Source organism: Hemitrygon akajei, unplaced genomic scaffold, assembly GCF_048418815.1.
Source record: "Hemitrygon akajei unplaced genomic scaffold, sHemAka1.3 Scf000190, whole genome shotgun sequence".
Lineage (NCBI taxonomy): Eukaryota > Metazoa > Chordata > Chondrichthyes > Myliobatiformes > Dasyatidae > Hemitrygon > Hemitrygon akajei.
Genome location: NW_027332076.1, coordinates 24,843 through 169,021, shown reverse-complemented (window position 1 = coordinate 169,021; position 144,179 = coordinate 24,843). Strand labels below are relative to the sequence as shown.

General features: G+C 48.4%; 4 protein-coding genes across 4 annotated transcripts; 3 read left to right on the top strand and 1 right to left on the bottom strand.

Moving 5' to 3' along the window:
• Positions 1 to 46,621: 46,621 nt before the first annotated feature.
• Positions 46,622 to 77,669, top strand: LOC140724342 (scavenger receptor cysteine-rich type 1 protein M130-like). The gene is made up of 17 exons (XM_073038796.1): positions 46,622 to 46,829; positions 48,665 to 48,979; positions 50,379 to 50,693; positions 52,093 to 52,407; positions 54,242 to 54,556; positions 55,957 to 56,271; positions 58,110 to 58,424; positions 59,824 to 60,138; positions 61,962 to 62,276; positions 63,676 to 63,990; positions 65,809 to 66,123; positions 67,509 to 67,823; positions 69,486 to 69,800; positions 71,181 to 71,495; positions 73,873 to 74,187; positions 75,687 to 76,001; positions 77,512 to 77,669. The coding sequence occupies exons 1-17, from the start codon at positions 46,622 to 46,624 to the stop codon at positions 77,667 to 77,669; spliced, it is 5,091 nt and encodes a 1,696-aa protein (XP_072894897.1).
• A 1,634-nt stretch (positions 77,670 to 79,303) lies between these two features.
• Positions 79,304 to 88,307, top strand: LOC140724341 (CD5 antigen-like). Its single transcript, XM_073038795.1, has 5 exons — positions 79,304 to 79,511; positions 81,014 to 81,328; positions 84,526 to 84,840; positions 86,340 to 86,654; positions 88,165 to 88,307. The coding sequence occupies exons 1-5, from the start codon at positions 79,304 to 79,306 to the stop codon at positions 88,305 to 88,307; spliced, it is 1,296 nt and encodes a 431-aa protein (XP_072894896.1).
• Positions 88,308 to 88,574: 267 nt separating this feature from the next.
• On the top strand, positions 88,575 to 116,135 carry LOC140724340 (scavenger receptor class A member 5-like). The gene is made up of 5 exons (XM_073038794.1): positions 88,575 to 88,617; positions 90,156 to 90,470; positions 91,740 to 91,784; positions 113,895 to 113,995; positions 114,188 to 116,135. Exons 1-5 carry the CDS (start codon positions 88,575 to 88,577, stop codon positions 114,266 to 114,268), a joined length of 585 nt encoding a protein of 194 aa, XP_072894895.1. The 3' UTR covers positions 114,269 to 116,135.
• Positions 116,136 to 122,417: 6,282 nt separating this feature from the next.
• On the bottom strand, positions 122,418 to 125,250 carry LOC140724339 (uncharacterized). Its single transcript, XM_073038793.1, has 2 exons — positions 125,148 to 125,250; positions 122,418 to 124,205 (listed from the first exon to the last, which is right to left on the bottom strand). Exon 2 carries the CDS (start codon positions 124,201 to 124,203, stop codon positions 123,298 to 123,300), a length of 906 nt encoding a protein of 301 aa, XP_072894894.1. The 5' UTR covers positions 124,204 to 124,205; positions 125,148 to 125,250; the 3' UTR covers positions 122,418 to 123,297.
• Between the last annotated feature and the right edge of the window lie 18,929 nt (positions 125,251 to 144,179).

Genomic DNA, 144,179 nt, shown 5'->3' with positions numbered 1-144,179 from the left:
GACCTAACTTTCCCTGTAACTTAGGTGCTGAAACCCAGGTAACATTCTAGTAAATCTTCTCTGTACTTTCTCTATTTTGTTGATATCGTTCCTATAATTCGGTGACAAGAACTGTACACAGTACTCCAAATTCGGCCTTACCAATGCCTTGTACAATTACTACATTTATTAACAGTACAATTATTACTTGCTACACCTAATCAAAAACCCAAGTTGGTTTCAAAGTGCCTATGGGAGCATTGCACCTTGCATTATGATTATCCCGAGCACCTACACAGCAATTAGAGGCCTGATTTAGAATCCCACTTGATTAGAGAATTGTGAGATAGCTGGAATTCAAAAAGTCAGAACTACACCATATCATCCCAGAGGAAACCCTGTCAAGAGGTTTAACAGGACCCTCTTAAATACATTGGGAACCCTGGGGACAAAAGACAAAAATCGCTGGCGAGAATTTGTGAAACCCTAGTCCATGCTTATAATTGTACTAAGAATGAGATGAATGGCTGTAGTCCGTGTGAATTGATGTTCGGATGACAACCCAGACTCCCAGTTGACTTAGCTTTCAGACTACTCTTGAAAGACAAACATGGTACATCTTGAGGAAAGCTTCAAGATAGCTACAAGTCAAGTCAAGTCAAATCACTTTTTATTGTCATTTTGACCATAAATGCTGGTACAGTACACAGTAAAAACAAGACAACACATTTCAGGACCATGGTGCTACATGAAACAGTACAAAAACTACACTGGACTACCTGAAAACAACACAGAAAAAAAGAAACTACACTAGACTACAGACCTACCCAGGACTGCATAAAGTGCACAAAACAGTGCAGGCATTACAATAAATAATAAACAAGACAATAGGCACAGTAGAGGGCAGTAAGTTGGTGTCAGTCCAGGCTCTGAGTATTGAGGAGTCTGATAGCTTGGGGGAAGAAACTGTTACGTAGTCTGGTCGTGAGAGCCCGAATGCTCCGGTGCCTTTTCCCAGATGGCAGGAGGGAGAAGAGTTTGTATGAGGAGTGCATGGGATCCTTCATAATGCTGTTTGCTTTGTGGATGCAGCGTGTAGTGTAAATGTTCGTAATGATGGGAAGAGAGACCCCGATGACCTTCTCAGCTGACCTCACTATCCGCTGCAGGGTCTTGCGATCCGAGATGGTGCAATTTCCGAACCAGGCAGTGATGCAGCTGCTCAGGAGTACTCACGGGAAATGGCAGATCGAAACAAGACCAGATATGATCAGAATCAGAATCAGGTTTATTATCACTGACATGCGTTGTGAAATTTGTTAACTTAGCAGCAGCAGTTCAATGCAATACATAATATAGAAGAAAAATAAATAAATAACAGTATATGTAAATTGAATAGATTAAAATTGTGCAAAAAACAGAAATATATATAAAAAATATGAGGTAGTGTTCACAGGTTCAATGTCCATTTAGGAATCGGATGGCAGAGGGGAAGAAACTGTTCCTGAATCGCTGAGTGTGTGCCTTCAGGCTTCTGTACCTCCTCCCTGATGGTAACAGTGAGAAAAGGGCATGCCCCAGGTCCTTAATAATGAATGCTGCTTTTCTGAGACACCACTCCTTGAAGATGTCCTGGGTACTTTGAAGGCTAGATTTACAACCTCTGCAGCTTCATTTGGTCTTGTGCAGTAGACACCCCATACCTGACAGTGATGCAGCCTGTCAGAATGCTCTCCACAGTACATCAGTAGAAGTTTTTGAGTGTATTTGTTGAAGTACCAAATCTCTTCAAACTCCTAATGAAGTATAGCCACTGTCTTGCCTTCTTTATAACTACATCGATATTTTGGGACCAGGTTAGATCCTCAGAGATCTTGACACCGGGAACTTGAGGATTGGTATGTGTTCCTTCGTCTTACCCTTCCTGAAGTCCACAATCAGCTCTTTCGTCTTACTGACATTGAGTGCCAGGTTGTAACTCTGCTAGTTGTCATATCTGGCTTCTGACTAAGAATGAACAGTTAGCTGAAGAGGAGGAAAATCCAGTTGACTCTGAAGAGGATGAGGATGAGGTTTATTACCTCAGACCAAGACTTGACAAGATGAACCTACTGAGAGTCAAGAAACCTGTGAACAGTTACAGCAAAGGATTGCGGGCTCCAACCCAAGCCCATACCCGCCATTAACAACTACTCCAGTTGCAGACCCAGTGCAGGAATCCCAAAGAAATGCTTACCTGATACCGAGGAATCCACTGCAGAAAGTAACATGCCTGTCAGTCCTGAAGAAAACCCTGTGAAAGAAACATCAAATGAGGAAGTGTGTAATCACTGTATCCTACCTGATGGCAGAAGTCTGGAAACTTGGTCAGTCCCAAGTGAGTCTGCGATTCAACAAGAAAAAGAGGCACGTGATGAAGTGTTGATGAGAAAAGATATGACAAATGAAAATTCTCACAAAGAAGAGCCTGAATTCAGAAGGTCTTCTGGACACAGAAAACCTGGAACTCTAACATATCCTGAGCTGGGAAATCTTACTGTGACAGTAGTTCAGTCTCTTTTCCTTGTTCAGCTTTGTAGAGTCTCTTCCAGATTTCACGTGTTGAACACCCCAAAACCATTCCAGCACAACCTATGCAATGGATTTTGTTAGAGTTTCTATCTCATTTCCTCTCTCTCTCTCTCTCCTGCCTCCCTCTCTCCCCGTTTTCTCTCTCCCCCTCTCTCCCTCCCTCTCTCTATCTCCCCTCTCCCTCTCTCACTCTCTCCCTCTCTCCCACTGTATTACCCTCTCTCTATTTTCTCTCTACACTGCACTCTATCTTGCTTTTTCTCTCTATCTCCCTCCTTCTCAATCTCCTTCTCTGTTTGTCTCACTCTCCCTCTCTCTACCCTCCTCACCCCTCCTCCCTCTCTACCCCTCTCTCCCTGTCCCCCTCTCTTTCCCTCTATACGCCCCTTTCTCCATCTACTCTCTCTCACCCACTGCTCTCTAACTTGCTTTCTCTCTATCACCCTCCCTCTCTCCCTCTTTCTCTATCACCCACTGCTCTCTAACTTGCTTTCTCTCTATCACCCTCCCTCTCTCCCTCTTTCTCTATCACCCACTGCACTCTAACTTGCTTTCTCTATCACCCTCCCTCTCTCCCTCTTTCTCTATCACCCTCCCTCTCTCCCTCTTTCTCTATCACCCACTGCTCTCTAACTTGCTTTCTCTCTATCACCCTCCCTCTCTCCCTCTTTCTCTATCACCCACTGCACTCTAACTTGCTTTCTCTATCACCCTCCCTCTCTCCCTCTTTCTCTATCACCCTCCCTCTCTCCCTCTTTCTCTATCACCCACTGCTCTCTAACTTGCTTTCTCTATCACCCTCCCTCTCTCCCTCTTTCTCTATCACCCTCCCTCTCTCCCTCTTTCTCTATCACCCTCCCTCTCTCCCTCTTTCTCTATCACCCACTGCTCTCTAACTTGCTTTCTCTATCACCCTCCCTCTCTCCCTCTTTCTCTATCACCCTCCCTCTCTCCCTCTTTCTCTATCACCCACTGCTCTCTAACTTGCTTTCTCTATCACCCTCCCTCTCTCCCTTTCTCTATCACACACTGCACTCTAACTTGCTTTCTCTCTATCACCCTCCCTCTCTCCCTCTTTCTCTATCACCCTCCCTCTCTCCCACTTTCTCTATCACCCACTGCTCTCTAACTTGCTTACTCTATCACCCTCCCTCTCTCCCTCTTTCTCTATCACCCTCCCTCTCTCCCTCTTTCTCTATCACCCTCCCTCTCTCCCTCTTTCTCTATCACCCTCCCTCTCTCCCTCTTTCTCTATCACCCTCCCTCTCTCCCTCTTTCTCTATCACCCACTGCTCTCTAACTTGCTTTCTCTCTATCACCCTCCCTCTCTCCCTCTTTCTCTATCACCCTCCCTCTCTCCCTCTTTCTCTATCACCCACTGCTCTCTAACTTGCTTTCTCTCTATCACCCTCCCTCTCTCCCTCTTTCTCTATCACCCTCCCTCTCTCCCACTTTCTCTATCACCCTCCCTCTCTCCCTCTTTCTCTATCACCCTCCCTCTCTCCCTCTTTCTCTATCACCCTCCCTCTCTCCCTCTTTCTCTATCACCCTCCCTCTCTCCCTCTTTCTTTATCACCCTCCCTCTCTCCCTCTTTCTCTATCACCCACTGCTCTCTAACTTGCTTTCTCTATCACCCTCCCTCTCTCCCTCTTTCTCTATCACCCTCCCTCTCTCCCTCTTTCTCTATCACCCTCCCTCTCTCCCTCTTTCTCTATCACCCACTGCTCTCTAACTTGCTTTCTCTCTATCACCCTCCCTCTCTCCCTCTTTCTCTATCACCCTCCCTCTCTCCCTCTTTCTCTATCACCCACTGCTCTCTAACTTGCTTTCTCTATCACCCTCCCTCTCTACCTCTTTCTCTATCACCCTCCCTCTCTCCCTCTTTCTCTATCACCCACTGCTCTCTAACTTGCTTTCTCTATCACCCTCCCTCTCTCCCTCTTTCTCTATCACCCTCCCTCTCTCCCTCTTTCTCTATCACCCTCCCTCTCTACCTCTTTCTCTATCACCCTCCCTCTCTCCCTCTTTCTCTATCACCCACTGCTCTCTAACTTGCTTTCTCTATCACCCTCCCTCTCTCCCTCTTTCTCTATCACCCTCCCTCTCTCCCTCTTTCTCTATCACCCTCCCTCTCTCCCTCTTTCTCTATCACCCACTGCTCTCTAACTTGCTTTCTCTATCACCCTCCCTCTCTCCCTCTTTCTCTATCACCCTCCCTCTCTCCCTCTTTCTCTATCACCCTCCCTCTCTCCCTCTTTCTCTATCACCCACTGCTCTCTAACTTGCTTTCTCTCTATCACCCTCCCTCTCTCCCTCTTTCTCTATCACCCTCCCTCTCTCCCTCTTTCTCTATCACCCACTGCTCTCTAACTTGCTTTCTCTCTATCACCCTCCCTCTCTCCCTCTTTCTCTATCACCCTCCCTCTCTCCCTCTTTCTCTATCACCCACTGCTCTCTAACTTGCTTTCTCTCTATCACCCTCCCTCTCTCCCTCTTTCTCTATCACCCTCCCTCTCTCCCTCTTTCTCTATCACCCTCCCTCTCTCCCTCTTTCTCTATCACCCTCCCTCTCTCCCTCTTTCTCTATCACCCACTGCTCTCTAACTTGCTTTCTCTATCACCCTCCCTCTCTCCCTCTTTCTCTATCACCCTCCCTCTCTCCCTCTTTCTCTATCACCCACTGCTCTCTAACTTGCTTTCTCTATCACCCTCCCTCTCTCCCTCTTTCTCTATCACCCTCCCTCTCTCCCTCTTTCTCTATCACCCTCCCTCTCTCCCTCTTTCTCTATCACCCACTGCTCTCTAACTTGCTTTCTCTCTATCACCCTCCCTCTCTCCCTCTTTCTCTATCACCCTCCCTCTCTCCCTCTTTCTCTATCACCCACTGCTCTCTAACTTGCTTTCTCTATCACCCTCCCTCTCTCCCTCTTTCTCTATCACCCTCCCTCTCTCCCTCTTTCTCTATCACCCTCCCTCTCTCCCTCTTTCTCTATCACCCACTGCTCTCTAACTTGCTTTCTCTATCACCCTCCCTCTCTCCCTCTTTCTCTATCACCCACTGCTCTCTAACTTGCTTTCTCTATCACCCTCCCTCTCTCCCTCTTTCTCTATCACCCTCCCTCTCTCCCTCTTTCTCTATCACCCACTGCTCTCTAACTTGCTTTCTCTCTATCACCCTCCCTCTCTCCCTCTTTCTCTATCACCCTCCCTCTCTCCCTCTTTCTCTATCACCCTCCCTCTCTCCCTCTTTCTCTATCACCCACTGCTCTCTAACTTGCTTTCTCTATCACCCTCCCTCTCTCCCTCTTTCTCTATCACCCTCCCTCTCTCCCTCTTTCTCTATCACCCTCCCTCTCTACCTCTTTCTCTATCACCCTCCCTCTCTCCCTCTTTCTCTATCACCCACTGCTCTCTAACTTGCTTTCTCTATCACCCTCCCTCTCTCCCTCTTTCTCTATCACCCTCCCTCTCTCCCTCTTTCTCTATCACCCTCCCTCTCTCCCTCTTTCTCTATCACCCTCCCTCTCTCCCTCTTTCTCTATCACCCTCCCTCTCTCCCTCTTTCTCTATCACCCACTGCTCTCTAACTTGCTTTCTCTATCACCCTCCCTCTCTCCCTCTTTCTCTATCACCCACTGCTCTCTAACTTGCTTTCTCTCTATCACCCTCCCTCTCTCCCTCTTTCTCTATCACCCTCCCTCTCTCCCTCTTTCTCTATCACCCACTGCTCTCTAACTTGCTTTCTCTATCACCCTCCCTCTCTCCCTCTTTCTCTATCACCCTCCCTCTCTCCCTCTTTCTCTATCACCCTCCCTCTCTCCCTCTTTCTCTATCACCCACTGCTCTCTAACTTGCTTTCTCTATCACCCTCCCTCTCTCCCTCTTTCTCTATCACCCACTGCTCTCTAACTTGCTTTCTCTATCACCCTCCCTCTCTCCCTCTTTCTCTATCACCCTCCCTCTCTCCCTCTTTCTCTATCACCCACTGCTCTCTAACTTGCTTTCTCTATCACCCTCCCTCTCTCCCTCTTTCTCTATCACCCTCCCTCTCTCCCTCTTTCTCTATCACCCACTGCTCTCTAACTTGCTTTCTCTCTATCACCCTCCCTCTCTCCCTCTTTCTCTATCACCCTCCCTCTCTCCCTCTTTCTCTATCACCCTCCCTCTCTCCCTCTTTCTCTATCACCCTCCCTCTCTCCCTCTTTCTCTATCACCCACTGCTCTCTAACTTGCTTTCTCTCTATCACCCTCCCTCTCTCCCTCTTTCTCTATCACCCTCCCTCTCTCCCTCTTTCTCTATCACCCTCCCTCTCTCCCTCTTTCTCTATCACCCTCCCTCTCTCCCTCTTTCTCTATCACCCTCCCTCTCTCCCTCTTTCTCTATCACCCTCCCTCTCTCCCTCTTTCTCTATCACCCTCCCTCTCTCCCTCTTTCTCTATCACCCACTGCTCTCTAACTTGCTTTCTCTATCACCCTCCCTCTCTCCCTCTTTCTCTATCACCCACTGCTCTCTAACTTGCTTTCTCTATCACCCTCCCTCTCTCCCTCTTTCTCTATCACCCTCCCTCTCTCCCTCTTTCTCTATCACCCACTGCTCTCTAACTTGCTTTCTCTCTATCACCCTCCCTCTCTCCCTCTTTCTCTATCACCCTCCCTCTCTCCCTCTTTCTCTATCACCCTCCCTCTCTCCCTCTTTCTCTATCACCCTCCCTCTCTCCCTCTTTCTCTATCACCCTCCCTCTCTCCCTCTTTCTCTATCACCCACTGCTCTCTAACTTGCTTTCTCTATCACCCTCCCTCTCTCCCTCTTTCTCTATCACCCTCCCTCTCTCCCTCTTTCTCTATCACCCACTGCTCTCTAACTTGCTTTCTCTATCACCCTCCCTCTCTCCCTCTTTCTCTATCACCCTCCCTCTCTCCCTCTTTCTCTATCACCCTCCCTCTCTCCCTCTTTCTCTATCACCCACTGCTCTCTAACTTGCTTTCTCTATCACCCTCCCTCTCTCCCTCTTTCTCTATCACCCTCCCTCTCTCCCTCTTTCTCTATCACCCTCCCTCTCTCCCTCTTTCTCTATCACCCACTGCTCTCTAACTTGCTTTCTCTATCACCCTCCCTCTCTCCCTCTTTCTCTATCACCCTCCCTCTCTCCCTCTTTCTCTATCACCCACTGCTCTCTAACTTGCTTTCTCTATCACCCTCCCTCTCTCCCTTTCTCTATCACCCACTGCTCTCTAACTTGCTTTCTCTCTATCACCCTCCCTCTCTCCCTCTTTCTCTATCACCCTCCCTCTCTCCCTCTTTCTCTATCACCCTCCCTCTCTCCCTCTTTCTCTATCACCCACTGCTCTCTAACTTGCTTTCTCTCTATCACCCTCCCTCTCTCCCTCTTTCTCTATCACCCTCCCTCTCTCCCTCTTTCTCTATCACCCTCCCTCTCTCCCTCTTTCTCTATCACCCACTGCTCTCTAACTTGCTTTCTCTATCACCCTCCCTCTCTCCCTCTTTCTCTATCACCCTCCCTCTCTCCCTCTTTCTCTATCACCCACTGCTCTCTAACTTGCTTTCTCTATCACCCTCCCTCTCTCCCTTTCTCTATCACACACTGCACTCTAACTTGCTTTCTCTCTATCACCCTCCCTCTCTCCCTCTTTCTCTATCACCCTCCCTCTCTCCCACTTTCTCTATCACCCACTGCTCTCTAACTTGCTTACTCTATCACCCTCCCTCTCTCCCTCTTTCTCTATCACCCTCCCTCTCTCCCTCTTTCTCTATCACCCTCCCTCTCTCCCTCTTTCTCTATCACCCACTGCTCTCTAACTTGCTTTCTCTATCACCCTCCCTCTCTCCCTCTTTCTCTATCACCCTCCCTCTCTCCCTCTTTCTCTATCACCCACTGCTCTCTAACTTGCTTTCTCTATCACCCTCCCTCTCTCCCTCTTTCTCTATCACCCTCCCTCTCTCCCTCTTTCTCTATCACCCTCCCTCTCTCCCTCTTTCTCTATCACCCTCCCTCTCTCCCTCTTTCTCTATCACCCTCCCTCTCTCCCTCTTTCTCTATCACCCACTGCTCTCTAACTTGCTTTCTCTATCACCCTCCCTCTCTCCCTCTTTCTCTATCACCCTCCCTCTCTCCCTCTTTCTCTATCACCCACTGCTCTCTAACTTGCTTTCTCTATCACCCTCCCTCTCTCCCTCTTTCTCTATCACCCTCCCTCTCTCCCTCTTTCTCTATCACCCTCCCTCTCTCCCTCTTTCTCTATCACCCACTGCTCTCTAACTTGCTTTCTCTATCACCCTCCCTCTCTCCCTCTTTCTCTATCACCCTCCCTCTCTCCCTCTTTCTCTATCACCCACTGCTCTCTAACTTGCTTTCTCTATCACCCTCCCTCTCTCCCTCTTTCTCTATCACCCTCCCTCTCTCCCTCTTTCTCTATCACCCACTGCTCTCTAACTTGCTTTCTCTATCACCCTCCCTCTCTACCTCTTTCTCTATCACCCTCCCTCTCTCCCTCTTTCTCTATCACCCACTGCTCTCTAACTTGCTTTCTCTATCACCCTCCCTCTCTCCCTCTTTCTCTATCACCCACTGCTCTCTAACTTGCTTTCTCTCTATCACCCTCCCTCTCTCCCTCTTTCTCTATCACCCTCCCTCTCTCCCTCTTTCTCTATCACCCACTGCTCTCTAACTTGCTTTCTCTATCACCCTCCCTCTCTCCCTCTTTCTCTATCACCCTCCCTCTCTCCCTCTTTCTCTATCACCCACTGCTCTCTAACTTGCTTTCTCTATCACCCTCCCTCTCTCCCTCTTTCTCTATCACCCTCCCTCTCTCCCTCTTTCTCTATCACCCTCCCTCTCTCCCTCTTTCTCTATCACCCACTGCACTCTAACTTGCTTTCTCTCTATCACCCTCCCTCTCTCCCTCTTTCTCTATCACCCTCCCTCTCTCCCTCTTTCTCTATCACCCACTGCTCTCTAACTTGCTTTCTCTATCACCCTCCCTCTCTCCCTCTTTCTCTATCACCCTCCCTCTCTCCCTCTTTCTCTATCACCCTCCCTCTCTCCCTCTTTCTCTATCACCCACTGCTCTCTAACTTGCTTTCTCTATCACCCTCCCTCTCTCCCTCTTTCTCTATCACCCTCCCTCTCTCCCTCTTTCTCTATCACCCACTGCATTTTAACTTGCTTTCTCTCTATCACCCTCCCTCTCTCCCTCTTTCTCTATCACCCTCCCTCTCTCCCTCTTTCTCTATCACCCTCCCTCTCTCCCTCTTTCTCTATCACCCTCCCTCTCTCCCTCTTTCTCTATCACCCACTGCTCTCTAACTTGCTTTCTCTCTATCACCCTCCCTCTCTCCCTCTTTCTCTATCACCCTCCCTCTCTCCCTCTTTCTCTATCACCCACTGCTCTCTAACTTGCTTTCTCTATCACCCTCCCTCTCTCCCTCTTTCTCTATCACCCACTGCTCTCTAACTTGCTTTCTCTCTATCACCCTCCCTCTCTCCCTCTTTCTCTATCACCCTCCCTCTCTCCCTCTTTCTCTATCACCCTCCCTCTCTCCCTCTTTCTCTATCACCCACTGCTCTCTAACTTGCTTTCTCTATCACCCTCCCTCTCTCCCTCTTTCTCTATCACCCTCCCTCTCTCCCTCTTTCTCTATCACCCACTGCTCTCTAACTTGCTTTCTCTATCACCCTCCCTCTCTCCCTCTTTCTCTATCACCCACTGCTCTCTAACTTGCTTTCTCTATCACCCTCCCTCTCTCCCTCTTTCTCTATCACCCTCCCTCTCTCCCTCTTTCTCTATCACCCACTGCTCTCTAACTTGCTTTCTCTATCACCCTCCCTCTCTCCCTCTTTCTCTATCACCCTCCCTCTCTCCCTCTTTCTCTATCACCCACTGCTCTCTAACTTGCTTTCTCTCTATCACCCTCCCTCTCTCCCTCTTTCTCTATCACCCTCCCTCTCTCCCTCTTTCTCTATCACCCACTGCTCTCTAACTTGCTTTCTCTATCACCCTCCCTCTCTCCCTCTTTCTCTATCACCCTCCCTCTCTCCCTCTTTCTCTATCACCCTCCCTCTCTCCCTCTTTCTCTATCACCCACTGCTCTCTAACTTGCTTTCTCTCTATCACCCTCCCTCTCTCCCTCTTTCTCTATTACCCTCCCTCTCTCCCTCTTTCTCTATCACCCACTGCTCTCTAACTTGCTTTCTCTCTATCACCCTCCCTCTCTCCCTCTTTCTCTATCACCCTCCCTCTCTCCCTCTTTCTCTATCACCCACTGCTCTCTAACTTGCTTTCTCTATCACCCTCCCTCTCTCCCTCTTTCTCTATCACCCTCCCTCTCTCCCTCTTTCTCTATCACCCACTGCTCTCTAACTTGCTTTCTCTATCACCCTCCCTCTCTCCCTCTTTCTCTATCACCCTCCCTCTCTCCCTCTTTCTCTATCACCCACTGCTCTCTAACTTGCTTTCTCTATCACCCTCCCTCTCTCCCTCTTTCTCTATCACCCTCCCTTTCTCCCTCTTTCTCTATCACCCTCCCTCTCTCCCTCTTTCTCTATCACCCTCCCTCTCTCCCTCTTTCTCTCTCTCTCGCTCCCTTTCTCTATCATCCTCCCTCTCTCCCTCTTTCTCTATCACCCTCCCTCTCTCCCTCTTTCTCTCTCTTGCTCTCTGTCTCCTCGCCCCTCTCTCCCTCTATATCTTTACCACTATCTCATTTCTCTATCTCTCTCCCTCTCTCTCTCTCCCTCTATCCCCCTCAATCTTCTCTCTATCTCCACTGCCCTCTATTATGATTTCTGTCTCTATCACTCTCCCTCTCAATCTCCTTCTCTCTTGCCCTCTTTCTCTCCCTCTATCTCTCACCCTTTCTCTTCCCTCTCTCTGTCTATCTCCCTCCATTTCCCTCCCACACTATCTCCTTCTCTCTCCCCTTTCTCTCACTCTCCCTCTCCCTCTCTCTACCCCCCTCTCTCCCACCCTCTCTCTTCACCCCTATCTCTCCCTCTGTACCCTCTCTCCATCTTCTATCTCCACTGCTCTCTAACTCGCTTTCTCTCTCTATCTCCCTCCCTTCCTCCCCCTCTCTCTATCTCTACTGCTTTACCTCGTTTCTCTATCTTCCTCCCTCTCAATCTCCTTCTCTCTCTCCTCTCTCTTCACCACCCTCTCTCTCTTTCTCTGTATCTCCCTCCCTCTATCTTGTCTCTGTCCTCGCTCTCTCAATTTCTCTACCTCCTTCTCTTTTGCCCTCTTTCTCTCTCTGTCTCACTCTAACTCTCTCCCCCCTCTCTCTCTGTCCCCTCTCTCCCTCTGTATCCCCCTCCCTCTATCTTCTCTCCACCGCTCTCTAACTTACTTTCTCTCTCTATCTCTCTCTCCCCCCACTCCCCTCACTCCCCCCCGCCCCACTTCTCTGTCTCACGCCTCGCACTCTCTGCCCATCCACGTCAATCGGTTTATTGATTATACAGGATGTCTCACTGGTGCTCTCCACTCCCTCCCCTCTCCTTTCCCCTTTTCCAGCCATGACTCCCCCTTGCCTGCCTCCTTCCCACTCTGGAGACCCATATCGGTGTCAGGTTTATCATCACTCACACGTGCCCAAGACTTCAGCACGTGCCTGTATTTGTCAACCTGCAGCAGAGAGCGTTTGAAAACCTGGCAGGAGCAAAGGCTGTTGGGAATGGGGAGGGTGGAGTGCTGTGGGACGGCCCTGGCACAGGAGGCAGAGAAGGAGTTCCATGGGCAGTGGGTGGGTCTCTCTGGTGCTTCCCTCCCGCTCACTCCCTTCTTCCCACCATGATTCCCCTCTCCCGAACCCCTGAACTCCCTCCCGTTCAGTATTGTGTTCAGTTCCAGTTGCCTTATCAGAAGAAGGAGTGGAAGTACAGTGTAATCCTTCTCCCCGTCACTCTCGACACCTTTCAGAGACTGAACCCTCATTTTAACCTCATTCCCTTCTCTGTTCCAGGCCCAGTCCCCGTCCGGCTGGTGAACGGGAACAACATGTGCTCTGGGAGAGTCGAGGTCTATCATAACTCTACCTGGGGCACCGTCTGTGGCAGGAGCTGGAATAGGAGTGAAGCGGACGTGGTCTGCAGGATTTTGAACTGTGGGTCATCTGATTCGGTAACAACAGATGCCTCCTACGGAGAGGGCACTGGGAAGATCTGGCTGGATGGGGTGAAGTGTGACGGGACAGAGCCGGCTCTCGACCAGTGCGCTGCCAGCCCATGGGGGGTGAATAACTGCTCCCACGCAGAGGACGCTGGAGTCTCCTGCACAGGTGAGGGCTGGTGCAGCCTTGGGTGAATGAGTTTCTGCTTAGATGCAGGTTTATTTACTTAAAATTTTGTCATTTAATGTACTTATGGAGAAAATGTTTGAAGACAATGTGTAAATTGTTGAAGTTGTGAAAAGATGGAAGGTGGTGAAAGGACACAGCAGACTTTACATCGTTCAGATTCTTGGAGAGAGAGGGCAGATGTGTTCCTCTTTCTCTCTCTCTACCTCTCTGTCATCTCTCTGTCTTGCTCCTCCCCTGTCTGCCGCTCTCTGCCCCACCCCTTTCTCTTTCCATGGCTTCCCTCACCCTCTCTCTCCCCCCCTCTCTTTCTCCCCTGCTCTCTCTCTCTACCCCATCACTCTCTCCCCTGCTCTCTCTCTCTCCCCTTTCTCTCTCTCTCTCTCTCTCTCTCCCCATTTCTCTTCCCACCCCCTCTCAGTCCCCCCTTTCTCTTTCCGTCCCCTCTCTATTGCCTTCTCCTCTCCCAGGGTGGGAGACAAGAAAAAGAGGGCATGGGTTGAAGATCAGAATGAGTGATTTTAAAAGGATCTCTGGGGCAGCTTTTTCATGCATAGTGAGATGTGTATTTGTGATGAGCTCCCGGACACAGTGACGTATGAAAAAACCTTGTTTGATAGCAGGTGTTTAGAAGGTTGTACACCAAATGCGGGCAGGTTGGACTCACTCGCTGGCAACATAATTGGCAAAAGACAAGTTGTTTCTGTTCTTAACGACTCTAAGCAGCAAGTTTCTTCACACACTTGAAGTGTAAAGGAGAGGCAGGTGTAGATATTGGACACCTGGGAACCGATGGTCGAGAGGTAGTAATGGGGGACAACAAAATAGCAGATGAAATAAATAGGTATTTTGCATCAGCCTTCACAGTGTAAGATATTAGCAGAATGGTGGAAATGCCAGGTATCAGGGGGCATAAAGTGTGTGAAGTTATCATGTTTAGATAGAAGGTTCCTGGGAAACTGAAAGGTCTGAAGGTAGATAATTCAACTGGACCAGATGGTGTACACCCAGAGTTCTGACTGATGTGGTTCAAGAGATCATGGAGGCATTAGTAATGATCTTTCAAGAATCAGTGAATTCTGGAATGGTTCAGGCAGACTCGAACATTGCAAGAAGGGAGCGAGGCAGAAGAAACTGTAGGCCAGATGGTCTGACCTCAGTGGTCCGGAAGATGTTAGAGTCGATTATTAAGGATGAGGTCTCAGGATATTTGGAGTGACATGATAAAATAGACCATTTTCGGTATGGTTTCCTCAAGGGAGAATCTTGCCTGACATATCTGTTGGAATTCTTTGAAGTAGTAACAAGTAGAATAGACAAAGGAGAATCGGTTGATGTTGTGCACTTGGATTTTGAGAAGGCCTTTGATGAAGTATTACGCATGAGGCTGCTTAACAAGCTATGGGCCCATGGTATTACAGGAAAGATTGCAAAGTGGAAAAAGCATTACCAAGAGAAAATCTGCAGATGCTGGAAATCCAAGCAACACACACAAAATGCTGGCGAAACCCAGCAGGCCAGGCATCATCTCTGGAAAAAAGTACAGTCAATGTCTTGGGCCGAAACCCTTCGGCCGTATAAAGCATTGGCTGATTGACAGGAGACAAAGAATGGGAATAAAGGCTGCCGGTGACTAGTGGTGTTCCACAGGGTTCTGTGTTGGGACCACTTCTTTTCACATTATATGTCAATGATTTGTGTGTTGGAGTTGATGGCTTTGTTACAAAGTGTTCAGGCAGTATGATGATGGTGGAGGGCTAGGCTGCTTTGAGGGACTGCAGACGCTACATAAGGACTTAGATTAGGAGAATGGGCAAAGAAATAGCAGATGGAATACAGCGCTGGGAATTGTATGCTGATGCACTTTGGTGGAATTAATGAAATGCTTGACTATTTTCTAAATGGAGAGAAAATATATTTTAAAAAACTAAAATGTGTGAAAAGTCAGGAGACATCCTTTTGTGGGTTTTGGAGCTTTTTTAACCCAAAATCAAAAGGTGTGAAATTATCAAAAGTGCAGACATCATCTCACTCCAAAGAGCAGCTGCTCAAACACGCTGTAGCCATTCTCAAACCAGAATACACAGACTCAACCTTAACCATTATTTACAGGAATCTGAGAATCCCCTTAAGACTTTATCATTCCCTCCTTTTATCATTTGTTGATAAACTAAAGTAATCCATCATGTTTACAACAAGCTGTAAGAAGGGGACTAACATACCTTATAAGAATTACTATTGTTATAATTAAAACTATTATCATAGCTACATGCAGAAGCATTCTCCAGAAGTCTCCAAAAATGTTAAAAGGCTATGGCCAGGTTCCCTTACATGGTAAACCCATGTATCTTTACTCTGGATTTCCTGAGTGATATGCTGAGTTAGATCTGTAATATTAGAAGCCTCATCTGGAATACAAGTACAGCATTCCTTTCCTATGACAGCACATAGCCTTTTTCTGCTAGCAATGAATCCAATGCCATCCTATTCTGTAAGACGACCATCCTCAGAGCCACTACTTCAGTAGTTAAATCCTTAATCTGGGTCTGGACATCGGGTAAAACCTTGGCAGTGCTACTCGCCAACTCCTCCAGTGCAGCGACCAACTTAATTACTTCTCGCGAATTTCAGGCTGTCCCATAGAAAGGAAAAGCTATCATCCAAAATCTCTTGCTTTCTGTAATTCCTCTCCTGTTTTGTTCTAGCTGAGTATGATGAAAAATGTTGGCTAATGAATATATAGAAGGTACTACATAAGGGTACTACAGGTCAAGTCTTCAGCAGTTTGAACAGGGCATGACTATGCAAACGCATGAAGGTCGGCCTGAGAGAACAACGGGAGAGTTTAAAAAGCGAGCAGATTGAGAGGGGGAAGGTCATTTCTTCAGCAGTTTGAACGGAGCACAACTAAGCAAGCACGTGAAGGTCAGCCTGTGAGATCAGCGTGAGTTTAAAAAACGAGCAGATTAACGGAGGAGTGGGAGACAGAGTAGGAAAGCTTTGGCTCGAGAGGCTGAGGACGAGTTTGCTCCCAGTGAGGTAAGGCCGGGTAAGCTCCTTTAATTAATCTAATTAACTTAGAAGTAGATAATGGAGGCCGCAGTTAGTGCTCCATTTGCAGTATGTGTGAAGTCAGGGCGAGCACAATTATCCCTGATGACTACACCTGTAAAAGGTGCATCCAGATGCAGCTCCTGACAAACTGAGTTAGGGAACTGGAGCTGGATGAACTTCGGATCATTTGTGAGGCAGAGGCAGAAATAGACAGGAGTTTCAGGGATTCAGATTCAGTTTATTGTCATTTAGAAACCACAAATGTAATGCAGTTAAAAAATAAGACAACGTTCCTCCAGAATGATACCAACAAAGCACATGACAAAATAGACAACGCCAGAAAATCCACATAACGTTTGGCAATCCCCAATCCAGAGTCCGGAGAGGCTGCTGCGTATTAATATCGCGCTACCGTCTTAGCGCATTTCCCGGAAAGGAGCTCCAAATCCACCAGACAAAACATGACCAAAAACTAAAGCTACAAGACCTGCACAAAACCACATAGTTACAACATATAGTTACAACAGTGCAAACAATACCATAGTTCCATAAAAAACAGACCATGGGCAAGGTAAAAATAGTCCAAGGATGTTAAAAGACTATAAGTTCGAAAGAAACCACCACACAGTTTCCACAAGTCCTCAGGGTCCCGATAGACTCGTCATCCCATGCAGGCGGCAGAAGGGAATACCCCCGCTATGGACTTCCACGGCACCGCCCGACTCAGCCTCGCAGACGCAGCACACGATGAAAGCTCCGTCAAAAACAGCCTCGCAGACACAGCACACACTGAAAGCGACCTGACTGCAGCGGATTCCGAGTCCGTCAAACCTCCGAGCCTCCGACCATCCCCTCCGGTACAGCTTCTCCGAGAACCATCCTCTGTCGAGCGTATTAAGACGCCCCCAACGGACACCGGCAACGCGACCCCGAGGACCGGGGCCTGTTCTTCCCAGCAGAGTCCCGGACCTCACAGCAGCAGCAGCAACGAAGAGGGCCTTCCTGGAGATTTCCAGATGTTTATCCGTGCTCCGTGCTCTCACGTCCGTTTTTCATTAGATTAGGATTGCGCACGGCACCCCGCTAAACAAATAACATATCAGCTCCGGAGTGGCCACTGCAAGCTGCATCGCACCGCCATCTTAGGAAATAGTCACCCTTAAAAGACAGGAGACTGTCAGGAGAGGGAAGGGGAATAGACAGAATGAGCAGAGCACCCCTGTGGCCATTCCCGTCAATACTAAGTATACCATTTTGGATACTGTTGGTGGGGACGAACTACCAGGGACAAGTTGCAGTGGTTGCGCCTCTGGCACCGAGACTGGACCCTCAGCTCAGAAGAGAAGGAGGTAAAAGAGGAGAGCAGTAGTGATAGGGGATTCAATAGTTAGGGGGACAGATAGGAGGTTCCGTGGGAGAGATCGAAAATCCCGAATGGTCCGTTGCCTCCCTGGTGCCAGGGTCCGCGATATCACGGATCGAGTTCTCAGTATTCTCGAGGGAGGGTGAGCAGCCGGATGTCGGGGTCCATGTAGAGACCAATAACATGGATAGGAAGAAGGAGGAGGTCCTGCAAAGAGAGTTTTGTCATATGGGGGGCGTGGAGACTGGACCCAAATGCAGGATGCAGACACTGAAGTAATGAGAACAGGATGGGACAAAGCTAAAGGACAGGACAAGTTGTGGAGACCGTGACGTTCGTGGAGACCTTGTAGTTCAAGGAGGTCTTGAGGCTTGGCTTGAGGCTGGGGACTAGGAGTTCAAGGAGGCTAGCCTCCTGGGCGGGCCGCGGAACTCCCAGGCAGGACGCGGAACTCCCAGGCAGGACGCGGGGCACAACCCCACGGAGGTAAGGAACAGGAAGAGACAGAACCAAACACAGGGCAATGGCAATCTGGCCTGGATTACCCGACGGAGGTGGGGGACAGGAAGGGAGCTCGGTCTGGAGTGGCTCCAAGACTCGAGGCGGCCGGAAGACTTGGGCGGGCTACAGAACAGCCAAATCCATACCTCATTCAAAGAGCTCATCTTTCAACGGTGGGTACTCCAAGCAGAGACTGGCAGGACAACCCCACAACTACACTCAATCCCCGAGCCGCTTATATGCACGGTGATGGGCATCAGGTGTAAATGCTTGAGTCCAACTGACCCAAGATGAGCATCAGGTGTAAATGCTTGAGTCCAACTAACCCAAGATGAGCATCAGGTGCAGATGCTTGAGTCCAACTGACCCAAGATGAGCATCAGGTGCAGATGCTTGAGTCCAACTAACCCAAGATGAGCATCAGGTGTAAATGCTTGAGTCCAGCCGACCCAAGATGAGCATCAGGTGTAAATGCTTGAGTCCAACTGACCCAAGATGAGCATCAGGTGTAAATGCTTGAGTCCAGCCGACCCAAGATGAGCATCAGGTGTAAATGCTTGAGTCCAACCGACCCAAGATGAGCATCAGGTGTAAATGCTTGAGTCCAACTGACCCAAGATGAGCATCAGGTGTAAATGCTTGAGTCCAACCGACCCAAGATGAGCATCAGGTGTAAATGCTTGAGTCCAGCCGACCCAAGATGAGCATCAGGTGTAAATGCTTGAGTCCAGCCGACCCAAGATGAGCATCAGGTGTAAATGCTTGAGTCCAACTGACCCAAGATGAGCATCAGGTGTAAATGCTTGAGTCCAACTGACCCAAGATGAGCATCAGGTGTAAATGCTTGAGTCCAGCCGACCCAAGATGAGCATCAGGTGTAAATGCTTGAGTCCAGCCGACCCAAGATGAGCATCAGGTGTAAATGCTTGAGTCCAACCGACCCAAGATGAGCATCAGGTGTAAATGCTTGAGTCCAACCGACCCAAGATGAGCATCAGGTGTAAATGCTTGAGTCCAACTGACCCAAGATGAGCATCAGGTGTAAATGCTTGAGTCCAGCCGACCCAAGATGAGCATCAGGTGTAAATGCTTGAGTCCAACCGACCCAAGATGAGCATCAGGTGTAAATGCTTGAGTCCAACCGACCCAAGATGAGCATCAGGTGTAAATGCTTGAGTCCAACCGACCCAAGATGAGCATCAGGTGTAAATGCTTGAGTCCAGCCGACCCAAGATGAGCATCAGGTGTAAATGCTTGAGTCCAACCGACCCAAGATGAGCATCAGGTGCAGATGCTTGAGTCTAACTGACCCAAGATGAGCATCAGGTGTAAATGCTTGAGTCCAGCCGACCCAAGATGAGCATCAGGTGTAAATGCTTGAGTCCAACCGACCCAAGATGAGCATCAGGTGTAAATGCTTGAGTCCAACCGACCCAAGATGAGCATCAGGTGTAAATGCTTGAGTCCAACTGACCCAAGATGAGCATCAGGTGTAAATGCTTGAGTCCAACTGACCCAAGATGAGCATCAGGTGTAAATGCTTGAGTCCAACTGACCCAAGATGAGCATCAGGTGTAAATGCTTGAGTCCAACTGACCCAAGATGAGCATCAGGTGTAAATACTTGAGTCCAACTGACCCAAGATGAGCATCAGGTGTAGATGCTTGAGTCCAACTGACCCAAGATGAGCATCAGGTGCAGATGCTTGAGTCCAGCCGACCCAAGATGAGCATCAGGTGTAAATGCTTGAGTCCAACTGACCCAAGATGAGCATCAGGTGTAAATGCTTGAGTCCAGCCGACCCAAGATGAGCATCAGGTGTAAATGCTTGAGTCCAGCCGACCCAAGATGAGCATCAGGTGTAAATGCTTGAGTCCAGCCGACCCAAGATGAGCATCAGGTGTAAATGCTTGAGTCCAGCCGACCCAAGATGAGCATCAGGTGTAAATGCTTGAGTCCAGCCGACCCAAGATGAGCATCAGGTGTAAATGCTTGAGTCCAACCGACCCAAGATGAGCATCAGGTGTAAATGCTTGAGTCCAACTGACCCAAGATGAGCATCAGGTGTAAATGCTTGAGTCCAGCCGACCCAAGATGAGCATCAGGTGTAAATGCTTGAGTCCAACCGACCCAAGATGAGCATCAGGTGTAAATGCTTGAGTCCAGCCGACCCAAGATGAGCATCAGGTGTAAATGCTTGAGTCCAACTGACCCAAGATGAGCATCAGGTGTACATGCTTGAGTCCAACTGACCCAAGATGAGCATCAGGCGTAAATGCTTGAGTCCAACTGACCCAAGATGAGCATCAGGTGCAGATGCTTGAGTCCAACTGACCCAAGATGAGCATCAGGTGTAAATGTTTGAGTCCAACTGACCCAAGATGAGCATCAGGTGCAGATGCTTGAGTCCAACTGACCCAAGATGAGCATCAGGTGCAGATGCTTGAGTCCAACTGACCCAAGATGAGCATCAGGTGCAGATGCTTGAGTCCAACTGACCCAAGATGAGCATCAGGTGTAAATACTTGAGTCCAACTGACCCAAGATGAGCATCAGGTGTAAATGCTTGAGTCCAACCGACCCAAGATGAGCATCAGGTGTAAATGCTTGAGTCCAGCCGACCCAAGATGAGCATCAGGTGTAAATGCTTGAGTCCAACTGACCCAAGATGAGCATCAGGTGTAAATGCTTGAGTCCAGCCGACCCAAGATGAGCATCAGGTGTAAATGCTTGAGTCCAACTGACCCAAGATGAGCATCAGGTGCAGATGCTTGAGTCCAACTGACCCAAGATGAGCATCAGGTGTAAATGTTTGAGTCCAACTGACCCAAGATGAGCATCAGGTGCAGATGCTTGAGTCCAACTGACCCAAGATGAGCATCAGGTGTAAATGCTTGAGTCCAACTGACCCAAGATGAGCATCAGGTGTAAATGCTTGAGTCCAACTGACCCAAGATGAGCATCAGGTGTAAATACTTGAGTCCAACTGACCCAAGATGAGCATCAGGTGCAGATGCTTGAGTCCAACTGACCCAAGATGAGCATCAGGTGCAGATGCTTGAGTCCAACTGACCCAAGATGAGCATCAGGTGTAAATACTTGAGTCCAACTGACCCAAGATGAGCATCAGGTGTAAATGCTTGAGTCCAACTGACCCAAGATGAGCATCAGGTGCAGATGCTTGAGTCCAACTGACCCAAGATGAGCATCAGGTGTAAATGCTTGAGTCCAACTGACCCAAGATGAGCATCAGGTGTAAATGCTTGAGTCCAACTGACCCAAGATGAGCATCAGGTGTAAATACTTGAGTCCAACTGACCCAAGATGAGCATCAGGTGCAGATGCTTGAGTCCAACTGACCCAAGATGAGCATCAGGTGCAGATGCTTGAGTCCAACTGACCCAAGATGAGCATCAGGTGTAAATACTTGAGTCCAACTGACCCAAGATGAGCATCAGGTGTAAATGCTTGAGTCCAACTGACCCAAGATGAGCATCAGGTGCAGATGCTTGAGTCCAACTGACCCAAGATGAGCATCAGGTGCAGATGCTTGAGTCCAACTGACCCAAGATGAGCATCAGGTGTAAATACTTGAGTCCAACTGACCCAAGATGAGCATCAGGTGTAAATGCTTGAGTCCAACTGACCCAAGATGAGCATCAGGTGTAAATGTTTGAGTCCAACTGACCCAAGATGAGCATCAGGTGCAGATGCTTGAGTCCAACTGACCCAAGATGAGCATCAGGTGTAAATGCTTGAGTCCAACTGACCCAAGATGAGCATCAGGTGTAAATGCTTGAGTCCAACTGACCCAAGATGAGCATCAGGTGTAAATACTTGAGTCCAACTGACCCAAGATGAGCATCAGGTGCAGATGCTTGAGTCCAACTGACCCAAGATGAGCATCAGGTGTAAATGTTTGAGTCCAACTGACCCAAGATGAGCATCAGGTGCAGATGCTTGAGTCCAAGCCAAAGCGAGGGACAGTCGGAGGACCCGGAGTCCGGAGTCTGTGAACTGGAATGCGGACTTCGGACTGGACCATGACAATTTTAGGGAGTTAGGTGCAAAGTTGAAGGACAGGACCTCCAGGGTTGCAATCTCAGGATTGCTATCCGTGCCTCATGCTAATAGGAAGATAATGCAGCTAAATGCGTGGCTAAGCAGTTGGTGCAGGTGGGAGGGCTTCATGTTTCTGGACAATTGGGCCTTGTCCAGGGAGGTGGGACCTGTTCCGACAGGATGGGTTGCACCTGAACTGGAAGGTTTGCTAGTGCTGCTCCGGGGTGGGGGGGTTTAAACAAGATTGGCAGGGGGAGGGGAACCAGAGTGTTAGAGCAGATAGTGAGGTGGAGGAGGATAAAGGTCATGCGAGAGCTGCAAGTATAGTGCATGGAGTAAAGCCAGATCTAACATACAGAGAGGCTTTGAGGAAAGAGAAGCAGAATAAAGGGTGTAAATGTAGTAAGTTAGAAAGGCTGAAGTGCGTGTACTTCAATACAATAAGCATCAGGAACAAAGGTGATGAACTGAGAGCTCGGATACATACTTGGAATTATGATGTAGAAGCCATTACACAGACTTGGCTGGCACCAGGGCAGGAATGGATTCTCAGTATTCCTGGATTTCAGTGCTTTAAAAGGGATAGAGAGGGGGGAAAGGGAGCAGGGGTGGCATTACTGGTCAGGGATACTATTACAGCTACTGAAAGGGTGGGTAATGTAGCAGGATCCTATTTTGAGTCAGTATGGGTGGAAGTCAGGAACAGGAAGGGAGCAGTTACTCTACTGGGGGTATTCTATAGGCCCCCCTGGTAGCAGCAGAGGTACCGAGGAGCAGATTGGGGAGGCAGATTTTGGAAAGCTGCAAAAATAACAGGGTTGTTATCATGGGTGACATTTAACTTCCGTAATATTGATTGGGACCTGATTAGTTCCAATGGTTTAGACGGGGCAGAGTTTGTTAAGGACGGATTCCTGTCACGGTATGTTGACAGGCCGACTAAGGGGGATGCCATTCTACATCTAGTATTAGGCAACGAACCGGGTCAGGTCACAGATCTCTCAGTGATAGATAGATAGATACTTTATTCATCCCCATGGGGAAATTCAACTTTTTTTTTCCAATGTCCCATGCACTTGTTGTAGCAAAACTAATTACATATAATACTTAACTCAGTAAAAAATATGATATGCATCTAAATCACTATCTCAAAAAGCATTAATAATAGCTTTTAAAAAGTTCTTAAGTCCTGGCGGTTGAATTGTAAAGCCGAATGGCATTGGGGAGTATTGACCTCTTCATCCTGTCTGAGGAGCATTGCATCGATAGCAACCTGTCACTGAAACTGCTTCTCTGTCTCTGGATGGTGCTATGTAGAGGATGTTCAGTAGAGTGGGTGAGCGTCTGAGGGACAGTGATCACCACTCCCGGTCCTTTAGCATAATCCGAGAGGACAGGAAAATTTTTAATTGGGGAAGGGCAAATTACGAGGCTATAAGGCTAGAACTTGTGGGTGTGAATTTGGATGATGTTTTTGCAGGGAAACGTACTATGGACATGTGGTCGATGTTTAGGGATCTCTTGCAGATGTTAAAGATAAATTTGTCCTGGTGAGGAAGATAAAGAATGGGAGGGTGAAGGAACCATGGGTGACAAGTGAGGTGGAAAATCTAGTCAAGTGGAAGAAGGCAGCATACATGAGGTTTAGGAAGCAAGGATCAGATGGGGCCATTGAGAAATATAGGGTGGCAAGAAAGGAGCTTAAGAAGGGGCTGAGGAAAGCAAGAAGTGGGCATGAGAAGGCCTTGGCGAGTAGGGTAAAGGAAAACCCCAAGGCATTCTTCAATTATGTGAAGAACAAAAGGATGACAGGAATGAAGGTAGGACCACTTAGAGATAAAAGTGGGAAGATGTGTCTGGGGGCTGTGGAAGTGAGCGAGGTCCTCAATGGATACTTCTCTTCGGTATTCACCACTGAGAGGAAACTTGATGACGGTGAGGACAATATGAGTGAGGTTGATGTTCTGGAGCATGTTGATATTAAGGGAGAGGAAGTGTTGGAGTTGTTAAAATACATTAGGATGGATAAGTCCCCGGGGCCTGACGGAATATTCCCCAGGCTGCTCCACAAGGCAAGGGAAGAGATTGCTGAACCTCTGGCTAGGATCTTTATGTCCTCGTTGTCCTCATTATCCACGGGAATGGTACCGGAGGATTGGAGGGAGGCAAATGGTATCCCCTTGTTCAAAACAGGTAGTAAGAATAGTCTGGGTAATTATAGACCAGTGAGCCTTACGTCTGTGGTGGGAAAGCTGTTGGAAAAGATTCTTAGAGATAGGATCTATGGGTATTTAGAGAATCATTGTCTGATCAGGGACAGTCAGCATGGCTTTGTGAAGGGCAAATCATGTCTAACAAGCCTGATAGAGTTCTTTGAGGAGGTGACCAGGCATATAGATGAGGGTAGTGCAGTGGATGTGATCTACATGGATTTTAGTAAAGCATTTATTAAGGTTCCACATGGTAGGCTTATTCAGAAAGTCAGAAGGCATGGGATCCAGGGAAGTTTGGCCAGGTGGATTCAGAATTTGCTTGCCTGCAGAAAGCAGAGGGTCGTGGTGGAGGGAGTACATTCGGATTGGAGGGTTGTGACTAGTGGTGTCCCACAAGGATCGGTTCTGGGACCTCTACTTTTTGTGATTTTTATTAACCACCTCCAGGGAAGTTTGGCCAGGTGGATTCAGAATTGGCTTGCCTGCAGAAAGCAGAGGGTCGTGGTGGAGGGAGTACATTCGGATTGGAGGGTTGTGACTAGTGGTGTCCCACAAGGATCGGTTCTGGGACCTCTACTTTTTGTGATTTTTATTAACCACCTGGATGTGGGGGTAGAAGGGTGGGTTGACAAGTTTGCAGATGACACAAAGGTTGGTGGTGTTGTGGATAGTGTAGAGGATTGTCGAAGATTGCAGAGAGATGTTGATAGGATGCAGGAGTGGGCTGAGAAGTGGCAATGGAGTTCAAACCGGAGAAGTGTGAGGTAGTACACTTTGGAAGGACAAACTCCAAAGCAGAGTGCAAAGTAAATGGCAGGATACTTGGTAATGTGGAGGAGCAGAGGGATCTGGGGGTACATGTCCACAGATCCCTGAAAGTTGCCTCACAGGTAGATACGGTAGTTAAGAAAGCTTATGGGATGTTAGCTTTCATTAGTCGAGGGATAGAGTTTAAGAGACACGATGTAATGATGCAGCTCTATAAAACTGTGGTTAGGCCACACTTGGAGTACTGTGTCCAGTTCTGGTCGCTTCACTATCGGAAGGATGTGGAAGCATTGGAGAGGAGATGAGAGGAGACATGATAGAGGTGTACAAGATATTAAGAGGAATAGATAGAGTGGATAGCCAGCACCTCTTCCCCAGGGCACCGCTGCTCAGTACAAGAGGACATGGCTTTAAGGTAAGGGGAGGGAAGTTCAAGGGGGATATTAGAGGAAGGTTTTTTACTCAGAGAGTGGTTGGTGGTGGAATGCACTGCCTGAGTCAGTGGTGGAGGCAGATACACTAGTGAAATTTAAGAGGCCGCTAGACAGATCTATGGAGGAATTTAAGATGGTGGGTTAAATGGGAGGCAGGGTTTAAGGGTCAAATCAACACGTACAAACAAGCTGGATGAACTCAGCAGGTCGGGCAGCATCCATTGAAATGAGTAGTCAATGTTTGACCACAGCATCTGCAGTGTACTTAAGGGTTGGCACATCATTGTTGGCCGAAGGGCTTGTACTGTACTGTGCTGTACTGTTCTATGTTCTCAGTAGCAACATTCCATCCAATTTCTCTCCATGATAGTTCCCTTGTCATCATAAGGCCCTGAGAGCCATGGGTATGCCTTCTTACCACAGACACGATAAACAGCATACAGAGAGAGATCAGTCCTAATTTCTGTACAAGAGCTATTTCCCAAAAACATTTCCTCTATTCCTCTAGTACGGCAATAACAGGTCCCATTTACCTTACTCAGAGTATGGGCAAGTTCTATAGAAGGTCTCTCAGCCACTTCAGTAGGTATCCGTAAATGCCATCCCTTAGTACAGAGACACCCACAACTCTGGGTTGTTCTACACACTGATATCCACCATCGATCCAAAAGTGGGTCTGAGGATTTACTCAAAGAATTCATGAATCTCACAGATAACATCTCACTACTCTTTCCAAGGGCATTCCTGATTCCTCATGCTGGGGTAACCTGGCACATACCCAACAAGCCGACTGCCTTATTTGTTCTGCATATATGTGGCATAGAGGAATCACAGAGTTACCAAGTTATCACTTTCCACCAAGTGTCCAATTTCTTTCTGTCCCAGTTCCTTATCAAGACAGAGTCTCCAGGATTACCAGCGGGATAATCCCCTTTTGCTTGATCCTCGGGCCTGGCCAACCTACCAATGCAAACTTTGGAAAATTTTCCCATCTCCTCCCCTACAGTATGCATATCTAGTTTATCAGGGAGGGGACAAGGTAATCCCCATGTCCATGGGGTACGCATAGGCTTTCCATAAATGATTTCTGCGGGGGATGGTTGAGTTTTGGTCGAGGGGGTAACTCTCATGTGACACAATGCCAAAGGTAAAACCTTAAGCCAGTTTAGTCCAGTTTCTTGCATGAGCTTACTTAGCTTGTTTCATTTGCTCGTTCCACTTTCCCAGCTGCCTTGGGATGGTGAGCACAGTGAAACTGCTGCTTTATTGCCAGCTCTTTACAAATTTTCTCATTTATTTTAGCAATAAAATGAGGTCCATTATCGGAGTTTATGGACTCTGGTAGTCCATAACATGGAATCACTTCTCAACAATATTTTTACAGTCGTCATGGCAATGTTATCAGTCGTGGGTATAGCTTCTATCCATCTACTATTACCAGGCAATATTTATAACAATGTACCCTGGGCAGTTCAATAAAAAGAAAAATGATCCATCTGGCAAGGGGGTCTTCCCGACGGCACGAGGTACTCATTCACCTTTTTACATGCTGTGGCTCGCTTTTCAGCTACTTGCTGGAAATCAGGCGCACCAAGATATTAACCATTCCCTCCTTGCCCAAGTGTGTACAATTATTTACATAATCTATCAAGATACATAAGAACACAGAGGAAACACGAACCTGTCCCGCACGGGTCACCCATAAATTGGTCTGAAGTTCAAGGTGGCAACCCATTTGTGGCCATAATCTGTGCTGTCCTTCAGGGGCGTCCCCCTGTTGGTTCCATATTTCCCGTATACGTATACCCGTCCTTAGGTTTTGTCTAATAAGAGCTTGCTGGGCTCCCGAGGGGACTAAAAGTGTGGGATCCAAGACTGTCTGTTTAGCTGCTGCATCAGCCCGAGCTTTGAAACCTCATCGGATCCCCCCGTATGGGCTGCATATTTAATAATAGCCAAAACTCGAGGTAGCTGTAGAGCGGTGAGTAAGTTGTTTACAAAGGTAGCTAAAAGAAGTCAGGAAATCCCCAAAGTTCCGTAGTCAGTGCATGACTTTGGCCTGTTGGAGTCGGAGCAAGCGGTGCTGCTTTCTGGCCGGAGACAGCTGCTTCAAAAGAAGCCTGCTCACTGTCCCACAGTTTCCCATCCTCATAAAATGGCGCCTTGGGCTTGGGAGAGTCTGTCCTTCGTTCACAGTGATCCAGACAGGGGGCAGTTGGTGCCGTCGACTTCATGGCCTGAAATTTCCCAGAGATGTGGTACAACGTCATGGGTTCAGTCAATATTAAAAGAGTGAGTGCCTCACCAGATGTCCCGACTTCACCTTTGACTCCTTCCAGTATCGGACTTGGCCCACGGCCAACTCTTGCCAGTCTCTCTTGGTGCTGGAGGCTTGTTTCGTCAGGGTGTAGGCAAGGAACCCAGGGTAAACCCTAATGGTGGTATGGGAAGCCACCAGTCCTGTCTGTCGCTGAAGGAAATCCGGAACTTCGGTCAGTAATGCACATCTAACCTCTCCAATCACCGTGACTGGGAACTTCTGTCCCTCGAGGGGTGCATAATACTGGCTTTCCTCAGTTGAGCACCCTGTAGGATCATAGCACAGTCACACGAGGGTCTGCCTCTGGCAGAGGGGGTTCAAACGAAGCAGAGTCCAAATTAAGTGCTCACAACTGGGGAGGGGGGTGTCGGTAACTGGGGAAGCTGTTCACTAGTCCCAGAGTGATACCCTTGTCTGTGCATAGAATCCAACGGACAGAGCAAGTCTCATTCTGCTAGATTACACCCCAGTGGCTGGGGACGTGAATATGTACGTTCCTTGCTTTGGTTCCCGTTTCTGATCCCCCAGATATAGCCCACACGCGTCCTTCTTCCCGCTGAACATTTTCTTTTCTTTATTGATTTTTTTTAAGCATTTCTACAATTACTACAGCAAAATCACAACAGCAAAATGAAGATTAATACAGTGCAAGATAAAATACAATAATATAATTCAAAACAATGATGAAAGAGCACCCAATATAAAATCATGTAGTTAGTATCCTCCACCCCCGCGCCCGCAGAAAAAACTCCAGGCCAACCATTGCAAGATGTAAAAAATATTAATCGGAGCATTCAAACCCCCAAAACTGTAAATGAAAATAAATGAAAGAATAATAATACCTGCTACCAAAGAAAGAAAAAAAAGCTGAAAGTGGGGGATTGAAAAAAATAGACTTAATCTAAAGAGGAGTTATGAAAATATTCAAGAAAAGGTCCCCACGCCTTATGAAACTTTATGTCCAAGTTGAGAAGTGAGTAGTGAATTTTTTCAAGGTCTAAACAGGACATAATATCATTAAGCCATTGAGCATGGGTGGGTGGGGCAACATCTCTCCACCTAAGAAGAATTATGTGTCTAGCCAAAAGAGAAGCAAAAGATAATGTTCAACGTTTAGTTGGACTCAAATGTATATCTGCCTTATCCAAGGTACCAAAAAGAGCAATCAGAGGATTAGGTTCTAAGTGGCAATTAAGAATATGGGATAAGGTTAAGAAAACTTCTCTCCAGAATTTCTCTAGACTAGGACAGGCCCAGTACATATGGATAAGAGAAGCCTCGCCCCTTTACACTAGTGGTCGCCAACCCATCGATTGCGATCAAGAAGTCGATCTTTGAGACTTTCCCAGTAGATCCCGAAAAAAAATGAAAAAGAAATACACAAATACTGTTGAGAGATTGTTTCCGGGTTGCGGGGTTTTAGTTCCGTTCTTTCTGCCAGGTGCGCATGCGTGTAGCTCCCCCGCCACGCTCTGTGTGCTTCAGTGGTCCCCAACCACCGGGCTGCGAGGAAACAAAATGAGTCAGCTGCACCTTTCCTCATTCCCTGTCAGCCCACTGTTGAACTTGAACCCACGCGATGTCATCAGTCGCCTAACCGCAGTGACACCCTGGCGCCAGGGATCACTGGTTGGCCTCGGGCAGCCGGCGGGAGGTGCCATCGCTACTGGCCTGGAGCGCCACTTCTAAACCTGATTAGCACACCGAATGTTCGTGGGGAATCCGGTGCTAAAATATTCGCAGATGACCTAATTCGGGCTCAGCGTTTCGTAAGTATCAGAGCAGCTACCGAAACAAACTTTTGTCGGTCGATAGATCCTACGAGGGGGCGGGCGTGCACCCTGTTGCACTCCTCGCTCAGTCGCTCGCTCTTTCCGGACTGCGGAAAGTGCAGACTGCAGCCAGCACTTAAAGACAAACCCGTTGAATTTTTTCAGTGGAAAAAATGTGAGCAGCGCGGGACAGCACCGAAGTGCCGAGAGCCGCGAAAACTAAATTGTGGAATAGACTGGACATAAGGAACCTGCTTCGAGTATCGCTGTATTCCGGTCTTGTTTAACCCCCCCCCCCCCCCCAACAGCCGGTCCGCAAGAATATTGTCAATATTAAACCGGTCCGTGGTGACCCCTGGTGTTCATACATTATTTGTACTTCCGGGTTGAGGGCTTTTACTTCCGGTCTTTTCTGCCCCGGTGCGCATGCGTGTAACTAATTGATTTGCAGTCCATCTTGCCTTTTACTAAGGCCGAGGTAGGGGACCTTGGGCTTAAAAAGGTTGGTGACCACTACTTTACACTTATGTAAAGTAGTAAACTGGATTAATGTTCGGGTAAAATTGAGACAATTTAGATTTGGACATGTGAACCCTATGTACAACATTAAACTGTAAAAGGCAGTGGCGAGCACAAAGAGAGGTTGAATTAACTGACTTGAGAATTGAGTCCCAAACTGCATCAGATAAAGAAACATGTAAGTCATGCTCCCAAGCCATTCTAATTTTATCAAAGGGGGCACGCTGTAGGGTCACTAATTTAGCACAAATAAAAGATGTTAAGCCTTTGCCCAGTGGATTAATAGAAAGAAACAGGTCCACAACGTTTTTCTCAGGCATCGCAGGAAAATTGGATAATAAAGGATCAATGAAATGTCTAATTTGAAGGTATCTAAAGTGGGCATTAGGTAGATTGAACTTTGTAGAAAGTTGTTGGAAAGTTGCGAAACGATTATCAATGAAAAGATCTTCAAAATGCCTAATGCCCCTTATGTACCAATCATGAAATGTTGAATCTTGCATAGAAGGTAGGAAAAGATGATCATGCAAGATAGGACTAGAAAGGAATAAACCATGAAGACCATTAAATGTTCTAAACTGGGCCCAAATTCTCGGAGTATGTCTAATAAGAGGATTAACAATTAGTCTAGGCAAGCGACTAGGGAGTGCAGATCCAAGAAGTGCAGAAATAGAGAGATCCTTAGTGGAGTTCAACTCCATTGCCACCCATTTAGGACAATCAGACTTGTTTTGAAAAAAGGACTAGAAAGTAAGACAGCAAATATTAGCTGCCCAATAGTATAAACGGAAGTTAGGTAAAGCCATACCACCTTCATTTTAGATTTTTGGAGGTAAGCTTTATTAAGTCTAGAACGTTTACCCTTCCTTAGATAGGACAAAATAATAGAGTCTAAGGAATCAAAAAAAGCTTTAGAAATGAAAATTGGTAAAGATTGAAATAAGTATAAAAATTTAGGAAGGATATACATTTTAATAACATTAACACGACCTACCAGAGACATAGATAAGGGTGACCATTGTGTCAAACTCTGTTTTGTAGAGTTCAAAAGATAGGCAAAGTTTTCACGAAAAAGATCCTTGAAATTCCTTGTAACTGTAATACCAAGGTAAGTAAATTGATTATTAACTACTTTAAAAGGGAGGTCATGAAATACTAATGCTTGTGCTTCTTTATTAATTGGAAAGAGTTCACTCTTGAGCAGGTTGAGTTTATAGCCAGAAAGCTGGCTGAATTGATCAAGAAGTAAAAACATTGGGAGTAGTGGACATAAGGAAGTGGACGGATTTGATAGAAAAAGTAATAAATCGTCAGCTTAAAGAGAAACTTTATGCTCAACACCCCCCGCCCCCCCACCCAAAATCCCTGTCAGGTCAGGACAACTTTGAAATGCAGTCGCCAGTGACTCTATAGCCAAATCAAAAAGGAAGGGATTTAAAGGGCACCCTTGATGGGCGCCACGTTTAAGGCTAAAAGACTGGGATTGCTGAGAGTTAGTCAGAACAGAAGCGGTAGGACATAGGCATAACAATTTAATCTGAGAAATAAAACTTTGACCAAGATCAGATTTTTCTAAAACCGCAAAAAGGTAATTCCACTCTACACGATCAAAGGCCTTCTCCGCATCGAGAGAAATAACACATTCAGGAGTCCCAATTGAATATATATATATAGCATCCCAGACAATCTGGGATGAAATTTCAGATGACGTATTGGTGTTTAGGAAAAATGTTATCTGATCCTTCGTAAATTTTACAAAATCATCATCCGATAACAAAGTTGGATTAAAATGCCAATGATTGTTCATTTGAGGGAGACCGGGAAAATTTAAAGACAAAGTAACTGGAGCATGATCCAAGATCAATATACTCTGATAATCGCAGGAGTGAACAAATGAAATCAGCTGATTATCGATTAAAAAATAATCAATTCTAGTAAAAGTATGGTTGACACGTGAAAAAAGGAATAATCTCTCTCAGTAGGATGAAAAAAACATCACGCGTCAGAGATACCATAGTTAGAAAGGAAAGAATGAATAGCTAAAGCAGATTTAGTAGGTAATCTAGGAACAGAGGACGATCAATCCAAAGCTGGATCTGACCAACAATTAAAGTCACCGCCCAGTATAATAGAATATAAATTCAAATCAGGTAATAAGGAAAAAAATCATTCAAAGAAGTTCACATCAACCGAATTGGGAGCATACAAATTAGCTAATACTACCTTATTATTAAATAATTTGCCAGAAACAATAATAAAATGACCATTTGTATCAGATATCTTACTGTGGAGCTCAAAAGGAACATATTGATTAATAAGGATAGAAACCCCCCTGGCTTTGGCCGGGAAGGAAGAATGGAAATGCTGACCCACCCATCGTGACATAAGACGAGCATTATCAAAACTTCGAATATGAGTTTCTTGCAGGAAGGCAATGTCAGCTTTAAGTTGCTTAAGATGGGAAAGCACCTTCTGTCTTTTAACAGGATGGTTCAATCCCTTTACATTCCAGCGGACTAATCATTATCAATTATTAAAACATAAAAGGTAGTAGGCATAGACAGGATCAAACATTCAAATAACAGTTCTGGAGCAAAGGTATAAATCAATAAAATCAAGATAAAAAAGTGTCCTGAATAACAAACAATAGCAAAAAAAACACTAAATAGTGTTGGCACTAGAGAACCCCCCCCCCCCCCTCCAATTCCAAAACTAGATGGCTACCCAAGAAAGCAGCTAGCTCTACAAAAAAAAAGACACCCCAAAAACTGACTTCCAGTTTTGTAACATTGACATAAGCTCCGTTTAAATAATATAACAGAAACTAGATCATTTATTCACTGCAGATCAAGATTATAGATGAAAAGAAACAATACCATCAAAAAAAATACAAAACTTAATTCGGAATAATAATCGAGAAATAATCTACCCACGAGAAACTATGAAAGAAGGAAAAAAAATAGTAATTTAAAAAGAAAACAGAGGGGAAAAAAACTGAAGAAAAATTTTATATGTAAAAAAAAGTACTTATAAGCCATTTAAAAAAAAACAAAGCAAATCTGATATATTAAACTGCTGGGGAGACCTTCAATAAAATTCTGAGCCTCCCAAACCAACTAAACCATTTGTGGTCCTCAGTATTGAAAGTTATTCGTAAGTGGACTAGATTACGCAAGAAGAATCTGAGTCCACAAGAAGGCTTTTTTTTAAAAAGTACTTATCGGCCATTTTAGAAAGTCAAACCGAGTCCGAAGAAGTTGAAATGGCTGGGAGACCTTCAATAAACTTCTGAGCCTCGTTGACCGACTTGAACCATTTGTAGTCCCCAGTAGAAAGAGTAATTCAAAGATTGGCAGGATACAGAGGGAAGGTCTGAGTCCACAATTAAAAACCTCTTTCATAAAATCTTTGAACTCAGCGCGCATCTTCAAAACCTGAGGGCCATAGTCTTCAACGATGCAAATCCTGTTACCCTGATAATCCAGATTTCCTCTCTGACGTGCCTGCATGATCTGAAGGTTTTTCACCTAATATCGATGAAAACAGAGAGTTACTGGACGTGGCCTAGAACCCAGGGCAAACCCGTGAATGAATGTCCGGTGCGCTCTGTCTAACTCAGGTGGAATCGAAAGAAATTCTTTCCCGAAAATCTCACAAAGTAAAGAAGAGAAAAATTCAACGGGAGATCCCCTTTCGATGGCCTCTGGCAAGCCGAGAATTCGTAGGTTATAACGCCTGTTCCGATTTTCAAGATCGGTCATCTTGAAAGTAAGTTTGCTGTTTTGCTTTGTCAAATTGGAACAGACAGCTTCCAGCTGCTGAATGCGATGTTTGAAATCTTCGGAAGTCGATGCGAGATAAACGTTTGGCATGATCATCCACTCTAGCATTAATCTGATCCAATTTTGACTCCTACGAACTGAAAGAAGACTTAAATTCAGACTTGATATCAGATAGAATGTCTTGTCGATTTGTTCCAGGACAGAGAGAATCTCGGCAGACAGAGACGTGGAGGCTTCTTTTTTCCCAGATTTAGGAATCTTTGTAGCCATTGTGAGATAAGTGTATTCGCAAGCAGATAAGAAAGTCAAAAAAATTAACAAACTGGGATAAAAAAAGGGAGATACAGAGTGCGAAGGTAAGAAATGTAACGGAGCAAAAGTTTTAAGCGATTAAACAATCGCCATCTTACCGGAAGTCCCCTGAACATTTTCACCTTTATCATTATTTCCCTCCAGGGTTGAACAGGAATCAAAAACCGGGTCCCAACAATATGTCAAAGCTTGTCGTATTCGATTTTGATCATCATCAGGCCAATCTATAGCATTTGTTTTAATGATGTTGGCTAACTTAAAGGCTGATTTATACTTGTACGTCACATCTACGCTGTAGGTGTCACATACCCTACGCCATATCTACGCTGTACCCTACGTGCTAGGGTTATGTGCACCTATCCAGAAAAGTTACTCACGCATCGTGGCGATGCAGACCACAACAACTGTGAATGGTCCACTTGGTAGCATCGCATTTCCTTACTTTGAGGAGATGTGAAAGGATTTAGGAGTGGATTGGGACAATTTTTTATGGGAAGGATATAACAGAGAAATGGAGGTAATTTAGAGGTGAAATTTTGAGGGTACAGAATCTTTATGTTGAAAAGAAAGTTTGAAGGTTTTCCTTTTAACTTTTGAGAGCCATGGTTTTCAAGGGATATTGGAAACTTGGTTAGGAAAAAGCGAGATATCTATAATAAATATAGGCAGCATGGAGTAAATGAGGTGCTCGAGGAATATAAAGAATGTAAGTAGAATCTTAAGAAAGAAATTAGAAAAGCTAAAAGAAGATACGAGGTTGCTTTGGCAAGTAAGGTGAAAATAAATCCAAAGGGTTTCTACAGTTATATTAATAGCAAAAGGATAGTGAGGGATAAAATTGGTCCCTTAGAGAATCAGAGTGGACAGCTATGTGTGGAGCCGAAAGAGATGGGGGAGATTTTGAACAATTTCTCTTCTTCAGTATTCACTAAGGAGAAGGATACTGAATTGTGTAAGGTAAGGTAAACAAGTGGGGAAGTTATGGAAACTATGACGATTAAAGAGGAGGAAGTACTGGTGCTTTTAAGGAATATGAAAGTGGATAAATCTCCGGGTCCTGATTCCCTAGGACCTTGAGGGAAGTTAGTGTAGAAATAGCAGGGGCTCTGACAGAAATATTTCAAATGTCATTAGAAACGGGGATGGTGCCGGAGGATTGGCGTATTGCTCATGTGGTTCCATTGTTTAAAAAGGGTTCTAAGAGTAAACCTAGCAATTGTAGGCCTGCCAGTTTGACATCAGTGGTGGGTAAACTAATGGAAAGTATTCTTAGAGATGGTATATATAATTATCTGGATAGACAGGGTCTGATTAGGAACAGTCAACATGGATTTGTGCGTGGAAGGTCATGTTTGACAAATCTTATTGAATTTTTTTAAGCGGTTACGAGGAAAGTTGACGAGGGTAAAGCAGTGGATGTTGTCTATATGGAATTCAGTAAGGCCTTTGACAAGGTTCCGCATGGAAGGTTAGTTAGGATGGTTCAATCGTTAGGTATTAATATTGAAGTAGTAAAATGGATTCAACAGTGGCTGGATGGGAGATTCCAGAGAGTAGTGGTGGATAACTGTTTGTCAGGTTGGAGGCCAGTGACTAGTGGTGTGCCTCAGGGATCTGTACTGGGTCCAACGTTGTTTGTCATATACATTAATGATCCGGATGATGGAGTGGTAAATTGGATTAGTAAGTATGCAGATGATACTAAGGTAGGTGGTGTTGTGGATAATGAAGTAGATTTTCAAAGCTTGCAGAGAGATTTAGGCCAGTTAGAAGAGTGGGCTGAACGATGGCAGATGGAGTTTAATGCTGATACGTGTGTGGTGCTACATTTTGGTAGGAATAATCCAAATAGGACATACATGGTAAATGGTAGGGCATTGAAGAATGCAGTAGAACAGAGTGATCTAGGAATAATGGTGCATAGTTCCCTGAAGGTGGAATCTCATGTGGATAGGGTGGTGAAGAAAGCTTTTGGTATGCTGGCCTTTATAAATCAGAGCATTGAGTATAAGAGTTGGGATGTAATGTTAAAATTGTACAAGGCATTGGTGAGGTCGAATTTGGAGTATTGTGTCCAGTTCTGGTCACCAAATTACAGGAAAGATATCAACAAAATAGAGAGAGTACAGAGGAGATTTACTAGAATGTTACCTGGGTTTCAGCACCAAAGTTACAGGGAAAGTTTGAACAAGTTAGGTCTTTATTCTTTGGAGCGTAGAAGGTTGAGGGGGGACTTGATAGAGGTATTTAAAATAAAGAGGGGGATAGATAGAGTTGACGTGGATAGGGTTTTTCCATTGAGAGAAGGGGAGATTCAAACAAGAGGACATGATTTGAGAGTTAGGGGGCAAAAGTTTAAGGGTAACACAAGAGGGAATTTCTTTACTCAGAGTGGTAGCTGTGTGGAACGAGCTTCCAGTAGAAGTGGTAGAGGCAGGTTCAGTATTGTCATTTAAAGTAAAATTGGATAGGTATATGGACAGGAAAGGAATGGAGGGTTATGGGCTGAGTGCGGGTCGGTGGGACTAGGTGAGTGTAAGTGTCGGCACGGACTAAAAGGGCTGGGATGGCCCTTTCCATTCTGTAATTGTTATCGGGTCATAAAATGGAGAGTGTGTGGGCAGCTGCCATCGGTCAGTCTGCCATCCTGGTCAGCAGTTTCACGCTGGTCTGAAGGGCCTGTTCCTGTGCTGTTCTGTTCTGTGCTCGATGTTCCTTCCCTCGAGCACTGATCTCCCACCCAGTCGAACCCCATTCTCCCCTCAGTCCAAGCCCCATTTCCCATTGCACAGTCTCTCACAGCACTCTCGACAGCTTACAATATGGGAATCCTCATTTTAAACTGATTCGCTTCTCTGTTCCAGGCCCAGTCCCCGTCCGGCTGGTGAACGGGAACAACATGTGCTCTGGGAGAGTCGAGGTCTATCATAACTCTACCTGGGGCACCGTCTGTGGCAGGAGCTGGAATAAGATTGCGGCGGACGTGGTCTGCAGGATTTTGAACTGTGGGACGTCCCAGTTAATAACAACAGATGCCTCCTACGGAGAGGGCACTGGGAAGATCTGGCTGGATGGAGTGAAGTGTGACGGGACAGAGCCTGCTCTCGACCAGTGCCCTGCCAGCCCATGGGGGGTGAATAACTGCTCCCACGCAGAGGACGCTGGAGTCTCCTGCACAGGTGAGTGTGGGTGGGCAGCGAGTGTGTGCTTTACACTGAAACCTCTGCTGTGCTATTAAGTGAACTCCAGTGTTGAGCAGATTGTTCCCCTGACTGCATCACTGTCCGTCTCAAGGTCCTGATCCTCCGTGGTTCCTGGTTGTCAGGTCCAGCTGCAGGTGCTGGGAGATGGTCGGATTGTAGTGCAGGCTGTCCAAATCACTGCAGAGTCCGAAAGGTTAAAGGGTGGAGGAGCATTTCCCTCGCTCCCAGCAATTAGAGGCCCTGTCCCGTTGCCGGGTTGGGATTTTTGGATTGAGCTTCACCAGGATAGAGGTAGACTGTGAAAACGTGAGGGGATAGTGGGGTGAGACTGGGAGGTTAAGGGAATTACCACTGAGGGCACAACCTCAGAACAGAAGGGCATCTCTTTACAGATGAGGAAGAATATTTATCAGCAAGTACGTGGTGAATCTGTGGAATTCATTTACACGGGTGGATGCGGAGGCCAAGTGATCGGGGATATTTGAAGTAGAGTTTGATAGATCAATCAGGGAGTCGAGGAGATAATTTTTACAACGATTGCAATGGGTTTGTTAAATAAATCAGAACATCATCAGCAAATAAATTAACCTTATATTCTTCTCGGTTAACTCTGAAGCCCACAATATCTGAGTCCATTCTAATTATTTCCGCTAATGGTTCTATCGCCAATACAAATAGGACAGGTGATAATGGGCAGCCTTGTCTAGTTGACCTTGTTAAGTAGAATGATGTTGAAGTTTGACCATTTGTCACTACTTTAGCTTGAGGACTAATATTTAAGGTTTTAATCCATTTTATAAAAGATTTTCCTAACTCATATTTGTAAGTAATCTTATTTGCACTTGTTCTAATTGCATTTATTGTTTTGGAAGCCTGTTCTGTTTTCAACTGCCAAGCAAGAATCTTGTGTGATCTTTCACCTAATTCGTAATATCTCTGTTTAGTTCTCATAATTACTTTTTCTGTTCAATATGTCTGGAGTGTATTATATTGTAATTTTTTTATTGACAAGTTGTTTTCATTTTTCTTCTGTCGTCTATCTTTGGGATTCTTTTTCTAATTTTGTAATCTCTTTTTCTAATTGATCTATTTCTACCATATATTCCTTCTTAATTTTAGAAGTATAACTTATTATCTGACCCCTCAAATATGCTTTCATCACTTCCCATAATATAAATTTATCCTCAACTGAATGTGAATTTGTATCCAAAAAAAATTGGATATGTTTTTTCATAAAATCACAAAAATCTTGATGTTTTAATAAAATTGGATTAAATCTCCATCTATAAATCAATTCCTCCTTATCCATCATTATCATTGTCATTATCAAGGGGGAATGATCTGACAGTATTCTTGCTTTATATTCCACACTTTTCACTCTATCCTGAATATTCTTTGAAAATAGGAAAAAATCAATCCTTGAATAAGTTTTATGTCTATTTGAATAGAATGAATAATCTCTTTCTCTTGCATTAATTTTTCTCCATATATCAATCAGATTTAAGTCTTTCATTAATGATAAAGTTAACTTTATTACTTTTGATTTTGTAACAGCTTTAGTTGACCTATCTAGAACTGGGTCTAAACAAAAGTTAAAATATTTTATCATGTGCGTTGGCCAGATTCAAAAAAACTTCTTGTATGAATTTTGCATCATTTTCATTTGGTGCATAAATGTTCATAAGAGTCCGTAATTCCAAAAAGATTTAACAATATATAATCACATATCTCCCCACAGAATCAATTAATACATTTTGTATTTTAATTGGTAAGGTTTTATTAACCAAAGTTGCAACTTCCCTCGATTTTGAATTAAATGAAGCAGCAATAACACTTCCAACCCAATCTCTCTTTAATTTCTGATGTTCTGTCTCTATGTTTTATTGAATCTTCTCCCTCCATACCTTCTTTAAGACCAGCAATTTTAATGTTGTTTCGTCTGCTAAAATTTTCAAGTACATCTACTTTTTCCAACAACCGTTTTGTTGCTGATGTCCAGGGAAGAATATTATCTTCCATCTTATCCATTCTTTCAGTGTTGTCTCCCATTTTTTCTTCCAACTTTTTAACTTTCTTGTTCATCTTCTTCTGTTTTTATTACTTTTAATTCATGCATTATTTGTATCAGGACTTCTCTTAAGTCTCCAGAAAAATTTCCACCTTTAATTTCCTCCTGTACTTCTTCTTCTTCGTCTGTTTCTTCACCTGTGTCTTCCAGAGAATCTGATTCTACTTCCGATTCACTTTCATTTTCACTTCCAGCCGCACTTGGAACTTATAGTTCTGTTTGCACCTGTTTGTGCAAACTCGTTTCTTCACACATGCACCGTTCTCGCTGTTTCTACTGAGAGACCGTCGATATTGCCGCAGCTTCCTGCCCTGAACTATCGGAGGGGGCATGTACTTCGCCAGGAGGAGATCGAACTTGAGTACGTGGCTCCGCCAAGACGGCTGGGTCTCTTTCCCCGCCGACTCGTGCTGTCTTCTGTTTCTGTTTAGGAGACAAATCCAAAGATAATCCTGAGTTGTTTATAAGTAGTTTCTAGAAGGTATTAATTAACTCTTCTTCACTTAAACTTTGTTTTATTACTTTTTACGGGAGAGCCAGAATCCCACATCTCGATCCTACGTCATCACGTGATGTCCCATGACATCACGTGGCTGATAATTAATCAGGCATGCGAATGTCAGATCCAACTCGATGTGCCAAATGGCCTAAATCTGCTCGTTTGTCTGATGGTGTAAGTCTCCCCTCAGAATCTGATGCTGTCTGGGAACAACTCAAGCATGTTTAACCTTCTCGGCCGATTACAGTCAGCAGATCTGTTAGCGATTTGCTAACAGATTGTGCGGCAATTTTGAAAAAGCCAGTGGGGCCAGTCATTCGACAGGCTGCAGGTGATTAGCAACGTGGTCAAGGCAAAAATAAAGCAAAGTGGCCATTGCAGGAGAGGAATGTTGCTTGAGGGAGACCTGAAGTAAATTGATCCACTGATTCGAGGCACGGACAGGGCAGATGGTTCAGAGTGTTTTTCCCAGGATGGAAATGTCCAATACCACAGGGTACTGGAGGGGGAATGTGTAAAGGAGATTTATGGGGAAAGTTCTTTCACACAGACAGTGGTGTCTGGAAACCACTTTCAGGGGAGGTTGTGTCAGTAATCACAGCATCAGTATTTAAAAACTAGGTATCAAACACTTTAACATTTTACAAGCAGGTATGGAGGTAAATGGACAGTGTGTGGGCAGCTGGCATTAGTCCCTCTGGCATCCTGGTCAGCAGAATCCGGCTGGTCCGAAGGGCCTGTTCCTGTGTTGTTCTCTGAGCTCGATGTTCCTTCCCTCAATCATTCATACCCCACCCAGTCGAACCCCATTGCCCCTCAGTCCAAGCCCCATTTCACATTGCAGAGTCTCTGCCTTCTCTCACGTCACTCTCATCAACTTTCAATATGGGAATCCTCATTTTAACCTCATTCCCTTCTCGGTTCCAGGCCCGGTCCCTGTCCGGCTGGTGAACGGGAACAACATGTGCTCTGGGAGAGTCGAGGTCTATCATAACTCTACCTGGGGCACCGTCTGTGGCAGGAGCTGGAATAAGATGGCGGCGGACGTGGTCTGCAGGATTTTGAACTGTGGGACATCTGATTCGGTAACAACAGATTCCTCCTACGGAGAGGGCACTGGGAAGGTCTGGCTGGATGGAGTGAAGTGTGACGGGACAGAGCCTGCTCTCGACCAGTGCGCTGCCAGCCCATGGGGGGTGAATAACTGCTCCCACGCAGAGGACGCTGGAGTCTCCTGCACAGGTGAGTGTGGGTGGGCAGTGAGGATGTGCTTTACACTGAAACCTTCGGTGTGCAATTAAGTGAACTCCAATGTTGAACAGATTGTTCACCTGACTGCATCGCTGTCCTTCTCGAGTTCCTCAACTACAACACAGAGTCTTGCCATCTTCGGAAGTTTTCTGATGACTCTGCCATAGTTGGATGCATCAGCAAGGGAGATGAGGCTGAGTACAGGGCTACGGTGGGAAACTTTGTCACAGGGTGCGAGCAGAATCATCTGCAGCTTAAAGTGAAAAAGACTGAAGAGCTGGTGGTGGACCTGAGGAGGGCTGAAGCACCGGTGACCCCTGTTTCCATCCAAGGGGTCAGTGTGGATATGGTGGACGACTACAAATACCTGAGCATACGAATCGACTATAAACTGGACTGTGTCAAAGAACACTGAGGCTGTCTACAAGAAGGGTCAGAGCCGTCTCTATTTCCTGAGCCGACTGAGGTCCTTTAACATCTGCCGGACGATGCTGAGGATGTTCTACGAGTCTGGTGGCCAGTGCTATCATGTTTGCTGTTGTGTGCTGGGGCAGCAGGCTGAGGGTAGCAGACACCAACAGAATCAACAAACTCATTCGTAAGGCCAGTGACGTTGTGGGGCTGGAACTGGACCCTCTGACGGTGGTGTCTGAAAAGAGGATGCTGTCCAAGTTGCACGCCATCTTGGACAATGACTCCCATCCACTCCATAATGTACTGGGTAGGCACAGGAGTACATTCAGCCAGAGACTCATTCCACCGAGATGCAACACTGAGCGTCATAGGATGTCATTCCTACCTGTGGCCATCAAACTTTACAACTCCTCCCTCGGAGTGTCAGACACCCTGAGCCAATAGGCTAGCCCTGGACTTACTTCCACTTGGCATGATTAACTTAGTATTATTATTTAATCATTTATGGTTTTATATTGCTATATTTCTTCACTGTTCTTGGTGCGGCTGTAACAAAACCCAATTTCCCTCAGGATAAATAAAGTATGTCTGTCTGTCGGTCTGCCATGAGAATCAGTAAGTAGAGGTGGAGGCTGAGGTAAATTTCCTTTTCTCTTCATCTATTTCTGTCGAGTATTACAGTGAAAATGGGGCCAGGGTCAGTGGTGTGTTCTTCATGGGAGATGTGGGAACTTTGGGACACCTGCAGTCTCTCTGATAACTATACGGGCTCTGAGCGTCAGCTCCTTAGAGTCGTGCATTGAAGAACTGGTGTTGAATCTGGATGACCTTTGGTGCGTACGGGAGAATGAGGAGATGGAGGATAGAAGCTCCTAACTTGCAGGAGGCAGGTAACTGCGTGACACTGAGGAGAGGGTAAGGGAATAGGTAGACAGTGAGTGTACCACTGTTGTTGTCCCGTTAAATAATAAGCATTCCACCTTGGATACTGGTGCGGGCTGGAATGGGAGGAACGACCCTCAGGGAGAGGCAACAGTCCCAGAAGAGAAATGACTCACATGAGGGAATAATTTTAAGGTGATGGAGGAAGGTATAGGGTGGGTATTGGGGTGGGCTGGGGTGTATTCAGAGGTCAGGTTTTACACAGAGAGTGGAGGATGTATAGAATGTGCTGTCAGAGGTGGTGGTAGAGATAGACACATTAGGGACATCACAGGAATGACCGAAAAATGGAGGGTTATGTGAGATTGATCTCGGAAGAGGTTAACATCATGGGCCAAGTGTGTGTAGTGTGCTGTAATATTGTTTGTTCTAGGGAACCGAGTTACCACTCTGAGGCAAAATAGATACATTACCAGGAGTGAACTAACTGGAACCCCACCACACCACCCTCCCCTGTCCCTGATCTGTTTCAGGCCCGGTCCCTGTCCGGCTGGTGAACGGGAACAACATGTGCTCTGGGAGAGTCGAGGTCTATCATAACTCTACCTGGGGCACCGTCTGTGGCAGGACCTGGAATAGGAGTGAAGCGGACTTGGTCTGCAGGGTTTTGAACTGTGGGACACCTGGGTCGGTAACAACAGATGCCTCCTACGGAGAGGGCACTGGGAAGATCTGGCTGGATGGGGTGAAGTGTGACGGGACAGAGCCTGCTCTCGACCAGTGCCCTGCCAGCCCATGGGGGGTGAATAACTGCTCCCACGCAGAGGACGCTGGAGTCTCCTGCACAGGTGAGTGTGGGTGGGCAGCGAGTGTGTGCTTTACACTGAAACCTCTGCTGTGCTATTAAGTGAACTCCAGTGTTGAGCAGATTGTTCCCCTGACTGCATCACTGTCCGTCTCAAGGTCCTGATCCTCCGTGGTTCCTGGTTGTCAGGTCCAGCTGCAGGTGCTGGGAGATGGTCGGATTGTAGTGCAGGCTGTCCAAATCACTGCAGAGTCCGAAAGGTTAAAGGGTGGAGGAGCATTTCCCTCGCTCCCAGCAATTAGAGGCCCTGTCCCGTTGCCGGGTTGGGATTTTTGGATTGAGCTTCACCAGGATAGAGGTAGACTGTGAAAACGTGAGGGGATAGTGGGATGAGACTGGGAGGTTAAGGGAATTACCACTGAGGGAACAACCTCAGAATAGAAGGACATCTCTTTACAGATGAGGATGAATATTTATCAGCAAGTACGTGGTGAATCTGTGGAATTCATTTACACGGGTGGATGCGGAGGCCAAGTGATCGGGGGTATTTGAAGCAGAGTTTGATAGGTTCTTGATCAATCAGGGTGTCGAGGAGAAGGCAGAATGGAGTTGATTAAGATAATTAATCAGGCATGCGGATGTCAGATCCGACTCGATGTGCGAAATGGCCTAAATCTGCTCGTTTGTCTGATGGTGTAAGTCTCCCCTCAGAATCTGATGCTGTCTGGGAACAACTCAAGCATGTTTAACCTTCTCGGCCGATTGCAGTCAGCAGATCTGTTGGCCTGTGGATCTGTGCGGCAATTTTGAAAAAGCCAGTGGGGCCAGTCATTCGACAGGCTGCAGGTGATTAGGAACGTGGTCAAGGCAAAAATAAAGCAAAGTGGCCATTGCAGGAGAGGAATGTTGCTTGGGGGAGACCTGAAGTAAATTGATCCACTGATTCGAGGCACGGACAGGGCCGATGGTTCAGAGTGTTTTTCCCAGGATGGAAATGTCCAATACCACAGGGCACTGGAGGGGGAATGTGTAAAGGAGATTTATGGGGAAAGTTCTTTCATACAGACAGTGGTGTCTGGAAACCACTTTCAGGGGAGGTTGTGTCAGTAATCACAGCATCAGTGTTTAAAAACTAGGTATCAAACACTTTAACATTTTACAAGCAGGTATGGAGGTAAATGGACAGTGTGTGGGCAGCTGGCATTAGTCCCTCTGGCATCCTGGTCAGCAGAATCCGGCTGGTCCGAACGGCCTGTTCCTGTGATGTTCTCTGAGCTCGAAGTTCCTTCCCTCAATCATTCATACCCCACCCAGTCGAACCCCATTGCCCCTCAGTCCAATCCCCGTTTCACATTGCAGAGTCTCTGCCTTCTCTCACGTCACTCTCATCAACTTTCAATATGGGAATCCTCATTTTAACATCATTCCCTTCTCGGTTCCAGGCCCTGTCCCCGTCCGGCTGGTGAACGGGAACAACATGTGCTCTGGGAGAGTCGAGGTCTATCATAAATCTACCTGGGGCACCGTCTGTGGCAGGAGCTGGAATAAGATGGCGGCGGACGTGGTCTGCAGGATTTTGAACTGTGGGACATCTGATTCGGTAACAACAGATGCCTCCTACGGAGAGGGCACTGGGAAGGTCTGGCTGGATGGGGTGAAGTGTGACGGGACAGAGCCTGCTCTCGACCAGTGCGCTGCCAGCCCATGGGGGGTGAATAACTGCTCCCACGCAGAGGACGCTGGAGTCTCCTGCACAGGTGAGTGTGGGTGGGCAGCGAGTGTGTGCTTTACACTGAAACCTCTGCTGTGCTATTAAGTGAACTCCAGTGTTGAGCAGATTGTTCCCCTGACTGCATCACTGTCCTTCTCAAGGTCCTGATCCTCCGTGGTTCCTGGTTGTCAGGTCCAGCTGCAGGTGTTGGGAGATGGTCGGATTGTAGTGCAGGCTGTCCAAATCACTGCAGAGTCCGAAAGGTTAAAGGGTGGAGGAGCATTTCCCTCGCTCCCAGCAATTAGAGGTTGCTGTCCCGTTGCCGGGTTGACCAGGATAGAGGTAGACTGTGAAAAAGTGACGGGATAGTGGGGTCAGTCTGGGCGGTCAAGGTAATTGCCACCTGGGGCACAACCTATGAATACAAGAGCTTCTCTTTACAGATGAGCAAGAATATTTTACTACCAAGTCTTACAAGTGGTGGTTCTGTGGAATTCATTGTCATGGGCTGTTGTGGTGGCCAGGTCATTGTTTATATTTCATTAACCAGGGCTTTGAAGATTACAGGGAGAAGGCAGAATGGGGTTGATTAAGATCAGTAATCAGCCAAGGGAATGGCAGATCCGACTCGATGTGCCGAATGGCGTAAATCTGCTCGTTTGACTGATGGTGTAAGTCTCCCCTCAGAATCTGATGCTGTCTGGGAACAACTCAAGCATGTTTAACCTTCTTGGCCCTATTGCAGTCGGCAGATCCGTTGGCCTGTGGATCTGTGCGGCAATTTTGAAAAAGCCAATGGGGCCAGTCATTCACCAGGCTGCAGGTTTTAGGAACGTGGTGAGGGCCAATAAAGAGAAGTTCAGTTTCAGCAAAGTGGCCATTATAGGAGAGGGACATTGCTAGAGTGGTTCATGAGGCTCAGTAAGTAGAGGTGGAGGCTGAGGTAAATTTCCTTTTCTCTTGGTCTATTTCTGTCGAGGATTACAGTGAGAATGGGGCCAGGGTCAGTGGTGTGTTCTTCATGGGAGATGTGGGAACTTTGGGAGACCTGCAGTCTCTCTGATAACTATACGGGCTCTGAGCGTCAGCTCCTTAGAGTCGTGCGTTGAAGAACTGGAGTTGAATCAGGATGACCTTTGGTGCACACGGGAGCATGAGAAGATGATGGATAGAAGCCCCTAAGTTGCAGGAGGCAGGTACCTGCGCGACGCTGAGGAGAGGGTAAGGGAATAGGTAGACAGTAAGTGTACCACTGTTGTTGTCCCGTTAAATAATAAGCATTCCACCTTGGATACTGGTGCGGACTGGAATAGGAGGAACGACCCTCCGGGGGAGGCAACAGTCCCTGAAGAGAAATGACTCACATGGGGGAATAATTTTAAGGTGATGGAGGAAGGTATAGGGTGGGTATTGGGGTGGGCTGGGGTGAAGTCAGAGGTCAGGTTTTACACAGAGAGTGGAGGATGTATAGAATGTGCTGTCAGAGGTGGTGGTAGAGATAGACACATTAGGGACAGTAAAGAGTCAGAGGATGGGGGGTTACATGGGATTGATCTTGGAATAGATTAACATCATGGGCCAAGTGTGTGTAGTGTGCTGTAATATTGTTTGTTCTGGGGAACTGAGTAGGCACTCTGAGGCAAAATAGGTACATTACCAGGAGTGAACTAACTGGAACCGCACCACACCACCCTCCCCTGTCCCTGATCTGTTTCAGGCCCGGTCCCTGTCCGGCTGGTGAACGGGAACAACATGTGCTCTGGGAGAGTCGAGGTCTATCATAACTCTACCTGGGGCACCGTCTGTGGCAGGAGCTGGAATAAGATGGCGGCGGACGTTGTCTGCAGGATTTTGAACTGTGGGACATCTGATTCGGTAACAACAGATGCCTCCTACGGAGAGGGCACTGGGAAGGTCTGGCTGGATGGGGTGAAGTGTGACGGGACAGAGCCGGCTCTCGACCAGTGCGCTGCCAGCCCATGGGGGGTGAATAACTGCTCCCACGCAGAGGACGCTGGAGTCTCCTGCACAGGTGAGTGTGGGTGGGCAGTGAGGATGTGCTTTACACTGAAACCTTCGGTGTGCAATTAAGTGAACTCCAATGTTGAACGGATTGTTCACCTGACTGCATCACTGTCCTTCTCGAGTTCCTCAACTACAACACAGAGTCTTGCCATCTTCGGAACTTTTCCGATGACTCTGCCATAGTTGGATGCATCAGCAAGGGAGATGAGGCTGAGTACAGGGCTACGGTGGGAAACTTTGTCACAGGGTGCGAGCAGAATCATCTGCAGCTTAAAGTGAAAAAGACTGAAGTGCTGGTGGTGGACCTGAGGAGGGCTGAGGCACCGGTGACCCCTGTTTCCATCCAAGGGGTCAGTGTGGATATGGTGGACGACTACAAATACCTGAGCATACGAATCGACTATAAACTGGACTGTGTCAAAGAACACTGAGGATGTCTACAAGAAGGGTCAGAGCCGTCTCTATTTCCTGAGCCGACTGAGGTCCTTTAACATCTGCCGCACGATGCTGAGGATGTTCTACGAGTCTGGTGGCCAGTGCTATCATGTTTGCTGTTGTGTGCTGGGGCAGCAGGCTGAGGGTAGGAGACACCAACAGAATCAACAAACTCATTCGTAAGGCCAGTGACGTTGTGGGGCTGGAACTGGACCCTCTGACGGTGGTGTCTGAAAAGAGGATGCTGTCCAAGTTGCACGCCATCTTGGACAATGACTCCCATCCACTCCATAATGTACTGGGTAGGCACAGGAGTATATTCAGCCAGAGACTCATTCCACCGAGATGCAACACTGAGCGTCATAGGATGTCATTCCTACCTGTGGCCATCAAACTTTACAACTCCTCCCTCAGAGTGTCAGACACCCTGAGCCAATAGGCTGGCCCTGGACTTACTTCCACTTGGCATGATTAACTTAGTATTATTTAATCATTTATGGTTTTATATTGCTATGTTTCTTCACTGTTCTTGGTGCGGCTGTAACAAAACCCAATTTCCCTCGGGATAAATAAAGTATGTCTGTCTGTCGGTCTGCCATGAGAATCAGTAAGTAGAGGTGGAGGCTGAGGTAAATTTCCTTTTCTCTTCATCTATTTCTGTCGAGTATTACAGTAAAAATGGGGCCAGGGTCAGTGGTGTGTTCTTCATGGGAGATGTGGGAACTTTGGGAGATCTGCAGTCTCTCTGATAACTATACGGGCTCCGAGCGTCAGCTCCTTAGAGTCGTGCGTTGATGAACTGGAGATGAATCTGGATGACCTTTGGCGCACACGGGAGAATGAGGAGATGATGGATAGAAGCCCTTAACTTGCAGGAGGCAGGTAACTGCGTGACTCTGAGGAGAGGGTAGGGGAATAAGTAGACAGTGAGTGTACCACTGTGGTTGTCCCGTTAAATAATAAGCATTCCACCTTGGATACTGGTTCAGGCTGGAATGGGAGGAATGACCCTCCAGGGGAGGCAACAGTCCCAGAAGAGAAATGACTCACATGAGGGAATAATTTTAAAGTGATGGAGGAAGTTATAGGGTGGGTATTGGGGTGGGCTGGGGTGTATTCAGAGGTCAGGTTTTACACAGAGAGTGGAGGATGTATAGAATGTGCTGTCAGAGGTGGTGGTAGAGACAGACACATTAGGGACATCACAGGAATGACCGAAAAATGGAGGGTTATGTGAGATGGATCTTAGAAGAGGTTAACATCATGGGCCAAGTGTGTGTAGTCTGCTGTAATATTGTTTATTCTCGGGAACCGAGTTACCACTCTGAGGCAAGATAGGTACATTACCAGGATTGAACTAACTGGAGCCCCACCACACCACCCTCCCCTGTCCCTGATCTGTTTCAGGCCCGGTCCCTGCCCGGCTGGTGAACGGGAACAACATGTGCTCTGGGAGAGTCGAGGTCTATCATAACTCTACCTGGGGCACCGTCTGTGGCAGGAGCTGGAATAAGAGTGAAGCGGACTTGGTCTGCAGGATTTTGAACTGTGGGACATCTGATTCGGTAACAACAGATGCCTCCTACGGAGAGGGCACTGGGAAGATCTGGCTGGATGGGGTGAAGTGTGACGGGACAGAGCCTGCTCTCGACCAGTGCCCTGCCAGCCCATGGGGGGTGAATAACTGCTCCCACGCAGAGGACGCTGGAGTCTCCTGCACAGGTGAGTGTTGGTGGGCAGCGAGTGTGTGCTTTACACTGAAACCTCTGCTGTGCTATTAAGTGAACTCCGGTGTTGAGCAGATTGTTCCCCTGACTGCATCACTGTCCTTCTCAAGGTCCTGATCCTCCGTGGTTCCTGGTTGTCAGGTCCAGCTGCAGGTGCTGGGAGATGGTCGGATTGTAGTGCAGGCTGTCCAAATCACTGCAGAGTCCGAAAGGTTAAAGGGTGGAGGAGCATTTCCCTCGCTCCCAGCAGTTAGAGGCCCTGTCCCGTTGCCGGGTTGGGATTTTTGGATTGAGCTTCACCAGGATAGAGGTAGACTGTGAAAACGTGAGGGGATAGTGTGGTGAGACTGGGAGGTTAAGGGAATTACCACTGAGGGCACAACCTCAGAACAGAAGGACATCTCTTTACAGATGAGGATGAATATTTATCAGCAAGTACGTGGTGAATCTGTGGAATTCATTTACACGGGTGGATGCGGAGGCCAAGTGATCGGGGGTATTTGAAGCAGAGTTTGATAGGTTCTTGATCAATCAGGGTGTCGAGGAGAAGGCAGAATGGAGTTGATTAAGATAATTAATCAGCCATGCGAATGTCAGATCCGACTCGATGTGCGAAATGGCCTAAATCTGCTCGTTTGTCTGATGCTGTAAGTCTCCCCTCAGAATCTGATGCTGTCTGGGAACAACTCAAGCATGTTTAACCTTCTCGGCCGATTACAGTCAGCAGATCTGTTAGCCTATGGATCTGTGCGGCAATTTTGAAAAAGCCAGTGGGGCCAGTCATTCGACAGGCTGCAGGTGATTAGGAACGTGGTCAAGGCAAAAATAAAGCAAAGTGGCCATTGCAGGAGAGGAATGTTGCTTGGGGGAGACCTGAAGTAAATTGATCCACTGATTCGAGGCACGGACAGGGCCGATGGTTCAGAGTGTTTTTCCCAGGATGGAAATGTCCAATACCACAGGGCACTGGAGGGGGAATGTGTAAAGGAGATTTATGGGGAAAGTTCTTTCACACAGACAGTGGTGTCTGGAAACCACTTTCAGGGGAGGTTGTGTCAGTAATCACAGCATCAGTATTTAAAAACTAGGTATCAAACACTTTAACATTTTACAAGCAGGTATGGAGGTAAATGGACAGTGTGTGGGCAGCTGGCATTAGTCCCTCTGGCATCCTGGTCAGCAGAATCCGGCTGGTCCGAAGGGCCTGTTCCTGTGTTGTTCTCTGAGCTCGATGTTCCTTCCCTCAATCATTCATACCCCACCCAGTCGAACCCCATTGCCCATCAGTCCAAGCCCAATTTCAGATTGCAGATTCTCAGCCTTCTCACATGTCACTCTCATCAACTTTCAATATGGGAATCCTCATTTTAACATCATTCCCTTCTCGGTTCCAGGCCCGGTCCCCGTCCGGCTGGTGAACGGGAACAACATGTGCTCTGGGAGAGTCGAGGTCTATCATAACTCTACCTGGGGCACCGTCTGTGGCAGGAGCTGGAATAAGAGTGAAGCGGACTTGGTCTGCAGAATTTTGAACTGTGGGACATCTGATTCGGTAACAACAGATGCCTCCTACGGAGAGGGCACTGGGAAGATCTGGCTGGATTGGGTGAAGTGTGACGGGACAGAGCCTGCTCTCGACCAGTGCCCTGCCAGCCCATGGGGGGTGAATAACTGCTCCCACGCAGAGGACGCTGGAGTCTCCTGCACAGGTGAGTGTGGGTGGGCAGCGAGTGTGTGCTTTACACTGAAACCTCTGCTGTGCTATTAAGTGAACTCCAGTGTTGAGCAGATTGTTCCCCTGACTGCATCACTGTCCGTCTCAAGGTCCTGATCCTCCGTGGTTCCTGGTTGTCAGGTCCAGCTGCAGGTGCTGGGAGATGGTCGGATTGTAGTGCAGGCTGCCCAAATCACTGCAGAGTCCGAAAGGTTAAAGGGTGGAGGAGCATTTCCCTCGCTCCCAGCAATTAGAGGCCCTGTCCCGTTGCCGGGTTGGGATTTTTGGATTGAGCTTCACCAGGATAGATGTAGACTGTGAAAACGTGAGGGGATAGTGGGGTGAGACTGGGAGGTTAAGGGAATTACCACCGAGGACACAACCTCAGAATAGAAGGACATCTCTTTACAGATGAGGAAGAATATTTATCAGCAAGTACGTGGTGAATCTGTGGAATTCATTTCCACAGGCGGATGTGGAAGCCTGGTCATTTGGGATATTTGAAGCAGAGTTTGATAGGTTCTTGATCAATCAGGGCGTCGAAGAGAAGGCAGAATGGAGTTGATTATGATAATTAATCAGCCATGCGAATGTCAGATCCGACTCGATGTGCCAAATGGCCTAAATCTGCTCGTTTGTCTGATGGTGTAAGTCTCCCCTCAGAACCTGATGCTGTCTGGGAACAACTCAAGCATGTTTAACCTTCTCGGCCGATTACAGTCAGCAGATCTGTTAGCCGATGGATCTGTGCGGCAATTTTGAAAAAGCCACTGGGGACAGTCATTCGACAGGCTGCAGGTAATTAGGAACGTGGTCAAGGCAAAAATAAAGCAAAGTGGCCATTGCAGGAGAGGAATGTTGCTTGGGGGAGACCTGAAGTAAATTGATCCACTGATTCGAGGCACGGACAGGACAGATGGTTCAGAGTGTTTTTCCCAGGATGGAAATGTCCAATACCACAGGGCACTGGAGGGGGAATGTGTAAAGGAGATTTATGGGGAAAGTTCTTTCATACAGACAGTGGTGTCTGGAAACCACTTTCAGGGGAGGTTGTGTCAGTAATCACAGCATCAGTGTTTAAAAACTAGGTATCAAACACTTTAACATTTTACAAGCAGGTATGGAGGTAAATGGACAGTGTGTGGGCAGCTGGCATTAGTCCCTCTGGCATCCTGGTCAGCAGAATCCGGCTGGTCCGAAGGGTCTGTTCCTGTGTTGTTCTCTGAGCTCGATGTTCCTTCCCTCAATCATTCATACCCCACCCAGTCGAACCCCATTGCCCCTCAGTCCAAGCCCCATTTCACATTGCAGATTCTCAGCCTTCTCTCACGTCACTCTCATCAACTTTCAATATGGGAATCCTCAGTTTAACCTCATTCCCTTCTCTGTTCCAGGCCCGGTCCCCGTCCGGCTGGTGAACGGGAACAACATGTGCTCTGGGAGAGTCGAGGTCTATCATAACTCTACCTGGGGCACCGTCTGTGGCAGGAGCTGGAATAAGAGTGAAGCGGACGTGGTCTGCAGGATTTTGAACTGTGGGACATCTGATTCGGTAACAACAGATGCCTCCTACGGAGAGGGCACTGGGAAGATCTGGCTGGATGGAGTGAAGTGTAAGGGGACAGAGCCGGCTCTCGACCAGTGCGCTGCCAGCCCATGGGGGGTGAATAACTGCTCCCACGCAGAGGACGCTGGAGTCTCCTGCACAGGTGAGTGTGGGTGGGCAGTGAGGATGTGCTTTACACTGAAACCTTCGGTGTGCAATTAAGTGAACTCCAATGTTGAACGGATTGTTCACCTGACTGCATCACTGTCCTTCTCGAGTTCCTCAACTACAACACAGAGTCTTGCCATCTTCGGAAGTTTTCCGATGACTCTGCCATAGTTGGATGCATCAGCAAGGGAGATGAGGCTGAGTACAGGGCTACGGTGGGAAACTTTGTCACAGGGTGCGAGCAGAATCATCTGCAGCTTAAAGTGAAAAAGACTGAAGAGCTGTTGGTGGACCTGAGGAGGGCTGAAGCACCGGTGACCCCTGTTTCCATCCAAGGGGTCAGTGTGGATATGGTGGACGACTACAAATACCCGGGGATACGAATCGACAATAAACTGGACTGGTCAAAGAACACTGAGGCTGTCTACAAGAAGGGTCAGAGCCGTCTCTATTCCTGAGGAGACTGAGGTCCTTTAACATCTGCCGGACGATGCTGAGGATGTTCTACGAGTCTGGTGGCCAGTGCTATCATGTTTGCTGTTGTGTGCTGGGGCAGCAGGCTGAGCGTAACAGACACCAACAGAATAAACAAACTCATTCGTAAGGCCAGTGACGTTGTGGGGGTGGAACTGGACTCTGACGGTGGTGTCTGAAAAGAGGATGCTGTCCAAGTTGCATGCCATCTTGGACAATGACTCCCATCCACTCCATAATGTACTGGGTAGGCACAGGAGTACATTCAGCCAGAGACTCATTCCACCGAGATGCAACACTGAGCATCATAGGATGTCATTCCTACCTGTGGCCATCAAACTTTACAACTCCTCCCTCCGAGTGTCAGACACCCTGAGCCAATAGGCTGGTCCTGGACTTACTTCCACTTGGCATGATTAACTTAGTATTATTATTTAATCATTTATGGTTTTATGTTGCTATATTTCTTCACTGTTCTTGGTGCAGCTGTAACAAAACCCAATTTCCCTCGGGATCAATAAAGTATGTCTGTCTGTCTGTCTGCCATGAAAATCAGTAAGTAGAGGTGGAGGCTGAGGTAAATTTCCTTTTCTCTTCATCTATTTCTGTCGAGTATTACAGTGAGAATGGGGCCAGGGTCAGTGGTGTGTTCTTCATGGGAGATGTGGGAACTTTGGGAGATCTGCAGTCTCTCTGATAACTATACCGGCTCTGAGCGTCAGCTCCTTAGAGTCGTGCGTTGATGAACTGGAGATGAATCTGGATTACCTTTGGTGCATACGGGAGAATGAGGAGATGATGGATAGAAGCCCCTAAGTTGCAGGAGGCAGGTAACTGCGTGACTCTGAGGAGTGGGTAAGGGATTAGGTAGACAGTGAGTGTACCACTGTGGTTGTCCCGTTAAATAACAAGCATTCCACCTTGGATACTGGTGCGGGCTGGAATGGGAGGAATGACCCTCAGGGAGAGGCAACAGTCCCTGAACAGAAATGACTCACATGAGGGAATAATTTTAAGGTGATGGAGGCAGGTATAGGGTGGGTATTGGGGTGGGCTGGGGTGTAGTCAGAGGTCAGGTTTTACACAGAGAGTGGAGGATGTATAGAATGTGCTGTCAGAGGTGGTGGTAGAGACAGACACATTAGGGACATCACAGGAATGACTGAAAAATGGAGGGTTATGTGAGATTGATCTCGGAAGAGGTTAACATCATGGGCCAAGTATGTGTAGTGTGCTGTAATACTGTTTGTTCTAGGTAACGAGCTGGCCACTCTGAAGAAAAACAGGTACATTACCAGGTGTGAACTAACTGGAACCCCACAACACCACCCTCCCCTGTCCCTGATCTGTTTCAGGCCCGGTCCCTGTCCGGCTGGTGAATGGGAACAACATGTGCTCTGGGAGAGTCGAGGTCTATCATAACTCTACCTGGGGCACCGTCTGTGGCAGGAGCTGGAATAGGAGTGAAGCGGACGTGGTCTGCAGGATTTTGAACTGTGGGTCACCTGAGTCGGTAACAACAGATGCCTCCTACGGAGAGGGCACTGGGAAGATCTGGCTGGATGGAGTGAAGTGTGATGGGACAGAGCCTGCTCTCGACCAGTGCCCTGCCAGCCCATGGGGGGTGAATAACTGCTCCCACGCAGAGGACGCTGGAGTCTCCTGCACAGGTGAGTGTGGGTGGGCAGCGAGTGTGTGCTTTACACTGAAACCTCTGCTGTGCTATTAAGTGAACTCCAGTGTTGAGCAGATTGTTCCCCTGACTGCATCACTGTCCGTCTCAAGGTCCTGATCCTCCGTGGTTTCTGGTTGTCAGGTCCAGCTGCAGGGAGATGGGAGATGGTCGGATTGTAGTGCAGGCTGTCCAAATCACTGCAGAGTCCGAAAGGTTAAAGGGTGGAGGAGCATTTCCCTCGCTCCCAGCAATTAGAGGCCCTGTCCCGTTGCCGGGTTGGGATTTTTGGATTGAGCTTCACCAGGATAGATGTAGACTGTGAAAACGTGAGGGGATAGTGGGGTGAGACTGGGAGGTTAACGGAATTACCACTGAGGGCACAACCTCAGAACAGAAGGACATCTCTTTACAGATGAGGAAGAATATTTATCAGCAAGTACGTGGTGAATCTGTGGAATTCATTTACACGGGTGGATGCGGAGGCCAAGTGATCGGGGGTATTTGAAGCAGAGTTTGATAGGTTCTCGATCAATCAGGGTGTCGAGGAGAAGGCAGAATGGAGTTGATTAAGATAATTAATCAGCCATGCGAATGTCAGATCCGACTCGATGTACCAAATGGCCTAAATCTGCTCGTTTGTCTGATGGTGTAAGTCTCCCCTCAGAATCTGATGCTGTCTGGGAACAACTCAAGCATGTTTAACCTTCTCGGCCGATTACAGTCAGCAGATCTGTTAGCCTATGGATCTGTGTTGCAATTTTGAAAAAGCCAGTGGGGCCAGTCATTCGACAGGCTGCAGGTGATTAGGAACGTGGTCAAGGCAAAAATAAAGCAAAGTGGCCATTGCAGGAGAGGAATGTTGCTTGGGGGAGACCTGAAGTAAATTGATCCACTGATTCGAGGCACGGACAGGGCAGATGGTTCAGAGTGTTTTTCCCAGGATGGAAATGTCCAATACCACAGGGCACTGGAGGGGGAATGTGTAAAGGAGATTTATGGGGAAAGTTCTTTCATACAGACAGTGGTGTCTGGAAACCACTTTCAGGGGAGGTTGTGTCAGTAATCACAGCATCAGTGTTTAAAAACTAGGTATCAAACACTTTAACATTTTACAAGCAGGTATGGAGGTAAATGGACAGTGTGTGGGCGGCTGGCATTAGTTCCTCTGGCATCCTGGTCAGCAGAATCCGGCTGGTCCGAACGGCCTGTTCCTGTGTTGTTCTCTGAGCTCGATGTTCCTTCCCTCAATCATTCATACCCCACCCAGTCGAACCCCATTTCCCCTCAGTCCAATCCCCGTTTCACATTGCAGAGTCTCTGCCTTCTCTCACGTCACTCTCATCAACTTTCAATATGGGAATCCTCATTTTAACCTCATTCCCTTCTCGGTTCCAGGCCCGGTCCCCGTCCGGCTGGTGAACGGGAACAACATGTGCTCTGGGAGAGTCGAGGTCTATCATAACTCTACCTGGGGCACCGTCTGTGGCAGGAGCTGGAATAAGATGGCGGCGGACGTGGTCTGCAGGGTTTTGAACTGTGGGACATCTGATTCGGTAACAACAGATGCCTCCTACGGAGAGGGCACTGGGAAGGTCTGGCTGGATGGGGTGAAGTGTGACGGGACAGAGCCTGCTCTCGACCAGTGCGCTGCCAGCCCATGGGGGGTGAATAACTGCTCCCACGCAGAGGACGCTGGAGTCTCCTGCACAGGTGAGTGTGGGTGGGCAGTGAGGATGTGCTTTACACTGAAACCTTCGGTGTGCAATTAAGTGAACTCCAATGTTGAACTGATTGTTCACCTGACTGCATCACTGTCCTTCTCGAGTTCCTCAACTACAACACAGAGTCTTGCCATCTTCGGAGGTTTTCCGATGACTCTGCCATAGTTGGATGCATCAGCAAGGGAGATGAGGCTGAGTACAGGGCTACGGTGGGAAACTTTGTCACAGGGTGCGAGCAGAATCATCTGCAGCTTAAAGTGAAAAAGACTGAAGAGCTGGTGGTGGACCTGAGGAGGGCTGAAGCACCAGTGACCCCTGTTTCCATCCAAGGGGTCAGTGTGGATATGGTGGACGACTACAAATACCCGGGGATACGAATCGACAATAAACTGGACTGGTCAAAGAACACTGAGGCTGTCTACAAGAAGGGTCAGAGCCGTCTCTATTTCCTGAGGAGACTGAGGTCCTTTAACATCTGCCGCACAATGCTGAGGATATTCTACGAGTCTGGTGGCCAGTGCTATCATGTTTGCTGTTGTGTACTGGGGCAGCAGGCTGAGGGTAACAGACACCAACAGAATCAACAAACTCATTCGTAAGGCCAGTGACGTTGTGGGGTTGGAACTGGACTCTTTGACGGTGGTGTCTGAAAAGAGGATGCTGTCCAAGTTGCATGCCATCTTGGACAATGACTCCCATCCACTCCATAATGTACTGGGTAGGCACAGGAGTACATTCAGCCAGAGACTCATTCCACCGAGATGCAACACTGAGCGTCATAGGATGTCATTCCTACCTGTGGCCATCAAACTTTACAACTCCTCCCTCCGAGTGTCAGACACCCTGAGCCAATAGGCTGGTCCTGGACTTACTTCCACTTGGCATGATTAACTTATTATTATTTAATCATTTATGGTTTTATGTTGCTATATTTCTTCACTGTTCTTGGTGCGGCTGTAACAAAACCCAATTTCCCTCGGGATAAATAAAGTATGTCTGTCTGTCTGTCTGCCATGAGAATCAGTAAGTAGAGGTGGAGGCTGAGGTAAATTTCCTTTTCTCTTCGTCTATTTCTGTTGAGTATTACAGTGAGAATGGGGCCAGGGTCAGTGGTGTCTTCTTCATGGGAGATGTGGGAACTTTGGGAGACCTGCAGTCTCTCTGATAACTATACCGTCTCTGAGCGTCAGCTCCTTAGAGTCGTGCGTTGATGAACTGGAGTTGAATCTGGATTACCTTTGGTGCACACGGGAGAATGAGGAGATGATGGATAGAAGCCCCTAAGTTGCAGGAGGCAGGTAACTGCGTGACTCTGAGGAGTGGGTAGGGGAATAGGTAGACAGTGAGTGTACCACTGTGGTTGTCCCGTTAAATAATAAGCATTCCACCTTGGATACTGGTGCGGGCTGGAATGGGAGGAACGACCCTCAGGGAGAGGCAACAGTCCCTGAACAGAAATGACTCACATGAGGGAATAATTTTAAGGTGATGGAGGAAGGTATAGGGTGGGTATTGGGGTGGGCTGGGGTGTAGTCAGAGGTCAGGTTTTACACAGAGAGTGGAGGATGTATAGAATGTGCTGTCAGAGGTGGTGATTAGGGACATTAGGGACTGTCATTAGGGACAGTAAAGAGTCAGAGGATGGGGGGTTACATGGGATTCATCTTGGAATAGATTAACATCATGGGCCAAGTGTGTGTAGTCTGCTGTAATATTGTTTGTTCTAGGGAACCGAGTGGCCACTCTGAGGCAAAATAGGTACATTACCAGGAGTGAACTAACTGGAACCCCACCACACCACCCTCCCCTGTCCCTGATCTGTTTCAGGCCCGGTCCCTGTCCGGCTGGTGAACGGGAACAACATGTGCTCTGGGAGAGTCGAGGTCTATCATAACTCTACCTGGGGCACCGTCTGTGGCAGGAGCTGGAATAGGAGTGAAGCGGACGTGGTCTGCAGGGTTTTGAACTGTGGGACACCTGATTCGGTAACAACAGATGCCTCCTACGGAGAGGGCACTGGGAAGATCTGGCTGGATGGGGTGAAGTGTGATGGGACAGAGCCTGCTCTCGACCAGTGCGCTGCCAGCCCATGGGGGGTGAATAACTGCTCCCACGCAGAGGACGCTGGAGTCTCCTGCACAGGTGAGTGTGGGTGGGCAGCGAGTGTGTGCTTTACACTGAAACCTCTGCTGTGCTATTAAGTGAACTCCAGTGTTGAGCAGATTGTTCCCCTGACTGCATCACTGTCCGTCTCAAGGTCCTGATCCTCCGTGGTTCCTGGTTGTCAGGTCCAGCTGCAGGTGCTGGGAGATGGTCGGATTGTAGTGCAGGCTGTCCAAATCACTGCAGAGTCCGAAAGGTTAAAGGGTGGAGGAGCATTTCCCTCGCTCCCAGCAGTTAGAGGCCCTGTCCCGTTGCCGGGTTGGGATTTTTGGATTGAGCTTCACCAGGATAGAGGTAGACTGTGAAAACGTGAGGGGATAGTGGGGTGAGACTGGGAGGTTAAGGGAATTACCACTGAGGGCACAACCTCAGAACAGAAGGACATCTCTTTACAGATGAGGAAGAATATTTATCAGCAAGTACGTGGTGAATCTGTGGAATTCATTTATACAGGTGGATGCGGAGGCCTGGTCATTGGGGATATTTGAAGCAGAGTTTGATAGGTTCTTGATCAATCAGGGAGTCGAGGAGAAGGCAGAATGGAGTTGATTAAGATAATTAATCAGGCATGCGAATGTCAGATCCGACTCGATGTGCCAAATGGCCTAAATCTGCTCGTTTGTCTGATGGTGTAAGTCTCCTCTCAGAATCTGATGCTGTCTGGGAACAACTCAAGCATGTTTAACCTTCTCGGCCGATTACAGTCAGCAGATCTGTTAGCCTATGGATCTGTGCGGCAATTTTGAAAAAGCCAGTGGGGCCAGTCATTCGCCAGGCTGCAGGTAATTAGGAACGTGGTCAAGGCAAAAATAAAGCAAAGTGGCCATTGCAGGAGAGGAATGTTGCTTGGGGGAGACCTGAAGTAAATTGATCCACTGATTCGAGGCACGGACAGGACAGATGGTTCAGAGTGTTTTTCCCAGGATGGAAATGTCCAATACCACAGGGCACTGGAGGGGGAGTGTGTAAAGGAGATTTATGGGGAAAGTTCTTTCATACAGACAGTGTTGTCTGGAAACCACTTTCAGGGGAGGTTGTGTCAGTAATCACAGCATCAGTGTTTAAAAACTAGGTATCAAACACTTTAACATTTCACAAGCAGGTATGGAGGTAAATGGACAGTGTGTTAGCGGCTGGCATTAGTTCCTCTGGCATCCTGGTCAGCAGAATCCGGCTGGTCCGAACGGCCTGTTCCTGTGTTGTTCTCTGAGCTCGATGTTCCTTCCCTCAATCATTCATACCCCACCCAGTCGAACCCCATTTCCCCTCAGTCCAATCCCCGTTTCACATTGCAGAGTCTCTGCCTTCTCTCACGTCACTCTCATCAAATTTCAATATGGGAATCCTCATTTTAACCTCATTCCCTTCTCGGTTCCAGGCCCGGTCCCCGTCCGGCTGGTGAACGGGAACAACATGTGCTCTGGGAGAGTCGAGGTCTATCATAACTCTACCTGGGGCACCGTCTGTGGCAGGAGCTGGAATAAGATGGCGGCGGACGTGGTCTGCAGGGTTTTGAACTGTGGGACATCTGATTCGGTAACAACAGATGCCTCCTACGGAGAGGGCACTGGGAAGATCTGGCTGGATGGAGTGAAGTGTAAGGGGACAGAGCCTGCTCTCGACCAGTGCGCTGCCAGCCCATGGGGGGTGAATAACTGCTCCCACGCAGAGGACGCTGGAGTCTCCTGCACAGGTGAGTGTGGGTGGGCAGTGAGGATGTGCTTTACACTGAAACCTTCGGTGTGCAATTAAGTGAACTCCAATGTTGAACGGATTGTTCACATGACTGCATCACTGTCCTTCTCGAGTTCCTCAACTACAACACAGAGTCTTGCCATCTTCGGAGGTTTTCCGATGACTCTGCCATAGTTGGATGCATCAGCAAGGGAGATGAGGCTGAGTACAGGGCTACGGTGGGAAACTTTGTCACAGGGTGCGAGCAGAATCATCTGCAGCTTAAAGTGAAAAAGACTGAAGAGCTGCTGGTGGACCTGAGGAGGGCTGAAGCACCAGTGACCCCTGTTTCCATCCAAGGGGTCAGTGTGATATGGTGGACGACTACAAATACCTGAGCATACGAATCGACTATAAACTGGACTGGTCAAAGAACACTGAGGATGTCTACAAGAAGGGTCAAAGCCGTCTCTATTTCCTGAGCAGACTGAGGTCCTTTAACATCTGCCGGACGATCCTGAGGATGTTCTACGAGTCTGGTGGCCAGTGCTATCATGTTTGCTGTTGTGTGCTGGGGCAGCAGGCTGAGGGTAACAGACACCAACAGAATCAACAAACTCATTCGTAAGGCCAGTGACGTTGTGGGGTTGGAACTGGACTCTTTGACGGTGGTGTCTGAAAAGAGGATGCTGTCCAAGTTGCATGCCATCTTGGACAATGACTCCCATCCACTCCATAATGTACTGGGTAGGCACAGGAGTACATTCAGCCAGAGACTCATTCCACCGAGATGCAACACTGAGCGTCATAGGATGTCATTCCTACCTGTGGCCATCAAACTTTACAACTCCTCCCTCCGAGTGTCAGACACCCTGAGCCAATAGGCTGGTCCTGGACTTACTTCCACTTGGCATGATTAACTTATTATTATTTAATCATTTATGGTTTTATGTTGCTATATTTCTTCACTGTTCTTGGTGCGGCTGTAACAAAACCCAATTTCCCTCGGGATAAATAAAGTATGTCTGTCTGTCTGTCTGCCATGAGAATCAGTAAGTAGAGGTGGAGGCTGAGGTAAATTTCCTTTTCTCTTCGTCTATTTCTGTTGAGTATTACAGTGAGAATGGGGCCAGGGTCAGTGGTGTCTTCTTCATGGGAGATGTGGGAACTTTGGGAGACCTGCAGTCTCTCTGATAACTATACCGTCTCTGAGCGTCAGCTCCTTAGAGTCGTGCGTTGATTAACTGGAGATGAATCTGGATTACCTTTGGCGCACACGGGAGAATGAGGAGATGATGGATAGAAGCCCCTAAGTTGCAGGAGGCAGGTAACTGCGTGACTCTGAGGAGTGGGTAGGGGAATAGGTAGACAGTGAGTGTACCACTGTGGTTGTCCCGTTAAATAATAAGCATTCCACCTTGGATACTGGTGCGGGCTGGAATGGGAGAAACGACCCTCCAGGGGAGGCAACAGTCCGAGAACAGAAATGACTCACATGAGGGAATAATTTTAAGGTGATGGAGGAAGGTATAGGGTGGGTATTGGGGTGCGCTGGGGTGTAGTCAGAGGTCAGGTTTTACACAGAGAGTGGAGGATGTATAGAATGTGCTGTCAGAGGTGGTGGTAGAGACAGACACATTAGGGACAGTAAAGAGTCAGAGGATGGGGGGTTACATGGGATTCATCTTGGAATAGATTAACATCATGGGCCAAGTGTGCGTAGTCTGCTGTAATATTGTTTGTTCTAGGGAACCGAGTGGCCACTCTGAGGCAAAATAGGTACATTACCAGGAGTGAACTAACTGGAACCCCACCACACCACCCTCCCCTGATCTGTTTCAGGCCCGGTCCCTGTCCGGCTGGTGAACGGGAACAACATGTGCTCTGGGAGAGTCGAGGTCTATCATAACTCTACCTGGGGCACCGTCTGTGGCAGGAGCTGGAATAGGAGTGAAGCGGACGTGGTCTGCAGGGTTTTGAACTGTGGGACACCTGATTCGGTAACAACAGATGCCTCCTACGGAGAGGGCACTGGGAAGATCTGGCTGGATGGGGTGAAGTGTGACGGGACAGAGCCTGCTCTCGACCAGTGCCCTGCCAGCCCATGGGGGGTGAATAACTGCTCCCACGCAGAGGACGCTGGAGTCTCCTGCACAGGTGAGTGTGGGTGGGCAGTGAGGATGTGCTTTACACTGAAGCCTCTGCTGTGCTATTAAGTGAACTCCAGTGTTGAGCAGATTGTTCCCCTGACTGCATCACTGTCCGTCTCAAGGTCCTGATCCTCCGTGGTTCCTGGTTGTCAGGTCCAGCTGCAGGTGCTGGGAGATGGTCGGATTGTAGTGCAGGCTGTCCAAATCACTGCAGAGTCCGAAAGGTTAAAGGGTGGAGGAGCATTTCCCTCGCTCCCAGCAGTTAGAGGCACTGTCCCGTTGCTGGGTTGGGATTTTTGGATTGAGCTTCACCAGGATAGAGGTAGACTGTGAAAACGTGAGGGGATAGTGGGGTGAGACTGGGAGGTTAAGGGAATTACCACTGAGGGCACAACCTCAGAACAGAAGGACATCTCTTTACAGATGAGGAAGAATATTTATCAGCAAGTACGTGGTGGATCTTTAGAATTCATTTATACAGGTGGATGCGGAGGCCAAGTCATCGGGAGTATTTGAAGCAGAATTTGATAGGTTCTTGATCAATCAGGGAGTCGAGGAGAAGGCAGAATGGAGTTGATTAAGATAATTAATCAGGCATGCGAATGTCAGATCCGACTCGATGTGCCAAATGGCCTAAATCTGCTCGTTTGTCTGATGGTGTAAGTCTCCTCTCAGAATCTGATGCTGTCTGGGAACAACTCAAGCATGTTTAACCTTCTCGGCCGATTACAGTCAGCAGATCTGTTGGCCTGTGGATCTGTGCGGCAATTTTGAAAAAGCCAGTGGGGCCAGTCATTCGACAGGCTGCAGGTGATTAGGAACGTGGTCAAGGCAAAAATAAAGTAAAGTGGCCATTGCAGGAGAGGAATGTTGCTTGGGGGAGACCTGAAGTAAATTGATCCACTGATTCGAGGCACGGACAGGGCCGATGGTTCAGAGTGTTTTTCCCAGGATGGAAATGTCCAATACCACAGGGCACTGGAGGGGGAGTGTGTAAAGGAGATTTATGGGGAAAGTTCTTTCATACAGACAGTGTTGTCTGGAAACCACTTTCAGGGGAGGTTGTGTCAGTAATCACAGCATCAGTGTTTAAAAACTAGGTATCAAACACTTTCACATTTTACAAGCAGGTATGGAGGTAAATGGACAGTGTGTGGGCAGCTGGCATTAGTCCCTCTGGCATCCTGGTCAGCAGAATCCGACTGGTCCGAAGGGCCTGTTCCTGTGTTGTTCTCTGAGCTCGACGTTCCTTCCCTCAATCATTCATACCCCACCCAGTCGAACCCCATTGCCCCTCAGTCCAATCCCCGTTTCACATTGCAGAGTCTCTGCCTTCTCTCACGTCACTCTCATCAACTTTCAATATGGGAATCCTCATTTTAACATCATTCCCTTCTCGGTTTCAGGCCCGGTCCCCGTCCGGCTGGTGAACGGGAACAACATATGCTCTGGGAGAGTCGAGGTCTATCATAACTCTACCTGGGGCACCGTCTGTGGCAGGAGCTGGAATAAGATGGCGGCGGACGTGGTCTGCAGGATTTTGAACTGTGGGACATCTGATTCGGTAACAACAGATGCCTCCTACGGAGAGGGCACTGGGAAGATCTGGCTGGATGAGGTGAAGTGTGACGGGACAGAGCCTGCTCTCGACCAGTGCGCTGCCAGCCCATGGGGGGTGAATAACTGCTCCCACGCAGAGGACGCTGGAGTCTCCTGCACAGGTGAGTGTGGGTGGGCAGTGAGGATGTGCTTTACACTGAAACCTTCGGTGTGCAATTAAGTGAACTCCAATGTTGAACAGATTGTTCACCTGACTGCATCACTGTCCTTCTCGAGTTCCTCAACTACAACACAGAGTCTTGCCATCTTCGGAGGTTTTCCGATGACTCTGCCATAGTTGGATTCATCAGCAAGGGAGATGAGGCTGAGTACAGGGCTACGGTGGGAAACTTTGTCACAGGGTGCGAGCAGAATCATCTGCAGCTTAAAGTGAAAAAGACTGAAGAGCTGGTGGTGGACCTGAGGAGGGCTGAAGCACCGGTGACCCCTGTTTCCATCCAAGGGGTCAGTGTGGATATGGTGGACGACTACAAATACCTGAGCATACGAATCGAGAATAAACTGGACTGGTCAAAGAACACTGAGGATGTCTACAAGAAGGGTCAGAGCCGTCTCTATTTCCTGAGCAGACTGAGGTCCTTTAACATCTGCCGGACGATGCTGAGGATGTTCTACGAGTCTGGTGGCCAGTGCTATCATGTTTGCTGTTGTGTGCTGGTGCAGCAGGCTGAGGGTAGGAGACACCAACAGAATCAACTCATTCGTAAGGCCAGTGACGTTGTGGGGGTGGAACTGGACTCTCTGATGGTGGTGTCTGAAAAGAGGATGCTGTCCAAGTTGCATGCCATCTTGGACAATGACTCCCATCCACTCCATAATGTACTGGGTAGGCACAGGAGTACATTCAGCCAGAGACTCATTCCACCGAGATGCAACACTGAGCGTCATAGGATGTCATTCCTACCTGTGGCCATCAAACTTTACAACTCCTCCCTCCGAGTGTCAGACACCCTGAGCCAATAGGCTGGTCCTGGACTTACTTCCACTTGGCATGATTAACTTATTATTATTTAATCATTTATGGTTTTATATTGCTATATTTCTTCACTGTTCTTGGTGCGGCTGTAACAAAACCCAATTTCCCTCGGGATAAATAAAGTATGTCTGTCTGTCTGTCTGCCATGAGAATCAGTAAGTAGAGGTGGAGGCTGAGGTAAATTTCCTTTTCTCTTCGTCTATTTCTGTCGAGTATTACAGTGAGAATGGGGCCAGGGTCAGTGGTGTCTTCTTCATGGGAGATGTGGGAACTTTGGGAGACCTGCAGTCTCTCTGATAACTATACGGGCTCCGAGTGTCAGCTCCTTAGAGTCGTGCGTTGATGAACTGGAGATGAATCTGGATTACCTTTGGTGCACAAGGGAGAATGAGGAGATGATGGATAGAAGCCCCTAAGTTGCAGGAGGCAGGTAACTGCGTGACTCTGAGGAGAGGGTAAGGGAATAAGTAAACAGTGAGTGTACCACTGTGGTTGTCCTGTTAAATAATAAGCATTCCGCCTTGGATACTGGTGCGGGCTGGAATGGGAGGAACGACCCTCCGGGGGAGGCAACAGTCCCAGAAGAGAAATGACTCACATGAGGGAATAATTTTAAGGTGATGGAGGCAGGTATAGGGTGGGTATTGGGGTGGGCTGGGGTCAGGTTTTACACAGAGAGTGGAGGATGTATAGAATGTGCTGTCAGAGGTGGTGGTAGAGACAGACACATTAGGGACATCACAGGAATGACCGAAAAATGGAGGGTTATGTGAGATTGATCTCGGAAGAGGTTAATATCATGGACCTAGTGTCTATAGTGTGCTGTAATATTCTTTGTTCTAGGGAACTGAGTGGCCACTCTGAGGCAAAATAGGTACATTACCAGGAGTGAACTAACTGGAACCCCACCACACCACCCTCCCCTGTCCCTGATCTGTTTCAGGCCCGGTCCCTGTCCGGCTGGTGAATGGGAACAACATGTGCTCTGGGAGAGTCGAGGTCTATCATAACTCTACCTGGGGCACCGTCTGTGGCAGGAGCTGGAATAGGAGTGAAGCGGACTTGGTCTGCCGGGTTTTGAACTGTGGAACATCCCAGTTAATAACAACAGATGCCTCCTACGGAGAGGGCACTGGGAAGATCTGGCTGGATGGGGTGAAGTGTGACGGGACAGAGCCTGCTCTCGACCAGTGCCCTGCCAGCCCATGGGGGGTGAATAACTGCTCCCACGCAGAGGACGCTGGAGTCTCCTGCACAGGTGAGTGTGGGTGGGCAGCGAGTGTGTGCTTTACACTGAAACCTCTGCTGTGCTATTAAGTGAACTCCAGTGTTGAGCAGATTGTTCCCCTGACTGCATCACTGTCCGTCTCAAGGTCCTGATCCTCCGTGGTTCCTGGTTGTCAGGTCCAGCTGCAGGTGCTGGGAGATGGTCGGATTGTAGTGCAGGCTGTCCAAATCACTGCAGAGTCCGAAAGGTTAAAGGGTGGAGGAGCATTTCCCTCGCTCCCAGCAATTAGAGGCCCTGTCCCGTTGCCGGGTTGGGATTTTTGGATTGAGCTTCACCAGGATAGAGGTAGACTGTGAAAACGTGAGGGGATAGTGGGTTGAGACTGGGAGGTTAAGGGAATTACCACTGAGGGCACAACCTCAGAACAGAAGGACATCTCTTTACAGATGAGGAAGAATATTTATCAGCAAGTACGTGGTGAATCTGTGGAATTCATTTACACGGGTGGATGCGGAGGCCAAGTGATCGGGGGTATTTGAAGCAGAGTTTGATAGGTTCTTGATCAATCAGGGTGTCGAGGAGAAGGCAGAATGGAGTTGATTAAGATAATTAATCAGGCATGCGGATGTCAGATCCGACTTGATGTGCGAAATGGCCTAAATCTGCTCGTTTGTCTGATGGTGTAAGTCTCCCCTCAGAATCTGATGCTGTCTGGGAACAACTCAAGCATGTTTAACCTTCTCGGCCGATTACAGTCAGCAGATCTGTTAGCCTATGGATCTGTGTGGCAATTTTGTAAAAGCCAGTGGGGCCAGTCATTCGACAGGCTGCAGGTGATTAGGAACGTGGTCAAGGCAAAAATAAAGCAAAGTAGCCATTGCAGGAGAGGAATGTTGCTTGGGGGAGACCTGAAGTAAATTGATCCACTGATTCGAGGCACGGACAGGGCAGATGGTTCAGAGTGTTTTTCCCAGGATGGAAATGTCCAATACCACAGGGCACTGGAGGGGGAATGTGTAAAGGAGATTTATGGGGAAAGTTCTTTCACACAGACAGTGGTGTCTGGAAACCACTTTCAGGGGAGGTTGTGTCAGTAATCACAGCATCAGTATTTAAAAACCAGGTATCAAACACTTTAACATTTCACAAGCAGGTATGGAGGTAAATGGACAGTGTGTTGGCAGCTGGCATTAGTTCCTCTGGCATCCTGGTCAGCAGAATCCGGCTGGTCCTGTGTTGTTCTCTGAGCTCGATGATCCTTCCCTCAATCATTCATACCCCACCCAGTCGAACCCCATTGCCCCTCAGTCAAATCCCCGTTTCACATTGCAGAGTCGAACCCTTCTCTTGCGTCACTCTCATCACCTTTCAATATGGGAATCTTCATTTTAACCTCATTCCCTTCTCGGTTCCAGGCCCGGTCCCCGTCCGGCTGGTGAACGGGATCAACATGTGCTCTGGGAGAGTCGAGGTCTATCATAATTCTACCTGGGGCACCGTCTGTGGCAGGAGCTGGAATAAGATGGCTGCGGACGTGGTCTGCAGGATTTTGAACTGTGGAACATCTGATTCGGTAACAACAGATGCCTCCTACGGAGAGGGCACTGGGAAGATCTGGCTGGATGGAGTGAAGTGTGACGGGACAGAGCCTGCTCTCGACCAATGCCCTGCCAGCCCATGGGGGTTGAATAACTGCTCCCACGCAGAGGACGCTGGAGTCTCCTGCACAGGTGAGTGTGGGTGGGCAGCGAGTGTGTGCTTTACACTGAAACCTCTGCTGTGCTATTAAGTGAACTCCAGTGTTGAGCAGATTGTTCCCCTGACTGCTTCACTGTCCGTCTCAAGGTCCTGATCCTCCGTGGTTCCTGGTTGTCAGGTCCAGCTGCAGGTGCTGGGAGATGGTCGGATTGTAGTGCAGGCTGTCCTAATCACTGCAGAGTCCGAAAGGTTAAAGGGTGGAGGAGCATTTCCCTCGCTCCCAGCAATTAGAGGCCCTGTCCCGTTGCCGGGTTGACCAGGATAGAGGTAGACTGTGAAAAAGTGACGGGATAGTGGGGTCAGTCTGGGCGGTCAAGGTAATTGCCACCTGGGGCACAACCTATGAATACAAGAGCTTCTCTTTACAGATGAGCAAGAATATTTTACTACCAAGTCTTACAAGTGGTGGTTCTGTGGAATTCATTGTCATGGGCTGCTGTGGTGGCCAGGTCATTGTTTATATTTCATTACCCAGGCCTTTGAAGATTACAGGGAGAAGGCAGAATGGGGTTGATTAATATCAGTAATCAGCCAAGGGAATGGCAGATCCGACTCGATGTGCCGAATGGCGTAAATCTGCTCGTTTGACTGATGGTGTAAGTCTCCCCTCAGAATCTGATGCTGTCTGGGAACAATTCAAGCATGTTTAACCTTCTCGGACCTATTGCAGTCGGCAGATCCGTTGGCCTGTGGATCTGTGCGGCAATTTTGAAAAAGCCAGTGGGGCCAGTCATTCGACAGGCTGCAGGTTTTAGGAACGTGGTGAGGACCAATAAAGAGAAGTTCAGTTTCAGCAAAGTGGCCATTATAGGAGAGGGACATTGCTAGAGTGGCTCATGAGGATCAGTAAGTAGAGGTGGAGGCTGAGGTAAATTTCCTTTTCTCTTGGTCTATTTCTGTCGAGGATTACAGTGAGAATGGGGCCAGGGTCAGTGGTGTCTTCTTCATGGGAGATGTGGGAACTTTGGGAGACCTGCAGTCTCTCTGATAACGATACCGGCTCGGAGCGTCAGCTCCTTAGAGTCGTGCGTTGAAGAACTGGAGTTGAATCTGGATGACCTGTGGTGCATACGGGAGAATGAGGAGATGATGGATAGAAGCCCCTAAGTTGCAGGAGGCAGGTAACTGGGTGTCTGTGAGGAGAGGGTAAGGGAATAGGTAGACAGTGAGTGTACCACTGTGGTTGTCCCGTTAAATAATAAGCATTCCACCTTGGATACTGGTGCGGGCTGGAATGGGAGGAACGACCCTCCGAGGGAGGCAACAGTCCCTGAACAGAAATGACTCAGATGAGGGAATAATTTTAAGATGATGGAGGCAGGTATAGGGTGGGTATTGGGGTGGGCTGGGGTCAGGTTTTACACAGAGAGTGGAGGATGTATAGAATGTGCTGTCAGAGGTGGTGGTAGAGACAGACACATTAGGGACATCACAGGAATGACCGAAAAATGGAGGGTTATGTGGGATTGATCTCGGAAGAGGTTAAAATCGTGGGCTAAGGGTGTGTAGTGTTCTGTAATATTGTTTGTTCTAGGGAACCGAGTGGCCACTCTGAGGCAAAATAGGTACATTACCAGGAGTGAACTAACTGGAACCCCACCACACCACCCTCCCCTGTCCCTGATCTGTTTCAGGCCCGGTCCCTGTCCGGCTGGTGAACGGGAACAACATGTGCTCTGGGAGAGTCGAGGTCTATCATAACTCTACCTGGGGCACCGTCTGTGACAGGAGCTGGAATAAGAGTGAAGCGGACTTGGTCTGCAGGGTTTTGAACTGCGGAACATCCCAGTTAATAACAACAGATGCCTCCTACGGAGAGGGCACTGGGAAGATCTGGCTGGATGGGGTGAAGTGTGACGGGACAGAGCCTGCTCTCGACCAGTGCCCTGCCAGCCCATGGGGGGTGAATAACTGCTCCCACGCAGAGGACGCTGGAGTCTCCTGCACAGGTGAGTGTGGGTGGGCAGCAAGTGTGTGCTTTACACTGAAACCTCTGCTGTGCTATTAAGTGAACTCCAGTGTTGAGCAGATTGTTCCCCTGACTGCATCACTGTCCGTCTCAAGGTCCTGATCCTCCGTGGTTCCTGGTTGTCAGGTCCAGCTGCAGGTGCTGGGAGATGGTCGGATTGTAGTGCAGGCTGTCCAAATCACTGCAGAGTCCGAAAGGTTAAAGGGTGGAGGAGCATTTCCCTCGCTCCCAGCAATTAGAGGCCCTGTCCCGTTGCCGGGTTGGGATTTTTGGATTGAGCTTCACCAGGATGAAGGGATAGTGAGGGGATAGTGGGGTGAGACAGGGAGGTTAAGGGAATTACCACTGAGGGCACAACCTCAGAACAGAAGGACATCTCTTTACAGATGAGGAAGAATATTTATCAGCAAATACGTGGTGAATCTGTGGAATTCATTTACACGGGTGGATACGGAGGCCAAGTGATCGGGGATATTTGAAGCAGAGTTTGATAGGTTCTTGATCAATCAGGGTATCAAGGAGAAGGCAGAATGGAGTTGATTAAGATAATTAATCAGCCATGCGGATGTCAGATCCGACTCGATGTGCCAAATGGCCTAAATCTGCTCGTTTGTCTGATGGTGTAAGTCTACCCTCAGAATCTGATGCTGTCTGGGAACAACTCAAGCATGTTTAACCTTCTCGGCCGATTACAGTCAGCAGATCTGTTAGCCTATGGATCTGTGCGGCAATTTTGAAAAAGCCAGTGGGGCCAGTCATTCGACAGGCTGCAGGTAATTAGGAACGTGGTCAAGGCAAAAATAAAGCAAAGTGGCCATTGCAGGAGAGGAATGTTGCTTGGGGGAGACCTGAAGTAAATTGATCCACTGATTCGAGGCACGGACAGGACAGATGGTTCAGAGTGTTTTTCCCAGGATGGAAATGTCCAATACCACAGGGCACTGGAGGGGGAATGTGTAAAGGAGATTTATCAGGAAGGTTATTTCATGCAGACAGTGGTGGCTGTCTGGAAACCACTGCCAGGGGAGGTTTTGTCAGCAGTTACGACGTCAGTGTATAAAACATTTAGACAGGTCCATGTCAAAGCTGGTATTGAGGAAAATGGAGAGTGTGTGGGCAGCTGCCATCGGTCAGTCTGGCATCCTGGTCAGCAGTTTCACGCTGGTCTGAAGGGCCTGTTCCTGTGCTGTTCTGTTCTGTGCTCGATGTTCCTTCCCTCGAGCACTGATCTCCCACCCAGTCGAACCCCATTCTCCCCTCAGTCCAAGCCCCATTTCCCATTGCACAGTCTCTCACAGCACTCTCGACAGCTTACAATATGGGAATCCTCATTTTAAACTCATTCCCTTCTCTGTTCCAGGCCCAGTCCCTGTCCGGCTGGTGAACGGGAACAACATGTGCTCTGGGAGAGTCGAGGTCTATCATAAATCTACCTGGGGCACCGTCTGTGGCAGGAGCTGGAATAAGATGGCGGCGGACGTGGTCTGCAGGATTTTGAACTGTGGGACATCTGATTCGGTAACAACAGATGCCTCCTACGGAGAGGGCACTGGGAAGATCTGGCTGGATGGGGTGAAGTGTGACGGGACAGAGCTTGCTATCGAGCAGTGCCCTGCCAGCCCATGGGGGGTGAATAACTGCTCCCACGCAGAGGACGTTGGAGTCTCCTGCACAGGTGAGTGTTGGTGGGCAGCGAGTGTGTGCTTTACACTGAAACCTCTGCTGTGCTATTAAGTGATCTCCAGTGTTGAGCAGATTGTTCCCCTGACTGCATCACTGTCCTTCTCAAGGTCCTGATCCTCCGTGGTTCCTGGTTGTCAGGTCCAGCTGCAGGTGCTGGGAGATGGTCGGATTGTAGTGCAGGCTGTCCAAATCACTGCAGAGTCCGAAAGGTTAAAGGGTGGAGGAGCATTTTCCTCGCTCCCAGCAATTAGAGGCCCTGTCCCGTTGCCGGGTTGACCAGGATAGAGGTAGACTGTGAAAAAGTGAGGGGATATTGGGGTCACTCTGGGCATTCAAGGTAATTGCCACCGAGAGCACAACCTCAGAATAGATGGAAGTCTGTTCAGAGATGAGGAAGAATATTTTTGATCAAGTACGTGGTGGTTCTGTGGAATTCATTGTCATGGGCTGCTGTGGTGGCCAGGTCATTGTTTATATTTCATTAACCAGGGCTTTGAAGATTACAGGGAGAATGCAGAATGGGTTTGAGAAGGATAATTAATCAGCCATGGGAATGTCAGATCCGACTCGATGTGCCAAATGGCGTAAATCTGCTCGTTTGTCTGATGGTGTAAGTCTCCCCTCAGAATCTGATGCTGTCTGGGAACAACTCAAGCATGTTTAACCTTCTCGGCCCTATTGCAGTCGGCAGATCTGTTCGCCTGTGGATGTTAGCGGCAGTTTTGAAAAAGCCAGTGGGGCCAGTCATTCACCAGGCTGCAGGTTTTAGGAACGTGGTGAGGGCCAATAAAGAGAAGTTCAGTTTCAGCAAAGTGGCCATTGTAGGAGAGGGACATTGCTAGAGTGGTTCATGAGGCTCAGTAAGTAGAGGTGGAGGCTGAGGTAAATTTCCTTTTCTCTTGGTCTATTTCTGTCGAGTATTACAGTGAGAATGGGGCCAGGGTCAGTGGTGTGTTCTTCATGGGAGATGTGGGAACTTCGGGAGATCTGCAGTCTCTCTGATAACTATACGGGCTCTGAGCGTCAGCTCCTTAGAGTCGTGCGTTGAAGAACTGGAGTTGAACCTGGAAGAACTTTGGTGCGTACGGGAGAATGAGGAGATGATGGATAGAAGCCCCTAAGGATCATTGGACAGGAGGCCTAGGGAGAAAGAAAGGGGGAGGGAAGCACCAGAGGGAGATGGAGAACAGGCAAAGTGATGGGCAGAGAGAAAAAAAAAACTACATATGTCAGGGATGGGTTAAGAAGGGGAGGAGGGGCATTAACGGAAGTTAGAGAAGTCAATGTTCATGCCATCAGGTTGGAGGCTACCCAGCCGGTATATAAGGTGTTGTTCCTCCAACCTGAGTGTGGCTTCATCTTGACAGTAGAGGAGGCCATGGATACATATCAGAATGGGAATGGGACGTGGAATAAAAATGTGTGGCCACTGGGAGATCCTGCTTTCCCTTGTGGACAGAGCATAGGTGTTCAGCGAAACGGTCTCACAGTCTGCGTCGAGTCTCACCAATATATATGATGTATTTAGATTTTTTTTCTCTCTGCTCATCACTTTGCCTGTTCTCCATCTCTCTCTGGTGCTTCCCTCCCCCTTTCTTTCTCCCTCGGCCTCCTGTCCCATGATCCTTTCCCTTCTCCAGATCTGTATCCGTTTTGCCAATCACCTTTCTGGCTTTCAGTTTCACCCCACCCCCTCCGGTCTTCTCCTATCATTTCGCATTTTCCCCTCCCCCTCCTACCCTCAAATCTCTTACTATCTTTCCTTTCGGTTAGTCCTGACGAAGGGTCTCGGCCCGAAACGTTGACACTGCTTCTCCCTATCGATGCTGCCTGACCTGTTGTGTTCCACCAGCATTTTGTGTGTGTTGGTTAAATTTCCAGCATCTGCAGATTTCCTTGTGTTTACTCAGTAATAAGCATACCTGTTTGGATACTGATGTGGGCTGTGATGGATGGAACGACCCTCCAGGGGGAAGCTACAGTCCCAGAACAGAAATGGGTGGAATTAAGGGAAAATTTTATGGTGATTTGAGGAAGGTATAGGGTGGGTATTGGGGTGGGCTGGGGTGTATTCAGAGGTCAGGTTTTACACAGAGAGTGGAGGATGTATAGAATGTGCTGTTAGAGGTGGTGGTAGAGACAGACACATTAGGGACACTAAATAGTCACACCGATGACAGAAAAGTGTAGAGTATGTGGGATTGATCTTGGAAGGGGTTAACATCATGGGCCAAGTGTGTGTAGTGTGCTGTAATATTCTATGTTCTAGGGAACCGAGTGGCCACTCTGAAGAAAAACAGGTACATTACCAGGTGTGAACTAACTGGAACCCCACCACACCACCCTCCCCTGTCCCTGATCTGTTTCAGGCCCGGTCCCTGTCCGGCTGGTGAACGGGAACAACATGTGCTCTGGGAGAGTCGAGGTCTATCATAACTCTACCTGGGGCACCGTCTGTGGCAGGAGCTGGAATAAGATGGCGGCGGACGTGGTCTGCAGGATTTTGAACTGTGGGACACCTGGGTCGGTAACAACAGATGCCTCCTACGGAGAGGGCACTGGGAAGATCTGGCTGGATGGAGTGAAGTGTGACGGGACAGAGCCTGCTCTCGACCAGTGCCCTGCCAGCCCATGGGGGGTGAATAATTGCTCCCACGCAGAGGACGCTGGAGTCTCCTGCACAGGTGAGTGTGGGTGGGCAGTGAGGATGTGCTTTACACTGAAACCTCTGCTGTGCTATTAAGTGAACTCCAGTGTTGAGCAGATTGTTCCCCTGACTGCATCACTGTCCTTCTCAAGGTCCTGATCCTCCGTGGTTCCTGGTTGTCAGGTCCAGCTGCAGGTGCTGGGAGATGGTTGGATTGTAGTGCAGGCTGTCCAAATCACTGCAGAGTCCGAAAGGTTAAAGGGTGGAGGAGCATTTCCCTCGCTCCCAGCAATTAGAGGCCCTGTCCCGTTGCCGGGTTGGGATTTTTGGATTGAGCTTCACCAGGATAGAGGTAGACTGTGAAAACGTGAGGGGATAGTGGGGTGAGACTGGGAGGTTAAGGGAATTACCACCGAGGGAACAACCTCAGAATAGAAGGACATCTCTTTACAAATGAGGAAGAATATTTATCAGCAAGTACGTGGTGAATGTGTGGAATTCATTTACACGGGTGGATGTGGAGGCCAACTCATTGGGTATATTTGAAGTAGAGTTTGATAGGTTCATCAATCAGGGCATTGAAGATTACAGGGAGAAGGCAGAATGGGGTTGATTAAGATAATTAATCAGCTATGCGAATGTCAGATCCGACTCGATGTGCCAAATGGCCTAAATCTGCTCGTTTGTCTGATGGTGTAAGTCTCCTCTCAGAATCTGATGCTGTCTGGGAACAACTCAAGCATGTTTAACCTTCTCGGCCGATTACAGTCAGCAGATCTGTTGGCCTGTGGATCTGTGCGGCAATTTTGAAAAAGCCAGTGGGGCCAGTCATTCGACAGGCTGCAGGTAATTAGGAACGTGGTCAAGGCAAAAATAAAGCAAAGTGGCCATTGCAGGAGAGGAATGTTGCTTGGGGGAGACCTGAAGTAAATTGATCCACTGATTCGAGGCACGGACAGGGCCGATGGTTCAGAGTGTTTTTCCCAGGATGGAAATGTCCAATACCACAGGGCACTGGAGGGGGAATGTGTAAAGGAGATTTATCAGGAAGGTTATTTCATGCAGACAGTGGTGGCTGTCTGGAAACCACTGCCAGGGGAGGTTGTGTCAGCAGTTACGACGTCAGTGTATAAAACATTTAGACAGGTCCATGTCAAAGCTGGTATTGTGGAAAATGGAGAGTGTGTGGGCAGCTGCCATCGGTCAGTCTGCCATCCTGGTCAGCAGTTTCACGCTGGTCTGAAGGGCCTGTTCCTGTGCTGTTCTGTTCTGTGCTCGATGTTCCTTCCCTCAAGCACTGATCTCCCACCCAGTCGAACCCCATTCTCCCCTCAGTCCAAGCCCCATTTCCCATTGCACAGTCTCTCACAGCACTCTCGACAGCTTTCAATATGGGAATCCTCATTTTAAGTCCTGACGAAGGGTCTCGGCCCGAAACGTCAACAGCGCAGCCTAGATGCTGCCTAGCCTGCTGTGTTCTACCAGCATTTTGTGTGTGTTATCCTCATTTTAAACTCATTCTCTTCTCTGTTCCAGGCCCGGTCCCTGTCCGGCTGGTGAACGGGAACAACATGTGCTCTGGGAGAGTCGAGGTCTATCATAACTCTACCTGGGGCACCGTCTGTGGCAGGAGCTGGAATACAATGGCGGCGGACGTGGTCTGCAAGGTGTTGAACTGTGGGACGTCCCAATTAATTACTAGAGGTGCCTCCTACGGAGAGGGCACTGGGAAGATCTGGCTGGATGGGGTGAAGTGTGATGGGACAGAGCCTGCTCTCGACCAGTGCCCTGCCAGCCCATGGGGGGTGAATAACTGCTCCCACGCAGAGGACGCTGGAGTCTCCTGCACAGGTGAGTGTGGGTGGGCAGCGAGTGTGTGCTTTACACTGAAACCTCTGCTGTGCTATTAAGTGAACTCCGGTGTTGAGCAGATTGTTCCCCTGACTGCATCACTGTCCGTCTCAAGGTCCTGATCCTCCGTGGTTCCTGGTTGTCAGGTCCAGCTGCAGGTGCTGGGAGATGGTCGGATTGTAGTGCAGGCTGTCCAAATCACTGCAGAGTCCGAAAGGTTAAAGGGTGGGGGAGCATTTCCCTCACTCCCAGCAATTAGAGGCCCTGTCCCGTTGCCGGGTTGGGATTTTTTTTGAATTGTACCTTGACCAGTGGAGAGGTACACTGTGAAAATGTGAGGGGATTGTGGGTTCAAGTCAAGTCAAGTCGCTTTTTATTGTCGTTTTGACCATAAATGCTGGTACAGTACACAGTAAAAACGAGACAACACATTTCAGGACCATGGTGCTACATGAAACAGTACAAAAACTACACTGAACTACGTAATAAAAAACACTGAGAAAGCTACACTAGACTACAGACTTACCCAGGACTGCATAAAGTGCACAAAACAGTGCAGGCATTACAATAAATAATAAACAAGACAATAGGCACAGTGGAGGGCAGTAAGTTGGTGTCAGTCCAGACTCTGGGTATTGAGGAGTCTGATAGCTTGGGGGAAGAAACTGTTACATAGTCTGGACGTGAGAGCCTGAATGCTCTGTTACCTTTTCTCGGATGGCAAGAGGGAGAAGAGATTGTATGAGGGGTGCATGGGGTCCTTCATAATGCTGTTTGCTTTGCGGATGCAGCGTGTAGTGTCAATGTCCATGATGGTGGGAAGAGAGACCCCGATGTTCTTCTCAGCTGACCTCACTATCCGCTGCAGGGTCTTGCGATCCGAGATGGTGCAATTCCCAAACCAGGCAGTGATGCAGCTGCTCAGGATGCTCTCAATACAACCCCTGTAGAATGTGATGAGGATGGGGGGTGGGAGATGGACTTTCCTCAGCCTTTGCAGAAAGTAGAGATGTTGTTGGGCTTTCTTTGCTATGAAGCTGGTGTTGAAGGACCAGGTGAGATTCTCCATCAGGTGGACACGAAGAAATTTGGTGCTCTTAACAATCTCTACCGAGGAGCCGTCTGGGTCAATCAGTCTGGGTGGTCAAGGGAATTGCCACTGAGGGCACAACCTCAGAACAGAAGGACATCTCTTTAGAGATGAGGAAGATTGTTTTTGATCAAGTACGTGGTGGTTCTGTGGAATTCATTTCCACAGGCTGATGTGGAGGCCAAGTGATTGGGGGTATTTGAAGCAGAGTTTGATAGGTTCTTGATCAATCAGGGTGTCGAGGAGAAGGCAGAATGGAGTTGATTAAGATAATTAATCAGCCATGCGAATGTCAGATCCGACTCGATGTGCCAAATGGCCTAAATCTGCTCGTTTGTCTGATGGTGTAAGTCTCCCCTCAGAATCTGATGCTGTCTGGGAACAACTCAAGCATGTTTAACCTTCTCGGCCCTATTGCAGTCGGCAGATCCGTTGGCCTGTGGATCTGTGCGGCAGTTTTGAAAAAGCCAGTGGGGCCAGTCATTCACCAGGCTGCAGGTTTTAGGAACGTGGTGAGGGCCAATAAAGAGAAGTTCAGTTTCAGCAAAGTGGCCATTGTAGGAGAGGGACATTGCTAGAGTGGTTCATGAGGCTCAGTAAGTAGAGGTGGAGGCTGAGGTAAATTTCCTTTTCTCTTGGTCTATTTCTGTCGAGTATTACAGTGAGAATGGGGCCAGGGTCAGTGGTGTGTTCTTCATGGGAGATGTGGGAACTTCGGGAGATCTGCAGTCTCTCTGATAACTATACGGGCTCTGAGCGTCAGCTCCTTAGAGTCGTGCGTTGAAGAACTGGAGTTGAACCTGGAAGAACTTTGGTGCGTACGGGAGAATGAGGAGATGATGGATAGAAGCCCCTAAGGATCATTGGACAGGAGGCCTAGGGAGAAAGAAAGGGGGAGGGAAGCACCAGAGGGAGATGGAGAACAGGCAAAGTGATGGGCAGAGAGAAAAAAAAAACTACATATGTCAGGGATGGGTTAAGAAGGGGAGGAGGGGCATTAACGGAAGTTAGAGAAGTCAATGTTCATGCCATCAGGTTGGAGGCTACCCAGCCGGTATATAAGGTGTTGTTCCTCCAACCTGAGTGTGGCTTCATCTTGACAGTAGAGGAGGCCATGGATACATATCAGAATGGGAATGGGACGTGGAATAAAAATGTGTGGCCACTGGGAGATCCTGCTTTCCCTTGTGGACAGAGCATAGGTGTTCAGCGAAACGGTCTCACAGTCTGCGTCGAGTCTCACCAATATATATGATGTATTTAGATTTTTTTTCTCTCTGCTCATCACTTTGCCTGTTCTCCATCTCTCTCTGGTGCTTCCCTCCCCCTTTCTTTCTCCCTCGGCCTCCTGTCCCATGATCCTTTCCCTTCTCCAGATCTGTATCCGTTTTGCCAATCACCTTTCTGGCTTTCAGTTTCACCCCACCCCCTCCGGTCTTCTCCTATCATTTCGCATTTTCCCCTCCCCCTCCTACCCTCAAATCTCTTACTATCTTTCCTTTCGGTTAGTCCTGACGAAGGGTCTCGGCCCGAAACGTTGACACTGCTTCTCCCTATCGATGCTGCCTGACCTGTTGTGTTCCACCAGCATTTTGTGTGTGTTGGTTAAATTTCCAGCATCTGCAGATTTCCTTGTGTTTACTCAGTAATAAGCATACCTGTTTGGATACTGATGTGGGCTGTGATGGATGGAACGACCCTCCAGGGGGAAGCTACAGTCCCAGAACAGAAATGGGTGGAATTAAGGGAAAATTTTATGGTGATTTGAGGAAGGTATAGGGTGGGTATTGGGGTGGGCTGGGGTGTATTCAGAGGTCAGGTTTTACACAGAGAGTGGAGGATGTATAGAATGTGCTGTTAGAGGTGGTGGTAGAGACAGACACATTAGGGACACTAAATAGTCACACCGATGACAGAAAAGTGTAGAGTATGTGGGATTGATCTTGGAAGGGGTTAACATCATGGGCCAAGTGTGTGTAGTGTGCTGTAATATTCTATGTTCTAGGGAACCGAGTGGCCACTCTGAAGAAAAACAGGTACATTACCAGGTGTGAACTAACTGGAACCCCACCACACCACCCTCCCCTGTCCCTGATCTGTTTCAGGCCCGGTCCCTGTCCGGCTGGTGAACGGGAACAACATGTGCTCTGGGAGAGTCGAGGTCTATCATAACTCTACCTGGGGCACCGTCTGTGGCAGGAGCTGGAATAAGATGGCGGCGGACGTGGTCTGCAGGATTTTGAACTGTGGGACACCTGGGTCGGTAACAACAGATGCCTCCTACGGAGAGGGCACTGGGAAGATCTGGCTGGATGGAGTGAAGTGTGACGGGACAGAGCCTGCTCTCGACCAGTGCCCTGCCAGCCCATGGGGGGTGAATAACTGCTCCCACGCAGAGGACGCTGGAGTCTCCTGCACAGGTGAGTGTGGGTGGGCAGCGAGTGTGTGCTTTACACTGAAACCTCTGCTGTGCTATTAAGTGAACTCCAGTGTTGAGCAGATTGTTCCCCTGACTGCATCACTGTCCTTCTCAAGGTCCTGATCCTCCGTGGTTCCTGGTTGTCAGGTCCAGCTGCAGGTGCTGGGAGATGGTTGGATTGTGGTGCAGGCTGTCCAAATCACTGCAGAGTCCGAAAGGTTAAAGGGTGGAGGAGCATTTCCCTCGCTCCCAGCAATTAGAGGCCCTGTCCCGTTGCCGGGTTGGGATTTTTGGATTGAGCTTCACCAGGATAGAGGTAGACTGTGAAAACGTGAGGGGATAGTGGGGTGAGACTGGGAGGTTAAGGGAATTACCACCGAGGGAACAACCTCAGAATAGAAGGACATCTCTTTACAAATGAGGAAGAATATTTATCAGCAAGTACGTGGTGAATGTGTGGAATTCATTTACACGGGTGGATGTGGAGGCCAACTCATTGGGTATATTTGAAGTAGAGTTTGATAGGTTCTTCATCAATCAGGGCATTGAAGATTACAGGGAGAAGGCAGAATGGGGTTGATTAAGATAATTAATCAGCTATGCGAATGTCAGATCCGACTCGATGTGCCAAATGGCCTAAATCTGCTCGTTTGTCTGATGGTGTAAGTCTCCTCTCAGAATCTGATGCTGTCTGGGAACAACTCAAGCATGTTTAACCTTCTCGGCCGATTACAGTCAGCAGATCTGTTGGCCTGTGGATCTGTGCGGCAATTTTGAAAAAGCCAGTGGGGCCAGTCATTCGACAGGCTGCAGGTAATTAGGAACGTGGTCAAGGCAAAAATAAAGCAAAGTGGCCATTGCAGGAGAGGAATGTTGCTTGGGGGAGACCTGAAGTAAATTGATCCACTGATTCGAGGCACGGACAGGGCCGATGGTTCAGAGTGTTTTTCCCAGGATGGAAATGTCCAATACCACAGGGCACTGGAGGGGGAATGTGTAAAGGAGATTTATCAGGAAGGTTATTTCATGCAGACAGTGGTGGCTGTCTGGAAACCACTGCCAGGGGAGGTTGTGTCAGCAGTTACGACGTCAGTGTATAAAACATTTAGACAGGTCCATGTCAAAGCTGGTATTGTGGAAAATGGAGAGTGTGTGGGCAGCTGCCATCGGTCAGTCTGCCATCCTGGTCAGCAGTTTCACGCTGGTCTGAAGGGCCTGTTCCTGTGCTGTTCTGTTCTGTGCTCGATGTTCCTTCCCTCAAGCACTGATCTCCCACCCAGTCGAACCCCATTCTCCCCTCAGTCCAAGCCCCATTTCCCATTGCACAGTCTCTCACAGCACTCTCGACAGCTTTCAATATGGGAATCCTCATTTTAAGTCCTGACGAAGGGTCTCGGCCCGAAACGTCAACAGCGCAGCCTAGATGCTGCCTAGCCTGCTGTGTTCTACCAGCATTTTGTGTGTGTTATCCTCATTTTAAACTCATTCTCTTCTCTGTTCCAGGCCCGGTCCCTGTCCGGCTGGTGAACGGGAACAACATGTGCTCTGGGAGAGTCGAGGTCTATCATAACTCTACCTGGGGCACCGTCTGTGGCAGGAGCTGGAATACAATGGCGGCGGACGTGGTCTGCAAGGTGTTGAACTGTGGGACATCCCAATTAATTACTAGAGGTGCCTCCTACGGAGAGGGCACTGGGAAGATCTGGCTGGATGGGGTGAAGTGTGATGGGACAGAGCCTGCTCTCGACCAGTGCCCTGCCAGCCCATGGGGGGTGAATAACTGCTCCCACGCAGAGGACGCTGGAGTCTCCTGCACAGGTGAGTGTGGGTGGGCAGCGAGTGTGTGCTTTACACTGAAACCTCTGCTGTGCTATTAAGTGAACTCCGGTGTTGAGCAGATTGTTCCCCTGACTGCATCACTGTCCGTCTCAAGGTCCTGATCCTCCGTGGTTCCTGGTTGTCAGGTCCAGCTGCAGGTGCTGGGAGATGGTCGGATTGTAGTGCAGGCTGTCCAAATCACTGCAGAGTCCGAAAGGTTAAAGGGTGGGGGAGCATTTCCCTCACTCCCAGCAATTAGAGGCCCTGTCCCGTTGCCGGGTTGGGATTTTTTTTGAATTGTACCTTGACCAGTGGAGAGGTACACTGTGAAAATGTGAGGGGATTGTGGGTTCAAGTCAAGTCAAGTCGCTTTTTATTGTCGTTTTGACCATAAATGCTGGTACAGTACACAGTAAAAACGAGACAACACATTTCAGGACCATGGTGCTACATGAAACAGTACAAAAACTACACTGAACTACGTAATAAAAAACACTGAGAAAGCTACACTAGACTACAGACTTACCCAGGACTGCATAAAGTGCACAAAACAGTGCAGGCATTACAATAAATAATAAACAAGACAATAGGCACAGTAGAGGGCATTAAGTTGGTGTCAGTCCAGACTCTGGGTATTGAGGAGTCTGATAGCTTGGGGGAAGAAACTGTTACATAGTCTGGACGTGAGAGCCTGAATGCTCTGTTACCTTTTCTCGGATGGCAAGAGGGAGAAGAGATTGTATGAGGGGTGCATGGGGTCCTTCATAATGCTGTTTGCTTTGCGGATGCAGCGTGTAGTGTCAATGTCCATGATGGTGGGAAGAGAGACCCCGATGTTCTTCTCAGCTGACCTCACTATCCGCTGCAGGGTCTTGCGATCCGAGATGGTGCAATTCCAAAACCAGGCAGTGATGCAGCTGCTCAGGATGCTCTCAATACAACCCCTGTAGAATGTGATGAGGATGGGGGGTGGGAGATGGACTTTCCTCAGCCTTTGCAGAAAGTAGAGATGTTGTTGGGCTTTCTTTGCTATGAAGCTGGTGTTGAAGGACCAGGTGAGATTCTCCATCAGGTGGACACGAAGAAATTTGGTGCTCTTAACAATCTCTACCGAGGAGCCGTCTGGGTCAATCAGTCTGGGTGGTCAAGGGAATTGCCACTGAGGGCACAACCTCAGAACAGAAGGACATCTCTTTAGAGATGAGGAAGATTGTTTTTGATCAAGTACGTGGTGGTTCTGTGGAATTCATTTCCACAGGCTGATGTGGAGGCCAAGTGATTGGGGGTATTTGAAGCAGAGTTTGATAGGTTCTTGATCAATCAGGGTGTCGAGGAGAAGGCAGAATGGAGTTGATTAAGATAATTAATCAGCCATGCGAATGTCAGATCCGACTCGATGTGCCAAATGGCCTAAATCTGCTCGTTTGTCTGATGGTGTAAGTCTCCCCTCAGAATCTGATGCTGTCTGGGAACAACTCAAGCATGTTTAACCTTCTCGGCCCTATTGCAGTCGGCAGATCCGTTGGCCTGTGGATCTGTGCGGCAGTTTTGAAAAAGCCAGTGGGGCCAGTCATTCACCAGGCTGCAGGTTTTAGGAACGTGGTCAAGGCAAAAATAAAGAGAAGTTCAGTTTCAGCAAAGTGGCCATTGTAGGAGAGGGACATTGCTAGAGTGGTTCATGAGGCTCAGTAAGTAGAGGTGGAGGCTGAGGTAAATTTCCTTTTCTCTTGGTCTATTTCTGTCGAGTATTACAGTGAGAATGGGGCCAGGGTCAGTGGTGTGTTCTTCATGGGAGATGTGGGAACTTCGGGAGATCTGCAGTCTCTCTGATAACTATACGGGCTCTGAGCGTCAGCTCCTTAGAGTCGTGCGTTGAAGAACTGGAGTTGAACCTGGAAGAACTTTGGTGCGTACGGGAGAATGAGGAGATGATGGATAGAAGCCCCTAAGGATCATTGGACAGGAGGCCTAGGGAGAAAGAAAGGGGGAGGGAAGCACCAGAGGGAGATGGAGAACAGGCAAAGTGATGGGCAGAGAGAAAAAAAAAACTACATATGTCAGGGATGGGTTAAGAAGGGGAGGAGGGGCATTAACGGAAGTTAGAGAAGTCAATGTTCATGCCATCAGGTTGGAGGCTACCCAGCCGGTATATAAGGTGTTGTTCCTCCAACCTGAGTGTGGCTTCATCTTGACAGTAGAGGAGGCCATGGATACATATCAGAATGGGAATGGGACGTGGAATAAAAATGTGTGGCCACTGGGAGATCCTGCTTTCCCTTGTGGACAGAGCATAGGTGTTCAGCGAAACGGTCTCACAGTCTGCGTCGAGTCTCACCAATATATATGATGTATTTAGATTTTTTTTCTCTCTGCTCATCACTTTGCCTGTTCTCCATCTCTCTCTGGTGCTTCCCTCCCCCTTTCTTTCTCCCTCGGCCTCCTGTCCCATGATCCTTTCCCTTCTCCAGATCTGTATCCGTTTTGCCAATCACCTTTCTGGCTTTCAGTTTCACCCCACCCCCTCCGGTCTTCTCCTATCATTTCGCATTTTCCCCTCCCCCTCCTACCCTCAAATCTCTTACTATCTTTCCTTTCGGTTAGTCCTGACGAAGGGTCTCGGCCCGAAACGTTGACACTGCTTCTCCCTATCGATGCTGCCTGACCTGTTGTGTTCCACCAGCATTTTGTGTGTGTTGGTTAAATTTCCAGCATCTGCAGATTTCCTTGTGTTTACTCAGTAATAAGCATACCTGTTTGGATACTGATGTGGGCTGTGATGGATGGAACGACCCTCCAGGGGGAAGCTACAGTCCCAGAACAGAAATGGGTGGAATTAAGGGAAAATTTTATGGTGATTTGAGGAAGGTATAGGGTGGGTATTGGGGTGGGCTGGGGTGTATTCAGAGGTCAGGTTTTACACAGAGAGTGGAGGATGTATAGAATGTGCTGTTAGAGGTGGTGGTAGAGACAGACACATTAGGGACACTAAATAGTCACACCGATGACAGAAAAGTGTAGAGTATGTGGGATTGATCTTGGAAGGGGTTAACATCATGGGCCAAGTGTGTGTAGTGTGCTGTAATATTCTATGTTCTAGGGAACCGAGTGGCCACTCTGAAGAAAAACAGGTACATTACCAGGTGTGAACTAACTGGAACCCCACCACACCACCCTCCCCTGTCCCTGATCTGTTTCAGGCCCGGTCCCTGTCCGGCTGGTGAACGGGAACAACATGTGCTCTGGGAGAGTCGAGGTCTATCATAACTCTACCTGGGGCACCGTCTGTGGCAGGAGCTGGAATAAGATGGCGGCGGACGTGGTCTGCAGGATTTTGAACTGTGGGACACCTGGGTCGGTAACAACAGATGCCTCCTACGGAGAGGGCACTGGGAAGATCTGGCTGGATGGAGTGAAGTGTGACGGGACAGAGCCTGCTCTCGACCAGTGCCCTGCCAGCCCATGGGGGGTGAATAATTGCTCCCACGCAGAGGACGCTGGAGTCTCCTGCACAGGTGAGTGTGGGTGGGCAGTGAGGATGTGCTTTACACTGAAACCTCTGCTGTGCTATTAAGTGAACTCCAGTGTTGAGCAGATTGTTCCCCTGACTGCATCACTGTCCTTCTCAAGGTCCTGATCCTCCGTGGTTCCTGGTTGTCAGGTCCAGCTGCAGGTGCTGGGAGATGGTTGGATTGTAGTGCAGGCTGTCCAAATCACTGCAGAGTCCGAAAGGTTAAAGGGTGGAGGAGCATTTCCCTCGCTCCCAGCAATTAGAGGCCCTGTCCCGTTGCCGGGTTGGGATTTTTGGATTGAGCTTCACCAGGATAGAGGTAGACTGTGAAAACGTGAGGGGATAGTGGGGTGAGACTGGGAGGTTAAGGGAATTACCACCGAGGGAACAACCTCAGAATAGAAGGACATCTCTTTACAAATGAGGAAGAATATTTATCAGCAAGTACGTGGTGAATGTGTGGAATTCATTTACACGGGTGGATGTGGAGGCCAACTCATTGGGTATATTTGAAGTAGAGTTTGATAGGTTCATCAATCAGGGCATTGAAGATTACAGGGAGAAGGCAGAATGGGGTTGATTAAGATAATTAATCAGCTATGCGAATGTCAGATCCGACTCGATGTGCCAAATGGCCTAAATCTGCTCGTTTGTCTGATGGTGTAAGTCTCCTCTCAGAATCTGATGCTGTCTGGGAACAACTCAAGCATGTTTAACCTTCTCGGCCGATTACAGTCAGCAGATCTGTTGGCCTGTGGATCTGTGCGGCAATTTTGAAAAAGCCAGTGGGGCCAGTCATTCGACAGGCTGCAGGTAATTAGGAACGTGGTCAAGGCAAAAATAAAGCAAAGTGGCCATTGCAGGAGTGGAATGTTGCTTGGGGGAGACCTGAAGTAAATTGATCCACTGATTCGAGGCACGGACAGGGCCGATGGTTCAGAGTGTTTTTCCCAGGATGGAAATGTCCAATACCACAGGGCACTGGAGGGGGAATGTGTAAAGGAGATTTATCAGGAAGGTTATTTCATGCAGACAGTGGTGGCTGTCTGGAAACCACTGCCAGGGGAGGTTGTGTCAGCAGTTACGACGTCAGTGTATAAAACATTTAGACAGGTCCATGTCAAAGCTGGTATTGTGGAAAATGGAGAGTGTGTGGGCAGCTGCCATCGGTCAGTCTGCCATCCTGGTCAGCAGTTTCACGCTGGTCTGAAGGGCCTGTTCCTGTGCTGTTCTGTTCTGTGCTCGATGTTCCTTCCCTCAAGCACTGATCTCCCACCCAGTCGAACCCCATTCTCCCCTCAGTCCAAGCCCCATTTCCCATTGCACAGTCTCTCACAGCACTCTCGACAGCTTTCAATATGGGAATCCTCATTTTAAGTCCTGACGAAGGGTCTCGGCCCGAAACGTCAACAGCGCAGCCTAGATGCTGCCTAGCCTGCTGTGTTCTACCAGCATTTTGTGTGTGTTATCCTCATTTTAAACTCATTCTCTTCTCTGTTCCAGGCCCGGTCCCTGTCCGGCTGGTGAACGGGAACAACATGTGCTCTGGGAGAGTCGAGGTCTATCATAACTCTACCTGGGGCACCGTCTGTGGCAGGAGCTGGAATACAATGGCGGCGGACGTGGTCTGCAAGGTGTTGAACTGTGGGACATCCCAATTAATTACTAGAGGTGCCTCCTACGGAGAGGGCACTGGGAAGATCTGGCTGGATGGGGTGAAGTGTGATGGGACAGAGCCTGCTCTCGACCAGTGCCCTGCCAGCCCATGGGGGGTGAATAACTGCTCCCACGCAGAGGACGCTGGAGTCTCCTGCACAGGTGAGTGTGGGTGGGCAGCGAGTGTGTGCTTTACACTGAAACCTCTGCTGTGCTATTAAGTGAACTCCAATGTTGAGCAGATTGTTCCCCTGACTGCATCACTGTCCGTCTCAAGGTCCTGATCCTCCGTGGTTCCTGGTTGTCAGGTCCAGCTGCAGGTGCTGGGAGATGGTCGGATTGTAGTGCAGGCTGTCCAAATCACTGCAGAGTCCGAAAGGTTAAAGGGTGGGGGAGCATTTCCCTCACTCCCAGCAATTAGAGGCCCTGTCCCGTTGCCGGGTTGGGATTTTTTTTGAATTGTACCTTGACCAGTGGAGAGGTACACTGTGAAAATGTGAGGGGATTGTGGGTTCAAGTCAAGTCAAGTCGCTTTTTATTGTCGTTTTGACCATAAATGCTGGTACAGTACACAGTAAAAACGAGACAACACATTTCAGGACCATGGTGCTACATGAAACAGTACAAAAACTACACTGAACTACGTAATAAAAAACACTGAGAAAGCTACACTAGACTACAGACTTACCCAGGACTGCATAAAGTGCACAAAACAGTGCAGGCATTACAATAAATAATAAACAAGACAATAGGCACAGTGGAGGGCAGTAAGTTGGTGTCAGTCCAGACTCTGGGTATTGAGGAGTCTGATAGCTTGGGGGAAGAAACTGTTACATAGTCTGGACGTGAGAGCCTGAATGCTCTGTTACCTTTTCTCGGATGGCAAGAGGGAGAAGAGATTGTATGAGGGGTGCATGGGGTCCTTCATAATGCTGTTTGCTTTGCGGATGCAGCGTGTAGTGTCAATGTCCATGATGGTGGGAAGAGAGACCCCGATGTTCTTCTCAGCTGACCTCACTATCCGCTGCAGGGTCTTGCGATCCGAGATGGTGCAATTCCCAAACCAGGCAGTGATGCAGCTGCTCAGGATGCTCTCAATACAACCCCTGTAGAATGTGATGAGGATGGGGGGTGGGAGATGGACTTTCCTCAGCCTTTGCAGAAAGTAGAGATGTTGTTGGGCTTTCTTTGCTATGAAGCTGGTGTTGAAGGACCAGGTGAGATTCTCCATCAGGTGGACACGAAGAAATTTGGTGCTCTTAACAATCTCTACCGAGGAGCCGTCTGGGTCAATCAGTCTGGGTGGTCAAGGGAATTGCCACTGAGGGCACAACCTCAGAACAGAAGGACATCTCTTTACAGATGAGGAAGAATATTTATCAGCAAGTACGTGGTGAATCTGTGGAATTCATTTACACGGGTGGATGCGGAGGCCAAGTGATCGGGGGTATTTGAAGCAGAGTTTGATAGGTTCTTGATCAATCAGGGTGTCGAGGAGAAGGCAGAATGGAGTTGATTAAGATAATTAATCAGCCATGCGAATGTCAGATCCGACTCGATGTGCCAAATGGCCTAAATCTGCTCGTTTGTCTGATGGTGTAAGTCTCCCCTCAGAATCTGATGCTGTCTGGGAACAACTCAAGCATGTTTAACCTTCTCGGCCCTATTGCAGTCGGCAGATCCGTTGGCCTGTGGATCTGTGCGGCAGTTTTGAAAAAGCCAGTGGGGCCAGTCATTCACCAGGCTGCAGGTTTTAGGAACGTGGTCAAGGCAAAAATAAAGAGAAGTTCAGTTTCAGCAAAGTGGCCATTGTAGGAGAGGGACATTGCTAGAGTGGTTCATGAGGCTCAGTAAGTAGAGGTGGAGGCTGAGGTAAATTTCCTTTTCTCTTGGTCTATTTCTGTCGAGTATTACAGTGAGAATGGGGCCAGGGTCAGTGGTGTGTTCTTCATGGGAGATGTGGGAACTTCGGGAGATCTGCAGTCTCTCTGATAACTATACGGGCTCTGAGCGTCAGCTCCTTAGAGTCGTGCGTTGAAGAACTGGAGTTGAATCTGGATGACCTTTGGTGCATACGGGAGAATGAGGAGATGGAGGATAGAAGCCCCTAAGTTGCAGGAGGCAGGTACCTGGGTGTCTGTGAGGAGAGGGAAAGGGAATAGGCAGACAGTAAGTGTACCACTGTGGTTGTCCCATTCAATAATAAGCATACCGCTTTGGAGCAACACACACAAAATGCTGGTGGAACACAGCAGGCCAGGCAGCATCTATAGGGAGAAGCACTGTCGATGTTTCGGGCCGAGACCCTTCGTCAGGACTAACCGAAAGGAAAGATAGTAAGAGATTGGAAAGTAGGCGGGGGAAGGGAAAATGCGATATGATAGGAGAAGACCGGAGGGGGTGGGGTGAAGCTGAGAGCCAGAAAGGTGATTGGCAAAACGGATACAGATCTAGAGAAGGGAAAGGATCATGGGACAGGAAGCCTAGGGAGAAAGAAAGGGAGAGGGGAGCACCATAAGGAGATGGAGAACAGGCAAAGTGATGAGCAGAGAAAAAAAAACTACATATGTCAGGGATGGGGTAAGAAGGGGAGGAGGGGCATTAACGGAAGTTAGAGAAGTCAATGTTCATGCCATCAGGTTGGAGGCTACCCAGCCGGTATATAAGTTGTTGTTCCTCCAACCTGAGTGTGGCTTCATCTTGACAGTAGAGGAGGCCATGGATAGACATATCAGAATGGGAATGGGATATGGAATTAAAATGTGTGGCCACTGGGAGATCCTGCTTTCTCTGGCGGACAGAGCGTAGGTGTTCAGCAAAACGGTCTCCCAGTCTGCGTCAGGTCTCACCAATATATATGATGTATTTAGTTTTTTTTCTCTGCCCATCACTTTGCCTGTTCTCCATCTCTCTCTGGTGCTTCCCTCCCCCTTTCTTTCTCCCTCGGCCTCCTGTCCCATGATCCTTTCCCTTCTCTAGATCTGTATCCCTTTTGCCGATCACCTTTCTGGCTCTCAGTTTCACCTCACCCCCTCCGGTCTTCTATCATTTCGCATTTTCCCCTCCCCCTCCTACTTTTAAATCTCTTACTATCTTTCCTTTCGGTTAGTCCTGACGAAGGGTCTCGGCCTGAAACGTCGACAGTGCTTCTCCCTATTGATGCTGCCTGGCCTGCTGTGTTCCACCAGCATTTTGTGTGTGTTGTTTGAATTTCCAGCATCTGCAGATTTCCTCGTGTTTACCGCTTTGCATACTGGTGCAGGCTGGGAACAACCCTCCGGGGGAGGCAACAGTCCCTGAACAGAAATGACTCACATGAGGAAATAATTTTAAGGTGATGGAGGAAAGTTTAGGGTGGGTATTGGGGTGGGCTGGGGTGTAGTCAGAGGTCAGGTTTTACACAGAGAGTGGAGGATGTATAGAATGTGCTGTCAGAGGTGGTGGTAGAGATAGACACATTAGGGACATTACAGGAATGACCGAAAAATGGAGGGTTATGTGAGATGAACTTGGAAGGCATTAACATCATGGGCCAAGTGTGTGTAGTGTGCTGTAATATTCTGTGTTCTAGCTAACCGGCTGGCTATTTTGAAGAAAAATAGGTACATTACCAGGAGTGAACTAACTGGAGCCCCCCCCCCCCCCGTCCCACCTCTGTTCCAGGCCCGGTCCCTGTCCGGCTGGTGAACGGGAACAACATGTGCTCTGGGAGAGTCGAGGTCTATCATAACTCTACCTGGGGCACCGTCTGTGGCAGGAGCTGGAATAAGAGTGAAGCGGACGTGGTCTGCAGGATTTTGAACTGTGGGAAACCTGGGTCGGTAACAACAGATGCCTCCTACGGAGAGGGCACTGGGAAGATCTGGCTGGATGGGGTGAAGTGTAATGGGACAGAGCCTGCTCTCGACCAGTGCCCTGCCAGCCCATGGGGGGTGAATAACTGCTCCCACGCAGAGGACGCTGGAGTCTCCTGCACAGGTGAGTGTGGGTGGGCAGTTCCCCTCTCGTGTGTGTGGGCTCAACTTCCATTCTTGTGTTTCTCAGAGATTGTCATCCCGTCCCGGGTCTTTGTTTCCCGAGTAAAGGGCTCCCCTCTGCAGATGAGGGGAGACGTGCATGACAACATTTGTGTTATTGTCTGCAGATGAGGGGAGACGTGCATGACAACATTTGTGTTATTGTCTGCAGATGAGGGGAGAACTTCAGAAAATATATCGGGAAAGCTTTGTGGCCAAGTTTGCAGATCAAACTGAGATAGGTGTAGGGGCTGCTAGTTTTGAAAGCAGGGGGTCTGCAGAAGGGCTTGGTTGGACAGATTCAGTGAATGGGCGAAGTGGCTGATAGAAACCAGTGCAGGAAAGTGTATGGCCGTGCACCTTGCTGGAAGGAGTAAAGGTGGAGACTATTTTCTAACAAAGAAAATTCAAAAACTCAGAGCTGTAAAAGGACTTGTGTTGGATTCCCCAATATTAATTTGAAGAGGTCCAGAATATTCAAGCCATGATGTAATGCTGTTCGTTTGGAGTATTGTGAGCAGTTTTGGGACCCATATCAGAGAAAGAATGTGCTGACGTTGCGGTGGTTTCCGAGGAGGTTGATGAGAATGAGTCTGGGTATGAAAGGGTTAATGTCTGAGGAATATTTGATGTCTCTGTATGTGTATTCCTTGTAGTTTTGAAAAATGAGGGTGGAATGTCATATTTTTATCAAAGATATCTCTGCGCTACCTGTACCCCCTCTCCCACTGTCCACACGGATTTGCCAGGATTCGGGAGCCTGAGTCACCAAGAGAGATTGCAGACCTGAACTTTATTTGGGAGATTGAAAGGTGACCTGATAGAGGTAGATATGATCTTGAGTGGCAGAGGCAGGGTGAACACACACTCCTTTCCCCAGGGAAGGGTAGGCAAAAACAAGACAGCGTAGGTTTACGATAGGAGGCAAGAGGTTTAAAAGGGACATCAGGGGCTCTTCCTCACACAGAGGGCGGTGTGTGTTTGCAACAACATAGTGGCTGAGATGGGCAGATTAGCAATGTTTAAAAGCCATCTGGATAACTACATGGTCGGAGAGGTTTAGAGGGCCATGTCCAAATGCGGGCAGATTGGACTCGCTTACAGTTAGCCCCCTTCCATGCTGTGTGACTCTGTGTCTTTGGGGTATCTGAAACTGAGGAGCTGGTCAAGCCCAGGACCACTCAGTGAGGCAGGCTGTGGACACTCATGTCTCTCTCCCTTTTTATTTCAGGTCACATTAGGAACCACTCCCAGAAAACCTGCCTGAGCGATCGAGGTAAGCGGGCTGGGCTGGAGTGTGAGCCTGCTGAGCATCAGGGCTTTGTCGACCAATTGTGCTGACATTGCTGGTTACATTCACCGTATAACTCCTATGCCGATGTCTCCTATCGTCAGAGAGTCTGGGACCAGAGGGCACAGCCTTAGAGTAGAGTAGTGGTCACCAACCATTTTAAGCCCGAAATCCCCTACCTCGGCCTTAGTGAAAGGCAAGATCAACCCCAAATCAGTTAGTCACACGCACGCGCACCGGGACTGAAAAGACCGGAAGTTAAACCCCGCAACCTGGAAGTACAAATAATGTATGAACACCAGGGGTCACCACCCTTTTTTTGCACCGCGGACCGGTTTAATATTGACAATATTCTTGCAGACCGGCCGACGGTGGGGGGGTTAAACACGACCGGAATACAGCGATACTCAAAGGAGGTTCCTTACGTCCAGTCTATTCCACAATTTAGTTTTCGTGGCTCTCAGTACTTAGCTGCTGTCCCGCTTGCTCATGTTTTTTCTGCTGAAAAAACTAAATGGGTTTGTCTCTAAGTGCTTGGGCTCAAGCAGTTTTGAGTGCTTCATTGCCTCATTAGACAGCCTCCCGCCCGCACGCACGCTGCCAGACGCCTTGGCCAGGTGCGGCTGTTCCCGTGCCGGGGCCGCTGCGGTCGCAGTCCGGAGAGAGCGACTGACCGACCGAGCGAGGAGTGTGACAGGGTGAGCGCCCGCCCCCCCGCAGGATCTATCTGATACTTACGAATTAGGTCGTCTACGAATATTTTAGCACCGGGTTCCCACGAACATTCGGTGTGCTAAACAGGTTTAGAGGTAGTGCCCATCTGTCCGCGCTCCAGGCCAGTAGCATTGATGCTTCTCACCGGCTGCGCGAGCCGGCTGGTTACCCGAGGCCAACCAGTGATCCCTGGCGCGAGGGTGTCACTGCGTTTAAAAGACTGATGACCTCGCGTGTATTCGACCTGCGCATGGCGGGGGGGCTACACGCATGCGCACCGGGCAGAAAGAACGGAACTAAAACCCCGCAACCCGGAAACAATCCCTCAACAGTATTTGTGTATTTCTTTTTCATTTTTTTCGGGATCTACTGGGAAAGTCTCAAAGATGGACCAGTCGATCGCAATCGACGGGTTGTCGACCACTAGAGCAGAAGGACACCAGTATACTAAACAGCTTTATCAGCCAAATACAGTGCCTGCAAACCTTATTCATTCCCCCCCCCCACCCACCCCGCCTTGGAAGTTTTCACGTTTTATTGTTTTAAAACATTGAATCACAACAGATTTAATTTGGCTTTTTTTGACACTGATCAACAGAAAAATACTCTTTCATGTCAAAGTGAAAACAGATCTTTACAAAGTGATCTAAATTAATTACAAATATAAAACATAAAATAATTGATTCCTTGAGATTGTGTGGACGGGTCTCTCTCAGCTTTGCACATCTGGACACTGCAATTTTCCCCATTCTTCTTTACAAAACTGCTCAAGTTCTGTCAGATTGCACGGGGATTGTGAGTGAACAGCCCTTTTCAAGTCCAACCACTAATTCTCAATTGGATTGAGGTCTGGTCTCTGACTTGGCCACTCCAGGACATTAATTTTGTTGTTTTTAAGCCATTCCTGTGTAGCTTTGGCTTTATGCTTGGGGTAATTGTCTTCCTGGAAAACTAATCTTCTCTCAATTCGCAGTTCTCCTGCTGACTGCATCAGGTTTTCCTCCAGGATTCCCCTGTATTTTGCTGAATTCATTTTACCCTCTTCCAGGGCCAGCTAGAGTGAAGCATCCCCACAGCGTGATGCAGCCACCACCGTGCTTCACAGCAGGGATGGTGTTTTTGATGATGTGTGGTGCTTGGCTTACACCAAACATAGCGCTTAGTCTGATGGTCAAAAAGCTTAATTTTGGTTTCATCAGAGCATAGAACCTTCTTCCAGCTGACATCAGAGTCTCCCACACGCCTTCTGGCAAACTCTAGCTAAGATTTTATGAGTTTTTTTCAACAGTGGCTTTCTCTTTGCCAGTCTCCCATAAAGCTGCGACTGGTGAAGCACCAGGGCAACAGTTGTTGCATGCGCAGTCGCTCCCATCTCAGCCACTGAAGCTTGTAACTCCTCAAAGTTGTCATCGGTCTCTCGGTGGCTCCCTCACAAGTCTCTTTTTGCACGGTCACTCAAGTTTTTGAGGACAGCCTGCTCGAGGTGGATTTACAGTTGTGCCATATTCTTTCCATTCCTTGATGATTGACTGTACTGTACTCCAAGGGATAATCAGTGACTGGGAAATTTTCTTGTATCCATCTCCTGACTTGTGCAAAGTTGCTTGGAATGTTCTTTTGTCTTTCATGGTGTGGTTTTTGCCAGGACCTTCCAGATAGAGGGTGTATTTTTACTACAATCAATCGAGACACCTTGACTGCACTTTAACTCCATTGAACTAATTAAGTGACTTCCAAAACCAATTGGCTGCAGCAGTGACGATTTGGTGTGTCATGTTAAAGGGGGTGAATGCTTGTGCAAACAGTATTTTGTATTTGTAATTAATTTAGATCATGTTGTAGCGATCTGTTTTCAGTTTGACACAAAACTGTCTTTTTCTGTTGATCAGTGTCAAATTAAATCCACTGTGATTCAGTGTTGTAAAACAATAAAACAGGAAAACTTCTGGGGAATGGGGGGTTGAATACTTTTTATAGGCACTGTATGCTGACTGATATTACATAAGAAATAGGAGCAGGAGAAGGGCACCTGGCCTGCTTCACCATTCAATAAGATCATGTCTGATCTGTCTGTAAACTCGTCTCCATCTACCTGCCCTTTCCCCATAACCCTCAATTCCCCTACAATGCAAAAATCTATCCAATCTTGTCTTAAATATATTTACTGAGGTAGCCTCCACTGATTGGTTAGACAGAGAATTCCACAGATTCACCACTCTCTGGGAAAAGTAGTTCCTCCTTATCACCATCCTAAATCTGCTCCCCCAAATCCTGAGGCTATGTCCCCCAGTTCAAGCCTCACCTACCAGTGGAAACAACTTTCCTGCCTTAATCTTATCTATCCCTTTCATAATTTTATACATTTCTATAAGATCTCCTCTCATCCTTCTGAATTCCAGTGAGTACAGTCCCAGGCCATCAATCTCTCTTCATAGTCTAACCCCCTCGTCTCTGGATTCAACCTGGTGAACCTCCTCTGCACCGCCTCCAAAGCCAGTATATCCTTCCTCAAGTAAGGAGACCAGAACTGCACACAGTACTCCAGATGTGGCCTCACCAGAACCCTGTACAGTGCAGCATAACCCCCTGCTCTTAAATCCAATCCCCCCAGCAATGAAGGCCAACGTCCCATTTGCCTTCTTGATAACCTGCTGCACCTGCAAACCAAACTTCTGTGATTCATGAACAAGCTCTCCCAAGTCCCTCTGCACGGCAGCATGCTGCAGTTTTAACCATTAAAATAATAATCTGCTCTTCCATTTTTCCTTCCAGAGTGGATGACCTCATATTTACCAATGTTTACAACTCCATCTGCCAGACCTTTGCCACTCTCTTAACCTACCTCTTTGCAAACTCTCCGTATCTTCTGCACAAGTTCCTCTCAATTTAGTATCATCAGTAAACTTAAATACAGTACACTCAGCCCCCTCTTCCAGACTTGTTAATGTACATCGTGAACAGTTGCTGGCCCAGCTCTGACCCCTGCGACACACCGCTCACCACTGATTGCCAAAAGAGTAACACCCATGTATTGCAACTCTCTGCTTTCTATTGGTTAACCAATCCTCTATCCATGTCAATACATCACCCCAACTCTCTGCTTTCTATTGGTTAACCAATCCTCTATCCATGCTAATACATCACCCCAACTCTCTGCACTCTATTGGTTAACCAATCCTCTATCCATGCTAATACATCACCCCAACTCTCTGCTTTCTATTGGTTAACCAATCCTCTATCCATGCTAATACATCACCCCAACTCTCTGCTTTCTATTGGTTAACCAATCCTCTATCCATGCTAATACATCACCCCAACTCTCTGCTTTCTATTGGTTAACCAATCCTCTATCCATGCTAATACATCACCCCAACTCTCTGCACTCTATTGGTTAACCAATCCTCTATCCATGCTAATACATCACCCCAACTCTCTGCTTTCTATTGGTTAACCAATCCTCTATCCATGCTAATACATCACCCCAACTCTCTGCTTTCTATTGGTTAACCAATCCTCTATCCATGCTAATACATCACCCCAACTCTCTGCTTTCTATTGGTTAACCAATCCTCTATCCATGCTAATACATCACCCCAACTCTCTGCACTCTATTGGTTAACCAATCCTCTATCCATGCTAATACATCACCCCAACTCTCTGCTTTCTATTGGTTAACCAATCCTCTATCCATGCTAATACATCACCCCAACTCTCTGCTCTCTATTGGTTAACCAGTCCTCTATCCATGCTAATACATCACCGCCAAATCTGTGCATCCTTTTCTATGATTAAGTCTTTTATGTGGCATCTTATCAAACGCCTTCTGGAAATCCAGGTAAACAATGTACATCTGCTCCCCTCTATCCACTGTGCTCCTTATGTCCTCAAGGAACTCCAGTAAGTTTGTCAAACAGGACCTGCCTTGGCTGAATCCATCTGCATCTGCCTGATGGATCCATTTCTTTCCAGATGCCTCATTATTTCTTCTTTAATGATAGCTTCAAGCATTTTCCCAACTACAGATGTTAAACTAACTGTCCTGTAGTTACCTGCCTTTTGCCTACATCCTTTTCTGAATCCAATATCAATTCCCGCTTGTCATCCCCCAAGAGACCCACATTCACTTTGACCACCCTTTTCTGCTTTATGTAATGATAAAAACTTTTTGAATTCATTTTTATATTTGTGCTAGTTTATTTTCATAATCTATCTTCCCTTTCTTTAGTAGTGGTTCTTTGCTACTTCTTAAAGTTTTCTCAATCTTCCACTTTCCCACTACTCTTGGCAACTTTGTGCGCACGAGCTTTTAGTTTGATGCCTTCCTTTATTTCCTTGGTTATCGATGGCTGTCTCTCCCCACCCTCACTGTCCCTGCTTTTAACTGGAATATACTTTTGTTGAGCACCGTGAAAAATCTCTTCTACTGTTCCTCAACCACACCACCATATTACCTGTGTTTCCAGTCTACACTAGCCAAATCCTCCCTCATCCCATTGTGGTCTCCATTTTTTATACATAATACACTGGTTTTAGACCCACTTGGCACATGGCCAAATGGTTAAGGCGTTGGTCTAGTGATCTGAAGGTCGCTAGTTCGAGCCTCAGCAAGGCACTTAACCACACATTGCTCTGCGACGACACTGGTGCCAAGCTGTATTGGCCTAGTGCCCTTCCCTTGGACAACATCGGTGGTGTGGAGAGGGGAGACTTGCAGCTTGGGCAACTGCTGGTCTTCCATAAATCTTGCCCAGGCGGCCTCAGTCATCATCGAAAATCGACGGACAGCCGAAGAAGAAGGGTTTAGTTCGAACTATTGCACCCTTCAATTGTATGAGAAATCGTGGTCACTCTTCCCAAGAGGATCCCCAACGACCAGATTGCTGATTTTACCTGTCTCATTGCACAGGACCAGATCTACGATAGCACGTTCCCTTGCAGGTTCAGTAACAGGCTGTTCCGGAAAGCCATCAAGGATGCATTCTATTAAGTCCTCCTCAAGACTGCCTCAACCAACTCGATTCACCCAATCTATGTGCAAGTTAAAGTCCCCCACGATAACTGCTGTCCCATTCTTACATGCCTCAAATATTACTCTGATTAATGCCTGGGCCACCGTAATGTTATTATTCAGTGGCCGACACACAACTCCCATCAGTGATTTTATTTCCCTGGACTATTCCTAATCCCGACCCAGACGGATTCAGCATTCTGCTCCTTTGATCTTATTAGCAGGAGTCAGCATGGGTTTGCGTGTGTGAAGTCGCCCATCCAAAGGCCGGTAGATCCTGTTCCATAGAATTCCCTCTGTAACTTCTTCACCACTGACGTCGATCTGACTGATCTGGTTTGTTCTTGCTACCCTTGCTAAACATAGAACAACACCAACCACCTTCCGGTCTTCAGGGGCTGGCAGTGAAGCCAAGATCTATGCACGGGGCTGCACAATTCCTTCTTCAGCCTCCCGACACCCAAGGGTGCACTCAGTCAGGCCCTGGCCACTTTAATGCTGCACATACCTCCTCTGGGGTAATATGAGTGTCCTCCAAATCATCTCCACTTCTTCCCCTCATCGACTGAGCAACTGAGGTTTTTTCCTCACTAAACTCAGGCAAAACGTTCACCTTTGGCTCCAAACATCATCTGTGGCTCAAAACATAGGTAGCTCTGCTGATCCCTTGACAGGACCCTGCTCTCTCCATGACCATCCTTTTACTCTTAATTAGTGTCTTGGGGTCCACATCCATAGACCTCTCAAAGCTACCACACAAGTTGATGGAGCTGTTAAGGAGTATGATGTGTTGGCCTTCATTCATCGGGGGATTGAGTTCAAGAGCTGTGAGGTAATGTTGCAGCTCAATAAAACCCTGGCAGATCACACTTGGAGTATTGTGTTTAGTTCTGGTCGCCTCATTATCGGATGGACGTGGAAGCCTTAGAGAGGGTGCAGAGGCGAGTCGGCAGCATCTGCCTGGATTAAGGAGAACGGCTTATGAGGAAAGGATGGGGGAGCTGGGCTTTTCTCTGGAGCGAAGGAGGACGAGAAGTGACTTGATAAGGTGCACAGGATAATAAGAGACATAGATCGAGTGGACAGGGAGAGCCATTTTCCCAGGGTGGAAATGAATTTGAGGGTGATTGGAGGAAGATCTAGGCAGATGTCTAGGCGAGGTGGGTGCATGGAACGTGCTGCCAGGACTGGAGTTGACACAGATACACCAGGGACATTTAAGAGACTCATAGATGGGCATGTAGATGATAGAAAAATGGAGGCAGGGGTTAGAATGATTTTGGAGTAGGTTGGAGGGTTGGCACAACATGTACTGGACAGTAGTATTCTATGTACTCTGACTATTGTGACACCTCTCATCAGAGACCCTCCCCTGCTTGTGTGTAAGTTCTGCCCATGTGGCCTCACTGAACGATTTCCCTGGGAACATTGACCCTAAGCACCACTGTTACATCCTCTCTATGTAAAAGGACAACTGCCCCTTCTTGCTGACCCACACTGTACAGTCGAACACTGAGCTACCAGTCCCGGCCTTCCCTCAGTGCCCAGATGCAAAGCACATCGTCTTCACCCTCCCTAACGGTTAAGCCTTGAGTGCTGAAATGAATGACATTTCAATGGCTGTTCCTGCTCCAATCCTGGCAACCAGGCCTACTATCACTGGCCGCTGCCTTGCACTGGAGCCAGCCTCCTCAGAAAGCTGAGATCAGCACGAGAAGTTGTTCTTTGGTGAACCAGCATGAGGCTTTAAAAGAGCTCTGGAGTTACCAGCTTTACGGGGAGCCGTCATCAGTGAGTTTGGTCGTGGGTGAAACAGCTCGGGAGCTTTCAGTTTCTTTTTCACTGGCTGAAATCAGTGCAAGAAATTGTTTGTTAGTGACACAGCACAAGGTGTAAAAAGAGCTCAGGAGCTTTTAGCTTCTTTTCAGCAGGGAAGTGTGAGCAGAGTGACCATGGTTGGAGAGGGGCATTGTTAGAGTGGTCTAGCTTGGGCAAGCCGGGGTGGGGTAAGTAAGCAAGTAAGAAAGTTTCTAGTAAATTTTCTTTTCTGTTAGTACATGGCCAGTATGCTAATCACAGGTCCAGAGGTAGTGGTACATTCCTTGTGAGATATGGGACCTCCTGTCATATGATACCTACATCTGCACAAAGTTCACCAAGAGGCTGTGTTAAGGAACGGGAGCTGCAGCTTGATATCTTTGGCTCATACGGGAGAATGAGGAGGTGATAGATATGAAACAGAGAGAGGTAGTCACTCCTAAGTTGTCGGGGACAGGTACCTAGATGGCTGTCAGAGGGAAAGGGAATTGGCGGCCATTCCCCTCAATAACATCGCTTTGGATACTGTTGTGGGGTGAAGGGAATACCTCGCAGAGGGAAGCTGCAGCGACCGGGCTCGGAAGGGAAGGGGGTTCCACAGTGAGAGGAGCAGACAGCAGATTCCATGAGGCACCGGGATGGTACGTCTACTCCCAAGTGCCAAGGTCATGGATATCTCACATCAGGTCCACAGCATTCTTCAAGGGGTGGGTGATATAGTCCTGGTCCATATTAATCCCAGTGATACAGAAACCTACAGCACATTACAGCCCCTTCGGTCCACAATGTAGTGCCAACTACGTAACCTACTCTAGAAACTGCCTAGAATTTCCCTTCTGCATAGCCCTCTGTTTTTCTAAGCTCCATGTATCTATCTGAGAGTCTCTTAAAAGACCCTATTGTACCCACCTCTACCACCTTCGCTGGCAGTGCATTCCACACACCCACCACTCTCTGTGTGAAAAACTTACCCCTGACAACCCCTCTGTATCTGCTTCCAAGCACCTTAAGCCATGCCCCTCTCATGGTAGCCATTTCAGCCCTGGGAAAAAACCTCTGGTTGTCCACAATGCCTCTCATCATCTTGTACACCCCTATCAGGTCACCCTCATCCTCCATCGCTCCAAGGAGAAAAGACCGAGTTCACTCAACCTGTTCTCATAAGGCATGCTCCCCAATCCAGGCAACATCCTTGTAGATCTCCTCTGCACCCTTTCTATAGTTTCCACATCCTTCCTGTAGTGAGGTGACCAGAACTGAGCACAGTACTCCAAGTGGGGTCTGACCAGGGTCCAATATAGCTGCAACATTACCTCTCGGCTCTTAAACTCAATCCCACGATTGATGAAGGCCAATACACTGTACACATTCTTAACCACAGAATCAACCTGCGCAGCAGCTTTGAGAGTCCTATCGACTCAGACCCCAAGATCCCTCTGATCCTTCACACTGCCAAGAGTCTTCCCATTAATATCATACTCTATCTTCAAATCTGACCAACCGAAATGAACCACTTTACACTTATCTGCATTGAACTCCATCTGCCACTTCTCAGCCCAGTTCTTCATCCTATGATGTCCCACTGTAACCTCTGACAACCCTCCAGACTATCCACAACACCTCCAACTTTTGTGTCATCAGCAAACTTACTAACTCACCCTTCAACTTCCTCATCCAGGTATTTTATAAAAATCACGAAGAGTAAGGATCCCAGAACATATCCCTGTGGAACACTACTGGTGACCGACATCCATGCAGAATATGACCCGTCTACAACCACGCTTTGCCTTCTGTGGGCAAGCCAGTTCTGGATCCATAAAGCAATGTTTCCTTGGATCCCATCCCTCCTTACTTTCTGAACGAGCCTTGCATGGGGAACCTTATCAAATACCTCGCTGAAATCCATATACACTACACCCACTGCTCTACCTTCATCAACGTGTTTTGTTACTGCCTTAAACAATTCAATCAGGCTCGTAAGGCACAACCTGTCCTTGACAAAGCCATGCTGACTATCCCTGATCATATTATGTCTCGTGATTCGGCTAGGCTAAATCAGAGGATGGTTGGATGGCGCTGCTCACCACAGGGCCGGAAGAGCCTATTCTGCGCTGTATCTCAATAAATAAACAAAATTTTGGTGTCATTCCTCTGTGCGCCTTGTGGCGCATCAGGCTGCAACCTTCCTGTTTCTTCAGCGTCTGTCTGGTTTTTTTTTTGTGAGGCTGAGTTGCTAGCTTTACGCTCAACCCAGCATGGACGCAAAGCGTGCAAAGCGTCCAAATGCTCATAAATCCTGCCTCTCAGAGGAACTGAATGCGTATTTTGCATCAGTCTTCACAGTGGAAGACATCTGCAGTGTACCGCACATTCAGGAGTGTCGGGGAAGTGAAGTTTGTGTAGTGAAAATTACAACTGAGAAGGTGCTCAGGAAGCTTAATGGTCTGAGGGTGGATAAATCTCCTGGACCCGATGGAATGCACCCTCAGGTTCTGAATGAAGTAGCTGGAGAGATTGTGGAGGCATTAATGATGATCTTTCAAGGTTGATAGCTTCTGGTATTGTACCAGATGACTTGAAAATTGCAAGTGTTACTCCGCTATTTAAGAAGGGTGGGAGGCAGCAGAAAGGAAACTATAGACCTGTTAGCCTGGCATCAGTGGTTGGGAAGTTGTTGGAATCGATTGTTAGGATGAGATTACAGAGTACCTGGAGGCACATGACAAGATAGGCCAAACTCAGCATGGTTTCCCGAAAGGAAGATCCTGCCTGACAAACCCACTGCAATTACAAGCAGGGTGGACAAAGGAGATGCCGTAGACGTGGTGTACTTGGATTTTCAGAAGGCCTTTGACAAGGTGCCACACGTGAGGCTTCTTAGCAAGATAAGAGCCCATGGAATTACAGGGAAGTTACTAGCATGGGTGGAGCATTGGCTGATCGGCAGAAACAGAGAGTGGGAGTAAAGGGATCGTGTTCTGGCTGGCTGCTGATTACCAGTGGAGTTCCACAGGGTTCGGTGTTGGGACAGCTGCTTTTTACAATGTATGTCAATGATTTGGACTACAGTATTAATGGATTTGTGGCTAAATTTGCTGATGATACAAAGGTAGGTGGAGGAGTGGGTAGTGTTGAGGAAACAGAGAACCTGCAGAGAGACTTGGATTGTTTAGGGGAATGGGCAAAGAAGTGGCAAATGAAATACAATGTTGGAAAGTGTATCGTCATGCACTTTGAAAGAAATAAACGGGCAGACTATTATTTAGATGGGGAGAGAATTCAAAATGCAGAGATGCAAAGGGACTTGGGAGTCCTTGTGCAGGATACACTTAAGGTTAACCTCCAGGTTGAGTTGGTGGTGAAGAAGGCGAATGCAATGTTGGCATTCATTTCTCGAGGTATAGACTATAAGAGCAGGGATGTGATGTTGAGGCTCTATGAGGCACTCGTGACACCACACTTGGAGTACTGTGTGCAGTTTTGGGCTCCTTATTTTAGAAAGGATATACTGACATTAGAGATAGTTCAGAGAAGATTCACGAGAATGATTCCAGGAATGAAAGGGTTACTGTATGAGGAATGTCTGGCAGCTCTCGGGCTGTGTTCCCTGGAGGTCAGGAGAATGAGGGGGATCTCATAGAAATATTCCAAATGTTAAAAGGCATGAACAGATTAGATATGGCAAAGTTATTTCCCATGGTAGGGGATTCTAGGACATGAGGGCACAACTTCAGGGTTGAAGGACGTCCTTTTAGAACTGAGATGCAGAGAAATTACTTTGGTCAGAGGGTGGTAAATCGGTGGAATTTGTTGTCACAAGCAGCTGTGGAGGACGTCAATGGGTGTATTTAAGGCAGAAATTGATAGGTTCTTGATTAGCCAGGGCATCAAAGTGTATGGGGGAAAGCAGGGGAGTAGGGATGACTGGAAGAATTAAATCAACCCATGATTGAATGGTGGAACAGACTCAATGGGCTGAATGGCCTACTTCTGCTCCTATATGTTATGGTCTTATGATCTCAGGATCTTCTCCAAAACTTGCCCACCACTGAAGTAAGACTCACTGGTCTATAACTTCCTGGGTTGTCTCTTCTCCCTTTCTTGAACAAGGGAACGTTTGCAACTTTCCAATCCTTTGGTACCTCTCCCATCGCTATTGATGATGCAAAAATCATTGCCCGAGCCTCAGCAATCTCCTCCCTCGCTTCCCACAGTAGCCTGGGGTACATCTAATCCGATGCAGGATACCCTAAGGGTTAACCTCCAGGATGAGTCGATGGTGAAGGAGGTGAATGCAATGTTGGCATTCATTTCTAGAGGTATAGAATATAAGATTATTGCACCTCTCCAGAATCTGTCTACCTATTTGCAGCTCGATGTCCCTGGTACTATTGGGGGGGTCTATAAAAAATACCCAGTCAAGTTATTGCCCCCTTCCTGTTTCTGACTTCCACCCACAACGACTCAGTGGACAATCCCTCCGTGACTTCCTCCTTTTCTGCAGCTGTGATACACTCCCGCACCTCTTCTGCCTCCCTCCATCCTTTGTGAAACATCTAAAGCTCGGCACACTCAGCAGCCACTCCTGCCCCCGAGACATCCAAGTCTCTGTAATGGCCACAATGTCATAGTTCCACATATTGATCTACACTCTAAGTTCATCCACCTTGCTCATGATACTCCTTGCATTAAAGTAGATGCATGTCAAACCATCTGGCTGAGTGGTTCTTTGCTCCATCATCAGCCCATCCTCTGCCTCTTCACTTTGGTTCACTACAAATCTAGTTTAAACCCTCCCTAAGAGCATTTCTCAAACCTCCCCATCAGGATATCGGTTCCCCTTCAGTCACCACTTCCCCAGAAAAGGTTCCAATGATCCAAGCACAGTCGTGTGTTAGCAGTGTGAACGGCAATGGGCTCAGCACACTGCCTTGTGGGGATCCAGTGCTCAGTGTGATGGAGTCAGAGATGTTCCTGCCAACATGGACTGACTGTGGTCTCTCTGTCAAGAAATCCAGACTCCAGCGACACATGGCAGTGTTAAGGCCAAGCAGCGACAGTTTCTCCGCTAGTCTCTGCGGGATGATGGTATTGAACGCTGAACTGAAATCAATGTACAGGATTCTGGCATAAGTGTCTTTGTTGTCCAAGTGAGAGAGAACTGTGTGCAGTGTGGTGGATATTGCGTCCTCCGTAGAGCGATTTGGACGATAAGCAAACTGTAGAGGATCCAGCGATGAGGGGAGGCTGGCTGTGATATGAGGCTTGACAAGCCGTTCAAAAAATTTCATCACTATGGGGGTCAGGGCAACGGGACGGTAATCATTCAGACAGGCTACAACTGATTTCTTTGCTACAGGGATGATTGTGGAGGTTTTGAAGCATCTGGGGACTAAGGGAGATGTTGAAAATGTCTGTCAGGGCATCTGCTAATACATCAGCACATCCCTCGAGCACACGTGCAGGGATGTTGTCGGGACCTCCCGCTTTTCGTGGGTTAACCCTGGCAAGGGTCCTCCGTGTTTGCTCTGAATCAATGATTGGAGCTGGCTGGTCAGATGGTAAGAAGGGACTGGCTCTCCCCCTTGCTGTAGTGTTTGATGCTTCGAAGCGTGCAAAGAAATTGTTAAGCCTGTCTGGAAGAGAGGCATCGTTGTCATCAGTTTTCTGCCTGATCTTGTAGTCTGTCAGAGCTTTAATTCCCTGCCACATCCGTCTGGTGTCACCTGTGTCACAGAAGTGTCCGTGTATTTTGCCCGCGTAGGCCCTTTTCGCTTTCCTGATCCCTGGTGAAAGCGCAGACCTGGCTGAGCGAAGTGCACTCCTGTCCCCCGATCTGTAGGCTGTGTCACGGGCCTTCAGTAGTGAACGCACCTCTGTTGTCATCCATGGCTTTTTATAACCACGTGCGGTGAAGGTTTTCATCACAGTGACATCCTCTGTGCATTTGGCTATGTAGCTGATCACTGCCTCCACATACTCCTCAATGTCTATATGGTCATCATAGGAGGCTGCTGTCTTGAATATGTCCCACCCAGTCTGTGTGCAAACAACAGGCTTGTAGTGCTGAGGCTGCTTCTTTTGGCCAGACCCTTATCTGTCCTTCCTCTGCTCTCACACGTTTAAGCAGCGGTTTATATGCTGGTATTAACATGACAGATATGTGGTCAGAGTGGCCAAGATGGGGGCGGGGGGCTGCTTTGTCTGCCTGTGGTGTGTTTGTATAAACAAAGTCCAGTGTGTTATCTCCCCTGGTTTTGAAATCCACATATTGCAGGAATTTGGGGAACACAGTCTTTAAGCTGGTGTGGTTAAAGATTATGCTCTGCCTCCTGGATTATTCTATATTTGTCCAACTCCAGCTCCAGCTCCTTAATGCGGTCTTTCAGGAACTTCCTACAAGGGTAATAATCAGGGAGACTATCAGGTTCCATGAATTCCCACATCCAACTGGACGAGCATCGCACTGTCATATCTTCTATCCTGCCCGCACTGTACAATGGGCAACCAAGTCCAAATCTTCTAACCTGTTTCTCTGGCATCAGCCTCTTGAGTCAGAAAGCCTGACGCTCCTACTCTCGCTGCTGGCCGACTCCAAAACAATGATCCCCACTTGCCCCTTCTGTACTCTCACTACTGGCCGCCTCCAAAACAATGATCCCCACTTGCCCCTTCTGTACTCTCACTACTGGCCGACTCCAAAACAATGATCCCCACTTACCCCTTCTGTACTCTCACTACTGGCTGACTCCAAAACAATGATCCCCCACTTGCCCCTTCTGTACTCTCACTACTGGCCGACTCCAAAACAATGATCCCCACTTGCCCCTTCTGTACTCTCACTACTGGCCGACTCCAAAACAATGATCCCCACTTGCCCCTTCTGTACTCTCACTACTGGCCGACTCCAAAACAATGATCCCCACTTGCCCCTTCTGTACTCTCACTACTGGCCGACTCCAAAACAATGATCCCCACTTGCCCCTTCTGTACTCTCACTGGCCGACTCCAAAACAATGATCCCCACTTGCCCCTTCTGTACTCTCACTACTGGCCGACTCCAAAACAATGATCCCCACTTGCCCCTTCTGTACTCTCACTACTGGCTGACTCCAAAACAATGATCCCCACTTGCCCCTTCTGTACTCTCACTACTGGCTGACTCCAAAACAATGATCCCCACTTGCCCCTTCTGTACTCTCACTACTGGCTGACTCCAAAACAATGATCCCCACTTGCCCCTTCTGTACTCTCACTACTGGCCGACTCCAAAACAATGATCCCCACTTGCCCCTTCAGTACTCTCACTACTGGCCGTCTCCAAAACAATGATCCCCACTTGCCCCTTCTGTACTCTCACTACTGGCTGACTCCAAAACAATGATCCCCACGCCCCTTCTGTACTCTCACTGGCCGACTCCAAAACAATGATCCCCACTTGCCCCTTCTGTACTCTCACTACTGGCTGACTCCAAAACAATGATCCCCACTTGCCCCTTCTGTACTCTCACTACTGGCCGACTCCAAAACAATGATCCCCACTTGCCCCTTCTGTACTCTCACTGGCCGACTCCAAAACAATGATCCCCACTTGCCCCTTCTGTACTCTCACTACTGGCCGACTCCAAAACAATGATCCCCACTTGCCCCTTCTGTACTCTCACTACTGGCTGACTCCAAAACAATGATCCCCACTTGCCCCTTCTGTACTCTCACTACTGGCTGACTCCAAAACAATGATCCCCACTTGCCCCTTCTGTACTCTCACTACTGGCCGACTCCAAAACAATGATCCCCACTTGCCCCTTCTGTACTCTCACTACTGGCCGACTCCAAAACAATGATCCCCACTTGCCCCTTCTGTACTCTCACTACTGGCCGACTCCAAAACAATGATCCCCACTTGCCCCTTCTGTACTCTCACTACTGGCCGACTCCAAAACAATGATCCCCACTTGCCCCTTCTGTACTCTCACTACTGGCCGACTCCAAAACAATGATCCCCACTTGCCCCTTCTGTACTCTCACTGGCCGACTCCAAAACAATGATCCCCACTTGCCCCTTCTGTACTCTCACTACTGGCTGACTCCAAAACAATGATCCCCACTTGCCCCTTCTGTACTCTCACTACTGGCTGACTCCAAAACAATGATCCCCACTTGCCCCTTCTGTACTCTCACTACTGGCCGTCTCCAAAACAATGATCCCCACTTGCCCCTTCTGTACTCTCACTACTGGCCGACTCCAAAACAATGATCCCCACTTGCCCCTTCTGTACTCTCACTACTGGCCGAACCCAAAACAATGATCCCCACTTGCCCCTTCTGTACTCTCACTACTGGCTGACTCCAAAACAATGATCCCCACTTGCCCCTTCTGTACTCTCACTACTGGCCGACTCCAAAACAATGATCCCCACTTGCCCCTTCTGTACTCTCACTACTGGCCGACTCCAAAACAATGATCCCCACTTGCCCCTTCTGTACTCTCACTGGCCGACTCCAAAACAATGATCCCCACTTGCCCCTTCTGTACTCTCACTACTGGCTGACTCCAAAACAATGATCCCCACTTGCCCCTTCTGTACTCTCACTACTGGCCGACTCCAAAACAATGATCCCCACTTGCCCCTTCTGTACTCTCACTACTGGCTGACTCCAAAACAATGATCCCCACTTGCCCCTTCTGTATTCTCACTACTGGCCGACTCCAAAACAATGATCCCCACTTGCCCCTTCTGTACTCTCACTACTGGCCGACTCCAAAACAATGATCCCCACTTGCCCCTTCTGTACTCTCACTACTGGCTGACTCCAAAACAATGATCCCCACTTGCCCCTTCTGTACTCTCACTACTGGCCGACTCCAAAACAATGATCCCCACTTGCCCCTTCTGTACTCTCACTACTGGCCGACTCCAAAACAATGATCCCCACTTGCCCCTTCTGTACTCTCACTACTGGCCGACTCCAAAACAATGATCCCCACTTGCCCCTTCTGTACTCTCACTACTGGCCGACTCCAAAACAATGATCCCCACTTGCCCCTTCTGTACTCTCACTACTGGCCGACTCCAAAACAATGATCCCCACTTGCCCCTTCTGTACTCTCACTACTGGCTGACTCCAAAACAATGATCCCCACTTGCCCCTTCTGTACTCTCACTGGCCGACTCCAAAACAATGATCCCCACTTGCCCCTTCTGTACTCTCACTACTGGCCGACTCCAAAACAATGATCCCCACTTGCCCCTTCTGTACTCTCACTACTGGCAGACTCCAAAACAATGATCCCCACTTGCCCCTTCTGTACTCTCACTGGCCGACTCCAAAACAATGATCCCCACTTGCCCCTTCTGTACTCTCACTACTGGCCGACTCCAAAGCAATGATCCCCACTTGCCCCTTCTGTACTCTCACTACTGGCCGACTCCAAAGCAATGATCCCCACTTGCCCCTTCTGTACTCTCACTACTGGCCGACTCCAAAACAATGATCCCCACTTGCCCCTTCTGTACTCTCACTACTGGCAGACTCCAAAACAATGATCCCCACTTGCCCCTTCTGTACTCTCACTACTGGCCGACTCCAAAACAATGATCCCCACTTGCCCCTTCTGTACTCTCACTACTGGCCGACTCCAAAACAATGATCCCCACTTGCCCCTTCTGTACTCTCACTACTGGCCGACTCCAAAACAATGATCCCCACTTGCCCCTTCTGTACTCTCACTACTGGCCGACTCCAAAGCAATGATCCCCACTTGCCCCTTCTGTACTCTCACTACTGGCCGACTCCAAAGCAATGATCCCCACTTGCCCCTTCTGTACTCTCACTACTGGCCGACTCCAAAACAATGATCCCCACTTGCCCCTTCTGTACTCTCACTACTGGCAGACTCCAAAACAATGATCCCCACTTGCCCCTTCTGTACTCTCACTACTGGCCGACTCCAAAACAATGATCCCCACTTGCCCCTTCTGTACTCTCACTACTGGCCGACTCCAAAACAATGATCCCCACTTGCCCCTTCTGTACTCTCACTACTGGCCGACTCCAAAACAATGATCCCCACTTGCCCCTTCTGTACTCTCACTACTGGCCGACTCCAAAACAATGATCCCCACTTGCCCCTTCTGTACTCTCACTACTGGCCGACTCCAAAACAATGATCCCCACTTGCCCCTTCTGTACTCTCACTACTGGCCGACTCCAAAACAATGATCCCCACTTGCCCCTTCTGTACTCTCACTACTGGCTGACTCCAAAACAATGATCCCCACTTGCCCCTTCTGTACTCTCACTGGCCGACTCCAAAACAATGATCCCCACTTGCCCCTTCTGTACTCTCACTACTGGCCGACTCCAAAACAATGATCCCCACTTACCCCTTCTGTACTCTCGCTGCTGGCCGACTCCAAAACAATGATCCCCACTTGCCCCTTCTGTACTCTCACTACTGGCCGACTCCAAAACAATGATCCCCACTTGCCCCTTCTGTACTCTCACTACTGGCCGACTCCAAAACAATGATCCCCACTTGCCCCTTCTGTACTCTCACTACTGGCCGACTCCAAAACAATGATCCCCACTTGCCCCTTCTGTACTCTCACTACTGGCTGACTCCAAAACAATGATCCCCACTTGCCCCTTCTGTACTCTCACTGGCCGACTCCAAAACAATGATCCCCACTTGCCCCTTCTGTACTCTCACTACTGGCCGACTCCAAAACAATGATCCCCACTTACCCCTTCTGTACTCTCGCTGCTGGCCGACTCCAAAACAATGATCCCCACTTGCCCCTTCTGTACTCTCACTACTGGCCGACTCCAAAACAATGATCCCCACTTGCCCCTTCTGTACTCTCACTACTGGCCGACTCCAAAACAATGATCCCCACTTGCCCCTTCTGTACTCTCACTACTGGCCGACTCCAAAACAATGATCCCCACTTGCCCCTTCTGTACTCTCACTACTGGCCGACTCCAAAACAATGATCCCCACTTGCCCCTTCTGTACTCTCACTACTGGCCGACTCCAAAACAATGATCCCCACTTGCCCCTTCTGTACTCTCACTACTGGCCGACTCCAAAACAATGATCCCCACTTGCCCCTTCTGTACTCTCACTGGCCGACTCCAAAACAATGATCCCCACTTGCCCCTTCTGTACTCTCACTACTGGCCGACTCCAAAACAATGATCCCCACTTGCCCCTTCTGTACTCTCACTACTGGCCAACTCCAAAACAATGATCCCCACTTGCCCCTTCTGTACTCTCACTACTGGCCGACTCCAAAACAATGATCCCCACTTGCCCCTTCTGTACTCTCACTACTGGCCGACTCCAAAACAATGATCCCCACTTGCCCCTTCAGTACTCTCACTACTGGCCGACTCCAAAACAATGATCCCCACTTGCCCCTTCTGTACTCTCACTACTGGCCGACTCCAAAACAATGATCCCCACTTGCCCCTTCTGTACTCTCACTACTGGCCGACTCCAAAACAATGCCTCCCCACTTGCCCCTTCTGTACTCTCACTACTGGCCGACTCCAAAACAATGCCTCCCCACTTGCCCCTTCTGTACTCTCACTACTGGCAGACTCCAAAACAATGATCCCCACTTGCCCCTTCTGTACTCTCACTACTGGCCGACTCCAAAACAATGATCCCCACTTGCCCCTTCTGTACTCTCACTACTGGCCGACTCCAAAACAATGATCCCCACTTGCCCCTTCTGTACTCTCACTACTGGCCGACTCCAAAACAATGATCCCCACTTGCCCCTTCTGTACTCTCACTACTGGCCGACTCCAAAACAATGAGCCCCACTTGCCTCTTCTGTACTCTCACTACTGGCCGACTCCAAAACAATGATCCCCACTTGCCCCTTCTGTACTCTCACTACTGGCCGACTCCAAAACAATGATCCCCAATTGCCCCTTCTGTACTCTCACTACTGGCCGACTCCAAAACAATGATCCCCACTTGCCCCTTCTGTACTCTCACTACTGGCCGACTCCAAAACAATGATCCCCAATTGCCCCTTCTGTACTCTCACTACTGGCCGACTCCAAAACAATGATCCCCACTTGCCCCTTCTGTACTCTCACTACTGGCCGACTCCAAAACAATGATCCCCAATTGCCCCTTCTGTACTCTCACTACTGGCCGACTCCAAAACAATGATCCCCACTTGCCCCTTCTGTACTCTCACTACTGGCCGACTCCAAAACAATGAGCCCCACTTGCCTCTTCTGTACTCTCACTACTGGCCGACTCCAAAACAATGATCCCCACTTGCCCCTTCTGTACTCTCACTACTGGCCGACTCCAAAACAATGATCCCCAATTGCCCCTTCTGTACTCTCACTACTGGCCGACTCCAAAACAATGATCCCCACTTGCCCCTTCTGTACTCTCACTACTGGCCGACTCCAAAACAATGATCCCCAATTGCCCCTTCTGTACTCTCACTACTGGCCGACTCCAAAACAATGATCCCCACGCCCCTTCTGTACTCTCACTACTGGCCGACTCCAAAACAATGATCCCCACTTGCCCCTTCTGTACTCTCACTACTGGCCGACTCCAAAACAATGATCCCCACTTGCCCCTTCTGTACTCTCACTACTGGCCGACTCCAAAACAATGATCCCCACTTGCCCCTTCTGTACTCTCACTACTGGCCGACTCCAAAACAATGATCCCCACTTGCCCCTTCTGTACTCTCACTACTGGCCGACTCCAAAACAATGAGCCCCACTTGCCCCTTCTGTACTCTCACTACTGGCCGACTCCAAAACAATGATCCCCACTTGCCCCTTCTGTACTCTCACTACTGGCCGACTCCAAAACAATGATCCCCACTTGCCCCTTCTGTACTCTCACTACTGGCCGACTCCAAAACAATGATCCCCACTTGCCCCTTCTGTACTCTCACTACTGGCCGACTCCAAAACAATGATCCCCACTTGCCCCTTCTGTACTCTCACTACTGGCCGACTCCAAAACAATGATCCCCACTTGCCCCTTCTGTACTCTCACTACTGGCCGACTCCAAAACAATGATCCCCACTTGCCCCTTCTGTACTCTCACTACTGGCCGACTCCAAAACAATGATCCCCACTTGCCCCTTCTGTACTCTCACTACTGGCCGACTCCAAAACAATGATCCCCACTTGCCCCTTCTGTACTCTCACTACTGGCCGACTCCAAAACAATGATCCCCCACTTGCCCCTTCTGTACTCTCACTACTGGCCGACTCCAAAACAATGATCCCCCACTTGCCCCTTCTGTACTCTCACTACTGGCCGACTCCAAAACAATGATCCCCACTTGCCCCTTCTGTACTCTCACTACTGGCCGACTCCAAAACAATGATCCCCACTTGCCCCTTCTGTACTCTCACTACTGGCCGACTCCAAAACAATGATCCCCACTTGCCCCTTCTGTACTCTCACTACTGGCCGACTCCAAAACAATGATCCCCACTTGCCCCTTCTGTACTCTCACTACTGGCCGACTCCAAAACAATGATCCCCACTTGCCCCTTCTGTACTCTCACTACTGGCCGACTCCAAAACAATGCCTCCCCACTTGCCCCTTCTGTACTCTCACTACTGGCCGACTCCAAAACAATGATCCCCACTTGCCCCTTCTGTACTCTCACTACTGGCCGACTCCAAAACAATGATCCCCACTTGCCCCTTCTGTACTCTCACTACTGGCCGACTCCAAAACAATGATCCCCCACTTGCCCCTTCTGTACTCTCACTACTGGCCGGCTCCAAAACAATGCTGCCCCACTTGCCCCTTCATCTGCAGTGCTCTGCTCCTGATGCTGATCGCCCTCTGGAATGTCCGATCAGCTGCAGATTTGGGACGTGTTCAGCACAGCTTTGTGGGCCGAAGGGCCTGTATTGTGCTGTAGGTTTTCTGTGTTTCTAACATCATGAAGGGTCCCGCCCACCCTGTTTGTCCCACTGCCATCAGAGACGGGGCTTCATTGCCTCCACACCAAGATACTGGATTCAGAAACAGTTCCTTTCCCCTGCAGTGATGCTGATCAACACCTCCACCCCCAACCAGCACTACTTTAACATCTCCTGTCAGTCACCTTCTGTACCGACAGCCCTGTGCCTGGTGTCACCTTATGGACATACAGTATCTGTATATAAACTACCTTACATTTATTGTGTTCTTCACCCTTTAGTGTGCTGTCAGATCTGGAACAGCAAATCATTTTGTTACCTTTACACGTGAACTAGAAAATCAATCTTGATTCTCAGAGCAGCATTCTCTGCACACACAGCCCTGCAAGGATGCTGGTCCAGGTACAGCCTCCTCCTCTCGTTCGGATAAAATCCAGAGCAATACACACAAAGTGTTGTCAGGGAGTGACCATGGAGAGGAATAAAACAAGAGCCTTCACTAGCCCTGCTCTACTCCAGATCTCAAAGGTTCAGGAACCTGCCCGTATCCAGAAACAACGACCAAGGCTTCTTGTTTTAGCAGTTTGTGCTCACAACTCTGATTCCATTCCACAGACCTCCAGAAGACACGAATTGCTGGAGAGGTTACATTTACCCTGATCGGCAGCGAACTTTGTCCAGCTGATGAGGCAGTCACAAAAGCTTTGGAAAAGCTGGTTAGTAAACCTCACCTACTCCTGACACCATGACATCCCTCCGTCTCTCCGCCCATCAGATACTGTGTACGGACTGAGTGTTCCCCCGCACCCCCGTCCATCCCTTCCCGCAGCAACTGTGGGGAGTCTGACTGTAAGCTGTAATGTGGCAAAATGGATATTAATGTATAAATATTTCTGTTTCACCCGCAGATTGAGACGCTGCTCTCCTCCTTCCCAGGAAACAACGTCCTGGACGTCCGTGTCAGTTCGCAGGAGAACAGTACGAGCTGAGCTGATCTCCGTACACACCAGACAGCAGATTCCCTGCTGGACAGATTGAACCCTCTCACTCACCATTCCCCATGAATTAACACCAACACACACACACACTCACACTCTACAGGGAGTTAGGAAGGACGTTGAGAAGCAGGACCTCAAAGGTAGTAATCTCGAGGTTGCTGCCTGTGCCACACGACAGTGAGGATAGGAATAGAATGGGGTGGCAGAGAAATGCATGGCTGAAGCAGGGGCAGGGATTCAGATTTCTGAATCATTGGGACCTGTACTGGGACAGGTGGGAACTGTACTGGGACAGGTGGGACCTGTTCTGGGACAGGTGGGAACTGTACTGGGACAGGTGGGACCTGTTCTGGGACAGGTGGGACCCGTACAGAAGGACAGGTGGGACCTGTTCTGGGACAGGTGGGACCCGTACAGAAGGACAGGTGGGACCTGTTCTGGGACAGGTGGGACCCGTACAGAAGGACAGGTGGGACCTGTTCTGGGACAGGTGGGACCCATACAGAAGGACAGGTGGGACCCGTACAGAAGGGACAGGCTGCATATAACCATATAACAATTACAGCATGGAAACAGGCCATCTCGGCCCTTCTAGTCCGTGCCGAACGCTTACTCTCACCGAGTCCCACCGACCTGCACTCAGCCCATAACCCTCCATTCCTTTCCTGTCCATATATCTATCCAATTTTTTTTAATGACAAGTGTTTGAATCAGAGGGGGACCAGTATCATTGTGGGCAGGTTTACTAGAGCTAGGAGAGGGGGATGGGAGCCAGTATGATAGGGTGGAGGTTTACAAGTAGATGATGGGTGTAACATGAATGTAAGGAAGGACAAGCCACCTTCTCGTCGTGTCCACGGACAGTCTATCATGGCCCAGCCAGAACTGGACACATCTTTGTGCCTTGCTGTTGAATTCAGCAAGATCTGCAACGACTGGCCAATGATTGGGTACAAATGCAGACAAGATGAGGTAGGACGGAAGGTGCTGTATTTAAATGCATGTAGCATTCGGAATAATGTGGATGAACTCGTGGCACAATTCGAGATTGGTCAGTATGACATTATGTGGCTGAAAGACGGCCATAGTTCTTCTATAGGCCAAAGGATATACTTTGTATTGGAAGGACAGGCAGGAAGGCAGAGGTGGTGGTGTGGCTCTGCTGGTAAGAGATGGAATTACATCTTTAGAAAGAGGTAACGTAGTCAGAGAATGCTCAGTCTTTGTGGGTGGAGTTACCAAAACGCAACAGTAAAAAAACATTATGGGATTCGTATATAGATCTCCAAATAGCAGCCAAGATGTGGGGTTGAGATTGCAAAGGGACCTGGAAAGGGTACGTAATAAGGTTAATATCACGATTGTAATGGGGACTTCAATATACAAGGGGATTGGGAAAATCAGGTGTACAATGTCCTGTGTATGTTACTAAAAAGGGCTTCTTTGGTTTGTTACGAGTAGGGATGTTTCTTTGTCTGTTAAATGTTTCTCTCGCCGTTGTTTCGCTTTAGAATGGCTGATATGGTAATTGTATTCATTTGTTAATCAATGGGGAATGTTATTGTGTTTTGTGAGGCTGGGAACTTGGGGGAGGGGTTGCGCGGGCTTGGGGAGTCCGGAGGGAGACGCCGAGGAAGGTGGACGTGCGCTCGGACGACCACCGGGGAGTCCGAGGTGGAAGACGTGGAAGTCGGAGGCAAGCGATGAGGGGTCGAATGGTTCGCTGGTTGAGCTCCAACGAGTGCACTAACTGACAGAACTTTGATAACTTGGCGCCTTTTGTTTTTTTCTTGTATGTATATATATTGTATTGCCTAATACTCTTTTAATTTTAGTAAACTCTTTAAAGTGTATTTCATACCGGTATTGGTTGTGGGTTTGATACTGTTGGCGGGCGTGAGACATAAACGCGATTCTTACAGCACCTGCGTGTACGGGAGGTGGGTTGGTGAGTGGCTGGATCTCCTTTTCCCCTAGACATATACCAGCCTGTTGGGTAAGGGTTACACAAGAGAGGGAATTTGTTGAAAGCCTACGAGATGGCTTTTTAGAGCAGGTTATGGTTGAGCTTAACCCAGATCTTACCTGGGAACTTAACATCAAGGAACCACAAGAAGGTAGTGATGATAATATGATTGAATTCATGTTGTAACTCGGAGAGGTAGTATAACTCAGATGTATCAGTATGGCAATGGAGTAAAGGGAAGTACAGAGGCAGCTTGCCCAGGTGGATTGGAGAGGGATACCGGTGGGCATGACGGCAGAGCAGAGTTCACATCGTGCAAGATAGATACGACCCACAGAAGAAATTGTTCTCAAAAGGCGGGTCTAGGCAACCATAGCTGACAAGGGAAGTTAACCATTGCATAAAAGACAAGTAAAGGACATGCAAAGCAGCAAAAGGGACATTGGATAATTGGAAGTTTTAAAATCCAACAAAAGACAACTGATAAAGCTGTAAAAAGTGAAAAAATGAAATATATGAGGGCAAAGTAGCCAATAATATAAAGCAGGATACTAAAAGTTTTTTCAGGGAAAAAAAGAGGAAAAGAGAGGTGAGAGTTGATATTGGACCACTGGTAAATGATGCTGGTGAGGTAGTAATGGGAACAAAGAAATGGCAGAGGAACTAAATGAGTACTTTGCTTCTGTCTTCACTGTGGAAGACACTAGCAGTGTGTCAGAGGTCTGTGAGTGTCAGGGAGCAGGAGTGTGTGCCATTGCTATTACAAAGGAAGAAGTGCTTGGCAAACTCAAGGGACCATCTGGTCCCTGGAACAGACGGATGACATCCCGTGTCCTGAGAGAGGCTGCTTGAAGAGATTATGGATGCATTGGTCATGATCTGACAAGAACTCTTGATTCTGGCATGGTCCCGGAGGACTAAAAGATTGCAAATGTCACTCCACTCTTTAAGAAGGGAGGAAGGCAAAAGAAAGGAAACTATAGGCCAGTTAGCCGAACCTCAGTGGTTGGGAAAGTGTCGGAGTCTATTATTCAGGTGAGGTTTCAGGGAACTTGGAAACTAATGACAAAATAAGTCAAAGTAAACATGGTTTCCGTAAAGGGAAATTTTGCCAGACAAGAGTTCTTCGAGAAAGTAACAAGCAGAGTGGATGTGTCATTTAATTTTCAGAAGACGTGAAGCTGCTTAACAAGATAAAATCCTATGGAATTACAGCTAAGATACTGGCATGGATAGCAGAATGGCTGTCAGGCAGAAGGCAGGGAGTGGGAATAAAGGGGCCGTTCTGGGTGGCTGCCAGTGACTTGTGCTGTTCCTCGGGTCAGTATTGGGACCGTTACTTTTCACATTGTTTGTCAATAATTTGAATAATGGAATTGATGGCCTAGTGGCAAAGCTTGCAGACAGGTGATAAGGGAGCAATGCGATTGCAGCAGGACTTAGACAAATTGGAAGAATGGGCAAAGAATGTGGAGATGGAACACAATGTTGGGAAATGTATGATAATGCATTTTGGTGAAAGGAACAATAGTGCAGACTATTATCTAAATGGGGAGAAAGTTCACACATCAGAGGTACAGAGGGACTTGGGAGTCCTCGTGCAGGACTCCCAGAAGGTTAATTTACAGGTTGAATCTGTGGTAAAGAAGGCAAATGCAATGTTGGTATTTATTTCAAGGGGAACAGAATATAAAAGCAAGGAGATTTGTGTTCAATTGTGTTCAGTTCTGGTCACCTCATCACAGGAAGGATGTGGAAGCTATGGAGAGGGTGCAGAGGAGATTTACCAGGATGTTGCCTGGTTTGGAGAACAAGTCATATGAAGCAAGGTTAGCAGAGCTGGGACTTTTCTCTTTGGAGCGTAGAAGAATGAGAGGGGACTTGATAGAGGTCTACAAGATTATGAGAGGCATAGATAGGGTGGATAGTCAGTACCTGTTTCCCAGGGCACCAACAGCAAACACCAGAGGGCATATGTACAAAATTAAGGGAGGGAAGTTTAGGGGAGACATCAGGGGTAAGTTTTCTACACAGAGGGTTGTGAGTGCCTGGAATGACTTGCCAGGGATGGTGGTGGAGGCTAAAACATTAGGGGTATTTAACAGCCTCTTGGACAGGCACATGGATGAAAGAAAAATAGAGGGTTATGGGGTAGTGTGGGTTTAGTACTTTTTTTAAGGATTATATGGGTCAGCACAACATGAAGGGCCGAAGGGCCTGTACTGTGCTGTTATGTTCTATGGTTGTATGGAGATAATGCTGAGGCTTTATAAGATACTAGCCAGGCCGCATTTGGAGTATTGTCAACAGTTTTGGGCCCCATATTTCAGAAAAGATGTGTTGTCATTGAAGAGAGTCTAGGATGATTCTGGGAATGAAGGGGTTAACAGGTGAGAGCGTTCGGCAGCTTTGGGCCTGAACTCACCGGAATTTAGAGGAATGCTGGGGAATCTCATTGAATATTGAAACACACACACACACACACACTCACACTCAAACACACACACACGTTCCCTGTCTGAGAGCTTTCACCACACACACACACACACACACACACACACACACGTTCCCTGTCTGAGAGCTTTCTCCACACACACACGTTCCCTGTCTGAGAGCTTTCTCCACACACACACACAAACACACACACGTTCCCTGTCTGAGCGCTTTCTCCACACACACACACACACACACACACACACACACACACACACACACACACACACACACACACACACACACACACACACACACACACACACACACACACACACACACACACACACGTTCCCTGTCTGAGAGCTTTCTCCACACACACACACACACGTTCCCTGTCTGAGAGCTTTCTCCACACACACACACACACGTTCCCTGTCTGAGAGCTTTCTCCACACACACACACACGTTCCCTGTCTGAGAGCTTTCTCCACACACACACACACACGTTCCCTGTCTGAGAGCTTTCTCCACACACACACACACGTTCCCTGTCTGAGAGCTTTCTCCACACACACACACACGTTCCCTGTCTGAGAGCTTTCTCCACACACACACACACGTTCCCTGTCTGAGAGCTTTCTCCACACACACACACACACGTTCCCTGTCTGAGAGCTTTCTCCACACACACACGTTCCCTGTCTGAGCGCTTTCTCCACACACATACACACACACACACGTTCCCTGTCTGAGAGCTTTCTCCACACACACACGTTCCCTGTCTGAGTGCTTTCTCCACACACATACACACACACACACGTTCCCTGTCTGAGAGCTTTCTCCACACACACACACACGTTCCCTGTCTGAGAGCTTTCTCCACACACACACACACGTTCCCTGTCTGAGAGCTTTCTCCACACACACACACACACGTTCCCTGTCTGAGAGCTTTCTCCACACACACACGTTCCCTGTCTGAGCGCTTTCTCCACACACATACACACACACACACGTTCCCTGTCTGAGAGCTTTCTCCACACACACACGTTCCCTGTCTGAGTGCTTTCTCCACACACATACACACACACACACGTTCCCTGTCTGAGAGCTTTCTCCACACACACACACACGTTCCCTGTCTGAGAGCTTTCTCCACACACACACACACGTTCCCTGTCTGAGAGCTTTCTCCACACACACACACACACACACACACACACACACACACACACACACACACACACACACACACACACACACACACACACACACACACACACACACGTTCCCTGTCTGAGAGCTTTCTCCACACACACACACACACACACACGTTCCCTGTCGGAGTGGTTCAACCCACTCCCACCGGTACCGTACACCAGTGAAGATCAACACGAGATTAACTGCACAACAAACAGCAGCAGAAACAAAACTGTAAAGAAATAAAGTTTCAAACATCTCAGATTTACGGGCAGACAGTTTATTGAAACATCTTTCTTCAGAGTGCAGCAGTACAAATCACTCTCCCCAGTTAGCTCCTGTAAATATTAACACTCTCCCTGGGAACTCTCAGTAACGATTAACACTCTCCCCAGGGAACCCCCCCCCCATAAATATTAACACACTCCCCAGGGAACCCCCCCCCCTGTAAATATTAACACTCTCCCCAGGGACACCCCGTAGATATTAACACACTCCCCGGGAACCCCCCTATAAATATTAACACTCTCCCCGGGAACCCCCCCTGTATATATTAACAATCTCCCCGGGGAACCCCCCTGTAAATATTAACACTCTCCCTGGGGACACCCTGTAAATATTAACACTCTCCCCAGAGGAACGCCCTGTAAATATTAACTCTCTCCCTGGGGACACCCTGTAAATATTAACACTCTCCCCAGAGGAACGCCCTGTAAATATTAACACTCTCCCCGGGGAACCCCCTGTAAATATTAACACACTCCCCGAGGACACCCTGTAAATATTAACACCCTCCCCAGGGAACCCCCTGTAAATATTAACACTCTCCCCGGGGAACCCCCTGTAAATATTAACACACTCCCCGAGGACACCCTGTAAATATTAACACTCTCCCCTGGGACACCCCTGAAAATATTAAAACTCTCCCCGGGGAACCCCCTGTAAATATTAACACTCTCCCCTGAGACACCCCCTGTAAATATTAACACACTCCCCGGGGACACCCCCTGTATATATTAACACTCTCCCCGGGGAACACCCTGTAAATATTAACACTCTCCCCTGGGACACCCCTGAAAATATTAACACTCTCCCCGGGGAACCCCCTGTAAATATTAACACTCTCCCCTGGGACACCCCTGAAAATATTAACACTCTCCCCGGGGAACCCCCTGTAAATATTAACACTCTCCCCTGAGACACCCCCCGTAAATATTAACACACTCCCCGGGGACACCCCCTGTATATATTAACACTCTCCCCGGGGAACACCCTGTAAATATTAACACTCTCCCCTGGGACACCCCTGAAAATATTAACACTCTCCCCGGGGAACCCCCTGTAAATATTAACACTCTCCCCTGGGACACCCCTGTAAATATTAACACTCTCCCCGGGGACACCCTGTAAATATTAACACTCTCCCCAGAGACACCCTGTAAATATTAACACTCTCCCCGGGGACACCCTGTAAATATTAACACTCTCCCCTGGGACACCCCTGTAAATATTAACACTCTCCCCGGGGACACCCTGTAAATATTAACACTCTCCCCAGGACCCCCTGTAAATATTAACACTCTCCCCAGGACCCCCTGTAAATATTAACACTCTCCCCGGGAACCCCTCTGTAAATATTAACACTCTCCCCAGAGACACCCCCTATAAATATTAACACTCTCCCCGGGGACACCCTGTAAATATTAACACTCTCCCCAGGGACACCCCCTATAAATATTAACACTCTCCCCGGGGACACCCTGTAAATATTAACACTCTCCCCAGGGACACCCCCTGTAAATATTAACACTCTCCCCGGGGACACCCTGTAAATATTAACACTCTCCCCAGGACCCCCTGTAAATATTAACACTCTCCCCGGGAACCCCTCTGTAAATATTAACACTCTCCCCAGAGACACCCCCTATAAATATTAACACTCTCCCCGGGGACACCCTGTAAATATTAACACTCTCCCCAGGGACACCCCCTATAAATATTAACACTCTCCCCGGGGACACCCTGTAAATATTAACACTCTCCCCAGGGACACCCCCTATAAATATTAACACTCTCCCCGGGGACACCCTGTAAATATTAACACTCTCCCCAGGGACACCCCCTATAAATATTAACACTCTCCCCAGGGACACCCCCTATAAATATTAACACTCTCCCCAGGACACCCTGTAAATATTAACACTCTCCCCGGGGACACCCTGTAAATATTAACACTCTCCCCTGGGACACCCCCGTAAATATTAACACGCTCCCCGGGGACCCCCCCCCTGTAAATATTAACACTCTCCCCGGGGACACCCCCCGTAAATATTAACACTCTCCCCAGGGACACCCCCTGAAAATATTAACACTCTCCCCAGGGACCCCCCACCCCCCCGTAAATATTAACACTCTCCCCGGGGACACCCTGTAAATATTAACACACTCCCCAGGGACACCCCCTGAAAATATTAACACTCTCCCCAGGGACACCCCCCCCCGTAAATATTAACACTCTCCCCGGGGACACCCTGTAAATATTAACACCCTCCCCAGGGACACCCTCTGTAAATATTAACACTCTCCCCGGGGACACCCTCTGTAAATATTAACACTCTCCCCGGGGACACCCTGTAAATATTAACACCCTCCCCAGGGACACCCTCTGTAAATATTAACACTCTCCCCGGGGACACCCTCTGTAAATATTAACACACTCCCCAGAGACTCCCCGTAAATATTAACACTCTCCCCGGGGACACCCCGTAAATATTAACACTCTCCCCGGGGACACCCTCTGTAAATATTAACACTCTCCCCGGGGACACCCCGTAAATATTAACACTCTCCCCGGGGACACCCTCTGTAAATATTAACACTCTCCCCGGGGACACCCCGTAAATATTAACACTCTCCCCGGGGACACCCTCTGTAAATATTAACACTCTCCCCGGGGACACCCCGTAAATATTTACAGAATCCCCGGGGACACCCCGTAGATATTAACACTCTCCCCGGGGACACCCTGTAAATATTAACAGAATCCCCGGGGACACCCCGTAAATATTAACACTCTCCCCGGGGACACCCTGTAAATATTAACAGAATCCCACACTGTTTAAATGTTTTGCAGTACTCATCGGCATCTACATTACAATGTCTCTCATCAATTCCCACGACCTGTGGGTCACTATTAATCAAATCTCGTGATGTCCCAGAAACATTCTCTATGTCCCTGGGAGGGGTTAGTCTGTGAGCACAGCATCCACCTCATCACCCAACAGCCCCTCCAAATGGCTGCAGACATCAGTGTCGAAACATCTGCAGAATTCTGCCAGTCAGATTCCAAAAGACCACAGAATTGCACCAGACACATCCTCCATAACGCCGGGGCTGCCCGATCCAGATCGCAGTTTGCTCAGAGGCCCTCGGAGGGTCCAGCGTGGAGCCGCTGGTGGGCACGTAACGACACGGCGCGGGTGAAGCATTTGCCGCAGGCGCCACACTGGAATGGCTTCTCGCCAGTATGGATCCGCAAGTGGCGCGACAGCTTGCCCGACTCCACGAAACCGCGGTCGCAGAGGGGGCAGCGGAAGGGCCGCTCGCCGGTGTGGGTGCGCTGGTGGGCGGCCAGGTTGCTGGAGGTGACGAAGCCCTTGCCGCAGAGAGAGCAGCGGAAGGGCCGCTCGCCGGTGTGGGTGCGCTGGTGGGCGGCCAGGTTTCCGGCAGCGACGAAGCCCTTGCCGCAGGCGCCGCAGCGGAAGGGCCGCTCGCCGGTGTGCGTGCGCCGGTGCTGCGCTAGCTTGCCGGACTCCAGAAAACCGCGGCCGCACTCGGAGCAGCGATGGGGCCGCTCGCCACCGCCGTGTGTCAGCTGGTGCCGCGAAAGCTTGCCTGCCTCAGCGAAGGCGCGACCGCACAGCCGACAGCCGTAGGGCCGCTCGCCGGTGTGCGTACGCTGGTGCACGGCTAGGTTGGGCGAGGCAGCGAAGCCTTTGCCACATATGGTGCATTTGTAGGGCCGCTCGCCGGTGTGGGTGCGCCGATGGGCAATGAGGTTGCTGGACGAGACGAAGCTCTTGCCGCAGACAGGGCAGCCGAAGGGCTTGGCGCCGCTGTGGACCCGCCGGTGGTCGGTCAGGTTGCTGGAGGTGACAAAGGCCTTTCCGCAGATGTCGCACTCGAAGGGTCGCTCGCCCCGATGGTAGCGCTGGTGCGACTCCAACACACAGGCCCACCGGAAGAGCTTACCACACAGTGAACACCGGTAGCTGCCGCTCTCCTCACTGCTGTCATTGCCCACGGGCCCCTTCACCGGCTCCATCCCTGTGTAAGTGCAAGGGAAAAGGGTAATGCAGCGGATGTTGTGTGTACGGACTCAACGCTACAAGGGAGTCTGCAAAAGGACTTGGACAGATCGGGAGAATGGGCAAGAAGTGTCAAATAGAATATAGTGCAGTGAAGCACTTTGGTAGAAGGAATACTTTCTAGACAGGAAGCACATTCAGAAACCAGAGGTGCAAAGGGGCTTGGGAGTTCTGTGGGATTCCCTAACTTGCAGGTTCCCTAACCCTAATGGTGGTGAAGAAGGCAATTGCAAAGTTAGCATTCACTTTGAGAGGACGACAATATAAAAGCAAGGACATAATGCTGAGACTTTCTAAGGCACTGGGCAGACCGCATTTGGAGTGTTTCCGGCCCCTTATCTAAAAAAAACATGCCGACATTGGAAAATGTCCAGAGGAGTTTCACGAGGTTGATCCTGGAAATAAAAGGGTTAATCTGTGAGGGCCATTTTAAAGGTCTTGGGTTGGAGTTTAGAAGGATTAGGGGAATCTAATTGAAACCTATCAATGAAAGGCCTTGACAGAGTGGATGTGGAGAGGACGTTTCCTCTGGAGAGTCTCCACAACCTCATAGTAGAGGGGCGTACATTTAGAACAGTGGTGAGAAGGAATTTCTTTAGCCACAGGGTGGTGAATCTGTGGAATTATTGCCACAGAGAGGGTAAGACATGGGAGTATAGGTTTAGTGGAGGTTCATAGGTTTATGATTAGTAAAAGCATCAAAGGTTACGGGTACACGATGATATGGCTGATCCTTCATTTGATGGTCTAATCCTGAGGGAAATGTCTGGCACCCTCTGGGAAGAGGAGCAATGGTGGTAGCACCTCCCACAATCCCACGCGAGCGGGAACCCGCCCTATCACTGCGCCCACGGTCGCTCCCGAAGAGGAGAGGAGGCTGTCGGGCCTCGGCTCCGCTTACCGCGATCTCGCCGCTACCGCCCGCTCCTCTTGCCCCTCTTGCCCCCACCTCTTCGGCCGCCACGGAAGATGGCTGCAGGCTCCCGCAGCGCTGCGCATGCGTCGACTGCGCCCCCCGCCCTGGCTCAGGCGGCGATCCTCCCGACATACGTCGGTGCGCATGCGCCCCTCGCGACCCCGCCCACTCGGCCGTCACTCAAATGGGAGGGCGTTACCTGAGGCTGGAGCTGCGCATGCGTCGTTTGCCGGCCGCTGCGCTCTGCCCGCTTTGTCCTCCGTCCCCATCGCCCGGGCACCGCCAGAGGGTTTTTAAAAACCCTAACACCCCCTCGGTCCGCTTCGCCATCCAGGCATCGCTGATCCTGCCTCACTCCACTCCCCATAGCCTTTGATGCACTGCCTGTGGTAACAATCCCCGCATCTATCCTTAGGATGTGTCCTCCCTCTTCTCCTACACATACTTCCACATCTACTCTGTCTCGGCCTTTCAACATTAGAAAGGTTTCAATGAGACACTGTTTTAAATTCCAGCGAGTACAGACCCAGACTCATCAAACCCTTTCATTCCCAGAATCATCCTTGTGAACCTCCTCTGGACCCTCTCCAATGCCAGCACATCTTTTCTAAGATGAGGGGCCCAAAACTGTTCACAATACTCGAGGTCAGGCCTCACCAGAGCCTTATAAACCCTCAGCATCACATCCCTGCTCCTGTATTCTAGACCACCTGAAATGAATGCTAATAATTTGTCTTCCTCACCACCGACTCAACCTGCAAGTTAACCTTCGGGGTGTTCCGCACAAGGATACCAAGTCCATTTGCATCTCAGATTTTCTCCAGTTTAGCAGAGAATGCATATTTATTTCTAGTACCAAAGTGCATGAGCATGCATTTTCCATCATTGTATTTCATCTGCCACTTTCTTAATCATTCTCCTAATCCTTCTGCAGCCTGCCTGTTTCCTCAACACTTCCTGCCCCTCCACCAATCTTCCTATCATCTGCAAACTTGAACATAAAAGCATAAGAAATAGGATAAAAGGAGTCGGCCATCTGGCCTGTCGAGCCTGCCCCCCCATTCAATAAGATCGTGTCTGATCTGACCACGGACTCATCTCCACCTACCTGCCTTTTCCCCATAACCCTTAATTCCCCAACTATGCAAAAATCTATCCAACCTTGTCTTAGATATATTTACTAACTTCAGCAGGCAAAGAATTCCACAGATTCACCATCCTCTGGAAAAAGCAGTTCCTCCTCATCTCCGTCCTAAATCTACTCCCCTGAAGTTTAGAGGCTATGTGCCCTAGTTCTAGTCTCACCTACCACTGGAAACAACTTTACTGCCTCTATCTTATCTTTCCCTTTCATAATGTTTTATGTTTCTACAAGAACTCCTCTCATTCTTCTGAATTCTAGCAAGTACAGTCCCAGGCGACTCAATCTCTCCTCATAGTCTAACCCCCTCATCTCTGGAATTAACCTGGTGAACCTCCTCTGCACCGCCTCCAAAGCCAGTATATCCTTCCTCAAGTAAGGAGACCAGAACTGCACACAGTACTCCAGATGCGGCCTCACCAGTACCCTGTACAGTCGCAGCATAACCTCCCTGCTCTTAAATCCAATCCCCCCAGCAATGACGGCCAATGTTCCATCTGCCTTCTTGATAACCTGCTGCACCTGCAAACCAAACTTCTGTGATTCATGAACAAGCTCTCCCAAGTCCCTCTGCACGGCAGCATGCTGCAGTTTTAACCATTAAATTAATAATCTGCTCTTCCATTTTTCCTTCCAAAGTGGATGAACTCACACCAGCTTTGTACTCCATCTGCCAGACCCTTGCCCACTCGCTTAAGCTATCTATATCTCTCTGCAGACTCTCCATATCTTCTGCACAATTTGCTTTTCCACTCAATTTAGCAAACTTAGATACACTAAACTCAGTCCCCTCTTCCAGATCATTAATGTATATGGCGAATTGTTGGCAGGCCCAGCACCAATCCCTACAGCACACCAGTCACAACTGATTACTAACCAGAGAAACACCCATGTATCCCAACTCTCTGCTCTCTGTTGGTTAACCAATCCTCTATCCATGCTAATACATCACCCCAACTCTCTGCTCTCTGTTGGTTAACCAATCCTCTATCCATGCTAATACATCACCCCAACTCTCTGCTTTCTATTTGTTAACCAATCCTCTTTCCATGTTAATACATCACCCCAACTCTCTGCTTTCTATTGGTTAACCAATCCTCTATCCGTGTTAATACATCACCCCAACTCTCTGCTTTCTATTGGTTAACCAATCCTCTATCCGTGTTAATACATCACCCCAACTCTCTGCTTTCTATTGGTTAACCAATCCTCTATCCATGCTAATACATCACCCCAACTCTCTGCTTTCTATTGGTTAACCAATCCTCTATCCGTGTTAATACATCACCCCAACTCTCTGCTTTCTATTGGTTAACCAATCCTCTATCCGTGTTAATACATCACCCCAACTCTCTGCTTTCTATTGGTTAACCAATCCTCTATCCATGCTAATACATCACCCCAACTCAATGCATCCTTATGGAACATCACCTTATTGAACGCCTTCTGGAAATCCAAGTAACTAACATCCATCTGTTCCCCTCTATCCACTGCGCTCGTTATATCCTCAAGGAACTCCAGTAAGTTTGTCAAACAGGACCTGCCTTGGCTGAATCCATCTGCATCTGCCTGATGGATCCATTACTTTCCAGATGCCTCATTCTATTAAAGCTATCTTCTTTAATGATAGCTTCAAGCATTTTCCCAACTACAGATGTTCAATACCCTGGGATCCATCAGGACCAGGGACTTGTCTATATTCAAGCCCACAAGTTTGCTCATCGGTACCTCTTTAGTGATAGCTAGTGTATCAAGATCCTCATCTCCCATCACATCAATATCACCTCTCTTTGGCATGTTAGATGTGTTCTCCACCATGAAGACCGACACAAAATAGTCATTCAAAACCACAGCCAGTTCCTCATTACCCAATATCAACTCCCCCTTCTCGTCCTCCAAGGGATGCAAATTTACTTTAGCCATCCTTTTCCACTTTACAAGGGGTGATTGTTAAGTTCATGGCCTAAGGTAGAAGGAGTCTATTTTAGAAAACCTAGCACATTTATTTTTCAACATAGTCCCGTCATACACTTACACACTTAGTCCAGCGGTCGTGGAGCATACGGATCTTGGACCTCCAGAAAATGTCCACAGCAGGGTGATTGATAAGTTCGTGGCCTATGGTAGAAGGGTGCCCTTCATCTTGCCCAGGTGACTTATGTACCCTTGGGTCTTTCAATACCTTTGAGCACCCTCTCCCCTGTAATATTAACTGCATTCACTTCTCTTCCCTGGCACCCTTCGATATCCATCACACTAGTGTCTTCCAGAGTGGTGACTGATGCAAAATAATCACTTTTCATCCTGCCATTTCCATGTCCCTTGTTATTGTTTCTCCAACCTCATTTTCTAGTGGTCCTATATCCACTCTCATCTCTTATTTTTTCACATACTTGAAAAAGCTTTTACTATCCACTTTGATGGTGTTTGCTAGCTTGCTTTCACTTTTCAACTTTTCCTTCCCAATGATTCTTTTCATTGCTCTCTGTAGGGGTTTAAAGCTTCCCAATCCTCTGTCTTCCCACTGATTTTTGTTTTGTTGTATGCCCTCTCTTTTGTTTTTACATTAGCTTTGACTTCCCTTGCCAGCCACGGTTGTACTATTTTACCAATTGAGTATTTCTTTGTTTTTGGAATACACGTGTCCTGCACCTTCCTCATTTTCCCCAGAACACATGCCATCGCTGCTCTGCTGACATCCCTGCCAGCAACTCCTTCCAATTTACTTCCGCCAACTCCCCTCTCATGCCCCTGTAACTTCCCTGTTGATGCACCATCAATAACTCACTCTGAGACTCCTCTCTCATGCCCCCGTAACTTCCCTGATGATGCACCATCAATAACTCACTCTGAGACTCCTCTCTCATGCCCCGTAACTTCCCTGATGATGCACCATCAATAACTCACTCTGAGACTCCTCTCTCATGCCCCTGTAACTTCCCTGATGATGCACCATCAATAACTCACTCTGAGACTCCTCTCTCATGCCCCTGTAACTTCCCTGATGATGCACCATCAATAACTCACTCTGAGACTCCTCTCTCATGCCCCTGTAACTTCCCTGATGATGCACCATCAATAACTCACTCTGAGACTCCTCTCTCATGCCCCGGTAACTTCCCTGATGATGCACCATCAATAACTCACTCTGAGACTCCTCTCTCATGCCCCTGTAACTTCCCTGATGATGCACCATCAATAACTCACTCTGAGACTCCCCTCTCATGCCCCGTAACTTCCCTGATGATGCACCATCAATAACTCACTCTGAGACTCCTCTCTCATGCCCCGTAACTTCCCTGATGATGCACCATCAATAACTCACTCTGAGACTCCTCTCTCATACCCCTGTAACTTCCCTGATGATGCACCATCAATAACTCACTCTGAGACTCCTCTCTCATGCCCCGTAACTTCCCTGATGATGCACCATCAATAACTCACTCTGAGACTCCTCTCTCATGCCCCGTAACTTCCCTGATGATGCACCATCAATAACTCACTCTGAGACTCCTCTCTCATACCCCTGTAACTTCCCTGATGATGCACCATCAATAACACACTCTGAGACTCCTCTCTCATGCCCCATAACTTCCCTGATGATGCACCATCAATAACTCACTCTGAGACTCCTCTCTCATACCCCTGTAACTTCCCTGATGATGCACCATCAATAACTCACTCTGAGACTCCTCTCTCATGCCCCTGTAACTTCCCTGATGATGCACCATCAATAACTCACTCTGAGACTCTTCTCACATGCCCCTGTAACTTCCCTGATGATGCACCATCAATAACTCACTCTGAGACTCCTCTCTCACGCCCCGTAACTTCCCTGTTGATGCACCATCAATAACTCACTCTGAGACTCCTCTCTCACGCCCCGTAACTTCCCTGATGATGCACCATCAATAACTCACTCTGAGACTCCTCTCTCACGCCCCGTAACTTCCCTGATGATGCACCATCAATAACTCACTCTGAGACTCCTCTCTCATGCCCCGTAACTTCCCTGATGATGCACCATCAATAACTCACTCTGAGACTCCTCTCTCATGCCCCGTAACTTCCCTGATGATGCACCATCAATAACTCACTCTGAGACTCCTCTCTCATACCCCGTAACTTCCCTGATGATGCACCATCAATAACTCACTCTGAGACTCCTCTCTCATGCCCCTGTAACTTCCCTGATGATGCACCATCAATAACTCACTCTGAGACTCCTCTCTCATGCCCCTGTAACTTCCCTGATGATGCACCATCAATAACTCACTCTGAGACTCCTCTCTCATGCCCCTGTAACTTCCCTGATGATGCACCATCAATAACTCACTCTGAGACTCCTCTCTCATGCCCCTGTAACTTCCCTGATGATGCACCATCAATAACTCACTCTGAGGCTCCTCTCTCATGCCCCTGTAACTTCCTTGTGATGATGCACCATCAATAACTCACTCTGACTCCTCTCTCATGCCCCTGTAACTTCCCTGATGATGCACCATCAACAACTCACTCTGAGACTCCTCTCTCATGCCCCTGTAACTTCCTTGTAATGATGCACCATCAATAACTCACTCTGACTCCTCTCTCATGCCCCTGTAACTTCCCTGATGATGCACCATCAATAACTCACTCTGAGACTCCTCTCTCATACCCCGTAACTTCCCTGATGATGCACCATCAATAACTCACTCTGAGACTCCTCTGTCATGCCCCGTAACTTCCCTGATGATGCACCATCAATAACTCACTCTGAGACTCCTCTCTCATGCCCCGTAACTTCCCTGATGATGCACCATCAATAACTCACTCTGAGACTCCTCTCTCATACCCCTGTAACTTCCCTGATGATGCACCATCAATAACTCACTCTGAGACTCCTCTCTCATGCCCCTGTAACTTCCCTGATGATGCACCATCAATAACTCACTCTGAGACTCCTCTCTCATGCCCCTATAACTTCCCTGATGATGCACCATCAATAACTCACTCTGAGACTCCTCTCTCATGCCCCTGTAACTTCCCTGATGATGCACCATCAATAACTCACTCTGAGACTCCTCTCTCATGCCCCTGTAACTTCCTTGTGATGATGCACCATCAATAACTCACTCTGACTCCTCTCTCATGCCCCTGTAACTTCCCTGATGATGCACCATCAATAACTCACTCTGAGACTCCTCTCTCATACCCCGTAACTTCCCTGATGATGCACCATCAATAACTCACTCTGAGACTCCTCTCTCATGCCCCTGTAACTTCCCTGATGATGCACCATCAATAACTCACTCTGAGACTCCTCTCTCATGCCCCTGTAACTTCCCTGATGATGCACCATCAATAACTCACTCTGAGACTCCCCTCTCATACCCCGTAACTTCCCTGATGATGCACCATCAATAACTCACTCTGAGACTCCTCTCTCATGCCCCTGTAACTTCCCTGATGATGCACCATCAATAACTCACTCTGAGACTCCTCTCTCATGCCCCGTAACTTCCCTGATGATGCACCATCAATAACTCACTCTGAGACTCCTCTCTCATGCCCCGTAACTTCCCTGATGATGCACCATCAATAACTCACTCTGAGTCTCCTCTCTCATGCCCCGTAACTTCCCTGATGACGCACCATCAATAACTCACTCTGAGACTCCTCTCTCATGCCCCGTAACTTCCCTAATGATGCACCATCAATAACTCACTCTGAGACTCCTCTCTCATGCCCCTGTAACTTCCCTGATGATGCACCATCAATAACTCACTCTGAGACTCCTCTCTCATGCCCCTGTAACTTCCCTGATGATGCACCATCAATAACTCACTCTGAGACTCCTCTCTCATGCCCCGTAACTTCCCTGATGATGCACCATCAATAACTCACTCTGAGACTCCTCTCTCATGCCCTGTAACTTCCCTGATGATGCACCATCAATAACTCACTCTGAGACTCCTCTCTCATGCCCTGTAACTTCCCTGATGATGCACCATCAATAACTCACTCTGAGACTCCTCTCTCATGCCCTGTAACTTCCCTGATGATGCACCATCAATAACTCACTCTGAGACCCCTCTCTCATGCCCCGTAACTTCCCTGATGATGCACCATCAATAACTCACTCTGAGACTCCTCTCTCATGCCCCTGTAACTTCCCTGATGATGCACCATCAATAACTCACTCTGAGACTCCTCTCTCATGCCCTGTAACTTCCCTGATGATGCACCATCAATAACTCACTCTGAGACTCCTCTCTCATGCCCCGTAACTTCCCTGATGATGCACCATCAATAACTCACTCTGAGACTCCTCTCTCATGCTCCTGTAACTTCCCTGATGATGCACCATCAATAACTCACTCTGAGACTCCTCTCTCATGCCCCTGTAACTTCCCTGATGATGCACCATCAATAACTCACTCTGAGACTCCTCTCACATGCCCCTGTAACTTCCCTGATGATGCACCATCAATAACTCACTCTGAGACTCCTCTCTCACGCCCCGTAACTTCCCTGTTGATGCACCATCAATAACTCACTCTGAGACTCCTCTCTCACGCCCCGTAACTTCCCTGATGATGCACCATCAATAACTCACTCTGAGACTCCTCTCTCACGCCCCGTAACTTCCCTGATGATGCACCATCAATAACTCACTCTGAGACTCCTCTCTCATGCCCCGTAACTTCCCTGATGATGCACCATCAATAACTCACTCTGAGACTCCTCTCTCATGCCCCGTAACTTCCCTGATGATGCACCATCAATAACTCACTCTGAGACTCCTCTCTCATACCCCGTAACTTCCCTGATGATGCACCATCAATAACTCACTCTGAGACTCCTCTCTCATGCCCCTGTAACTTCCCTGATGATGCACCATCAATAACTCACTCTGAGACTCCTCTCTCATGCCCCTGTAACTTCCCTGATGATGCACCATCAATAACTCACTCTGAGACTCCTCTCTCATGCCCCTGTAACTTCCCTGATGATGCACCATCAATAACTCACTCTGAGACTCCTCTCTCATGCCCCTGTAACTTCCTTGTAATGATGCACCATCAATAACTCACTCTGACTCCTCTCTCATGCCCCTGTAACTTCCCTGATGATGCACCATCAATAACTCACTCTGAGACTCCTCTCTCATACCCCGTAACTTCCCTGATGATGCACCATCAATAACTCACTCTGAGACTCCTCTCTCATGCCCCGTAACTTCCCTGATGATGCACCATCAATAACTCACTCTGAGACTCCTCTCTCATGCCCCGTAACTTCCCTGATGATGCACCATCAATAACTCACTCTGAGACTCCTCTCTCATGCCCCTGTAACTTCCCTGATGATGCACCATCAATAACTCACTCTGAGACTCCTCTCTCATGCCCCTGTAACTTCCCTGATGATGCACCATCAATAACTCACTCTGAGACTCCTCTCTCATGCCCCTGTAACTTCCCTGATGATGCACCATCAATAACTCACTCTGAGACTCCTCTCGCATGCCCCTGTAACTTCCCTGATGATGCACCATCAATAACTCACTCTGAGACTCCTCTCTCATGCCCCTGTAACTTCCTTGTGATGATGCACCATCAATAACTCACTCTGACTCCTCTCTCATGCCCCTGTAACTTCCCTGATGATGCACCATCAATAACTCACTCTGAGACTCCTCTCTCATACCCCGTAACTTCCCTGATGATGCACCATCAATAACTCACTCTGAGACTCCTCTCTCATGCCCCTGTAACTTCCCTGATGATGCACCATCAATAACTCACTCTGAGACTCCTCTCTCATGCCCCTGTAACTTCCCTGATGATGCACCATCAATAACTCACTCTGAGACTCCCCTCTCATACCCCGTAACTTCCCTGATGATGCACCATCAATAACTCACTCTGAGACTCCTTTCTCATGCCCCTGTAACTTCCCTGATGATGCACCATCAATAACTCACTCTGAGACTCCTCTCTCATGCCCCGTAACTTCCCTGATGATGCACCATCAATAACGCACTCTGAGACTCCTCTCTCATGCCCCGTAACTTCCCTGATGATGCACCATCAATAACTCACTCTGAGTCTCCTCTCTCATGCCCCGTAACTTCCCTGATGACGCACCATCAATAACTCACTCTGAGACTCCTCTCTCATGCCCCGTAACTTCCCTAATGATGCACCATCAATAACTCACTCTGAGACTCCTCTCTCATGCCCCTGTAACTTCCCTGATGATGCACCATCAATAACTCACTCTGAGACTCCTCTCTCATGCCCCGTAACTTCCCTGATGATGCACCATCAATAACTCACTCTGAGACTCCTCTCTCATGCCCTGTAACTTCCCTGATGATGCACCATCAATAACTCACTCTGAGACTCCTCTCTCATGCCCCTGCAACTTCCTTGTGATGATGCACCATCAATAACTCACTCTGAGACTCCTCTCTCATGCCCTGTAACTTCCCTGATGATGCACCATCAATAACTCACTCTGAGACCCCTCTCTCATGCCCCGTAACTTCCCTGATGATGCACCATCAATAACTCACTCTGAGACTCCTCTCTCATGCCCCTGTAACTTCCCTGATGATGCACCATCAATAACTCACTCTGAGACTCCTCTCTCATGCCCTGTAACTTCCCTGATGATGCACCATCAATAACTCACTCTGAGACTCCTCTCTCATGCCCCGTAACTTCCCTGATGATGCACCATCAATAACTCACTCTGAGACTCCTCTCTCATACCCCGTAACTTCCCTGATGATGCACCATCAATAACTCACTCTGAGACTCCTCTCTCATGCCCCTGTAACTTCCCTGATGATGCACCATCAATAACTCACTCTGAGACTCCTCTCTCATGCCCCTGTAACTTCCCTGATGATGCACCATCAATAACTCACTCTGAGACTCCTCTCTCATGCCCCTGTAACTTCCCTGATGATGCACCATCAATAACTCACTCTGAGACTCCTCTCTCATGCCCCTGTAACTTCCTTGTAATGATGCACCATCAATAACTCACTCTGACTCCTCTCTCATGCCCCTGTAACTTCCCTGATGATGCACCATCAATAACTCACTCTGAGACTCCTCTCTCATACCCCGTAACTTCCCTGATGATGCACCATCAATAACTCACTCTGAGACTCCTCTCTCATGCCCCGTAACTTCCCTGATGATGCACCATCAATAACTCACTCTGAGACTCCTCTCTCATGCCCCGTAACTTCCCTGATGATGCACCATCAATAACTCACTCTGAGACTCCTCTCTCATGCCCCTGTAACTTCCCTGATGATGCACCATCAATAACTCACTCTGAGACTCCTCTCTCATGCCCCTGTAACTTCCCTGATGATGCACCATCAATAACTCACTCTGAGACTCCTCTCTCATGCCCCTGTAACATCCCTGATGATGCACCATCAATAACTCACTCTGAGACTCCTCTCGCATGCCCCTGTAACTTCCCTGATGATGCACCATCAATAACTCACTCTGAGACTCCTCTCTCATGCCCCTGTAACTTCCTTGTGATGATGCACCATCAATAACTCACTCTGACTCCTCTCTCATGCCCCTGTAACTTCCCTGATGATGCACCATCAATAACTCACTCTGAGACTCCTCTCTCATACCCCGTAACTTCCCTGATGATGCACCATCAATAACTCACTCTGAGACTCCTCTCTCATGCCCCTGTAACTTCCCTGATGATGCACCATCAATAACTCACTCTGAGACTCCTCTCTCATGCCCCTGTAACTTCCCTGATGATGCACCATCAATAACTCACTCTGAGACTCCCCTCTCATACCCCGTAACTTCCCTGATGATGCACCATCAATAACTCACTCTGAGACTCCTTTCTCATGCCCCTGTAACTTCCCTGATGATGCACCATCAATAACTCACTCTGAGACTCCTCTCTCATGCCCCGTAACTTCCCTGATGATGCACCATCAATAACTCACTCTGAGACTCCTCTCTCATGCCCCGTAACTTCCCTGATGATGCACCATCAATAACTCACTCTGAGTCTCCTCTCTCATGCCCCGTAACTTCCCTGATGACGCACCATCAATAACTCACTCTGAGACTCCTCTCTCATGCCCCGTAACTTCCCTAATGATGCACCATCAATAACTCACTCTGAGACTCCTCTCTCATGCCCCTGTAACTTCCCTGATGATGCACCATCAATAACTCACTCTGAGACTCCTCTCTCATGCCCCGTAACTTCCCTGATGATGCACCATCAATAACTCACTCTGAGACTCCTCTCTCATGCCCTGTAACTTCCCTGATGATGCACCATCAATAACTCACTCTGAGACTCCTCTCTCATGCCCCTGCAACTTCCTTGTGATGATGCACCATCAATAACTCACTCTGAGACTCCTCTCTCATGCCCTGTAACTTCCCTGATGATGCACCATCAATAACTCACTCTGAGACCCCTCTCTCATGCCCCGTAACTTCCCTGATGATGCACCATCAATAACTCACTCTGAGACTCCTCTCTCATGCCCCTGTAACTTCCCTGATGATGCACCATCAATAACTCACTCTGAGACTCCTCTCTCATGCCCTGTAACTTCCCTGATGATGCACCATCAATAACTCACTCTGAGACTCCTCTCTCATGCCCCGTAACTTCCCTGATGATGCACCATCAATAACTCACTCTGAGACTCCTCTCTCATGCCCCGTAACTTCCCTGATGATGCACCATCAATAACTCACTCTGAGACTCCTCTCTCATGCCCTGTAACTTCCCTGATGATGCACCATCAATAACTCACTCTGAGACTCCTCTCTCATGCCCCGTAACTTCCCTGATGATGCACCATCAATAACTCACTCTGAGACTCCTCTCTCATGCCCCTGTAACTTCCCTGATGATGCACCATCAATAACTCACTCTGAGACTCCTCTCTCATGCCCTGTAACTTCCCTGATGATGCACCATCAATAACTCACTCTGAGACTCCTCTCTCATGCCCCGTAACTTCCCTGATGATGCACCATCAATAACTCACTCTGAGACTCCTCTCTCATGCCCCGTAACTTCCCTGATGAAGCACCATCAATAACTCACTCTGAGACTCCTCTCTCATGCCCTGTAACTTCCCTGATGATGCACCATCAATAACTCACTCTGAGACTCCTCTCTCATGCCCCGTAACTTCCCTGATGATGCACCATTAATAACTCACTCTGAGAATCCTCTCTCATGCCCCTGTAACTTCCCTGATGATGCACCATCAATAACTCACTCTGAGACTCCTCTCTCATGCCCCTGTAAGTTCCCTGATGATGCACCATCAATAACTCACTCTGAGACTCCTCTCTCATGCCCCTGTAACTTCCCTGATGATGCACCATCAATAACTCACTCTGAGACTCCTCTCTCATGCCCCTGTAACTTCCTTGTGATGATGCACCATCAATAACTCACTCTGACTCCTCTCTCATGCCCCTGTAACTTCCCTGATGATGCACCATCAATAACTCACTCTGAGACTCCTCTCTCATACCCCGTAACTTCCCTGATGATGCACCATCAATAACTCACTCTGAGACTCCTCTCTCATGCCCCGTAACTTCCCTGATGATGCACCATCAATAACTCACTCTGAGACTCCTCTCTCATGCCCCGTAACTTCCCTGATGATGCACCATCAATAACTCACTCTGAGACTCCTCTCTCATGCCCCGTAACTTCCCTGATGATGCACCATCAATAACTCACTCTGACTCCTCTCTCATGCCCCGTAACCTCCCTGATGATGCACCATCAATAACTCACTCTGAGACTCCTCTCTCATGCCCCGTAACTTCCCTGATGATGCACCATCAATAACTCACTCTGAGACTCCTCTCTCATGCCCCTGTAACTTCCTTGTGATGATGCACCATCAATAACTCACTCTGACTCCTCTCTCATGCCCCTGTAACTTCCCTGATGATGCACCATCAATAACTCACTCTGAGACTCCTCTCTCATGCCCCTGTAACTTCCCTGATGATGCACCATCAATAACTCACTCTGAGACTCCTCTCTCATGCCCCGTAACTTCCCTGATGATGCACCATCAATAACTCACACTGAGACTCCTCTCTCATGCCCCGTAACTTCCCTGATGATGCACCATCAATAACTCACTCTGAGTCTCCTCTCTCATGCCCCGTAACTTCCCTGATGACGCACCATCAATAACTCACTCTGAGACTCCTCTCTCATGCCCCGTAACTTCCCTAATGATGCACCATCAATAACTCACTCTGAGACTCCTCTCTCATGCCCCTGTAACTTCCCTGATGATGCACCATCAATAACTCACTCTGAGACTCCTCTCTCATGCCCCGTAACTTCCCTGATGATGCACCATCAATAACTCACTCTGAGACTCCTCTCTCATGCCCTGTAACTTCCCTGATGATGCACCATCAATAACTCACTCTGAGACTCCTCTCTCATGCCCCTGCAACTTCCTTGTGATGATGCACCATCAATAACTCACTCTGAGACTCCTCTCTCATGCCCTGTAACTTCCCTGATGATGCACCATCAATAACTCACTCTGAGACCCCTCTCTCATGCCCCGTAACTTCCCTGATGATGCACCATCAATAACTCACTCTGAGACTCCTCTCTCATGCCCCTGTAACTTCCCTGATGATGCACCATCAATAACTCACTCTGAGACTCCTCTCTCATGCCCTGTAACTTCCCTGATGATGCACCATCAATAACTCACTCTGAGACTCCTCTCTCATGCCCCGTAACTTCCCTGATGATGCACCATCAATAACTCACTCTGAGACTCCTCTCTCATGCCCCGTAACTTCCCTGATGATGCACCATCAATAACTCACTCTGAGACTCCTCTCTCATGCCCTGTAACTTCCCTGATGATGCACCATCAATAACTCACTCTGAGACTCCTCTCTCATGCCCCTGTAACTTCCCTGATGATGCACCATCAATAACTCACTCTGAGACTCCTCTCTCATGCCCCTGTAAGTTCCCTGATGATGCACCATCAATAACTCACTCTGAGACTCCTCTCTCATGCCCCTGTAACTTCCCTGATGATGCACCATCAATAACTCACTCTGAGACTCCTCTCTCATGCCCCTGTAACTTCCTTGTGATGATGCACCATCAATAACTCACTCTGACTCCTCTCTCATGCCCCTGTAACTTCCCTGATGATGCACCATCAATAACTCACTCTGAGACTCCTCTCTCATACCCCGTAACTTCCCTGATGATGCACCATCAATAACTCACTCTGAGACTCCTCTCTCATGCCCCGTAACTTCCCTGATGATGCACCATCAATAACTCACTCTGAGACTCCTCTCTCATGCCCCGTAACTTCCCTGATGATGCACCATCAATAACTCACTCTGAGACTCCTCTCTCATGCCCCGTAACTTCCCTGATGATGCACCATCAATAACTCACTCTGACTCCTCTCTCATGCCCCGTAACCTCCCTGATGATGCACCATCAATAACTCACTCTGAGACTCCTCTCTCATGCCCCGTAACTTCCCTGATGATGCACCATCAATAACTCACTCTGAGACTCCTCTCTCATGCCCCTGTAACTTCCCTGATGAGGCACCATCAATAACTCACTCTGAGACTCCTCTCTCATGCCCCTGTAACTTCCCTGATGATGCACCATCAATAACTCACTCTGAGACTCCTCTCTCATGCCCCTGTAACTTCCCTGATGATGCACCATCAATAACTCACTCTGAGACTCCTCTCTCATGCCCCTGTAACTTCCCTGATGATGCACCATCAATAACTCACTCTGAGACTCCTCTCTCATGCCCCTGTAACTTCCTTGTGATGATGCACCATCAATAACTCACTCTGACTCCTCTCTCATGCCCCTGTAACTTCCCTGATGATGCACCATCAATAACTCACTCTGAGACTCCTCTCTCATACCCCGTAACTTCCCTGATGATGCAACATCAATAACTCACTCTGAGACTCCTCTCTCATGCCCCTGTAACTTCCCTGATGATGCACCATCAATAACTCACTCTGAGACTCCTCTCTCATGCCCCTGTAACTTCCCTGATGATGCACCATCAATAACTCACTCTGAGACTCCCCTCTCATACCCCGTAACTTCCCTGATGATGCACCATCAATAACTCACTCTGAGACTCCTCTCTCATGCCCCTGTAACTTCCCTGATGATGCACCATCAATAACTCACTCTGAGACTCCTCTCTCATGCCCCGTAACTTCCCTGATGATGCACCATCAATAACTCACTCTGAGTCTCCTCTCTCATGCCCCGTAACTTCCCTGATGACGCACCATCAATAACTCACTCTGAGACTCCTCTCTCATGCCCCGTAACTTCCCTAATGATGCACCATCAATAACTCACTCTGAGACTCCTCTCTCATGCCCCGTAACTTCCCTAATGATGCACCATCAATAACTCACTCTGAGACTCCTCTCTCATGCCCCTGTAACTTCCCTGATGATGCACCATCAATAACTCACTCTGAGACTCCTCTCTCATGCCCCGTAACTTCCCTGATGATGCACCATCAATAACTCACTCTGAGACTCCTCTCTCATGCCCTGTAACTTCCCTGATGATGCACCATCAATAACTCACTCTGAGACTCCTCTCTCATGCCCCTGTAACTTCCCTGATGATGCACCATCAATAACTCACTCTGAGACACCTCTCTCATGCCCCTGTAACTTCCCTGATGATGCACCATCAATAACTCACTCTGAGACTCCTCTCTCATGCCCCTGTAACTTCCCTGATGATGCACCATCAATAACTCACTCTGAGACTCCTCTCTCATGCCCCTGTAACTTCCTTGTGATGATGCACCATCAATAACTCACTCTGACTCCTCTCTCATGCCCCTGTAACTTCCCTGATGATGCACCATCAATAACTCACTCTGAGACTCCTCTCTCATGCCCCTGTAACTTCCCTGATGATGCACCATCAATAACTCACTCTGAGACTCCTCTCTCATGCCCCGTAACTTCCCTGATGATGCACCATCAATAACTCACTCTGAGACTCCTCTCTCATGCCCCGTAACTTCCCTGATGATGCACCATCAATAACTCACTCTGAGTCTCCTCTCTCATGCCCCGTAACTTCCCTGATGACGCACCATCAACAACTCACTCTGAGACTCCTCTCTCATGCCCCGTAACTTCCCTAATGATGCACCATCAATAACTCACTCTGAGACTCCTCTCTCATGCCCCTGTAACTTCCCTGATGATGCACCATCAATAACTCACTCTGAGACTCCTCTCTCATGCCCCGTAACTTCCCTGATGATGCACCATCAATAACTCACTCTGAGACTCCTCTCTCATGCCACTGCAACTTCCTTGTGATGATGCACCATCAATAACTCACTCTGAGACTCCTCTCTCATGCCCTGTAACTTCCCTGATGATGCACCATCAATAACTCACTCTGAGACCCCTCTCTCATGCCCCGTAACTTCCCTGATGATGCACCATCAATAACTCACTCTGAGACTCCTCTCTCATGCCCCTGTAACTTCCCTGATGATGCACCATCAATAACTCACTCTGAGACTCCTCTCTCATGCCCTGTAACTTCCCTGATGATGCACCATCAATAACTCACTCTGAGACTCCTCTCTCATGCCCCGTAACTTCCCTGATGATGCACCATCAATAACTCACTCTGAGACTCCTCTCTCATGCCCCGTAACTTCCCTGATGATGCACCATCAATAACTCACTCTGAGACTCCTCTCTCATGCCCTGTAACTTCCCTGATGATGCACCATCAATAACTCACTCTGAGACTCCTCTCTCATGCCCCTGTAACTTCCCTGATGATGCACCATCAATAACTCACTCTGACTCCTCTCTCATGCCCCGTAACCTCCCTGATGATGCACCATCAATAACTCACTCTGAGACTCCTCTCTCATGCCCCGTAACTTCCCTGATGATGCACCATCAATAACTCACTCTGAGACTCCTCTCTCATGCCCCTGTAACTTCCCTGATGATGCACCATCAATAACTCACTCTGAGACTCCTCTCTCATGCCCCTGTAACTTCCCTGATGATGCACCATCAATAACTCACTCTGAGACTCCTCTCTCATGCCCCGTAACTTCCCTGATGATGCACCATCAATAACTCACTCTGAGACTCCTCTCTCATGCCCCGTAACTTCCCTGATGATGCACCATCAATAACTCACTCTGAGACTCCTCTCTCATGCCCTGTAACTTCCCTGATGATGCACCATCAATAACTCACTCTGAGACTCCTCTCTCATGCCCCTGTAACTTCCCTGATGATGCACCATCAATAACTCACTCTGAGACTCCTCTCTCATGCCCCTGTAAGTTCCCTGATGATGCACCATCAATAACTCACTCTGAGACTCCTCTCTCATGCCCCTGTAACTTCCCTGATGATGCACCATCAATAACTCACTCTGAGACTCCTCTCTCATGCCCCTGTAACTTCCTTGTGATGATGCACCATCAATAACTCACTCTGACTCCTCTCTCATGCCCCTGTAACTTCCCTGATGATGCACCATCAATAACTCACTCTGAGACTCCTCTCTCATACCCCGTAACTTCCCTGATGATGCACCATCAATAACTCACTCTGAGACTCCTCTCTCATGCCCCGTAACTTCCCTGATGATGCACCATCAATAACTCACTCTGAGACTCCTCTCTCATGCCCCGTAACTTCCCTGATGATGCACCATCAATAACTCACTCTGAGACTCCTCTCTCATGCCCCGTAACTTCCCTGATGATGCACCATCAATAACTCACTCTGACTCCTCTCTCATGCCCCGTAACCTCCCTGATGATGCACCATCAATAACTCACTCTGAGACTCCTCTCTCATGCCCCGTAACTTCCCTGATGATGCACCATCAATAACTCACTCTGAGACTCCTCTCTCATGCCCCTGTAACTTCCCTGATGATGCACCATCAATAACTCACTCTGAGACTCCTCTCTCATGCCCCTGTAACTTCCCTGATGATGCACCATCAATAACTCACTCTGAGACTCCTCTCTCATGCCCCTGTAACTTCCCTGATGATGCACCATCAATAACTCACTCTGAGACTCCTCTCTCATGCCCCTGTAACTTCCCTGATGATGCACCATCAATAACTCACTCTGAGACTCCTCTCTCATGCCCCTGTAACTTCCTTGTGATGATGCACCATCAATAACTCACTCTGACTCCTCTCTCATGCCCCTGTAACTTCCCTGATGATGCACCATCAATAACTCACTCTGAGACTCCTCTCTCATACCCCGTAACTTCCCTGATGATGCACCATCAATAACTCACTCTGAGACTCCTCTCTCATGCCCCTGTAACTTCCCTGATGATGCACCATCAATAACTCACTCTCAGACTCCTCTCTCATGCCCCTGTAACTTCCCTGATGATGCACCATCAATAACTCACTCTGAGACTCCCCTCTCATACCCCGTAACTTCCCTGATGATGCACCATCAATAACTCACTCTGAGACTCCTCTCTCATGCCCCTGTAACTTCCCTGATGATGCACAATCAATAACTCACTCTGAGACTCTTCTCTCATGCCCCTGTAACTTCCTTGTGATGATGCACCATCAATAACTCACTCTGACTCCTCTCTCATGCCCCTGTAACTTCCCTGATGATGCACCATCAATAACTCACTCTGAGACTCCTCTCTCATACCCCGTAACTTCCCTGATGATGCACCATCAATAACTCACTCTGAGACTCCTCTCTCATGCCCCGTAACTTCCCTGAT

What these genes read in the sequence shown, in the direction of transcription:
- LOC140724339 (XM_073038793.1), bottom strand. Translation starts at nt 124,203, where the DNA reads ATGGAGCCGGTGAAGGGGCCCGTGGGCAATGACAGCAGTGAGGAGAGC.
- LOC140724340 (XM_073038794.1), top strand. Translation starts at nt 88,575, where the DNA reads ATGAGGAGATGGAGGATAGAAGCCCCTAAGTTGCAGGAGGCAG. An exon ending in AACCTGCCTGAGCGATCGAG is followed by an intron (nt 91,785 to 113,894) that starts GTAAGCGGGCTG and finishes TCCATTCCACAG; the next exon opens with ACCTCCAGAAGACACGAATT. An exon ending in CAAAAGCTTTGGAAAAGCTG is followed by an intron (nt 113,996 to 114,187) that starts GTTAGTAAACCT and finishes TTTCACCCGCAG; the next exon opens with ATTGAGACGCTGCTCTCCTC.
- LOC140724342 (XM_073038796.1), top strand. Translation starts at nt 46,622, where the DNA reads ATGGCGGCGGACGTTGTCTGCAGGATTTTGAACTGTGGGACATCTGAT. An exon ending in CGCTGGAGTCTCCTGCACAG is followed by an intron (nt 48,980 to 50,378) that starts GTGAGTGTTGGT and finishes TCTCGGTTCCAG; the next exon opens with GCCCGGTCCCCGTCCGGCTG. An exon ending in CGCTGGAGTCTCCTGCACAG is followed by an intron (nt 63,991 to 65,808) that starts GTGAGTGTGGGT and finishes GATCTGTTTCAG; the next exon opens with GCCCGGTCCCTGTCCGGCTG.
- LOC140724341 (XM_073038795.1), top strand. Translation starts at nt 79,304, where the DNA reads ATGGCGGCGGACGTGGTCTGCAGGATTTTGAACTGTGGGACACCTGGG. An exon ending in CGCTGGAGTCTCCTGCACAG is followed by an intron (nt 79,512 to 81,013) that starts GTGAGTGTGGGT and finishes TCTCTGTTCCAG; the next exon opens with GCCCGGTCCCTGTCCGGCTG. An exon ending in CGCTGGAGTCTCCTGCACAG is followed by an intron (nt 84,841 to 86,339) that starts GTGAGTGTGGGT and finishes TCTCTGTTCCAG; the next exon opens with GCCCGGTCCCTGTCCGGCTG.